Genomic DNA, 106,651 nt, shown 5'->3' on the forward strand with positions numbered 1-106,651 from the left:
ACAAACAAACAAACAAAAAACAAAGCAAAACAAAACAAAAAAAACTCACCTTTTTTTTTTTTTGAGATGGAGTTTCACTCTTGTTGCCCAGGCTGGAGTGCAATGGCGCAACCTTGGGTTAACTGCATCCTCTGCTTCCCGGGTTCAAGTGATTCTTCTGCCTCAGCCTCCCGAGTAGCTGGGATTACAGGCATGTGCCACCACACCTGACTAATTTTGTATTTTTAGTAGAGACGGGTTTCTCCATGTTGGTCAGGCTGGTCTCACACTCCTGACCTCGAGATCCACCCGCCTCGGCCTCCCAAAGTGCTGGGATTACAAGCGTGAGCCACTGCGCCCAGCCAGCCCTAAATGATTTTTTAACAGTACAAATGGTTAAATTTTTCAATTTTTTTTTTTTTTCTGAGACAGGATCTCACTTTGTCACTCAGGCTGGAGTGCAGTTGCATGATCATAGCTCACTGCAGCCTCCAACTTCTGGGCTCAAGTGATCCTCACACCTCAGTCTCCTAACTAGCTGAGACTACAGGCACTCGCCCCTGCACTCAGCTAATTTTTCTTTTTCTTTTTTTGAGATGGAGTCTCACTCTGTCACCCAGGCTGGAGTGGGGTGGCGCGATCTCAGCTCACTGCAAGCTCCACCTCCCGGGTTCACGCCATTCTCCTGCCTCAGCCTCCTGAGCAGCTGGGACCACAGGCACCCACCACCATGCCCGGCTAATTTTTTGTATTTTTAATAGAGGTGGGGTTTCACTGTGTTAGCCAGGATGGTCTTGATCTCCTGACTTCGTGATCTGCCCACCTCAGCCTCCCAAAGTGCTGGGATTCCAGGCGTGAGCCGCCGCGCCCGGCTGTACTCGGCTAATTTTTCTAAGTTTTGTAGAGATGAGGTCTGGCTCTGTTGCCCTGCGGCTGGTCTTCAACTCCTGGCCTCGATATCCTCCCGCCTTGGCCTCCCAAAGTACTAAAGTTAGAGGCGTGAACTGCCATGCCTGGCCCCAACAGTATTAGTTTTATTTAACTTTAATTTTTTTTTTTTTTTTTGAGACGGAGTCTCGCTCTGTCACCCAGGCTGGAGTGCAGTGGCACATTCTTGGCTCACTGCCACCTCCCCATCCTGGGTTCAAGCAATTCTCTGTCTCATCCTCCCTAGTAGCTGGGATTACAGGCACCCACCACCACACCTGGCTAATTTTTGTATTTTTAGTAGAAACGGGGTTTCACCATCTTGGCCAGGCTGGGCTTGAACTCCTGACCTCGTGATCCACTTGCCTCAGCCTCCCAAAGTGCTGGGATTACAGGCGTGAGCCACTGCGCCTGGCCCCTAGTTTTATTTTTTATTATTTATTTATTATTTACTTTTTAAAATTTTTATTTTATTTTATTTTATTTTTTGAGACAGAGTTTCGTTCTTGTTGCCCAGGCTGGAGTGCAATGGCGCGATCTCGGCTCACCGCAACCTTGGCCTCCCAGGTTCAAGCAATTCTCCTGCCTCAGCCTCCCAAGTAGCTGGGATTACAGGCATGCACCACCACGCCCGGCTAATTTTGTATTTTTACTAGAGATGGGGGTTTCTCCATGTTGAGGCTGGTCTCGAACTCCTGACCTCAGGTGATCCGCCCACCTCAGCCTCCCAAAGTGCTGGGATTACAGGCGTGAGCCACTGCGCCCGGCCTTAATTTTTATTTTTTGAGGCAGAGTTTCACTCTGTCACCCAGGCTGGAGTGCAGTGGCACCATCTCGGTTCACTGCAACCTCCACCTCACAGGTTCAAGGCATTCTCCTACCTCAGCTTCCTGAGTAGCTGGAACTACAGGTGCGTACCACCATCCTGGGTGAATTTTTGTATTTTTTTGTAGAGATAGGGTTTCACCATGTTGACCAGGCTGGTCTCAAACTCCTGACCTCAGGTAATCCGCCCACCTCAGCCTCCCAAAGTACTGGGATTACAGGTATGAGCTATTGCACCCAGCCATTTTCAATTTTTTTTTTCTTTTTTTGGAGATGAGTCTTGCTCTGTCGCCCAGGCTGGAGTGCAGTGGCACGATCTCAGCTCACTGTAACCTCCATCTCTTGGGTTCAAGCAATTCTCGTGCCTCAGCCTCCCTAGTAGCTGGGACTACATGTGCATGCCACCACGCCCGGCTAATTTTTTGTATTTTAGTAGAGATAGGGTTTCACTGTGTTGCCCAGGCTGGTCTTGAACTCCTGAGCGCAGGCAATCTGCCGGCCTCGGCCTCCCAGAGTGCTAGGATTACAGGCGTTGGCTACCGCGCCCAACCCATTTAAAAAAATTTTTAAGACAGTCTCATTCTGTCACCCAGGCCAGAGTGCAGTGTCATGATCATAGCTCACTACAGCCATGCACTCCTGGGCTCAAGCCATCTTTCTGCCTCAGCCTCCCAAAATGCTGGGATTACAGGTCTGAGCCACCACGCCTAGCCAAATTTTTTTTTTTTTTTTTTTTTTTTTTTTTTTTGAGACGGAATCTCTCTCTTTAGCCCAGGCTGGAGTGCAGTGGCGTGATCTCGGCTCACTGCAAGCTCCACCTCCCGGGTTCAGGCCATTCTCCTGCCTCAGCCTCCGGAGTAGCTGGGACTACAGGCGCTCGCCGTCGCGCCCGGCTAATTTTTTGTATTTTTTGTAGAGACCGGGTTTCACCGTGTTAGCCAGGATGGTCTGGATCTCCTGACCTCGTGATCCACCTGCTTCGGCCTCCCAAAGTGCTGGGATTACAAGCGTGAGCCACCGTGCCCGGCCCAGAATTTTTAAATTAAATAATAATAATCGTAACAGTACAAATCCCCACTGGCTCCTTTCTCCTTTCACATCACAAGCCTCAGGCCCATGGCCTCCTTTCCTTTTTGCTGGAGTTCAGCACTTTCTCAGCTGCTTTTTTCTCTTTTCCCCTTGCCAAATGAGCCTGTGGCACAGGGCCAAGGACATGTCACCTTTTGCCATATATCTCAAGGCATAGTGGTTTAGAGAAGGGAAGTAGAAGTCCGAGCTTCTCCCACACAGTGCCTTTTTAGAATCAGTTTCTGGCCTGGGCGCGGTGGCTCACGCCTGTAATTCCAGCACTTTGGGAGGCCAAGGCAGGTGGATCATCTGAGGTCAGGAGTTTGAAACCAGCCTGACCAACATGGTGACACTCCGCCTCTACTAAAAACACAAAAAGTTAGCTGGGCATGGTGTCAGGCACCTGTAATCCCAGCTACACAGGAGGCTGAGGCAGGAGAATCACTTGAACCCGGGAGGCAGAGGTTGCGGTGAGCCGAGATTGTGCCATTGCACTCCAGCCTGAGCAACAATGGTGAAACTACATCTCAAAAAAAAAAAAAAAAAAAAAAATAGGATGGTTTCTGGGCAGTAGTAGTAGAATTTGGGTGAGGCCTTCTCCCTCATACTGAAGACATCCATGTCCCAGCTAGTCAGCATCTATCACACTGTGTGGCTAGTCCAGAGAAGGAAAGGACTCAGAGAAAATTGAGCAATCCTCCATGGGTCAGACTTTTGACTAAGGCTGAGGAGGGAGGGAGTAGCCTGGAGAACTTCCTATCTTCCAACTCGTGTGATTATTTACACCCCCACCATTCTCTGCTCTTCTTACTCCCACCCCAGACTAAGGCCACTCTTTACTGATGTTCTTTCATCAGTGTTGAACATGCTGTGTGCAAGACAGTGTGCTAGACACTGAGAAAGATGAGGGGGATGAGACATGGCCCTGACTCATGGCCTGCTAGAGGAAGCAGATGCATACACAGGTTATTATAATATACTGTCCTACTTGCAATGAAGGACATACATACACAAGTTATCCCTTTTTCAGGGAACTTCTGTCTAGTTTACTCCCCAACAAACTTCTACTCTCTCCCTCTCAAACTTTCATCATCCCCTGTCACAGGGGATATGGAATGAGATTTGATATGTAATTAGTCATCAAATCTCATCAATTTAAAATAAAACAAAATAATAAAATAAAAGAAGGCTGGGCGTGGTGGCTCATGCCTGTAATTCCAGCACTTTGAGAGGCCAAGGCAGGCAGATCACTTGAGCCAAGGGGTTGGAGACTAGCCTGGGCAACATGGTGAAACCTTGTCCATAATAAAAATACAAAAATTAGCAAGGCATGGTGGCATGTGCCCGTAGTTCCAGCTACTCAGGAGGCTGAGGCAGGAGAATCGCTGAACGGGGAGGTGGAGGTTGCAGTGAGCTGAGATGGCGCCCCTGCACTCCAGCCTGGGCAACAGTGTGTGAGACTTTGTCTAAAAAAGAAAAAGGAGGCCAGGCACAGTGGCTCATGCCTGTAATCCCAGCACTTTGGGAGGCCGAGGCAGGCGGATCACGAGGTCAGATCGAGACCATCCTGGCTAACGCGGTGAAACCCTGTCTCTACTAAAAATACAAAAAATTTAGCCGGCGGCCAGGCGCGGTGGCTCACGCCTGTAATCCCAGAAATTTGGGAGGCCGAGGTGGGTGGATCATGAGGTCAGGAGTTCAAGACTAGCCTGACCAATATGGTAAAACACCGTCTCTACTAAAAATACAAAAATTAGCCGGATGCAGTGGCAGTTGCCCGTAATCTCAGCTACTCAGGAGACTGAGGCAGGAGAATCGCTTGAACCTGGGCAGCAGAGGTTGCAGTCAGCCGAGATCACGCCACTGCACTCCAGCCTGGGTGACAGAGTGAGACTCCGTCTCAAAAAAAAAAAAAGAAAAAAGAAAAAAAAGTTCCATCAATTTTATTCCATGAATATCTTTCAGACCCAACTCTTCTACTCTCTCCGTACCTCTAGTCACTGCTTTAGTCATCCACAAGCCCCAACCCCCTCATTGCTTACTTGCATTGCTACTGTACATGCATTTAACAGATTCCTTGTCTCCCGGTTGATCTTCATCAAAATAGGCACCACATTGTGGCCTCAGGGACTCTTACTGAACACCTGAACATAGACTTCATCATATGGTATACATGAAATCAAGACCGGGTGCAGTGGCTGACACCTGTAATCCCAACACTTTGTGAGACCAGGGCGGGCAGATCACTTGAGGTCAGGAGTTCGAGACCAGCCCAGTCAACATGGTGAAACCCTGTCTCTGCTAAAAATACAAAAATTAGCCGGGCGTGGTGGCAGGTGCCTGTAATCCCAGCTACTGGGGAGGCTGAGGCAGGAGAATCCCTTGAACCTAGGGGGCGGTGGTTGCAGTGAGGTGAGATTGTGCCACTGCACTCCACCCTGGGGGATAGAGCTAGACTCTGTCTTCAAAACAAAACAAACAAACAAACAAACAAATGAAATAAAATCTTTCGGCTGGGTGCCGTGGCTCACGCCTGTAATCCCAGCACTTTGGGAGGCTGAGGCAGGCAGATCACAAGGTCAAGAGTTTGAGACCAGCCTAGCCAATATAGTGAAACCCCATCTCTACTAAAAACACAAAAATTAGCCAGGCGTGGTGGCAGGAACCTGTAGTCCCAGCTACTCAGGAGGCCGAGGCAGGAGAATTGCTTGAACCTGGGAGGCGGAGGTTGCAGTGAGCTGAGATTGCACCACTGCACTCCAGCCTGGGCAACAGAGCAAGACTCTGGTCTCAAAAATAAATAAATAAAAATAAAAGTATTTCCAGGCCCTACCTGTCACCTAGAGGTGTGAGAAGAATTCTTAGTCATGCCCACTCAACTACTTATCAGTCACAAAATAGGCCAAGTGCCAGCCGGGTGCGATGGCTCACGCCTGTAATCCTAGCACTTTGAGAGGCCAAGGCGGGTGGATCATGAAGTCAGGAGGTCGAGACCATCCTGGCCAACATGGTGAAACCCTGTCTCTACTAAATACACAAAAAATTAGCCGGGCATGGTGGTACACACCTGTAGTCCCAGCTACTCGGGAGGCTGAGGCAGGGGAATTGCTTGAACCCAAAAGGCAGAGGTTGCAGTGAGCTGAGATAGCACCACTGCACTCGAGCCTGGCAACAGAGTGAGACTCCATCTCTTAAAAAAAAAAAAAAGACCAAGTACCTTCCTCTGTGACATTGCACTGATACACACACAGGTTGCCCTTCTGGAGTGCCCTTCTCCTGTAGGTCAAGAACTCACCTTTTTTTTTTTTCTTTGAGGTGGAGTTTTGCTCTGTAGCCCAGGCTGGAGTGCAGTGGCGCGATCTCAGCTCACTGCAAGCTCCACCTCCTGGGTTCGTGCCATTCTCCTGCCTCAGCCTCCCGAGGAGCTGGGACTACAGGCACCTGCCACCACACCCGGCTAATTTTTTTGTATTTTTAGTAGAGACGGGGTTTCATCGTGTTAGCCAGGATAGTCTCGATCTTCTGACCTTGTGATCCACCCGCCTCAGCCTCCCAAAGTGCTTGGATTACAGGCATAAGCCACTGCACCCGGCTGATAAATTTTGTATTTCTAGTAGAGACGGGGTTTCTCCATGTTGGTCAGGCTAGTCTCGAACTCCCGACCTCAGGTGATCTGCCCACCTCAGCCTCCCAAAGTGCTGGGAAGAACTCACCTTTCAAGTCTTAGATTAAGCTTCAGCTCTGGAGTCCTTTCCAAAAACATCCCTTTTCTTTTTGAATTGGCCACACTACTCCAGGAGCCCCCATTGCAACCTCTACTGTCTTTAAGCATGCAGCTGTTAACACTTTGTTGCACTTACTAGTCTGTACCTTTATACACACAGTGGAGGCTTGACAAGGTGGCTCATGCCTGTAATCCTAGCACTTTGAGAGGCCGAGGTGGGTGGATCACCTGAGGTCAGGAGTTCGAGACCAGCCTGGCCAACATGGCGAAACCCCATCTCCATTCAAAATACAAAAATTAGCTGGGAGTGGTGGTGGGTACCTGTAATCCCAGCTACTTGGGAGGCTGAGGCAAGAGAATCGATTGAACATGGGAGGCGGAGGTTTCAGTGAGCTGAGATCGTGCCACTGCACTCCAACCTGGCGACAGAGTGAGACTCCGTCTCAAAAAAATAAAAAAATAAAAAACACACAGTGGAGTGAAGTGAATCTGGGTGGTGGAGCCACAGGTCAAGGTTCACATCCAAGCTTATTTATTTATTTATTTATTTATTTATTTATTTAGAGACGGAGTCTCGCTCTGTCGCCAGGCTGGAGTGCAGTGATGTGATCTCGGCTCACTGCAATCTCCGCCTCCCGGGTTCAAGTGATTCTCCTGCTTCAACCTCCTGAGTAGCTGGGACTATAGGCGTGCGCCACCATGCCCAGCTAATTTTTGTGTTTTTAGTAGAGACGGGGTTTCACCACATTGGCCAGGATGGTCTCAATCTCTTGACCTCGTGATCCGCCCGCCTTGGCCTCCCAAAGTGCTGGGATTACAGGCATGAGCCACCACACCCAGCCTATTTATTTATTTTTTTAAGATAATGTCTAGCTCTGTTGCCCAGGCTGGAGTGCAGTGGCATGATCTCACCTCACTGCAACCTCCCCCTCCCGGGTTCAAGCGATTCTTCTGCCTCAGACTCCCGAGTAGCTGGGACTACAGGCGCTCACCACCACACCTGGCTAATTTTTGTATTTTTAGTAGAGACGGGGTTTTACCATATTGGCCAGGCTGGTCTCAAACTCCTGACCTTGTGATCTGCCTGGACGGCCTCCCAAAGTGCTGGGATTATAGGCATGAGCCCCCGTGCCCAACAAATTCTTTTCTTTTTTTTTTTCTTTTTGAAACAGAGTCTTGCTCTGTCACCAGGTTGGAATGCAGTGGCATGATCTTGGCTCACTGCAATCTCCACCTCCCGGGTTCAAGCAATTCTCCTGCCTCAGCCTCCCAAGTAGCTGGGATTACAGGCGTGCACCACCATGCCCAGCTAATTTTTGTATTTTTAGGAGAGACGGGGTTTCACCATGTTGGCCAGGATGATCTTGATCTCTTGACCTCATGATCCGCCCGCCTCGACCTCCCAAAGTGCTGGGATTACAGGCGTGAATTTCACTTATTTCTGTGACAGGGTCTCACTCTGTCGCCCAGGCTGGAGTGCAGTGGCTCAATCATCGGTATTTTTTGTAGAGAAGAGGTTTTGCCATGTTACCAGGCTGGTCTTGAACTCCTGGGCTCAATCATTCCACCTGCCTTGGCCTTCCAAAGTGCTAGGCTTACAAACATGAGCCACTGAGCCCGGCCATATTTTTATTTTTATTTAAAAAAAAATTTTTTTTTTTAACTGGGCATGGTGGTGCACACCTGAAGTCCCAAGCCACTCCAGAGGCTGATGTGGGAGGGTAGCTTGAATTTGGGAGACAGAGGTTGCAGTGAGCCCAGATTGTACCACTGTACTTTAGCATGGGCGACAGGGCTTTTGTCTTAAAACAGAAACAAAACAAAAAATAAATAAAAACAAAAACAAACAAAAATAAATAATTTGTTTGTTTTTGTTTTTGAGATAGGGTCTCACTGTCACCCAGCCTGGAGTGCAGTCACGGGATCTCAGCTCATTGCAGCCTCCACCTCCTGGGCTCAAGCAATCCTCTTGCCTCAGCCTCCCAAGTAGCTGGGACCATGGGTGCCTGTCACCATACCAGGCTAATTTTTTTTTTTTGTAGAGAAAAGGTCCCACTATGTTTTCCAGGCTGGTTTTGAACTCCTGGGCTGAAGGGATCCTCCTGCCTTGGCCTCCCAACGTGCTGGGATTATAGGCATAAGCCACCTTGCCCAACCTTAAAATAAATTTTTGAGACAGGGTCTTAGGTGTCATCCAGGCTGGAATGCAGTGGTACAATCATGGTTCACTGCAGCCTCCACCTCCTGGGCTCAAGTGATCTTTCTGTCTCAACTTCCTAAGTAGCTGGGACTACAGGCGCAGACTACCACACCCAGCTAATTTTTAAAATTTTTTTCTAGAGATGGAGTCCCAATACGTTGCCCAAGCTGGACTCAAACTCCTGGACTCGTGATATTTCTGCCTTGGCCTCCCAAAGTGCTGAGATTACAGACATGAGCCACTGCGAGTGCCCAGCCAACTGTTTTTATTTTTTGTAGAGACAGAGTCTGTGCTCAGCCTACATTTTTTTTTTTGAGATGGAGTTTCACTCTTGTTGCCCAGGCTGGAGTGCAATGGTGCAATCTCGGCTCAGCAACCTCTGCCTCACAGGTTCAAGTGATTCTCCTGCCTCAGCCTCCCGAGCATCTGGGATTAGAGGCATGTGCCACCATGCCCGTCTAATTTTATATTTTTTAGTAGAGACAGGGTTTCTCCATGTTGGTCAGGCTGGTCTTGAACTACCGACCTCAAGTGATCAACCTGCCTCGGCCTCCCAAAGTGCTGGAATTACAGGCATGAGCCACCACGCCTGGCTCAGGCTATATTTTTGTATTGAATTGTTTGACTTAAAGAAGCTTGTTACGTGTATTAGATATTAATTATTTGTTTAAAATATGACAAATATTTTCTCCCTATGGATCGTCTTTTTTTAAATTCTACACACGCTGCAGGTGTTGTTGTTGTTTTGTTTTGTTTTTTGACAGGAGTTTTGTTCTTGTTGCCTGCCACCACGCTCAGCTAATTTTTTTTTTTTTTTAATTGAGATGGAGTCCAGGATGGTCTCAATCTCTTTACATCATGATCCACCCGCCTCGGCCTACCAAAGTGCTGGGATTATAGGCATGAGCCACTGTGCCTGGCCCCTAGATTTATTTTTTTCTAGAGTTTTACAGAATGGAGGCTGAAGCAACTCCATCTTGGATGTTAATCTGCTATGTTGACTTCTGAATAACCCCAGCTCCAGGAATGCCTCTAAAATTTTTATTTTATCTACTGATCTTTGGGTAAGAGCATGTACTTATCATAAATCCTGCCCTTAGCTCAAGACCACCTTGACCATGAATCTTGCCCTTAGGCAGATTCACAGAACATTCTTGCCTTTCCCATAGAGGTCGACTTCAATTGTCCTACACATTCCTTCCCTATGGTATATAAATTCTGGATCTGGAGATTAATGGCACAGGGATACACTGTCTTGTCTCACCACTGCCAGAGATACAAACATGGCTTCTGTTTGTAAGTCCCTGTTAAATGTTTCTTTCTTTTTTTGAGACGGTCTTGCTCTGTCACCCAGGCTGGAGTGCAGTGGTGCAATCATGATTCACTGCAGCCTCAACCTCCCAGACTCAAGTGATCTTCCTGCCTCAGCCTCCCCAGTAGCTGGGACCATAGGCAGGTGACACCACACACAGCTAATTTTTTTTTTTTTTTTGATGGAGTTTCGCTCTTGTTGCCCAGGCTGGAGTGCAGTGGCATGATCTTGGCTCACCACAACCTCCGCCTCCCGGGTTCAAGCGATTCTCCTGCCTCAAGCGGCCGAGTAGCTGGATTACAGGCATGTACCACCTCACGTGGCTAATTTTATATTTTTAGTAGAGACAGGGTTTCTCCATGTTGGTCAGGCTAGTCTTGAACTCCCGACCTCAGGTAATTCACCCACCTCGGCCTCCCAAAGTGCTGGGATTAAACAGGTGTGAACCACCACGCCCTGCCTTTTTCTGTTTTTTGAGACAGAGTCTCACTTTGTCACTCAGGCTAGAGTACAATGGCTTGATTTCGGCTCGAGGCAGCCTCTGTCTCCCGGGTTCACACGATTCTCCTGCCTCAGCCACCCATGTAGCTGGGATTACAGGCACCTGCCATCATGCCTGGCTAATTTTTGTATTTTTGTAGAGAATGGGGTCACCATGTTGGCCAGGCTGGTCTTGAACTCCTGACCTCAGGTGATCTGCCTGCCTCAGCCTCCCAAAGTGATGGGATTATAGGCGTGAGCCACTGTGCCTGGCCTACACAACCTCCGTCTCCCAGGTTCCAGCAATTCTCCTGCCTCAACCTGCCGAGTAGCTGAGATTACAGGCATGTGCCACCTCACCTGGCTGATTTTATATTTTTAGTAGAGATGGGGTTTCTCCATCTTGGTCAGGCTGGTCTCCAACTCCTGACCTCAGGTGATCCACCTGCCTCGGCCTCCCAAAGTGCTGGGATTACGTGCGTGAACCACTGTGCCTGGCCAAGATCTCTGTTTTAATGCTGGTCATTAGAGGGGCGAGGTGGCTGATGCCTGTAGTCCCAGCTACTTGGGAGGCTGAGGCAGGAGAATGGCGTGAACCCGGGAGGCGGAGCTTGCAGTGAGCCGAGATTGGGCCACCGTATTCCAGCCTGGGTGACAGAGTGAGACTCCGTCTCAAAAAAATAAAAATAAAGGCCAGGCGCGGTGGCTTACGCTTGTAATCCCAGCACTTTGGGAGGCTGAGGCAGGCGGATCACGAGGTCAGGAGATCGAGACCATGGTGAAACCCCTTCTCTACTAAAAATACAAAAATAAAAATTAAATTAAATTAAAAATAAAATAAAATGTTTCAGTTGGTTGTGGGGGCTCATGCCTGTAATCCCAGCACTTTGGGAGGCTGAGGGGGGCCGATCATGAGGTCAAGAGATTGAGACCATCCTGGCTAACATGGTGAAACCTTGTCTCTACTAAAAATACAAAAATTAGCTGGGCGTGGTGGCACATGCTGCCTATAGTCCCAGCTACTCGAGAGGCTGAGGTAGGAGAATAACTTGAACCCGGGAGGTGGAGGTTGCAGTGAGCTGAGATCGCGCCACTGCACTCCAGCCTTGTGACAGAGCAAGACTTGACTCCGTCTCAAAAAAAAAAGTTTCATCCAGCAAAAAAAAGATTTATCCATGTTTCTACAGGTATATCTAGTTTATCACTTCATTTATTTTATTTGTTTGTTTTTGTTTTTGTTTTTGTTTTTTGTTTTTTTGAGACGGCATCTTGCTCTTCTCGCCCAGGCTGGAGTGTAATGGCACGATCTCGGCTCATTGCAACCTCCACCTCCCAGGTTCAAGCGATTCTCCTGTCTCAGCCTCCCAAGTAGCTGGGATTACAGGCACCCATCACCACACCCGGCTGATTTTTGTATTTTTAGTAGAGATGGGGTTTCGCCATGTTGGCCAGGCTGGTCTCAAACTCCTGACCTCAGGTGATCTGCCTCCCTCAGCCGCCCAAAGTGCTGGGATTACAGTCATGAGCCACTGCGCCTGGCCCATTTATTTTATTTTTTATCGTAGAAATGGGGTCCTGCTATGTTGAGCAGGCTGGTCTCTAACTACTGGCTTCAAGCAATCCTCCTGCCTCAGCCTCCCAAAGTGCTGGAATGCTGGAATTGCAGGTGTGAGCCACTGCACATGGCCTAGTTTATCACTTCTAACTTATGCATAGTATTCCCTGCAAGATGGAGAACTAGCTTCTTTTTAATTTTTTTATTATTATTATTACTTTTTGAGACATAGTCTTACTCTGTTGCCCAGGCTGGAGTTCAGTGGCACCGTGTTGGCTCACTGCAACCTCCATATCCTGGGTTCAAGCAGTTCTTCTGCCTCAGCCTCCCAAGTAGCTGGGATTACAGGCACCCACCACCAAGCCCGGCTAGTTTTTATATTTTTAGTAGAGATGGTGTTTCACCATGTTGGCCAGGCTGGTCTCAAACTCCTGTCCTCAGGTGATCCACCCACCTCAGCCTCCCAAAGTGCTGAGATTACTGGTGTGAAGCCACCACGCCTGGCCAAGAACTAGCTTCTTGAACCAGAAAGCTGTCATGAATATTCTCAAACATGTTACCTTATAGTTCTGTGTAATACTTTCTCATGGTGAAGATTCTAATATAAAAGCCTGGTCATTTCACCTCCTTACTCCACATCCTTCAATAACTCTTCATTTCTTTTTCTTCTTTTAAGTTTCTGTGGGCTTTCTGAGAACAAAGATTAGACCTTGAGTGCAGTGGTAGGACGGCAGCTCACTGCAACCTCAGTCTCCCCAAGCTCAGGTGACTCTCCCACCTCAGCTTCCCAAGTAGCTGGGACTACAGGTGGATGCCATCACGCCTGGCTAATTTTGTGTGTCTGTGTGTATTTTTACCTGAGGTGTGGTTTCACAAAGCCTTCCAGAGGCCAAGGCTGGTCTGGAACTCCTGGACTCAAGCAATCCACCCGCCTCAGCCTCCCAAAGTGCTGGGATTACAGGCATGAGCCACTGTGCCCAGCCTCTTTTTTTTTCCTTTCTTTTTTCTTAAGACAGGGTCTCATCGGGCGCAGTGATTCACGCCTGTAATCCCAGCACTTTGGGAGGCTGAGGTGGGTGGACCACCTGGGTTTAGGAGTTTAAGACTAGCCTGGGCAACATGGCGAAACCCAGTCTCTACCAAAAATACAAAAAAAATTAGCCGGGTGTTGTGGTGCTCGCCTGTGATCTCAGCTACTCGGGAGGCTGAGGTAGGAGGACTGTTTGAGCCTGGGAGGCAGAGGTTGCAGTGAGTCAAGATTACGCCATTGTACTCCACCCTCAGTGACAGAATGAGACCCCATCTCAAAAAAAAAAAAAAAAAAAGGTCTCATCATGTAGCTGATCTGGAACTGGGCTCAAACTGGACTCCAGCGACCCTCCTGTGGGACTATAGGCATGTGCCAGTACATCCAGCCCTTCTTTTCTTTTGTTTCTTCTTTTGTTTTTTCTTTTCTTTTATTTTCCTTCCTTTCTCCCTCCCTCCCCACTGCCTTCCTTCCTGCCTTCCTCCCTCCCTCGCTTCCTTCCATCCATCTTGCTCTGTCACCCAGGCTGGAGTGCAATGACATTATCATAGATCACTGCATGTTTGAACTCCTGGGCCCAAGGTCTCCCCCTGCCTCTGCCTCCAGAGTAGCTGGGACTATAGGTGTGCACCACTATGCTTAGCTCCCGGCTCTTTATTTATCTTCATTAACTCTTTTTTTTTCTTTTTGAGATGGAGTTTTTGCTCTTGTTGCCCAGGCTGGAGTGCAGTGCCGCGATCTCGGCTCACTGCAACCTCCGCCTCCTGGGTTCAAGCGATTCTCCTGCCTCAGCCTCCCGAGTAGCTGGGATTACAGGCACGTGCCACCATGCCCAGCTAATTTTTTCTATGTTTTTAGTAGAAACGGGGGTTTCATCTTGTTGGCCAGGCTGGTCTCAAACTCCTGACCTCAGGTGATCCACCTACCTCGGCCTCCCCAAGCGGAGGCATTATAGGCATGAGCCACTGCGCCCAGCCTTATCTTCATTAACTCTTATAACTTTTTTTTTTTTTTTCCTGAGACAGAGTTTTGGTCTTGTTGCCCAGGCTGGAGAGCAATGGTGCAATCTCGGCTCACTGCAACCTCTGCACCCGGGGTTCAAGTGATCCTCCTGCCTCAGCCTCCCGAGTAGCTGGGATTACAGTCGTGTGCCATCATACCTGGCTAATTTTGTATTTTTAGTAGAGATGGGGTTTTACCATGTTGGTCAGGCTGGTCTCGAACTCCTGACCTCAGGTAATCTGCCCCCTCAGCCTCCCAAAAATGCTGGGATTACAAGCATGAGCCATTGTGCCCGGCCAACTCTTGTAACTCTTGAAAGAAGTTCCTGACAGGTATTCACCAAATGCATGTTGATTTGAGGAGAGAATCCAGACCATGCTAGCCTCCACTGTGGGAAGCTGGGCCTGTCCTGTCCCTGTGCTGGTGAAGCAGGGCGTGTACATTCATGTTCTCCAGAGATTGTCTGTCTTACTCCTCCTGGCCCACTTTCCCCTACTGCCACCTTTTCCCCACCGTACTGTATGCATCTGCCATTCATCCTTCACAGTTCTTTTTTTTTGAGATGGAGTTTCGCTCTTGTTACCCAGGCTGGAGTGCAATGGCATGATCGCAGCTCACCGCACCCTCCGCCTCCCTGGTTCCAGAGATTCTCCTGCCTCAGTCTCCCAAGTAGGTGCAATTACAGGCATGCACCACCACGCCCAACTAATTTTGTATTTCTTCTTATTTTTTTTTTGGAGACAGAGTCTTCCTCTGTTGCCCAGGCTGGAGTGCAGTGGCGCGATCTCGGCTCACTGCATCCTCTGCCTCCCTGGTTCAAGAGATTCTCCTGCCTCAGCCTCCCGAGTAGCTGGGACTACCGGTGCGCGCCACCACACCCAGCTAATTTTTGTATTTTTAGTAGAGAAGGGGTTTTATCATGTTGGCCAGGATGGTCTCGATTTCTTGACCTCGTGATCCACCCCGCCTCGGCCTCCCAAAGTGCCGGGATTACAGGCGTGAGGCACCACATCCGGCCAATTTTTGTATTTTTAGTAGAGACGGGGTTTTACCATGTTAGCCAGGATGGTCTCGAACTCCTGACCTCAGGCAATCCACCCACCTCAGCCTCCCAACGTGCTGGGATTACAGGCATGAGCCACCATGCCTAGCCTAATTTTGTGGTTTTAGCAGAGATGGGGTTTCTCCATGTTGATCAGGCTGGTCTCAAACTCCAGACCTCAAACAATCCGCCCACCTTGGCCTCTAAAAGTGTTGGGATTACAGGCGTGAGCCACCGCGCCCGGACTCATCCTTCACAGTTCTACACTGTGGTTCCCTTCTCTGGGAAGTCTCCTCAAGACTGAGCTGGGGACTGCTACCTCAGCATTGGCCTTTGTAATAACTGCCATGTGGCAGGCAATGACCTTTATGTATTTCTCCTTATGCAGTGAATTTTTATATATCATCTTAGTCTACTATGAAGGTCTTCTACCCCCATTTTATACACAAGGAGACTGAGGCTCAGATAGATAGTGCAACTAGCAAGCGTTGGTACTTTAATTCACACCCTACTCTGACTTCCAAGGGAGTGTACTTAAGCACTACTCAAACTGCCTCTCAGTATCATACAAGTGTAGTGTTTACCAAGCTCTCTTCCACTAGGTTGCACACTTCTTGTTAAATGTTATATTGTACACTTCTAGCACATACCTGGCACACAGTAAATGCTTAGGAAATGTCTGTGAAAAGCAATCAGGTAGGCTAGTGGGGCAAGAAATAGACCAGCACTTGCTGAACTCTAACTAGGAGTCAGGATACCTTGTGTTTGCCCTCTCTGTACCAAGACTGTAGGGAACGATAGAATAAGTACCATAACTCTGAGACTTTTTCCCACCTCAGCCCTTGCCTCAAGCGCTGACAACTCTGCCACTGTCCCCTGCAAAAAAGGTACCAAAACTCTGTCTCCAGCCATGAACCCCAAGCAGTCCGTGATAGGTGTTGTTGAGCGGCTCACTTCTGCCACCTGGTGGTAGTAATAAGCCTTTCTTATTCTCCAGGGCAGTGGACCCAAGGGAAGGTCTTGTCTAGAAAAGAGAAGAAGCTCTTTGCACACTGCCCTTTCCCCTGAGGGTTTTCTTTTTGTGGAATCCTTTCTCATTTGCAGCACGCCTTGACATTCCTGTTTTCCAATATGCTGAATTGGATAGAGTTAAGACCCTTAAAGATCCTAAGCTCGGAAAAGATTGTGGTGCGCACCTCTACCATGAGGGCTTCAAGACAGAAACAATACAAAAAGCTGTCCCGGCGCGGTGGCTCACGACTGTAATCCCAGCACTTTGGGAGCCCGAGGCGGGCGGATCATCTGGGGCCAAGAGTTCGAGACCAACATGGCGAAACCCACGTGTCTACTAAAAATACGGAAAAAAATTAGCTGGGCATGGTGGCGCACGCCTGTAATCTCAGCTATTCAGGAGGCTGAGGCAGGAGAATAGCTTGAACCCGGGAGGTGGAGGTTGCAGTGAGCTGAGATGGTGCTACTGCATTCCAGCCTGGGCAACGAGAGCAAAACTCCCTCTCAAAGAAAAACAAAACAAAACAAAAAAGGGCCGGGCGCGATGGCTCATGCCTGTAATCCCAGCATTTTGGGAGGCCGAGGCGGGCGTATCACGAGGTCAAGAAATCGAGACCATCCTGGCCAACATGGTGAAACCTCATCTCTACTAAAAAAAATACAAAAATTAGCTGGGCGTGGTGGCGCGCGGCTGTAGTCCCAGCTACTCGGGAGGCTGAGGCAGGAGAATTGCTTGAACCCGGGAGGCGGAATTTGCAGTTAGCAGAGATTTCGCCACTGCACTCCAGCCTGGGCGACAGAGAGAGACTCCGTCTCAAAAAAAAAAAAAAAAAAAAGAATCAGGCCCCTACCCACTGCAAGCTCCGCCTCCTGGGTTCACGCCATTCTCCTGCCTCAGCCTCCCGGGTCGCTGGGACTACAGGCGCCCGCCACCACACCCGGCTAATTTTTTTGTACTTTTAGTAGAGACGGGGTTTCTCCGTGTTAGCCAGGATGGTCTCGATCTCCTGACCTCGTGATCCGCCCGCCTCGGCCTCCCAAACTGCTGGGATTACAGACGTGAACCACCGCGCCCGGCCTCCCTGCCCACCTTCTTATCCCTCGCTCCCACCAACTCTAAGAAAACACATTTCAGGCTGGGCGCCGTGGCTCACGCCTGTAATCCCAACGCTTTGGGAGGCCGAGGCGGGTGAATCACCTGAGGTCGGGAGTTTGAGTCCAGCCTGACCTACATGGAGAAACCCCATCTCTACTAAAAATACAAAATTAGCCAGGCGTGGTGGCACATGCCTGTAATCCCAGCTACTCAGGAGGCTGAGGCAGAAGAATCGCTTGAACCCAGGAGGTGGAGGTTGTGGTGAGCCGAGATCACGCCATTGCACTCCAGCCTGGGCAAAAAGAGTGAAACTCCGTCTCAAAAAAAAAAAAAAAAAAGAAAAGAAAAGAAAACATATTTCACCTTCAAAGAAGGATCCTAAAATGGTAATCTCTCTCATTTGTTGAATACTGTTTTTTTAAATGAGTTTCATTAAGAATAGCCATCTTGACTTTTGTCAAATGTCTTCTTAGCATCCATTGAATTGATGATATGATTTTTCTTTTCTTTTATTTATTTATTTTTTTTGGAGATGGAGTCTCGCTCTATCCTCCAGGCTGGAGTGCAGTGGTGTGATCTCAGCTCACTGCAACCTCTGCCTCCCAGGTTCAAGCGATTCTCCTTGAGAAGATTAGCTGGGATTACAGGTGCCTGCCACCATGCCCAGCTAATTTTTGTGTTTTTAGTAGAGATGGGGTTTTGCAATGTTGGCTGGGCTGGTCTCGAACTCCTGACCTCAGGTGATCCACCTGCCTCAGCCTCCTGAAGTGCTGGGATTACAGGCATGAGCCATCACGCCTGATTGATTTTTCTTGTTTAACATATTAATGTGTTCTTTTTATTTTATTTATTTATTTATGTATTTATTTTGAGATGGAGTATCACTCTTGTCACCCAGGCTGGAGTGCAGTGGTGCGATCTGGGCTCACTGCAACCTTCACCTCCTGGGTTCAAACAATTCTCCTGCCTCAGCCTCCTGAGTAGCTGGGATTACAGGTGCTCACCACCAAGCCTGGCTAATTTTTGTACTTTTGGTAGAGATGGGGTTTCACCATGTTGGCCAGGCTGGTCTCGAACTCCTGACCTCAAGTGATCCGCTCGCCTGGGCCTCCCAAAGTGCTGGGATCATAGGCCTGAGCCACCGTGTCTGGCCTATTTTTATTTTTATTTATTTATTTTGAAACGGAGTCTTGCTCTGTTGCCCAGACTGGGAGTGCAGTGGCGCAATCTCGGCTCACTGCAAGCCCCGCTGCCCGGGTTCACGCCATTCTCCTGCCTCAGCCTCCCGAGTAGCTGGGACTACAGGCGCCCACTGCCATGCCTGGCTAATTTTTTTGTATTTTTAGTACAGACAGGGCTTCACTGTGTTAGCCAGGATGGTCTCGATCTCCTGACCTCGTGATCCGCCCGTCTCGGCCTCCTAAAGTGCTGGGATTACAGGCATGAGCCACCGCGCCCAGCCCTATTTTTATTTTTTAAGACAGAGTCTTACTGTGTCACCCAGGCTGGAGTGCAGCAGTGCAATCTTGGCTCACTGCACCCTTCGCCTCCTGGGTTCGAGCGATTCTCCTGCCTCAGCCTCTTTTTTTTTTGAGACGGAGGCTTGCTCTGTCTCCCAGGCTGGAGTGCAGTGGAGCCATCTCCGCTCACTGCAAGCTCTGCCTCCTGGGTTCACGCCATTCTCCTGCCTCAGCCTCCCTAGTAGCTGGGACTACAGGTGCCCATCACCACGCCCGGCTAATTTTTTTTATTTTTTTTAGTAGAGACGGTATTTCACCATGTTAGCCAGGATGGTCTCGATATCCTGACCTCGTGATCTGCCCGTCTTGGCCTCCCAAAGCGCTGGGATTAAAGGCATGAGCCACCGCACCCAGCCTACCTCAGCCTCTTGAGTAGCTGGGACTACAGGTGTGTGCTAACATGCCTGAATAATTTTTGTATTTTTATTAGAGACAGGGTTTCACTATGTTGGCCAGGCTGGTCTCGAACTTCTGACCTCAGGTGATCCACCCACCTCGGCCTCCTAACGTGCTGGGATTACAGCTGTGAGCCACCACACCTGGCCTAATGTGTTCTTTTTTTTTTTTTTTTTTTTTTTTGAGATGGAGTTTCGCTCTTGTTGCCCAGGCTGGATGGAGTGCAATGGCGGGATCTCGGCTCACCGCAACCTCCACCTCCCAGGTTCAAGCAATTCTCCTGCCTCAGCCTCCCGAGTAGCTGGGATTACAGGCATGCACCACCATGCCCGGCTAATTTTGTATTTTTAGTAGAGACGGGGTTTCTCCATGTTGAGGCTGTTCTCGAACTCCTGACCTCAGGTCATCTGCCCGCCTCGGCCTCCCAAAGTGCTGGGATTATAGGCGTCAGCCACCGTGCCTGGCCGATGTGTTCTTTATTAACTAATTCCATTCATTCCTGTGGTAAATCAGAAAGGGACCTTAGAGATCATGGAGACTAGTGGTTCTCAATTAGACATAGCCAAATTACTATTTCTTTTTTTTTTTTTTTTAAGAGATGGCCTTCTCAGAGGTTGCAGTAAGCTAAGATTGCGCCACTGCACCCCAGCCTGGGTGATCTGTCTCAAAAAAAAAAAAAATGTCATGTTGTACAGGCTGGTCTAGAACTCCTGGCCTCAAGCCATCCTCGTAACTCAACCTCCTGAGTAGCTGGGATTACACGTACATGCCACCATGCCCAGCAAATTCCTTCATTTTTGAATGAGGAAATAGAGGCATTGAGAAGTAAAGTGAGTCATCTATGCCTTCAAATATGGTCCCTAGTTTTTTCTTTTTTCTTTTCTTTCTTTCTTTTTGTGTGTGTGTGTGTGTGTGTTTTTGAGACGGAGTCTTTCTCTTGTCATCCAGGCTGGAGGCTGGAGTGCAATGGCGTGATCTTGGCTCACTTCAACCTCTGCTTCCTGAGTTCAAGCAAGTGTCCTGCCTCAGGCTCCTGAGTAGCTGGGATTACAGGCACTCATCACCAAGCCTGGCTAATTATTTTGTATTTTTAGTAGAGATGGGGTTTCACCATGTTGGCCAGGCTGGTCTCAAACTCCTGACCTCAGGTAATCTGCCCAACTTGGCTTTCCAAAGTGCTGGGATTACAGGCGGGAGCCATTGTGCCTGGCCCCTAGTTTTCTCCTGTATCTCTTTTCCCTAACCACACTACTAAATTCCTAAAGAGCAAGGACTGAGGGTTGTATACAGCATTTTCTCTACAGTGTTTCACCCAAGAGGCCACTCAATAAATGCCATTGACTACCAAATTGACGAATTAGTCTTTTGTATTGGAGCTAGAGCAAAAAGTTACAAGCTAAAAGGAAGATAGACGATGATGGTTATACCACATAAAGGACTTCTGGGCAAGGCATGGTGGGTTATGCTTGTAATCCCAGCACTTTGGGAGGCCGAGGTGGGAGGATGGCTTGAGCCCAGGAGTTCAAGACCAGCTGGAGAACATAGGGAGACCCTGTCTCTATAAAAATATAAATAAATAAATAAATAATAAATAAATAACTTCTGGATAGTTGGAGGCAAACCATTAAACATGTGAGTAAAGATGGCTTGACGTGTTGCCACCCCAGGTGAGCTTGGGAAAGGAAGATATACCTTCTAACTGGGCCACAAAACTGAAGAAAGAACACAAGGACTTTTGGTCATCCTGATTAGCTTTGGTTCTAATGATTATATAGTCAGTCCCTCATCCGTTTATGGTAACCATGCATCCCAGATTTTCTGGAACTTTCCAATTTCAAATATTTCCCTAAACCAGTAATATGTTCCAGGAAAGAGAAGACTATGTATCTCCATCCTCAGCTTTTCCATAGTTCTGTCCCATAGTGTATCCATGCACAAATCTGTGCCCTTTCTAGCAAAAGACAAATGAGGGATGTAAAAATTAGGGTCTTCAGGCCAGTCGTGGTGGCTCAGACCTGTAATCCCAGCACTTGGGAGGCCCAGGCGGGCAGATCACAAGGTCAGGAGATGGAGACCATCCTAGTTAACATGGTGAAACCCTGTCTCTGGTAAAAATACAAAAAAAAAATTAGCCGGGAGTGGTGGTGGGCGCCTGTAGTCCCAGCTACTCGGGAGGCTGAGGCAGGAGAATGGCATGAACCTGGGAGGTGGAGCTTGCAGTGAGCCGAGATCGTGCCACTGCACTCCAGCCTGGGTGACAGAGCGAGACTCCGTCTCAAAAAATAAATAAATAATAAAAATAATAATACAAATACAAAAAATTAGCCAGGCCTGCTGGCGGGCGCCTGTAGTCCCAGCTACTCGGGAGGCTGAGGCAGGAGAATGGCGTGAACCCGGGAGGCGGATCTTGCAGTGAGCCAAGATCGCGCCACTGCACTCCAGCCTGGGCGACAGAGCGAGACTCCGTCTAAAAAAAAAAAAAAAAATTAGGGTCTTCAGGGCCAGGCGTGGTGGCTCACACCTGTAATCCCAGCACTTTGGGAGGCCAAGGTGGGTGGATAACCTGAGGTCAGGAGTTCGACACCAGCCTGGCCAACATAGTGAAACCCCATCTCTACTAAAAATACAAAAATTAGCCAGGAGTGATGGCACACGCCTGTAGTCCCACGTACTCGGGAGGCTGAGGCAGGAGGATCGCTTGAACCGAGGAGGCAGAGGTTGCAGTGAGCTGAGATCATGCCACTGCACTCCAGCCTGGGTGACAGAGCAAGACTCCGTCTAAAAAAAAAAAAAAAGTAGGGTGTTGTACTGGAAATGTGATGGGCAGAAGATAATATGGTTGAAGAATGGGCTAAGCTGGGGGCATAATCCCTACCCTCTTCTTCTCAATCACCAAGACTGAGATAGAAGAGATCAGGAGGAGCAGTGCTGGGGCAGTATGTCACCAGTAAGGCCACAAAATCCCCAGGGTTACTCTCTGTCTCCAAGAGTTACTCTGGTGTTCTCCTTCCTCCTCTAGGCTCCCAGAGCTCCCTACAGCTGCACACATTCTTCCCCTTTCTTTGTCCCTTGGCTGCCATGAGTGAGCCCACTAGACATCATATGCATCTTCTCCAAGAATCTGGAAGCAACTAGAAAGTGCTCTGAAGGTAGCACTTGAGAAGAAGCTCCCACAGCCTTCCTCTACCCCAGTTCCCAGGATCCTGGAGAGATGGGTTAGGCAGGCCTGAGCACCATCTAGAATTGGAATGGGATGGTTGGTGGGTGTTGTCTGGCAGGGCACATTAGATGTCTCTGTCTGTCTCCTCTGTTAATTGAGGTCCTTCTGCTATCCTGTGCCAATGTTCTTGGATTCCTAAGGTCTCCTTATCTGGCAAGAAAGGCCTTAGGGTCCTTTAGAGGGCCAGGTAGAGAGAGAGTGTGATCATCTACGGGTGTGTTAACTTCTTCTAAGACCTGGCCTCTGTGGTTCATGTGTCCCCATGAATGCCCATGGTGTGACTATGACATGTGGTGTGTGCCTATGTCAGCCTCTGTGTGTCAGGGCAGGGGCTCCTGTGGTGTGCCTATGTGTTGGGAGGGGGTGATGGTGAGAGCCTGGCTCCCTCTCCTCCTCCCCCATCCCTTCTCCCATCTGGCCTTGATCAGCCGGTCCCTAGGGAGGGAGCCGCGGTTTCGGATACAGGAAAATGTTCCAGGAAGCGGCCACTGTGCTGGGCCCTGCTCTGGCTCCCCCAGCGGAAATTGTTCCAGGAGGGAGGGAGGAAGGGAGTGTTGAGATAGGATTAAGGGAGGAGTGGGTTGGCTCTTGGCTCCCCTTTCCACAGGATAAAGCTGGATAAGTTGATGGGAAGCTCAGGTCAGTCAGGAACCTGGATGCTGCCACTGAAAAAACTGAATGCAGGAAAATGGGCCAGCAAAAGAGGGTCCCCTTGCCTATCTGCTTCTCTTTTTAATGAAGTTTCAGTATTGGGATGAGGGTGGCCCCTGAGGGTCCCTCTTCTGGCCCTGCTATCATGTACAAGCTGGAGACCAGAGCACCTGGGTCTTGTCTGAAAGTGGTGTGGCATGGTGGGGAGGTAGGGGGCATACGATTCAGCTCCCTTTTCTCCTAACTGAGGGGGCTTTGAAGCTTGGATCCAGGACTGGGAGGGCTGCCTAATTGGGATAATGGAGGTTAATGGGGCGCCTGGAGGGGGTTGCCACGCTCCTAGATCAAAGGGGCCAGCTCTTCCCAGCCACCACAGCTGGAGGTCACAGCTGGAGGGGGAGGGGGAGGGGCTTCGGGCCAGCCAGCAGGGGGTGCTCTGGCCCTGGAAAGCCCGTCCTCTGAGTCTCTGATCCCCTTCTTCGCTTGGAACGGCTTTTGCCTAGAGAGTGCATTGGGGAGCGGAGGATAAGAGAATGGGGGAGCTCTGAGATCCCTACTCCTCTCTGTGTGGGGTGATGGGGAAGAGAAAGGGCATGAGAGACTGGCAGGCTGGGGGTCAACGGGATGTTGGCACCGTCGGGACCTCGGGCACTGCAAGATCCGGAGGAAGAAGCTTGGATGCAGCCTCGAGAAAGCTACGGCTGAAGAGGCAGGACTCCGGTCCTGGGTTCGGGCGGCTGAGAAAGGACTGGGCCGGGCAGCGGGGGGCGCTGGCTGGGCGGAGGCGAAGGGGCATCCGGAGTTCCCCCGCCGCCGCCCCCTCCCCCGGGCTGGCGCTCCCTCTCGGGCTCTAATCGGCGCGGCGGCCGCAGCGGGCAGAGTCAGCGCCGCCAGTCTCCGGGACGCGACTCCCAGCAATTGTGGTCGGGACCGCAGATATGCAGCTGCCTCCTGCCCGGGCGCCTGGCCCGGCCGGCCCCGCCCGCGCCCCGCCCCCTGCCGCCCGCCCCTCGGCCGCGCCGGGACACTGAGGCACGGGAGGGAGGCGAGATCCCCGGCGGCCCTGAGCCTGGCCTAGGCCGCGAGAGACCTCCCAGCAGCCCCGGAGCTCACGACCTGTCCTGTCCGTCTGAGGGTGCCTATCTCCCCCACAGCTGTGGCTGGGGGCTAAGACCCCCCAAATCCTGCCTCAGCTTCAACCGTCCTTCTTGCCTCACACGTCCACGCGAGGTGGGGGTGGATGGGGGCATTGAACAGCGCTTTGAAATCCAGAGGGGGGCGTCCCATTGAGGCTATGTGGGGAGGAGGTGGTAATGTTGGTAGCTGAGTCCCAAGGACCCTCATTAACTGAGGCGGTGGAAAGTGGGCCTAGGTAGGCTTATAACTTACAGCGGGTTCCTATGTAGGGGAGGTGATGGAAGGTGGGGAGAGGGAGAAATGGGTGAAAAGGGGGAAAGGAAATAGTTCAGGAGGGATTGGGGCAGAGGGCAGAGGCGGGGGTTCTTCTGGGAGACTGAGGGCCAGGTCCTCAGATACTGCCCTGGCCCTTCACTGTTGGCCGGATCCAGCAACTGTCAAGAGCCATTCTCAGAACTGAATAGATACCTCTAAAATGCCTGCATATCCTGTGTGCAAGTGCACACATCAACACACAGATCAAGGGAAGTCATGTGTGACTACTCACCCCTCACATCTGATTGGACACCAAATCCTCTCCACCTCACATCCTCAATATCACCCCTCCATTGACTTATTTTTTTATTTTTATTTTCTTGAGACAGAGTCTGGCTCTGTCGCCCAGGCTGCAGAGCAGTGGCACAATCTCAGCTCACTGCAACCTCCGCCTCCCAGGCTCAAGCGATTCTCATGTCTCAGCCTCCCAAGTAGCTGGGATTACAGGCATGTGCCAAAAATTGGCACAGCCAATTTTTGTATTTTTAGTAGAGAAGGGGTTTCACCATGTTGGCCAGGCTGGTCTCAAACTCCTGGGCTCAAGTGATCTGCCCGCCTTGGCCTTTCAAAGTGCTGGTATGTGCCACCGTGCTGGCCCCCTCCACTGACTTCTGCTCATCCTCTCTGCTACTGCAGGCCACACCTTCCCACATCTTGCTTGGACTGCTACAACAGATTGTTTCCTTGCCTCCAATTTTGCCCTTCTCCCAACTGTGACAATACTGCTAGGCACCATTTATGGAGCAACTACTAAGTGCCAGACACTGTGCTAAGAACTCAACACGTATTATTGCTAATCCTTGTAACAACCCTGGGAGGTTACCATATAAAGTTGCCCCTTTCAACAGGAGAGGAATCTTAGGCCTCAAAGGTTAAATAGCTCACCCAAGCTTGCACCATTGTAAATGCCTGATTTACCCAGAACCGCCTGGCTCTAAGCCCTTATTTCATTCTCCTCTCTGAAGTCAGTCATTTCTCTAATATACGAGTATTCTCATATGTTGCCTTTGGATCAAGTCTAGGCCCCTTGCATAGCTGATTAGACCTTCTCCATCAGCCTCCACTCTGTGTTGCACTCACACTCAATTTTCAGCATCTCAAAAGTTGTTAATCCCTCATACCTCTGAGCCTTTGCATATACTCTTCCCCCGCCTACAACACTCTTCCTTTTTTTTTTCTTTTAGACAAGGTCTCATTCTGTCACCCAGACTATGTGTTTTTTTTTTTGTATTTTTTGTAGAGATGGGGTTTCGTCATGTTGCCCAGGCTGGCCTCAAACTCCTAGACTCAAGTGATCCACCCACCTCAGCCTCCCAAAGTGCTGGGATTACAGGCATGAGCCACTGCACTGGCACCACTCTTCCTTTTTTTACTTGATAACTCTTATTTGTCCTTCAGTTTCTTTACTTAGTCATGCTGTCTTCCAGGAAGCCTTCCTTAATTCCCCCCCAACACTGGCTTAGATTTACTCTTTTGTCTCCTATAACATCCAGTACTTATTTTTTATTTTATTTTATTTTTATTATTTATTATTTATTTATTTATTTATTTTTTGAGACGGAGTCTCTCTCTGTCACCTAAGCTGGGATGCAGTGGCACAATCTTGGCTCACTGCAACCCCCGCCTCCCAGGTTCAAGCAATTCTCTGCCTCAGCCTCCCAAGTAGCTGGGATTACAGGCATCTGCCACCACATCCAGCTAATTTTTTTGTATTTTTAGTAGAGATGGGGTTTCACCATCTTGGCCAGGCTAGTCTCGAACTCCTGACCTTATGATCTACCCACCTTGGCCTCCTGCAGTGCTGGAATTACAGGCGTGAGCCACCACGCCTGGCCCTCCAGTACTTATTCTATCGAGATACTTCCTACTCTTTTGTATTAGTTGCTGGTTAGTTTGTGAGGTGAAGGGATGAGTCTGTCTTGCTTGTTATTGCATGCCTAAGTCTAGCCCAGTGTGCTTAGCACAAAGTAGGTGCTTTCTGAACATTTGTTGAATGAAAGAATGTTCTTTAAGTTCATTCCACAGTTCAAAAATCTGGGCTCCGAGGAAGAATGCAGCAGGCCAGAGAAAGCGGGGAGACGTGTGTATTTAGGATTTTTTTTTTTTTTTAATGGAGTCTCGCTTGTCTTCCAGGCTGGAGTGCAGTGGCACAATCTCGGCTCACTGCAATCTCTGCCTTCTGGGTTGAAGTGATTCTCCTACCTCAGCCTCCAGAGTAGCTGGGATTACAGGCACGCGCCACCACACCCAGCTAATTTTTGTATTTTTAGTAGAGACAGGGTTTGTTTGTTTGTTTTTTGTTTTTTTTTTTTGAGACGGAGTCTCGCTCTGTCGCCCAGGCTGGGGTGCAGTGGCGCGATCTTGGCTCACTGCAAGCTCCACCTCCCGGTCACGCCATTCTTCTGCCTCAGCCTACCGAGTAGCTGGGACTACAGGCGCCCGCCACCATGCCCGGCTAATTTTTTGTATTTTTAGTAGAGACAGGGTTTCACCATGTTAGCCAGGATGGTCTTGATCTCCTGACCTCGTGATCCGCCCTCCTCAGCCTCTCAAAGTGCTGGGATTACAGGCATGAGCCACCGCGCCCAGCCTGAGACAGGGTTTTGCCATGTTGGCCACGCTAGTCTCAAACTTCTGACCTCAGGTGATCCACCCACCTCGGCCTCCCAAAGTGCTGGGATTACAGGCGTGAGCCACCTCACCTGGCCTGTATTTAGGATTTTGAAGGACCATTCCCTTGAGTTGCTCAGCCTCACTCCTAGGGATGATGTGATCAGAACTCCATCACCCCAACTTCTTATGAAAGACACTAGTATATTTCATGGATCAGATTCTAGGGTATCGTTTTTACAAAGGGTCATTTTCTAGAGATGACCAGGTTCTTACTTAATTCAATGTTGTCCCATTTTAGACACGGGCATCCAGGACAGGTCCCCTTGTTTCAGAATCAGACCCCAGTCTTCCTCTTCCTTTCATTTTTCGCTTTGTCCCCTGCCATCCAGATTCCTTCCTGCTCCTTCCATGGCACTTCTGTTTCTGATTCTGATCTGCCTCTCCTAAAGCTGCTGAATTATATCAGGGCTCAATGTCAATGAAGGAACCCAAGGCTCAGGGAAGAGGGGAGCCAGAGTTAGTCCCAGAAGTCCTGCCTTGTAGCCCTGGTGCTGGAAGAGGGGATGGGGAGACCTAGCAGAGAGGGAGGGAAGTTGTAGTCTGTCTGTACCTGTAAATTTGTGTACATATTTGTTGGGGTGAGGAACTCCTTTTCCAAGCTGTCCTATACAAAGGTTGCCAGCCTCTTAAAAGCTTCCTTTCTACCCTGTGTCCTCAGCTTTGCCTCCTAAAATTGGATCCTCTTCCCCAAGTACCCTGAGCCTAGTGTCAGAAATGCTGGGTCAAGGCACTCGGCAGTCTCTAAATCCTGAGGCCATGAATGGATGTTCCTTCAACCCAAGGAGCAAGCTTTCCTGGTCATCAGCCCCATTGCTCTTAGAGGACCCAACAGACTAGTAGCTGATCCTCAGGGTCTCTCATCTGTATGCCCACCATTTGTTGTTTCCTCTTTGTCTCTCCTGTGTCTTTCTGTTTCCCTGTCTCTGCGTGCCTTCTTCTTTCCTGTCCCCTCTATGTTCTCTGTCGCTGGAGTATCCACTGGAGACAAGGGCTGGGCTGGGTGCATGGGCGGGTAGTGGCCAGACCAGGGGCCCGGGACATGAGCGCAACTTTCCAAGCTTCTCTTCCAGGCCCCTGTGGTTGGGGAGCTCCACAGAGGGAGAGATGAGTCAGCGGGGCCGCAGAGCAGCGGGGGCCTGGGTGGGGGTAGGGACGCTGGGGTTCCCCAGGACCAGGGAGTTCGCTGGGGCCATCTGGGTCTCTGAACTCTGGTGTGTGTGTGGAGTATTGGATCAAAAGTACCTAAAGGTACACTGGAACTTCTTATACTAGTAGGAGTTGGAGGCAGCAATTTGCAGGACTGGCAATGGCCTCCATATCACCCTTATCCCCAGATCCTTATAGGGAGAGGGGTTCCCAAATGCCCTTTAGGAGACCACAGAGATCTCCAGGGCTGTAAAGTTGTGATGGTAGCCCTGGGTATATGTATGTGACATTTGCCACATGTGTAGATACGTGTGTTGATGGGAGTCTGTGAGTCCATGTGGGGAGTATTCTAGGTGGCTGTGAGTCTGTATGCATGTATATATATAATGGTGTGTGCATTTTTATGATTGGGGGTTAGGGTGTCTTGGGGTAAGCATTATCTGTATATGTATATATCAGTGTGTGTCAATATGGATGCCTGCATAGTACAAATGTGTATGAATTATGTGTCACCTTGTGTGTGTGCAAGTATGCAGATCTGAATGTGTCCGTCATCAGATATGTATTAGGGCATGTGTCAGTCTCTATTTCAGGGGCTCTGCTCACTATTCTCTGGTGATTCTCCCTAGGGTAGTCAAACCTTCTATAACAGCAACAATGAAGAGTTGGGAGTCCCTTTGGATGAGGCCCTTAGAGACAGCCCAGCCTAGAAAGGTGGTAGAGGGTGATGGTGTGGATGATGGAAGTAGCATCCCTTGGGAATAGGGGGTACAGGTCTCCCACTCTCCCCAGTTTTTTTTTTCTTTCTTTTTTTTTTTTTTTTTGAGACGGAGTTTTGTTCTTGTTGCCCAGGCTGGAGTGCAATGGCGTGATCTCAGCTCACTGCAATCTCCACCTCCTGGGTTCAAGTGATTCTACTGCCTCAGCCTCCCAAGTAGCTGGGATTACAGGCACCCGTCACCACGCTCAGCTAATTTTTGTATTTTTAGTAGAGATGGGGTTTCACCATGTTGGCCAGGCTGTCTCAAACTCCTGACCTCAGGTGATCCACCCACCTTGGCCTCCCAAAGCGCTGGGATTACCGGCGTGAGCCACTGCACCCGGCCCCACTCTCCCCAGTTTTCATTCTGTTTTCACCCCACTGATCTTTCCAAAAAGATCCAAAATCATTTGGAGAACTGAGGCAGGTGCCAGATTCAACCCCCTCTAACCTACAAAGCCCACCCTGATTCTCCTAGAGGAGGGTGGGAAGGGAATGGTTCCTGTGGTTCAGCCCAGTCCTGGCATTGGGATATCAGAAAGGCATCATCCCACCCCTTCCGTCTGGGGCATCCATCCCTTGGAGCTCAGCGTCTGGGTGGCCATGGGCGGAGGCTGAGGGGCCCCCAGGGTGGTGGGGGGTGGTGGATAGAAACCAGATGCCTAGGGGGTTTATACTGGAAGGACCAGAGCCGCAGCCTCTACCCGCCCCTGCCACATGGCGCCTCTGCCTGGTCCGCCCCACCCCCTGGGAGGCTGGGCTGAGGGAGGCCTGAGAGGGTGGAGGTAGGTCCTTGGTTAGGGCTTCCAATTGCTGCCCCCAGCCCCTCAGGGCACTGGGAAGGAGACTGGGGAGCTGGACCCAGGAACACCAGAGCCTCAGCTGGGCTGCAGGACTATTTTTAAAAAGGACATGGAGAAGTCAGAACCCAGGGGTTCCTGAGGGCAGCAGCTGGGGGATTCAGGCAGCCCCTCTGCCTATCTTTGGCGCTGATCTCTGGTGGGGAAGAGGCTCTGTGTCCAGAGGGTGTCCTATGTTGACACATCGGGGCACTGGCTCACATCTTCCTGGGACTCTGCTCCTCCTTTTTATTTCTCCGAGAATAGTAGGGTTCGAATAGAGAATAGTAGGGTTTGAATATGTCTGCCCCTTCCCGGGTAGGGTTAGGGATTAAAGCCCACACGGGGAGTGAGAAGGTGACCCTTCCTTCCAACTCCTCTCCCCAGCCCTGTCTGTCTGTTTATCTTTCCATCCTTCCTCCTTTTCCCCTTCAGTTTCTTCCTTTCTTCTCTCATCTAATCTGAGTCCCAACCCCCTCCTCACCTGCTATCTCTTCTTTAGAATCTAGACTTTCTCCTCCTCTGCCTCAGTTTCCTGCCTGATCTAACTGGGTCGGGCTTTTCTGCTGGTGATACAGGAATTTCTCTAAAGCTTCTCTTTCTCAACTTCTGAGTTCGGGGCCCCGGAAATCCATCTGGCACCTCAGTCTCAGACTCCCCCCCACAAGGGGGAGACTGCGAGGTCACAGGGACACCCCACCACGGGCACTTCCTCTCAGGCAGACGGGTGGGGTGGCCCGTGTAATCAGCGGACACAATTATGTGCTATTTATACTCCTTCCCCGCCCCCCCACCTGCCTGGCAACACAACCCTCCTCCTCCTCCTCCTCTGGACCTGGCTATGCCTCAGGCTATTTTCTCTGTCCTTCCCAAGCCATTGTCTCCCCATCTTTGTTCCTCTGGGCCTGTTTCTTTATCTTTTTAGTTTCTTTCCTGCTCTGTTTTTTTTTTGTTGTTGTTGTTGTTGTTTAAAGCCACACATCTGGTCTTCTGTTTTCCTGTTTCCTCTCTCTTATACCTGGTGATATCTCTTCTGATTGTCTTGGACTCTTTCATTTGCTCTGTTTCTTCTTTTGCTGCTTTCTCTTTGTCTATCAGCCACCTGGTTCCCAAACCCTTCCCCTAAACCTTGGGTTCCCAGAGTTCCTTGGGGTAAATCAAATCATGGGGCTAGAATCCAGAACTCCTGGGCCCTACCCTGAAATTGGTGCCTGCCTGCTGGCGAAACTGCTGTGCAACCCTCCGTGGACCTCCATCTGCTCCTGCCACCTCCCAGCTTTTTCTTTGGAGATCTGGGAGAGCAAAAGGAGCAAGGAATTGGGCACTCCGAGAAAGTGAGGGGATGGTGTTGCAGAGTGAGGAGAGTGGAAAGGATGGGGCTTTATTCCCCTGACAGGGAGAGCTGGGAGGGGGAGAAGTGTGTGTTAAGGAATAACCTGTAAAACAACCCCAGTGGGCTAAGCCCCCCTGTGGGAGAGCTGCCGGTTCCACCACTTAGCTGCCCAGTCCTCTCTCCCATAAACACCTCAGGGCCCATGGCCCAGGTTTCAGGTAATAGACTTTTTGGGTTTCCCTCCTAACCTGGCTGACCTTCCTTCTCTTACTTCCTATTTTGTTGGGAAGTCCTTATTAAGTTCTAACTTCAGTTCTTTCTGTGGAAGAGGGAATTGATGCATGGCAATGAGAAAGGGAACCAGGAGTTCCCAGGAAAGTCAGATCACTCTGGAGAGCTGTCCACCAAAGGATGGAGATTAAACCCATGGTCTCTAAGAGATGGTAACTTGGTTACCCAGGGATGGTAACTGACAAGGAATATGGAGGTTAGGACATTTCTTTTTGGGGGAAATAATCCAAAGAGGTTAGGTGTCGGCATGAATGAGTTGACCCAATGACCTTCTACCGCCACCCTCACTCCTGCTTGTCTTAAATTTTCTCTTCATCAGAAGATCCAGGTTCTGCCCCACAAAGTGAGGTAGGCCTAGATATCACCTCCAAACAGTGAAACTGAGGCACTGGGAGGAAGACTGAGGGACCCCCAAGCCAATACCAAGCCTTCCCCAACTCTTCAACCCTTCCTCCAGGCCTTGCTCTGGAACCAACCTCAGTGACACTAAAAGTTTAGGCAGCAGAAACCTCCACCTCAGAACCTTCCATGCCTCTTCACACAACACACACACACACACACACACACACGGGCACGTACACACACACAGGGGCACATACACACTGCTCTTCTGATCTAGAGGCAGGTGGGTGACTGGGGAAGCAAGCCTCTCCATGGTCAGCTGGGGCGGGTGTGGTGCGTGTGCCTCCAGTGCGTCACTGTGTGCATTTGTGTGTGTCCGTCTGTGTTCATTCATGATAGTGGCTGTACCCATGTGAGTGGTACTGTGTGTACGTGTGCATGCATCACCCCTGTGTTTGGCCATGAGTGTGTATGTCAGTGCGTTCCAGTCTCTCTGTGTGAGTGTCGTCCCCAACCCCCCATCCCCCCCCTGGATCTCTAATTAGTGGTTTGGGGTTTGTTCCTTTTCCCTCCTGTTCCTTCCCTCAGCAGCGGCGGGCGGCAGCAGCCTAGGCAGCAGCAGTAGCAGAAGCAGCAGCCGCCGAGCAGCAGCAAGGACTCTGGAGTCAGAGTAGGACTGTAGGACCGGAGCCTGAGTGGAACAGGAGTGGAGCTGGCCTGGGAGAGAGCGGATCCCTCCCAGCACCCTCAGGCCACCCATTGCCTGCACTCTCCCTGCCAGACCTCCAGAGAGGAGAGACTCGGGACAGCCAGCCCCAGGTTCCCCCAGGTACATGACACTGGGGAGCTCTGGGAGGGGTGCCCACAGATGCCTATGGGACTGCTGCCGCGTATAGGACACCAGGGTCCACCATCCCTTTAACCTCTCCCCTCAGCAGCCCCCCAAGGAAGCCCTGACAACTTGCCCATGCTGCTCTCCCCTCTTCCTGCTTCCCACCCCTTCCATGGGCGCCCCTTTTTCTCCTCTCCCTCCCTGATCCCTTCTTTGGGGAGCTCAGCAAATGGAGCAGGAAATTTGGACCCTCTGCCTCCCTCTCTCGCCCTCCTCATTGGATCTGGAGCCTTCTCCGCTGGGAAAGCTGTAATTAGAGGGTGGATCCCTACAGACAGAGAGCAGCCCCCCACCCCCCACCCCGGTCCCTTCTAACTTTAGATCTCTTCTCTCCCATTCTCCCTCCCTCTCCCTTTTCTCTCTCTCCCCCCCCACCCCCCGGCTCAGCTCTCTCCATCTGCCTGGCTCCTTGGGACCCGTTCCCCAGCCTCAGGATGGCGTCCTCCCTGCTTGAGGTAACTGTCCCCTCTTCCCCCCAGGAAACCAGCCACAACCTTAATGGTCCTAGTCCTTGCCCACCCACCTCCTCCAACTCACATAGATAGTAGCTGTGGTGCTTGTCAATTCCAGGGGTCCTTCTGATGAGGAGAGAGGAGTGGGGTCCAAGAAAGGGGAAGCAGAGGGCAGGAGAAAAGGGAGGGAAGAATAGGGTCAGGGGTCAGAGGGCAGTGGAAAGAGGGTGAGAGGGGATTAGGTCAGAAGAAGGCATGGACCCCTACCTAAGGTCAGCTAAGCACACTGACTGTGAGGAGTGGAAAAGCGATGGAGAAAGGAGGGGGAGGGGGGCGAGGGGGAGTGAGGAGAGAGGAGTGGGAAATACATAAGCTGGCAGAAGAGATAGAAGGCAGAGAGGACTGGCTGAGTGGGCACAGAGCAGCAACTGGGTATAGCTCTTTAGGGGTCCTGTCTCCTGGGACTCGTAGCCCAGGCAGGATCTTGCCTAGTTTTGTGGGGAGGGGGCTGGGCCTGTGAGCTGGTGTGTGGAGGAGAGGAGGTAGGCTATGAGAGAAAGGAGGAGGCCAGCCTGTGCCTGTGGGGGAGCTGACCAGGGGAACTGAGCCCAGGCCTGTGAGGGAACCAAGGAGGAGGGATGGGGTCTGAGGCCGCTTGCCCGGCTTACAAATATTTAGCTTTCAGCCAAAGACAAACTCAGCTCTATTTTGGGAGTGGGAGGCTCCAGGGCGGACTGGGCCACTTCCCCTCCGGGCTGGGACCCCAGCATCCCTTGCCTCTGGCGCTGGGGACAAAGGGAATTGGGGTACCACTGGGGTCAGGGTTTGGGGTCTTGAGAAATTTCTGACTCTACTCTGGCTTCTGGGGGACCCAAGGCACAGAGTTGGGAAGGCAGGGCTCACAGCCACTCAGGGCCAGATTCCTCCCTGCTTCTGGGTCTCTGACACTGTTCCTCTGTCACCATCTCTGTCCTGCTTTCTGGGTCTCTCTGCAGGAATTTAGGGCCAGAGGGCCCTCCCTGAAAGTCAGTCCCCTTCAGTAGCCTTGACTCTTCCCTATTCTTGGGTCCCACATCTCTCTTCCCAGTGCCCTAGCTCAGGCCCAGGAGTGAGCCAACTCACTCAACCTGTGGGAGAGGTGTGTGTTTGTGAGATGGGGCAGGAGTCTTTTAACACCTGTGTTCATTGGCCTGAGTGTAATCGTTAGGGTGCAGTCGAGGGTGCCACGGGCCCTGAGAGTGTGTATGTGTGTGTATATGTGTGTATGTGTGTGTGTGTGTGTGTGTGTGTGTGTGTGTGTGTGTGTAAGTTGGGCCATCTGAGTGCTGTGAGTCCAAGTGATAAATGGTGTGTGCACAAGGCTGTGAGATAGTGAATTTGTGGCTGAGTTTGGGGGAATAGCATGCAAGCCAACCAAATGGACACCACGTCCCTTGTCACACTCTGTATCCAGCCAGGGGTCTACCCGTAGCTGTAATGGGAGCAGACTGTCGTCCTGCCACCTCCCCAACAGACTCTATTTTGAGCCATCATTGAAACACTGTGGTCTTGAGCAATAAGATGCATGGAAATCCTGGGTCCACCCAGGGCAGGGACAGTGTCAGTGGGCGTGGGCATCATGCCAGTGTTGCCAACGTGGCGCTGGTGGCTTGGGAGGGACTGGCCCAGAGGCCTGCTGGAAAGACATGGGATTGGGATAGTGCATGGCAAAAGGAGAGTGTTGTGGAAGCTAGACTTTCATGTCCCCTCACTCCTGTGAGCTGGAGATGCCTGCAACACGAAGGCACACCAGTCCCTCCTGTCCCTCGACCACTTGCACCTAGTTTTTGAGTACCTGGGCCCTCAACTTCCTCCCCACCTCCCCAGGAAGCCCTCTGCCTTGTATGGGTGGGCTTTCTGGCAGTGGGAAGAACGTGGGGTTCAGAGAGGGAAGCAGCTGCTGCTTGATGGGGGGCTCACCTCAGCCAAGTGAGATTCAGGGGAACAGGGAAGGGGAAGAAATTGTTGGGGGCCTAGGTGGGAAAGGAGAATTGGGAAGCTGGGAGAACGAAGAAACTTGGGAGGAGGCTGAGAAAGTTGAGAACTGGAAAATGGGACCTTGACTGCTCCAAACCTAAGGCCAGTCAGCCCTGAGATGTCTAGTGAGCACTTCCACTGGGAGGCCAGGCTGGGCACTGCACCACGAGCTCCCTGGGAGGAGGGGATCCCCCTCCCCTGCTCCACATCTGGGTGGGAGAGTTGGGACAGCTCCTATCTTGTTCTTTTTCCAAACACTCCCACTTCAATACTTTAATTCTGTTTGTCTTGTTTTGTTTTGTTTTAAGGGTGGTGGGGTGGAGGTCGGGAGGGAACAACTCGAAGGTGGGACTGCTGGGCCCTGGAAAGGGAACACATTTGATCAGGTATGGGGACACATGTTTAGAACTCTTAACCAGTGCTCTTTCCCCAAGTTCTCAGGAGAGAACAATCAGCAAGAGAAGGAAACTGAGGCTGTGGTGAAACTTAGCCACGTGCTCAGCCTGTAGCCCCCAGAGCATTCTGAGTGGGTCTGGTTCCTCGCTCCCCCTTCCCTGCCCTCGAGGGCCCTCTGGGCCTCCACTCCCCAGGGCTGGGGTCTCCTGTTGGCCTGGGGCTGGCTGCCTTCTTTCACCACTCCTTCCCTCCCCACAGCTGGGTGGGGTCCCTGGGCTTGGCTGAGGCCCCTGTGGCCGCAGTGTGAGGGCCGGGCGGGGGACGGCGTCGGCGTTTTTAAAAATAAACCGACCGCAGGGAAACCATCGGAGCCGGGCTGGGCAGAGGGAGAGGGGGCGGTCAGGGGGGAGAAGAAGGGAGGAGTGGCCTGGTCTGGGGGTTTTCTGGGGCCCAGCACCATGGTGGTTTTCTCTTAGGTAGGAAGGCCGCCTTCCTCCTCCTCCTCCCCCTTTTCTTTTTTCCACTCCTTTCTTTTCTTCTCTGCTTTCCTTTGCTTTTCTAGCCCAGTCTCTTTTCCATCATCTCTCCTTCTTAGTTTGTGTCTTTTTACCTTTCTGGTCTTTTAGGTCCCTGCCTATTTCTGCCTCTTTTTTGTTGTTGCTGTTGTTTTTGAGACAGGGTCTTGCTGTGTTGCCCAGGCTGGAGTGCAGTGGCACAATCATAGCTCACTGCAGCCTCTAACTACTGAGCTCAAGTGATCTTCCCATCTCAGCCTCCTGAGGAGCTAGGACTACAGGCATGCACCACCAAGCCCAGCTAATTTTAAAATCTGTTCTAGAAATGGGGTCTCACTATGTTGCCCAGGCTGGTCTCAAACTCCTGGCCTCAAGCAACCCTCCCCCACTTGGCCTCCCAAAGTGCTGGAATTATAGCTATTTCTGCTATTCAATGCCAATTTTTCCTCTCAGGTCCTCCTTCCCCCATTGCTATGGGTCTTTTTTGTCAATCCCTTACCCTATGCAGGTCCTTTGTGCCCCATATCTCTGGGTATCTGCCTCTCTGCTTTGAACTCCATGTTTCTACCTCTTCTTTCTGCTAGGATTTGACTCCTCCCCATCAGCTACCCTGCCATAGCTCACCCGCTGCTTGGAAGATCAGGGGTTCCCGGGAAACCCTGACTGGGGGAACCGTGAGTGTTCACTGTGGTTAGACTGGAGAAAACTTTTGGTGGCTCAGTTTGGGAGTCAACGGGACCTTAGAGAGAGGCAACTGTGCAGGAAGAGCAGCAGGTTTGCACTTGGGGTGTAGCGCAGAAGTGGGGACTGCACACATGCCTCATGGCAACCCCAGGGCCCCAGGCCCACCTCTCGGATTGGCATCGTACACATACTACATGCTAAGAGCTACCAGACAGGTGTGAGAACTCTGGATTCTTGAGTTCTTTTCTCAGCCTTACTGGGAAAGGATCAGGCCCATATGAGTTTATGAAGAACCCAATCCTCAAAACTGTTCTTCTAGCCCTTTCATACCCATATAACTGTATAGGGGTAGATTTTGAGGGCATCTTTTTTGGTGGGATTCCCAGCAATGAATGACCATCTATGCCAGCCAGGGATGCTATAGGGCATTTCCTCCTTGGATGCCTCACCCAGGGAGAGGCACCATCAGGAACCATGAGTTCCTGAGAGGTGAAGATCTTGAGAGTGGTTTGGCCTGGTAGCAGCAGCATGGTGGGCATTAAGAAGATACCTTTGCCTTTCTTTTTTTTTTTTTTTTGAGATGGAGTCTTGCTCTGTAGCCTAGGCTGGAGTGCAGTGGCACCATCTTGGCTCACTGCAACCTCCACCTCCCAGGTTCAAGCAATTCTCTGCCTCAGCCTCCCGAATAGCTGGGATTACAGGCGCCCGCCACCACACCCAGATAATTTTTTTATATTTTTAGTAGAGATGGGGTTTCACCATCTTGGCCAGGCTGGTTTTGAACTCCTGATCTAGTGATCCACCCACCTTAGCTTCCCAAAGTGCTGGGATTACAGGCGTGAGCCACCGCGCCTGGCTAGAAGATACCCTTGCATTTCTAAAAGACTCCCATACACTACATCCATGTCTTCCTTCATTCACAGTGCTAGAAGGACTACATGTTAGGGGACACTGAGGCATGAAGCAGTGTGGCTGTGGGCCAGTATCTTAGTTACCCCATTCCTTGCCTTGGAAGGGCATGATGACTTTGGGCTTTTACAGCCCTCTCAAAGGGGTACCAGCTGGCACCACAAAGCAGGAGGTGCTCACTGCCTGCTTGAAAGGCATTCTTGTCTCAGCCACAGTTCGGGCTTGGCGGCAGCCCTGTTCCCTCTCAATGTCCCAGTGTCTCCACCATCACTTCCTCTTGCTCTCCAGCCGGAGTCTCTGCCAAGAGATTCCTTAGCAGGGACATGAGGATTGGACCTCAGGGAGACAAGACCACTGCCTTAGTCAGGAGCTGAAGCAGCGACAGGAAATGGAATATGGGGTATGGGATGAAGCTGGGAAAATGTGTCATGGGAGCAAATATAGTCCCCTAATACTTTGACCTTCTCCCTACACTGCACTTTGAGCCTCATCTTTCCTCTCCAAGGCCCTGCCCATGGCCTCGATCTGCTCCAAACCTACTTCCAAGGGTCAGGATCCCCAATTCTCACTTCACCTAGCTGCTGTCTCTATCCCCAGTTCTTCTCACAGCCATTTAAAAAGAGCCCCTGGCGTGTGCCTGTAGTCCTAACTACTCTGGAGGCTGAGGGTGGAGGATCGCTTGGAGCCCAGAAAGAAGTTTGAGGCTACAGTGAGCTGTGATGGTGCTACTGCACTCCATCCAGCTTGGGAGACAGAGTGAGACCCTGTCTCTAAAAATATTTTTTTGGCTGGGTGCGGTGGCTCACACCTGTAATCTCAACACTTTGGGAGGTTGAGGTCAGGAGTTTTGGGTCACTTGAGGTCATCAGTTCAAGACCAGCCTGGCCAACATGGTGAAACCGCGTCTGTACTAAAAATACAAAATAGCTCAATGTGGTGGCGTGCGGCTGTAATCCCAGCTATGTGGGAGGCTGAGGCAGGAGAATTGCTTGAACCTGGGAGGCAAAGTTTGCAGTGAGCTGAGATTGGGCCACTGCATTCCAGCCTGGGTGACAGAACAAGACTTTGTCTCAAAAAATAATTTTTTTTTTTTTTAAATAAAAAGAAAAGGCCGGGCGCAGTGGCTCATGCCTGTAATTCCAGCACTTTGGGAGGCCGAGGTGGGCGGATCACCTGAGGTCAGGAGTTTGAGACCAGTCTGGTCAACATGGCAAAACCCTGTTTCTACTAAAAATACAAAAAAATTAGCCAGGTGTGGTGGTGGGTGCCTGTAATCCCAACTCCTCCGGAGGCTGAGGCAGGGGAATCTCTTGAACCCGGGAGGCGGAGGTTGCAGTGAGCCGAGGTCACACCATTGCACTCCAACCTGGGCGACAACAGCGAGACTCCATCTCAAAAAAAAAAGAAAAAGAACCTCCTGTTCCTTGGAGGCCCCTAGTACACCCCTAGCAACTCCAGAATGAGCTCTGCTTCCTGCCTCCTGGGTTGGGATACTGAGCTGCAGTCTTGGGCCTCTGTTCTTCTTCCCACGACTCCATGAGAGTCTGCCCTGAGGTCCAGCTCTCACTGGCTAACCTCTTTTACCTGTAATTCTCCACCCTCTTCAACTCTTCCCTGACCCCTCTGTTCTGTTGTGGATGTCTCTAGGTCTCAGTCCTAAAGTGTTGCCCTTCATTTTGTACCTCTCCTCCCCTCTCCCTAAGCAGTGCACCCCTCTTTCCACAGGAGGAAGTTCACTATGGCTCCAGTCCCCTGGCCATGCTGACGGCAGCGTGCAGCAAATTTGGTGGCTCTAGCCCTCTGCGGGACTCAACAACTCTGGGCAAAGCAGGCACAAAGAAGCCGTACTCTGTGGGCAGTGACCTTTCAGCCTCCAAAACCATGGGGGATGCTTATCCAGCCCCCTTTACAAGCACTAATGGGCTCCTTTCACCTGCAGGCAGTCCTCCAGCACCCACCTCAGGCTATGCTAATGATTACCCTCCCTTTTCCCACTCATTCCCTGGGCCCACGGGCACCCAGGACCCTGGGCTACTAGTGCCCAAGGGGCACAGCTCTTCTGACTGTCTGCCCAGTGTCTACACCTCTCTGGACATGACACACCCCTATGGCTCCTGGTACAAGGCAGGCATCCATGCAGGCATTTCACCAGGCCCAGGCAACACTCCTACTCCATGGTGGGATATGCACCCTGGAGGCAACTGGCTAGGTGGTGGGCAGGGCCAGGGTGATGGGCTGCAAGGGACACTGCCCACAGGTCCAGCTCAGCCTCCACTGAACCCCCAGCTGCCCACCTACCCATCTGACTTTGCTCCCCTTAATCCAGCCCCCTACCCAGCTCCCCACCTCTTGCAACCAGGGCCCCAGCATGTCTTGCCCCAAGATGTCTATAAACCCAAGGCAGTGGGAAATAGTGGGCAGCTAGAGGGGAGTGGTGGAGCCAAACCCCCACGGGGTGCAAGCACCGGGGGCGGTGGTGGATATGGGGGCAGTGGGGCAGGGCGCTCCTCCTGCGACTGCCCTAATTGCCAGGAGCTAGAGCGGCTGGGAGCAGCAGCGGCTGGGCTGCGGAAGAAGCCCATCCACAGCTGCCACATCCCTGGCTGCGGCAAGGTGTATGGCAAGGCTTCGCACCTGAAGGCCCACTTGCGCTGGCACACAGGCGAGAGGCCCTTCGTCTGCAACTGGCTCTTCTGCGGCAAGAGGTTCACTCGTTCGGATGAGCTGGAGCGTCATGTGCGCACTCACACCCGGGAGAAGAAGTTCACCTGCCTGCTCTGCTCCAAGCGCTTTACCCGAAGCGACCACCTGAGCAAACACCAGCGCACCCACGGAGAACCAGGCCCGGGTCCCCCTCCCAGTGGCCCCAAGGAGCTGGGGGAGGGCCGCAGCACAGGGGAAGAGGAGGCCAGTCAGACGCCCCGACCTTCTGCCTCGCCAGCAACCCCAGAGAAAGCCCCTGGAGGCAGCCCTGAGCAGAGCAACTTGCTGGAGATCTGAGCCGGGTGGAAGGTCTCCCACCCCAGGGCTGCCCTGACAGTCTCTCTTGGCTCTCTAGACCACTGCTTGCCAATCACTCTCTTTACCCCATGCATGCCATCCTTCGGGGCTCTCTCCCTCTGTCTCCCTCCTGGCCATTCTGGGCTTGGGTATCTCCTTGCAGGCCTCCTCAGCTCACCTTCTCTCTTCACCATGAGACTGGCTTTCCACAAACTCTCATCTCAGGCCCTCCCCTTGTGCCTGATACCTGCACTCCGGCTTCCTAGACTCTGGCCCTGCCACACCAACACACTTTCTATTTGGGCTCCCAACACTATTTCTCCATCTCACTCCTTGACATGTACCCCTTTCTGCTTCTCAAGCTTATTTCCTGCTGTCCCTCAGCCTCCAGGCTTCAGTCTTCCCAACTTCTTACACCATTGCTTTCCATTCTCCAGAACTCTTTTTCCTTTTTACAAACACAATGATAATGATAATTTATTGCCCCCTGGTGGCCTCTTCATCAGGGACCATGGTTGGGGGTATTGGGGTTAGTGACCTGGCCAGAGGGTGCCAAGAGTGGGGCAGACCAGTGGGGATCTGATCCCAAAGATGGGGTGACCCCAGGGTCAGGGAGGCTGCCCCCAGGCCTGTATATTTAACCCCTATGTACCAGGAGTAATGAATAGTAATAATTCTATTTATGTAAGTTATGATGACGGGTCAGGTAGAGTGAGCTGGGGAGGGAAGTGGATCCATTTCTGCTAAGGAAATTCTAGTCAAATGCATCTCTGTATAGACAAAATGTTAGTGGAGAAGATCTTGTTAATAGAATGTCTATCATCAGAATCTCAGTTGATAGGGTTTCTCTTGTAATGAAGTCTCTACAAATTGGGTTAGCTACATCTCTGCTAAACAGTTGATGGGGTATCTCTTGATTAGGGGGATCCCTAATATCCCCAGCCCCAGCCAGAAGCTGTGAAACCTCAAGTCCTATGGAGGGGAGAAGGACTGGAATGTACCCCATCTCCCTTGACCGCAGAGCAGGTTCCTCCACTGCCCCTCCCCTTAGACACCATGACCCCATCAGGTTAATCCCCTGTTGCCATGGTTATGGAGAGCTTGCAGCTGCCATCTTAGATGTGCTCTTTGGGGAAGCCCATCTAACAGGAGGACATTGGTTTGGGGGTGCACCTCCTGAAGAATGGGTGGGGAAGGCTTTCTCTAGGATCACATTCAAATAAATCAAGTATGTATTGAGTGCCTACTCTGTGCAAGGCACTATGCTAGATCTGGTGCCTAGAAGCCCTGAGAAAGAACTTAAAGAGCTAGGAGGACAGAGGCCCCCAAGCTGATCTGGTGGTGCATCCACGCACCCCCACCCTGGGACTTTGGATGCTCCCATCTCCACCTCCAGTGACTTTTAAAGCCGCTTCGTGCCTTTCCTGTAACGTTGGATCCTCCTTTTCTGTCCCCTGCTGTCTCAAGGCCCCAAGTTAAAGGGTTAAAGCCGCTGGAGCTTGGGGAGAGAACATTGTGGAATGGAAGGGATCATGCCCTTTGTGGAGTCTTTTTTTTTTTAATTTAATAAATAAAAGTTGGATTTGAAATTTTGTTCTGGTGAGAAAAGGAGAAGAGGAAGGGTGAAGCGAGGGCCAATGGTTTTTTTTCCTTAGCAAATTGGGGACTACTCATGGGCGAATATTCTATTGTGCACGTTTGCTCACCTATGCTCGCGGTAAAATAGTTTATCGGCCGGGCGTGGTGGCTCACACATGTAATCCCAGCACTTCGGGAGGCCCAGAAGGGCGGATCACCTGAGGTCAGGAGTTCGAGACCATCCTCGCTAACATGATGAAACCCTGTCTGTACTAAAAAATACAAAAATCAGCCGGGCGTGATGGCAGGTGCCTGTAATCCCAGCTGCTTGGGAGTCTGAGGCAGAAGAATCGTGGAACCTGGGAGGTGGAGGTTGCAGTGAGCTGAGATCGCGCCACTGCACTCCAGCGTGGGCGGCAGAGCGAGACTCCGTCTCAAAACAAAACACAAAACAAAATTGTTTCTCGGTCAAATCCTCCAGCGGTGTTCAGTTTTTGGGCGTGCAGTGCTTTCTGCAGAGTTGGGAAGACTCACTGGTTTCTACCCTGGCCCTTTCTGGACTGCACCAACTGACCCTGGTCAGGGCAGTGACGCGACCCGAGCGCGGGCACCGCGGTTGCAGTGCGGACTCCTGCGCGGCCCCAGTCGGGCGGTGGTGCGGCTCCTGGCGGGCAGACTGGGCCTGGCACGTAACCCGCCCCCTGCCCTGGGTCTGCAATCAGTCGTGCCCGCCACGGAGTTAGCCGAAGAACAAAAACCACTCTGTGGCAGCATCCCCGAGCCACAATAGGGCTTTGTGCGGCCCCCGCCCCCCAAGGTTACCCCGCTGGGCTGAGGGGGCTCACAGGCCGCTCCCCCCGGCCTGGGCCCGACTCCCAGCTGCGCCCCGCGTCGGACTGTCCACCGCACGGGTCGCAAGAGGAGCTGCTACGGGTGGGAGGGGGCCGGCGATCCTGGGGGGGCTCGGGTTACGAGCCCCCTCCCCACCCTGACGCCACTCCCGCCCCCGCCCAGGTGCGAAATCTCCTGCCCTCCGGCTGGGCGCGCGACTTCAAAGGCGCTTTGAAGAAATCCGAGTTCCGAAGACTTCTTTAGTGGGCTGGGGGCTGTGACGGAAGAGACCCGGGAGAGGGGGCTGGGGCAGAGGAAAGGCGGGGGGCGCCTTGGAGCTGGTCTGAGCGAGGCGGCGGCCTGGAGTGGACCCCCGGGATCCCGCCTCAACCCCGCCGGGCGGGCTCCTCCGGACCCCCCAGAGTCTGGCCCTCTCGCCTCCCGGTCTCCGCCTGTCCGGTGCCAGCTCCCGCCCGCCGCAGCCTCGCGGTCCTCCCCTCCCCAACCCTTCGGCCCTTTCATCTTCCCTAGACTCCGCTTGGGGTTTTGCTGGTTTCTGGGAGATAAAAACCGCTTCAAATAGCGGCGGCGCGCTGCCAGGACAAACAGGGCCGGGCGGGCCATGTGCGCCTGGTTACCGGCCCCGGGTCGGGACGCCGGGCTCCAGCGGGCCCGGGAAGGGGTAGCGGGCGGAGCTCCGGGCACCCAGGCTCCGGTGACGACTCCCAAAGTAGGGGGGCCCCTTTTAGAAGCGGCCTGCGCGCTCTCTCGGTTCCCGCCCAGGTCGTAGGGAGGGGCCGGCGGAGACCGCCCGCTAAGCGCTCGGAGCCCATAGGGCGTGGGTCACGGTCGCTGCGTTGCCTGGCCAGCCGCGCCCCCTGGTGAAGTTACTGGGTGAGCGCGCCGGGCCTGGACTTGGGCCTTTCTAGAACCCGCAAATGGTGAAAAGCGTTCCACAAACGTTAAATAAGCAGTATGGAGGAGGGGACAGTACTTGTGCCAGGCCAGGGCGGGGGCAGCGGGCGGAACAGCACTGTTCCTTCTCTCCAGTTCACCTTACAGGGTAAGATGCAGGCACCTAACCGATCATTGTAACCTGATGGTGAAAATCGAGGTTTCATCGAAGGATGCAAGTTGCAGGCCGGAGTGATTTTTCCTAGGGGTATCTGGGTTTGGATGGTGTTACGACTAAGGTACAAACGGAAACTACCGTGGGTCCTCAGTGCTCTCCACTAATCTGTCAGTCACCGACTTCCTCTCCCTCAAACCTGCCCACTTCCCCTTCTCAGGGAGGCTTTCCCAGCCAGGTTCCCCAAACCATCCCCAGTGTATACCTTATGTTCTTCAAGCTTTCTGTGACTTCCCAGGTGACGGTGAACTCACATAGGAAATTAAATGGGGCTATGGGAAAAGGTTAGAGCAGGGGTCGCGCCACGGCCCGTCGTGTCGGTGGCCTGTAAAGGAACCGCACAGCCGGAGACGAGCTGAGCAAGCTGAGCTCCGCCTCCTGTCAGATCAGCGGCATTCGATTCTCATAGTAGCGCGAACTCTGTTGTGAACTGCGCACGTGAAGGACCTAGGTTGCCCGCTTTTTATGAGAATCCAACTAATGCCTGATGATCTCAGGTGTAACAGTTTCATCCCAAAACCATTCCCTCCCCCGCTCCCCCTGGAAAAACTGTCTTCCACTAAACCTGGTGCCAAAAAGTTGGGGACCGCTAGGTTAGAGCCTTGCTACTTAAAATGTGGTCTGTGCAGTATCAGCTGGGGATTCTTTGGAACTATAGCCTCTGAGCGCCACCTTAGGAGATGCTCAGGTGATTCCTATGTCCCTTAACAGTTGAGAAGTACTAGATTAGAGGAGAGCCACTTGCCTTCTCAGGTGAAGTGCATTTTCAGGAGACTCTGGAGCCCTTTGTTTTCTGACCTGGTAATAACTCTCTTGGGGGGAATTTTTCAGGTGAAAAAGAAGGGCAGACACGGAATCCAGAATACTAGAACTAAATGCCCCCTAGATTATTCAATGAGACTGGTAGCTCTTGGGAGTGGGGACAGCCTTCTACATCTTCAAATCACTTAACATTTGTTAATGAACTCTGACCAAGGTCACCTAGTTGATGGCACAGTTATAGCTATTAACCTCTGACATTTGTTTAGCACTTTAAAATTTATTAAATAGCTTCATTTTATTATTTTGTATGGAAAACAACCATATGAAATAATTAGGACACTGCAAATGAGAAAAGTGAGACTCAAAGAATTCAATGTTTTTTCCAAAGTCTGTAAGAGGGGCCCCCATTCTCTTTCTTTCTTTCCTTTCTTTCTCCCTCTCCCTTCCCTCCCGTTTTTTTTTTTTGTTTTGTTTTGTTTTTTGTTTTTTTTTTGAGACGGAGTTTCGCTCTTGTTGCCCAGGTTGGATGGAGTGCAGTGGCGCGATCTCTGCTCACTGCAACCTCCGCCTTCCAGGTTCAAGGGATTCTCCTGCCTCAGCCTCCCGAGTAGCTGGGATTACAGGCATGCACCACAATGCCTGGCTAGTTTTGTATTTTTTAGTAGAGATGGGGTTTCTCCATGTTGGTCAGGCTGGTCTCGAAATCCCGACCTCAGGGGATCAGCCCACCTCAGCTTCCCAAAGTGCTGGGATTACAGGCGTGAGCCACTGCGCCCGGCTCTTTCTCTCTGGCTTGCTTGACAGGGTCTCGCTCTTTGACCCAGGCTGGAGTGCAGTGGTGCTATCTTGGATCATTGTAGTCTGGATTCTCCTATCTCAGCCTTCTGAGTAGCTGGACTAAAGACGCTTGCCACCACCACGCTGGCTAACTTTTGAATTTTTTGTAGATACAGGGTCTTGCTATTTTGCCCAAGCTGGTCTTGAACTCCTGGGCTCAAGAGATCAGCCTCGGCCTCCCAAAGTGCTGGGATTACAGGTGTGAGCTACCACACCCAGCCTCACTTTTATTCTTAAGTGAGAATAACTGGTTTGGGTGTATCTAGGTCCAATCTCTCTGTGACTCACTTTCCTCATGGTGACAGAACAGCACCCACCTTATGGGGTTGTAAAGATTATAAAAGCACTTATCGTAACAAGTGCTCAGGAAATAGTTTTGCAGCCCGGCAAGGTGGCTCAGGCCTGTAATCCCAGCACTTTGGGAGGCCAAAGCAGGCAGATCACTTGAGGTCAGGAGTTTGAGACCAGCCTGGCCAACATGGTAAAACCTCGTCTCTACTAAAAATACAAATTTAGCTGGGTGTGGTGAAGCATGCCTGTAATCCCAGCTACTCCAGAGGTTGAGGCAGGATAATCGCTTGAACCGGGGAGGCAGAGGTTGCAGTGAGCTGAGATAGCACCACTGCCTTCATCCTGGGCAATAGAGCGAGACCCTGTCTCTCAATAAAATAAAATAAAATAAAGTTTTCCTTTTTGAGACGAAGTTTCCCTCTTGTTACCCAGGCTGGAGTGCAATGGTGCGATCTTGGCTCACTGCAACCTCCCCCTCCGGAGTTCAAGAGATTCTCCTGCCTCAGCCTCCCGATTAGCTGGGATTACAGGTGCCCGCCACCACGCCCGACTAATTTTTGTATTTTTAGTATAGATGGGGTTTTCAGCATGTTGGCCAGGCTAGTCTGCGAACTCCTTTCAGATGATCCACCCACCTCGGCCTCCCAAAGTGCTGGGATTACAGGCGTGAGCCACCGCGCCTGGCAGGAAATGTTAGTTTTCCAACCGTCCCCACCTCCCTTTCCAGGACGCCTAACCGTGTGGGTGCAGCACTGTTCCTCCTCTCTGAGGCTTTTCCCTCAGCTTTCCAGCCAGCTGCCTGTGACATAGCCTGTATTTTCCTCTGGGTGATCCACAGGCCTGGGAGGGTTAATTTGGTACTTCCCTGAATGTGGCTTATTTCGGGCTTTCTAAGCGCTAAGATAGTGAGTGGGAGAAGGTGTTCGGGAATTCGGAGCTGGGAAAAACGGTAGTCTCATGGAAAACAACAGAAAAAAACCCCACTCCAGCCTGGTAACCAACGGTTGGCCGGGGGACGTGTCCGCGCTGCTCCCCCTCCGGCCGCCAGGGGGCGCAGGAAGAAGCTTTGGAGGTCTGTCCCGGGACCGCGTACTCGTCCTTCTTTCCCGTTAGTCTTTTCTTCACTTCCGTTGAGTTCCGCCTCGCCGTTTGTCCCTTGCGGCTACCCGTCCGCATACGAATCTAGCCCGGGAACCGAGTTGCGGGAGTGCGGTCTGTGCCGTTCCGGCCAGGAGTTTGCCGACTGCAGACGTCCTGCGAACCGGCAAGATGTGCTCTATGGGGTTGTTCCCTCCTCCACCGCCTCGGGGTCAAGTCACCCTATATGAGCACAATAACGAGCTGGTGACGGGCAGTAGCTATGAGAGCCCGCCCCCCGACTTCCGGGGCCAGGTGGCCAGGGCGAGGAGGGAGGAGACCTACAGGCATGGGGGCGGAGTCGGGGACTACTGGGGAAAGGAGGCAGTGTGACAGGGGCAGGGTCACAGAGTCTGGCGGAGTGGAAACAGCTTGGTCCCGGCAGGAGACTAGAAGGGCTGGAATCTGTTTTAGGACTGGGATTGGAGTATAACGGGGGAACGGTTAAGGAGCTGTTGGGGAGGCCTGGAGAGAATGAGGGAGAATCTAGGGAGTGTGAGGATGCGGGAGAACTATCTAAAAGTTGGGGACAGTATCTGGGGAGGATCAGAAGGATACAACATGGAACTTTTTTCCATGGTGTTCCTGGGAAGGACAAGGAAGGGAAACTGACATTTATTGAGCGTTTGCTATGTAAGAAAGAGGCTGATTCAGGTGTTTTCTAAAAATGTTATATGGTTTCATAATCACAGCAACCCTATGAAATATTATTCTAGTTGCACAGATACGGGAGCTAAGACTTGTTTCCCATTCTCACAAGTGTTAGCTTTGTGGAAATGGGAAACAGACCTCTGGAATCTCTTATACTTAGCCCAGCGGTGGGTTGGAGATGGCACGGAATTAAAGATTTGGGAAGAGACTGACTCACCGTCACACCCCTCACTTTTGTGCTATAGTGGATCAATCTTCCTGTCCTACAACTGACCAAGGATCCCCTAAAGACCCCTGGAAGGCTGGACCATGGCACAAGAACTGCCTTCATCCATCACCGGGAGCAAGTGTGGAAGAGATGCATCAACATTTGGTGAGGCATGGCAAAGGGTTTCCTGGGTCACAGTCTGCAGATCCTGGAAAATGAGTCACCACCCCTTTACCTTGGGGTGTTCTTCAAAAGACTTTTATTCAGGCTGTCTCCATGAGAGCTGTATATCCTAAATCATATGAAATTTTTAGTCCTTATTATAGAACTTAAATGCTCAATAAATGTCAGGTTCCCTTCCTTGCCCTTCCCAGGAACACTATGGAAAAAGTACTTCCATTTCATCTCTAGTAACTTGCCTTGCTTTCTGGCTTGATTAGGTGAACCTGCTCCCTGCCCCCACCTCATGTCATTACCACTTCTGAGCTTTTAACTAAAGCTCAGCAAGATCAGATATAAGGTTGCACTGAATAATCTCCTACATAGGTCATCCACTTTGCACTTGTAGGAGTGGAGCTGCACTACCTGGTTTCATTTTCTTTTTTTTTTTTTTTTTTGAGATGGAGTTTCACTCTTGTTGCCCAGGCTGGAGTGCAGTGGTGTGCTCAGCTCACTGCAACTTCCACCTCCTAGGTTCAAGCGATTCTTTTGCCTCAGTCTCCCGAGTAGCTAGGATTACAGGCATGCGCCACCACGCCCAGCTAATTTTGTATTTTTAGTAGAGACAGGGTTTCTCCATGTTGGTCAGGCTGGTCTTGAACTTCCGACCTCAGATGATGTGCCCGCCTTGGCCTCCCAAAGTGCTGGGATTACAGGCGTGAGCCACCGCGCCCGGCTCATTTTCTTCTTTTTTTTTTTTTTTTTTGAGACGGAGTCTTGCTGTGTTGCCAGGCTGGAGTGCAGAGGTGCGATCTCGGCTCACTGCAGCCTCCGCCTCTCTGGTTCAAGCAGTTCCCCTGCCTCAGCCTCCCGAGTAGCTGGTACTATAGGCATGTGCCACCACGCCCAGCTAACTTTTTGTATTTTAGTAGAGATGAGATTTCACCATGTTGGCCAGGGTGGTCTGGCCTCCTGACCTCAGGTAATCTGCCTGCCTTGGCCTCCCAAAGTGCTGAGATTACAGCTACTGCACCTGGACCTATTAATGGCACATATTAATTCCTTTAAGGGTTATTTATGCCAGGCACAGTGACTCACGCCTATAATCCCAGCGCTTTGGTAGGCTGAGGCCAGCAGATTGCTTGAGCTTAGTTTGAGACTAGCCTGGGGAACATGGCGAAACCATGTTCTTTTCTCTACAAGAAAAGTACAAAAATTAGCTGGGTATGGTGGCATGCACCTTTATTCCCAGCTACTTGGGAGGCTTATGTATAGGAGGATCACTTGAGCCTGGGAGGTGGAGGTTGTAGTGAGCCAAGATTGTGCCAGTGCAGTGGCACTGAGTGAGACCTTGTCTCAAAAAAAAAAAAAGGGTTACTTAATATTTTTATTAATACCATTGCCATTTGTAGGATAAATTCCTAGAAATTAAGTTGCTGGCTCAGAGGGTATGTTCATCTGTAATTTTGTGAGCTGTTCCAAATAGCCCTCTGTCAAAATCGTACATGTATATGGTCCCACCAGCAGTGTATGGGAGTGCCTGTTTTCCAACACATGTGCTGTCAAGCTTTGATCTTTGGTACTTCAGTACAGTTTAATGGGCATGCCTGTGTGTGTGAAGTTGAATATCAGTTTGTTGAAAAGCCATTCATTCCCAGGCTCCTTGTCTCCTACTTCTGTGGCTGCTGCTTCTCAGGCTTTTTGGTGGCTCCTCTTCCTGATGTCCCTTAAATGTTGGTGTTCTTGGGGCTAGATTTCCAGTCGATGCATCAGACCTGGTGTTCACGTGTTTACCAAATTATCCTGCTTGAATATTTCGCAGACTTCATATATTCAGCATGCTCAAATCCAGTCTCTTTATTTCTCTCTCCAAATCTGCTTCTCTGGATGGTTCACTTTAAGGAATGATCATATTACTCATTCAGGAAAAAGTGGTTTGAGTATAGGTTCTGGGGTAGATAGATGGTTGAATCCTGACTGCTACTTTCTACTTAGATTACCTTGTTCATATTAATTAGCCTCTTCACACCTTTGTTCTCTCATCTAAAAATGCAGTGATAGTCTGGGCGCGGAAGCTCATGCCTGTAATCCCAGCACTTTGGGAGGCCAAGGCGGGTGTATCACTTGAGATCAGGAGTTCGAGACCAGCCTGGCCAATGTGGTGAAACTCCGTGTGTAATCCTAATTACTCAGGAGGCTGAGGTGCAAGAATTGCTTGCACCCAGGAGGTAGAGGTTGCAGTGAGCCGAGTTCACACCACTGCACTCCAGCCTGGGTGACAGAGTGAGACTCCGTCTTAACACACACACACACACACACACACACACACTGAAACCCCATCTCTACAAAAAATTTAAAAATTAGCTGGGCATGATGGTGTGCACCCATAGTCTCAGCTCCTCGGGAGGCCGAGGCAAGAATACCTGAGCTCAGGAGATTGAGGCTGCAGTGAGCCGTGATGGTGATATTGCACTCCAGCCTGGGTCACAGAGCAAGACCCTGTCTCAATAAAATAAAAATAAATGCAGTGATAACAATACCTATCTTGTAGGATTGTCATAATGGCTTGATTAGTTAATGTGAGGCACCTAGTCCAGAGCTGGCACATTGTAAGCATATTAGCTGATGTAATTATTACCTAGGTGTTTCTGTTGTATTGCTCTTTCCTTTACTAATGTCTGATTAGTCTTCACATCTTGTTTATGCTAATTCCTAAATCTCTCAAATCTGTCTCTTTTTCTTCATCCCCACCAGTTCAGGCCACTTTCACCTTTTTCCTAGGTTCCTGAAGTAGATTTTTTTTTTTTGAGACAGAGTCTCACTTTGTCACCCAGGCTGGAGTGCAGTGGCGTGATCTCAGCTCGCTGCAACCTCCGCCTCCTGGGTTCAAGCAGTTCTTCTGCCTCAGCCTCTGAGTAGCTGGGACTACAGGTGCACACCACCATGCCTGGTTAATTTTTGTTTTGTTTTATTTTTTTGGTTTTTTTTTTTTGAGACGGAGTCTCGCTCTGTTGCCCAGGCTGGAGTGCAGTGGCATGATCTCGGCTCACTGCAAGCTTCGCCTCCCGAGTTCACTCCATTCTCGTGCCTCAGCCTCCCGAGTAGCTGGGACTACAGGCGCCCACCACCACACCTGGCTAATTTTTTGTATTTTTAGTAGAGACGGGGTTTCACCGTGTTAGCCAGGATGGTCTTGATCTCTTGACCTTGTGATCCGCCCGCCTCAGCCTCCCAAAGTGCTGGGATTACAGGTGTGAGCCACCGCACCTGGCCAATTTTTGTATTTTTAATAGAGATGGGGTTTCACCATCTTGACCAGGCTGGTCTCGAACTCCTGACCTCGTGATCCACCTGCCTTGGCCTCCCAGCGTGCTGGGATTACAGGTGTGAGCCACCGCGCCCGGCCCTGAAGTAGATTCTTAACTGATTTATTTTTCTCTATTATTATTATTATTTTTTGAGACAGCATCTTGCTCTGTTGCCCAGTGTGGAGTGCAGTGGCGCAAACATGGAACACGGCTCACTGCATTGTCAGCCCCCAGGGCTCAAGTGATGCTCCTTCCTCAGCCTCCCAAGTAGCTGGGACTACAGGCATGTGCCACCACACCTGCCTAAGTTTTGTATTTTTTTTGTAGAGACAGCATTTCCCTATGTTGCCTAGGCTGGTCTCAAGCTCTTGAGCTCAGGCGATCCACCTGCCTTGGCCTCCCAAAGTGCTAGGGTTGAGCCACCGCACCTGGACTTTTTCTATTTTTTCTCTTCTTTTTTTTTTGTCTGAGATGGAGTCTTGCTCTGTTGCCCAGGCTGGAGTGTGGTGGCACAATGTCGGCTCACTGCAACCCCCGCCTCCCGGGTTCAGGCGATTCTCCTGCCTCAGCCTACGGAGTAGCTGGGATTATAGGCATGGACCACCACACCTGGCTAATTTTCATATTTTTCAACATGTTTCACCATGTTGGCCAGGATGGTCTTCATCTCCTGACCTCGTGATCCGCCCACCTTGGCCTCCCAAAGTGCTGTGATTACAAGTGTGAGCCACCGCGCCTGGCCTTTTCTATTCTTTTTTTTTTCTTCTTCTTTTTTGAGGCAGAGTCTCACTCTGTCACCCAGGCTGGAGTGCAGTGGCACGATCTCGGCTTACTGCAGCCTCCGCTTCCTGGGTTCAAGTGATTCTCCTGCCCTGCCTCAGCCTCCTGAGTAGCTGGGACTACAGGTACGCACCACCACGCCTGGCTAATTTCTGCATTTTTAGTAGAGACGGGGTTTTACCATGTTGGCCAGGATGGTCTCAGTTTCCTGACCTCGTGATCCGCCCACCTCAGCCTCCCAAAGTGCTGGGATTATAGGCGTGAGCCACCACAGCCAGCCTGGCCTTTTCTATTCTTATCACTCTCTAATCTGCAGCCAGACTACTCTTTCTAAAATGCTGCTGTGTGATCTGTTTATTCTTCTCCTTAGAACCCTTCCATGGCTTTCCATTCATTGTCTTAGAGCAAGTCCCAACTCCTTAACCTGCTCACAAAGCCCCAAAAGTCCTCTGAGCCTTGGTTGTCTCATCCGTAAATGGGTAGAATCTCGTTCAGATTTGTGAGATATGTAAATGAAAGGACAGCATGTAGAGTGCCTGGTACATAGTTGGCACTCATTAAATGTGAGTGCCCATATTTTTAATACATGTATATTGAATGAATGAATGAAACTGGTAGAGAGGGACAGAGGGGATCAGAGTAAGCTGACCCACATTTTCCTCCCTTATCAGGCGTGATGTGGGCCTTTTTGGGGTGCTAAATGAAATTGCAAACTCAGAAGAAGAGGGTAAGTATTTTTCCCTCCAGCCTTCCCTAGTTTTGTGGTTATCTCCTCGCCATATTCTTGAACTCACCCCCGACACCTGTTGGCTCAGCCTCTTTTAGCCCTATTTTTCCTGTCCTCTCCTCTACCTACCCAAATAACCCAGAGTGGGTGTCCAGAGTGGGTGTCCAGAGTGTGGTGTTGAGAGCACTTACTGGGCAGAAGGACCTGGGGAGTGCCTGTCCTTCCTTGTCTTTCACCTAGAAGGTACCTGGTAAGAGGCCTGTGAATGGTTTAATCAGAGCTGCTTCCTCAACCCTACAGTGTTTGAGTGGGTGAAGACGGCATCCGGCTGGGCCCTGGCACTCTGTCGATGGGCCTCTTCCCTCCATGGGTCCCTGTTCCCCCATCTGTCTGTAAGTTTGGCTTCCTCCCCAGCCCTCTGCATTTGCTGTGTCCCCATCCTACTCTGCCCTCATTCCTATCCTTGCAGGTCAGGGTTGGGTGTGATGACTTCAGAGGGTAGGAGTGGTCCAGCTCCCCTGTTGGAATATTGAGGAGATGGGCTCCTTTTGCCCCAGTGTGTCCTGTGTCTATCTTGTTCTTACAGCTCAGGAGCGAAGATCTGATCGCTGAATTTGCCCAAGTCACAAATTGGTGAGTGCACAAGCCCTGGAGCTTTGTGGAAAGGAAGTCCTGAACCTCGAAACTCCCTTTAGGGAGAAGGCAAAGACTCCTACTCCTTTTCTGATTGCTCACCATATTCTCATTCCTCCTGTTCCCCCAAAAAAGAATACAAGAAAAAGTAGGAAAAAACCATGTCCTTACTGGAAATGAATGTGAGCTTCTGGGCTAGGGTAGGGATAGGTGCAGGAACTCTTCATGTTAACCCCTTCCTTAGGTCCAGCTGCTGCTTGCGTGTCTTTGCATGGCACCCCCACACCAACAAGTTTGCAGTGGCCCTGCTAGATGACTCAGTCCGTGTGTATAATGCCAGCAGGTGTGTGTGGGGATACCAGGTGGGCTCTGACTTGTCAATATCACCTTCCCTTGCCAGCCTTGGTTCCGGGGAGTCCTGTAGTTCTTGAACCTGATTCATGGGGCTCCTTCCAGAACTGGGGTCAGGGAAGCTCCATAACTGGATGTGAGCTTCTTCTAGACCTAACCTTTATCCCCTCCTGTCCTATGGTGCCCCTGGCCCCTGGATGGATCATCCTTCTTCTCTGTGGCTTTCCCTCCTTAACTGCACTCTGGTCCCTGGAGCCTTAGTGTTCCTGCCTTGACTCAGTTTCCTGCCCCTTCACCCTAGCACCATAGTCCCCTCCCTGAAGCACCGGCTGCAGCGAAATGTGGCGTCTCTGGCCTGGAAGCCCCTTAGTGCCTCTGTCTTGGCTGTGGCCTGCCAGAGCTGCATTCTTATCTGGACCCTGGACCCTACCTCCTTGTCTACCCGGTAAGTCCTAGTAGCCTGCCTTACCTTGGCCTGAGAGTTGTGCAATGCTAGGCATGGTGGGTGGTGAGGAGGTCTGAAAGGAGAAGTTCTTTGTCCTCACAGCACTTGCCAGGGCTATGGGAAAAGCAGATGTAAGATCAAGGTGGGTTGCTGAGAATACTCTAATCTGGAGAAAGAGAACTAGGGGCTTTTTGGATTGTGGGGACAATGTGTCTGTGGGTTACGGGGTGGAAAGACTCTTTCAGAGGACTATACACTTCCTTTACACTTAAAGGAAGTGTAAAGAAAATTAGTACTAATAAGATCAGAAACTAATAAAATTAGAAAAAGAATACCTGTGAGAACTAACTAAAAATAAAACCAGAAACTGGTTCTTTAAATTATGAATAAGCTGGGTGCGGTGGCTCATGCCTGTAATTTCAACACTTTGGGATGTGGAGGCGGTTGGATCACCTGAGGTCAGGAGTTCGAGACCAGCCTGGCCAACATAGCAAAACCTTGTCTCTACTAAAAATATGAAAATTAGCTGGGCATGGTGGTACACACCTGTAGTCCCAGCTACTCGGGAAGCTGAGGCAGGAGAATCACTTGAATCTGGGAGGCGGAGGTTGCAGTGAGCCAAGATCATGCCACTGTACTCCAGCCTGGGCAACAGAGCGAGACTCTGTCTCAAAAAAAAAAAAAAAAATTATGAATAAAGGCTGGGAACAGTGGCTCACACCTGTAATCCCAGCATTTTGGGAGGCCAAGGCGTGAGGATCACCTGAGGTCAGGAGTTTGAGACCAGCCTGGCCAACATGGTAAAACCCGTCTCTGCTAAAAATACAAAAATTAGGCCAGGCGCCGTGGCTCATGCCTGTAATCTCAGCACTTTGGGAGACCAAGGTGGGTGGATTTCTTGAGGCCAGGAGTTCGAAACCAGCCTGGCCAACATGGCGAAACCCCATCTCTACTAAAAATACAAAAAAATTAGCTGAACGTGGTGGTGCGTGCCTGTGATCCCAGCTACTTGGGAGGCTGAGACACAAGAATCACTTGAACCCGGGAAGCGGAGGTTGCAGTGAGTTGACATCATGCCACTACAGCTGTACTCTGGTCTGGGCAACAGAGTGAGACCCTGTCTCAAAAAAAAAAAAAAAAAAAAGGCCAGGCGCGGTGGCTCACGCCTGTAATCCCAGCACTTTGGGAGACTGAGGCGGGTGGATCATGAGGTCAGGAGATAGAGACCATCCTGGCTAACACGGTGAAACCCCATCTTTACTAAAAATACAAAAAATCAGCTGGGCGTGGTGGTGCTCGCCTGTAGTCTCAGCTACTTGGCAGGCTGAGGCAGGAGAGTCACTTGAACCTGGGAGGCGGAGGTTGCAGTGAGCTGAGATCACGCCACTGTACTCCAGCCTGGGCAACAAAGCAAGACTCCGTCTCAAAAAAAAAAAAAAAAATATATATACACACACACACACACACACACACACACACACACATATGTTATATATATACACATATACATACACGTATATATATATACGTGTATGTATACGTGTATATACGTATATATATGAATAAAGAAGAAAACCTCTTGGTCAGCCTAATTAAGGAGAAAAAGAAAACCAAAGTATACTATTTTCAGAAGTGGAAAGATACAGATACGGGAGAAAATAGAAGAATTATAAAAGAATATTGTGGACTTGTTTAGGCCAACAGATTTGAAAATCTGAAGGAAATGTTTGATTTCTTTTTTTTTTTTTGAGAAGGAGTTTCACTCTTGTTGCCCAGGCTGGAGTGCAGTGGCACGATCTCGACTCACTGCAACCTCAGCCTCCCGGGTTCAAGTGATTCTTCTGCCTCAGCCTCCCAAGTAGCTGGGACTACAGGCACGCACTAGCTAATTTTTGTATTTTTAGTAGAGATAGGGTTTCACCATATTGGCCAGGCTGGTCTTGAACTCCTGACCTTGTGATCCGCCCGCCTTGGCTTCCCAAAGTGCTGGGATTATAGAAGTGAGCCACCGTGCCCTGTGGAAATGTTTGATTTTCTAGCAAAATATAAGTTACCAAAGTGGATTGTAGAAGAAAATAATGAGATTTTTTTTTTTTTGAGATGGAGTTCCACTCTTGTTGCCCAGGCTGGATGGAGTGCAGTGGTGCAATCTCGGCTCACTGCAACCTCTGCCTCCCGGGTTCAAGTGATTCTCCTCTTGACCTCGTGATCCGCCCGCCTCAGCATCCCAGAGTGCTGGGATTACAGGCGTGAGCCACCATGCCCGGCCTGTCCTCCCTTTTTTTTGTTGCAGGATCTTCCTGATTGATTTTTATAAAGCTAATGTAACCCTGATACCTAAACCTTGACAATAGGTACTATAAGAAAAAAACACGTGATCACAGATTTTTTTTTTTTGGGGGGATGGAATCTCACTCTGTCGCCCAGGCTGGAGTGCAGTGGCGCCATCTCAGCTCACTGCAACAACCTCTGCCTCCTGGGTTCAAGCAATTCTCCTGCCTCAGCCTCCCAAGTAGCTGGGACTACAGGTGCGTGCCACCACACCGGCTAATTTTTTATTTTTAGTAGAGACAGGGGTTTCACCATATTGGCCAGGCTGGTCTCAAACTCTTGACCTCAGGTGATCCGCCTGCCTCGGCCTCCCGAAGTGCTGAGATTACAGGCATGAGCCGCTGCAACTGGCCTGTTTTTTGGTTTTTTTAGAGATGGGGTTTCGTTATGTTGCCCAGGCTGGAATACAGTGGCTATTCACAGACTCAATCATTGCACACTACAGCCTTGAACACCTGGGCTCAAGTGAGCCCCTTGCCAAGTAGCTGGGACTATAGGTGCGTACACCACGCCTGGAAGGTTGTTGGTTTTTTTTTGTTTCTACTAAAAATACAAAAATTAGCTGGGTGTGGTGGCGTGCGCCTATAATCCCAGCTACTCAGGAGGCTGAGGCAGGAGAATTCACTTGAACCCAGGAGGTGGAAGTTTCAGTGAGCTGAGATAATGCCATTGTACTCTAGCCTGGGTGACAAGAGCGAAACTCGATTAAAAAAATTTTTTTTAAATAAATGAACAAAAAACAAGGCCAGGCGTGATGGCTCATGCGTGTAATTCCAGCACTTTGGGAGGCTGAGGCAGATGGATCGCTTGAGCCTAGGAGTTTGAGACTAGCTTGGTCAACATAGATGCTGTCTATACAAAAAATAAAAATAAAAAAACTAGCTGGGCATGGGGTGTACGCCTGTAGTCCTAGCTACTTTAGAGGCTGAGGCAGGAGCCTCAGGACTTTGAGGCTGCAGTGTGCTATGACTGTGTCACTGCACTCCAGCCTGGAGTGTGAACCACCATGCCTGGCCCAGGAAATATTTTTTACAGCATTATGTATAATAAAAAATTACAAACAAGTCAAATGTCCATTTGTAGAGGCATGACTGAATAAATTATAGTTCATCTATTGAGTGGTATACAATGGAGCCACTGAAAAGAATGAGATGAATCTGAACCCACCTGCAAAGGCAGCTGTGATTTATCATAAAGTTCAAGAGAATTAAATTGTACATCCATGACTAAGACTTCACTGGAGCTGAAGGGGGTTATAGTTAGGTGGAAAGAGAGGTGGCATTAATTCAGGTAGTAGCCTTCGTCTGTCAGGCCAGGCACATGGCTCTGGAAATACACAGCTGCAGACACATGGCAGGTGCCCTCAGGTAGTTCCCTGCTGGTGATGGAGGCCGAGCCATGTGCCGCATCTTTTTTTTTTTTTTTTTGAGACGGAGTCTCGCTCTGTCGCCAGGCTGGAGTGCAGTGGTGCAATCTCGGCTCACTGCAACCTCCGCCTCCCGGGTTCAAGCAATTCTCCTGCCTCAGCCTCCCAAGTAGCTGGGACTACAGGCGAACACCACCACGCCCAGCTAATTTTTTTGTACTTTTAGTAGAGACGGGGTTTCACCATGTTGGCCAGAATGGTCTCGATCTCTTGACCTTGTGATCCGCCCACCTTGGCCTCCCAAAGTGCTGGGATTACAGGCGTGAGCCACCGCGCCTGGCCTGCAGCATCTTTATGATAAGCAGCAAATGCGGGAGCTGCAGAGTTGGGAGGTACTTTGATAAGGCAAGGCAGGAGGGCTGTTTGGGAGCACAGGATGTGTTCTGAGGAGTGTTAGATAACTGGAGAGAAAAGGTTGGAACCTTGAAGTAATGTCATAGATTATTAATCCTGGATGGATGGATGGCCAGGCTGGATGGCCTGTGGGCAGAGAGCTGTGTTCTGGGGTAGGGCCTGATATCGCCCCAGGGGCAGTACCTTCTAGGTTACTGGTTAGGTTTTGCCTCATGGCCTATCTCGTGAAAGCACTCTCTTTCACCCTGGCCTGAGACCTTGCAGATTACCTCTTCTCTGTTGACCTGCTCGTGGTGACTTGGTCGTTTTTCCCCTTCGCTGTTTTTTTCTTTTAACTTTCACAATCCTTATTCCTTTTTCACAACCTGGATTTGAGCCCAGAGTGGGCCATCAGGATAGGAGGTTTTAGCAGGAGGCAAAGAAATAGAATTTTGGGGATGGCTTCTTGTCATCTTCTGACTCCACATCCTCTGTGTTCCCCTCCAGACCCTCTTCTGGCTGTGCCCAAGTGCTGTCCCACCCTGGGCATACACCTGTTACCAGCTTGGCCTGGGCCCCCAGTGGGGGGCGGCTGCTCTCAGCTTCACCCGTGGATGCTGCTATCCGGGTGAGTGGGTCCCTGCCCGTCATGCACATTTCAGTCCTGGCAAAAGTGTTCCTCACTCGGTTGTGGAAACATCTTGGGGGAAGGAGGAGGGACCTTGGTCCATTCAGTCTTAAACTTACCCAGAGAGGAGCTTTGCCATCAGACTCATGAGGTTTAAAATTCCGCTGTCTGTAATTGTCAGCATGAACCCGTGCCTCATGTTTCATAGTCCCTCTCCCGCTTCCTCTCGTTTCTGGCTCTTTGTACATTAGAGAGGCCAGCCCACTGTGAGATGATGGGGTGCTTGAGTTTTCCCTTATCTCCTGCCCCACTCTCCTAGGTATGGGATGTCTCAACAGAGACCTGTGTCCCCCTTCCCTGGTTTCGAGGAGGTGGGGTGACCAACCTGCTCTGGTCCCCAGACGGCAGCAAAATCCTGGCTACCACTCCTTCAGCTGTCTTTCGGTGAGTGGGAGAAGGATGGAGGGAGGGCAAGGACCTAGAGAAAGGCACTTAGCTCCTGGAAGCTCTGTCAAGGGAGCTAGGTCCAACTTTTAGAACTTAGAGGTCCTGAGCTGTAATTTGCTTTTCTCTGGCTCAGAGTCTGGGAGGCCCAGATGTGGACTTGTGAGAGGTGGCCTACTCTATCAGGGCGCTGTCAGGTAAGAGGGGACTCTGATTCACAGACACTGGAGAGGAGATGATTCCAATGGGCCCCTGATGCTCCCAAACCTGGCCACCTCTACTTTCCCTCCTGCATTCTACTATAGACATACTTTCTCCTGCCTTTTGCTCCCTGACCCCAGACTGGCTGCTGGAGCCCAGATGGCAGCCGACTGCTGTTCACTGTATTGGGAGAGCCACTGATTTACTCCCTGTCTTTTCCAGAACGTTGTGGTGAGTTAGGGCAACACTTCAGTATTTGGGGTGGTCAGAGGGAGGCAGCAACCTTTGGTAAGATGCAGCTCTGAGGGATAAAGGGAAATATAGAAGCTTAGGAGATTTCGAGGTGTTGATGCCTTTGGTGAGCTGGCGGGGGACCAGTGAGAGGCCTGTTTCTTGCAAGAACCTCTCTGCTCTTATTTGTCCACAGGTGAGGGAAAGGGGTGCGTTGGAGGTGCAAAGTCAGCAACGATTGTGGCAGATCTGTCTGAGACAACAATACAGACACCAGATGGTGAGGAGAGGTGAGCTGAGTGGTTGAGGGAGTGGCAGTGAAAAGCAGGTGGGAGGGACCACACTGAAACTCTCCTAACCTGTCCTTACCCACAGGCTTGGGGGAGAGGCTCACTCCATGGTCTGGGACCCCAGTGGGGAACGTCTGGCTGTGCTTATGAAAGGTGAGAGGCAAGGATGAAGGGCTCAGCCCATAGCCATCTTCCCAGTTAATCTAATGAGGCCGTGCCCTGGCCTGGAGTTCTCTGCCCCTGTCCTGGGACTCTGCCTTCAGAGTTCCTCCCCTATCCCTGGATCCATTTCTTACAGGAAACCCAAGGGTACAGGATGGTAAACCAGTCATCCTCCTTTTTCGCACTCGAAACAGCCCTGTGTTTGAGCTCCTTCCCTGGTAAGTGCCATGTGGGCCCTTAGGTCTGGACTTCTCACCAGCCTTCCTGCACAAACAAACCCACATCCCACTACATTCAGCTCCCTTCTCGCCTCCGGTTGCCTGCTCACCTTTTCTTCTAGTGGCATTATCCAGGGGGAGCCAGGAGCCCAGCCCCAGCTCATCACTTTCCATCCTTCCTTCAACAAAGGGGCCCTGCTCAGTGTGGTGAGTGCGCCAGGCTGCTGGGGCTTCCAGGAGTTGGATGGAGAAGCTGAGGGCCTTGGCTGCTGTATGGCTCTGCCAGGTGGCCCTTCTTTGGGCCCAGACTCTGATCCTTTTCTTTCCCTTCTCTGCAGGGCTGGTCCACAGGCCGAATTGCCCACATCCCGCTGTACTTTGTCAATGCCCAGTTTCCACGTTTTAGCCCAGTGCTTGGGCGGGCCCAGGAACCCCCCGCTGGGGGTGGAGGCTCTATTCATGACCTGCCCCTCTTTACTGAGACATCCCCAACCTTTGCCCCTTGGGACCCTCTCCCAGGGCCACCACCTGTTCTGCCCCACTCCCCACATTCCCACCTCTAAGAATAAATAAGTTTTCCTTTTGTTTTCCACTCAGTTACCAGTCTGTCTTTTCCAGGGAGTTGCAGTGGGGTACAGTAGGGGAAAAAAGCATGGACTTTGGGTTAAGGCCCTGTTCTGTCACTTTTTAGCCACTTGTGAATTTGGTCACGTTATTTAATCCTAGAAACTATGGTTTCAAATGATTTGGGAAGCAAGGCTGAGAAGTTACTGTGAAGAAAATATATCTAGCACAGGGTCTTACGCATAAATAGTTGTTTCACTTTTCACAAGTTTCTGGAATGGCGTAGGGCAAGAATAAGTCAAGGACTGGGTCAGTATGAGATGGAAGGTTTTATTAGACTAGGAGATTTGTGGGAGGTATGAGCGCTGGGCCAAGGTGGCACGGGCCATGCTCAAGGCACCCTCTCGGGTGCGGTGACCGCCAATGAAGCCGCTTGCATGGACGAAGATGCAGCCAGGGATCCCACTGACCTGGTCCAGGGCCTCGTCCCGAAGACCCCGCCATGGCTCTGGCAGGGGCAGCCTATAAGTGGGCAGAAAGAGGGAGTACAGCAGGGGTCAGAGTTGGCAGCCTTCTCTTAACAAGGCTGAGACAAGCCTGAAGGTCTGCAGAGTGGTTCCCTAGGGCCTCACCGGCTTTGGAATGAGTGGGGCTCCTTGGGCACACACTGTATTCGCCACTGTCCAGCCTGGTCAGTGTAGATAACAAAGAAGATGGCCACTGGAGGGGACAGCCCAGATTCCAGGTGGTAGAGATGCTCCTTCCAGGGACATGCACCTTTCACCAGTTCCACAATCTCCCCACTTGGGTCCACCTGAAAGAGGGAGAGCATAGCTAGAAGGTTTAAGGTAGGCCGGGCACGGTGATCATGTTTGTAGTCACAACATTTTGGGAGGCTGAGGTGGGAGGATCAGTTGAGCCCAGGAATTTGAGACTAGCCTAGGCAACAAAGTAAGACCCTGTCTCTACAAAAAATACAAAAATTAGCTGGGTGAGGTGGTGTGTGCCTGTAGTCCCAGCTACTCAGGAGGCTGAGGTGGGAGGACTGCTTGAGCCCAAGAGGTTGAGGTTGTCTGCCACTGCACTCCAGGGTTTAGGGTAGAAGAAGCAGGAGTTCCTGCTGATCGGCAGTCAGTAATCCTCAAGCCATAATGCCTCCTCCAAGGCCTATACCTGGAATCGCTGGGCAAGGGCCTCTTCCACCAAGGCCCGGGCTGGCAGCCAGCTGTGTTGGTAGAAATCTAATCTCTGCAGAAACTCCTCTTGAACCAGATCCATTGCACGCTTGAACCCTGCCTGGGAATGATGAGAATTAGAACCATGATGCTGGCCCAAACTTGGAATTTGCTAGGGCTTAGGAGGAGCAAATGCTCCCATTTTCCCCCCACCCAAGGTTCTTACAGGTCTCCGGGTCTCCTCCCAGGCCACCTTACCTCAGTGTCTTGGTCGGGGTGGTTCCAGGTAGGATTAAGTCGAGCAACTCGTGCACTCAGGGTAGTGGTCAGTGCATATCGAGGCTCCCCCTCTGCCCACTGGGAGATCCCATTGTCCACGGCATCCACCTCCTCCACAAAGTTCTCATACATCTAAGGCAGCAGCAGGGGAAACCTTCTTGAGGCTACCTGCTACTTATGTGAAATCTTACATGATTCAAAGTATGTTCATACACACTCTTTCAGCCCTGTGAGGATCTCTCAACATTAACTGGATGAGAAAAGGGAGAATTGGCAAGTTCAGCAGCTCGCTGAAGCTCAGACAGCTCGTTGTGCTGTGACTGGAATTCAGATCACCTGATTTCTAATCCATGCTCATTCTGCTGCACAAAGCCCAAACCAAAGCCAACACGTGTAGGGAGGGGACTGCTAACTTTTGAACAAGGAAGGTCTCTAGGTGCTAGAGGCTCTCTGTGGGAGTGGGTCCCTGTGGCTGAAGGCTGGTAAATCTCCAGGTGGGGTGAGTAGGTATTCAGTGACACGGTTAATGAGGTGCAGGAGGGGCTCTGGTTGAGAACACAAGTCAAGTGGGAGAAAATGAGTGAGACTAGACACCAAAAGCTGGTTGCTGGGTTAGGGTTCCAGGGAAGCCCATAATGTGCCTCATGACATCAGCAGTTGTCTCCTGGGTCTGAATAAATGGTAGGATAATGCCTCAAGAGTCTCGGGGCAGAAACTTTATGCAAAATTACCCTACAAAATAGGCCTCCATAACAGTACACCTGTGGTATGTAGAAAAGTGCTACTCTCAGAGCACTGAGAAAGTAACTCCTATGCCCAGCTCTTCTTGGTTTGGACCCCAACCTGATGCTCAGTTAAAACATGGGTTTAGGCTGAGGTGGGAGGATCACTTGAGCCCAGGAGTTTGAGTCCAGCCTGGGCAGCATAGCAAGACCCTCTCTACAAAAAAATTAAGATATATAATTAGCCAGGCATGGTGGCATGCACCTGTAGTCTCAGCTACTTGGGGGGCTGAGGTGGGAAGACTGCTTGAGCCCAGGAGTTCAAAGCAGCAGCAAGCCATGATGGCACCACTGGACTCCAACCTGGGCAACAGTCTCTCAAAAAAAAAATACGGGTTAAATTTAGTCAATTGTTGCTGGGATTAGTGGCTCATGCCTGTAATCCCAGCACTTTGGGAGGCCAAGGTGGGTGCGTTACTTGAGGTCAGGAGTTTGAGACCAGCCTGGCTAACACGGTGAAACCCCGTTTCTACTAAAAATAAAAAATTAGCCAGGTGTGGTGGCAGGCGCCTGTAATCTCACCTACTTGGGAGGCTGAGGCAGGAGAATCGCTTGAACCCAGGAGGCGGAGGTAGCAGTGAGCTGAGATCGTGCCACTGCACTCCAGCCTGGATGACAGAGCAAGACCCTGTCTCAAAAAAACAAAAAAAAACAACAACAAAAATTTAGTCAGTTGTTTAGAAACCCTTCAGCAGTGGAAGGGAAAACTGACCCAGGCAGTCTAAAATCTTGATATTCCAAAAACTCTATAGTTACAGAGGGCAGAAAATGGGCAAGCTAAAACTGAGAACTGATGGGCCGGGCGCAGTGGCTCACACCTGTAATCCCAGCACTTTGGGAGGCTGAGGTGGGCAGATCACGAGGTCAGGAGATCAAGACCATCCTGGCTAACACGGTGAAATCCCACCTCTACTAAAAATACAAAAAATTAGCCGGGCGTGGTGGTGGGCGCCTGTAGTCCCAGCTACTCCGGAGGCTGAGGCAGGAGAATGGCGTGAACCCGGGAGGCGGAGCTTGCAGTGAGCCAAGATTGCGCCACTGCACTCCAGCCTGGGCGACAGAGCAAGACTCCGTCTCAAAAAAAAAACAACAAAAAAACTGAGAACTGAATTCAACAGCCTACCTGCAAGAAATACAGCTGACTGAACCTGGGCTTTGACTTGTAAACAAGTAAGTGTCCTCAGTACTGTGCGACCTGACTTGCATGCCAGGGCCACTAGCCATATTCCTTCCCTAAGAGCAGGAAGCTGCTTGCAGGGGACACTGGTGGAATCCAAAGACAGTTTCATAATAAAACTCTTCTCAGCTGAGCTTCCCAATTTATGTGCCACTAGTGAACTACAGTGGTGCCTAACATACACTCCCCTCAACCTTCAGGGCAGCCAGAACCTCTGAGCCATCTGCTTCCACACATAAGCAGCCTCCCCTCTGTTTACCCAAAGGTGCTGAGCAATTGCTGTTTGTGTGTGTCAATAAAAAGACAGGGCCATGCTGCTTTATGGTTTTCAAAGCCCTTCCCCATATATTACAGCATCCACTTCTCACAACCACCCCAGGATGTAGACAGGGGAGGTATCACCATTCCCTTGTGAGATGAGCCTGACTGAGGGAGAGGATGAGTGTTGGGCCTGCTATAGGCCAGGAACCCTGACCCGAGGCCCAGTGCTGAGTGCTGTGTGAGCACTGCTCCCAGGCGGCCTGCTGGAAATGCATGTGGGGGGCATCTCTGTCCTCAGGTCCCCACCTTGTCATAGAGGGTGCCCACCATGCTGTCCTCTTCACTAGTGCCCAGCAACTGGGCCAGCAGCTTGTGCCCGAAGTGCAGATAGATGAGTCCCGCACTGCTCAGCTTGGTCTGCCACGGCTTCCCAGGGGACAGGGAGCTCATGGTCTCTGTGAAAGACCTGAGGAGCATAGGGAGGTGGGGCTGAGGTGAGGGACCTTGGCTAGAGTCTCCATGCATTCATTCAATGGTTAACTCAATGCTTCCTATCTGCCACATTTTATGTTTTATTAGACATTAAGGATAAAAAACCAAGACACTGTCCTCGCTTTCAGATTCATCTGCCGGAGGCCGACAAACACCACCCCCTGAGTACTCTCACTAGACGAGACAAGGGAAAGGAAGGAAGGGATGAGGAGAGGGTTCAGAGGAGAGCCTTCAGGTCAGTTCTGAAAGATGAATTAGTGGGTGTCCACCAGATAGACAAGGGGTGAAAGAGAAAAAGCATTCCAAGCAGAGAGAACAACATGAATGATGGCTGAGAGACAAGTGTCTTGATGGAACTTCAGCAAAGGCAGCTCAGGTGTGAGAAGTGAATGGCAAAAGAAAAAGCTGGAAGGGCAGGCAGGGCCAGACCATTGGACTTTATCTGTGGGTAATCGAAGTCACTGGGGGATTTTAAGCAAGCAGGTGCATGTTACAGCATTGCACCAGCCAGCATGGAGAACAGATGCAAGGAGATCTGTAATGGTTCAGGTGAATAAAGAAGGCAAGAATTTGAACAGCAGTGGGGCAGAAAATAGAGAAAAGATATAACAGATGTTGGGGAAGCAGAAACTACAGCCATGATTTCTAAATACCAGTCCATCTCAGAATTACCTAGGGAGCTCCATTTGTTAACTGACTTTTATTATTAAATATTGAGTAAATACAGGCTGGGCTCAGTGGCTCACACCTCTAATCCCAACACTTTGGGAGGCCAAGGCGTGATCACTTGAGGTCAGTAGTTTGAGACCAGCCTGGCCAACATGCTGAAACTCTGTTTCTACTAAGAATGCAAAAATTAGCCGGACATGGTGGCACACGCCTGTAGTCCCAGCTTCTTGGGAAGCTGAGGCAGGAGAATTACTTGAATCTGGGAGGTGGAGGTTGAAGTGAGCTGAGTGCCACTGCACTCCAGCCTGGGCAACAACAGCGAAACTCCATCTCAAAAAAAGTAAAAATAAAAAAAATGAGGCTGGGCATGGTGGCTCACACCTGTAATCCTAGCACTTGGGGAGACTGAGGCGGGTGGATCACCTGAGGTTAGGAGTTCAAGACCAGACTGGCCAACATAGTGAAACACTGTCTCTCCTAAAAATACAAAAATTAGCTGGGCGTGGTGGCAGGCGCCTGTAGTCTCAGCTACTTGGGAGGCTGAGGCAGGAGAATCACTTGAACCCAGCAGACGGAGGTTGCAGTGAGCTGAGATCACATCACTGCACTCCAGCCTGGGTGACAGACGAGACTCCATCTTAAAAACAATTTGATAAAAGGAAGTGGTCAATAATGCCAAGTGCTAAAGAGATCAGTTGAGACCCTTTACCAGCTCCCTGGTTTGGTGCTGAGGTAACTGGTGCCCTTCTGCCGAGCAGTTCCAGAGAAGACACTGGGAGAGTGGGCTTGAGGGGAATGAACTGGAAAGGAACAGGTGAAGCCACGGTCAGCTGTTTTTTGAAGGGTGGCTGAGAAGCAAGGGTGAGAGCTTAGGCTGTAAATATTGGGAGGGTTTCTTCCTGACATCATTTATAATATGTATGCTAAAAAAAGAAAAAAGGAGAGAGACTTAAAACATCATAATCCCTCTCTCCAAGATAATTACTTCTCATGGTGTGGTATAATTGAGGGAGGGTTTTGTTTTTATACCTTTGTTTCTTTTCAAGATGGAAGATACTTGAGAAGGGTTTTAGGCTGTAGGGAAGGAGAGGCAGAGACACTAGTGGAACTGTGACATGAAATCCCAGAGGATAGGCCGACAGTGGCTCACACCTGTAATCCCAGCACTTTGGGAGGCCAAGGCGGGGCAGATCACAAGGCCAGAAGTTCGAGACCACTCTGGCCAATATGGTGAAACCCGTCTCTACTAAAAATACAAAAATTAGCCGGGTGTGGTGGTGGGTGCCTGTAGTCCCAGCTACTCGGGAGGCTGAGACAGGAGAATCGCTTGAACCTGGGAGACAGAGGTTGCAGTGAGCCGAGATCGTGCCACTACACTCCAGCTTGGGCGACAGAGGGAGACTCCATCTCAAAAAAAAAAAAAAAAGAAAAAAGAAAGAAAGAAAAAAGAACCCCAGAGAAGAAAGTAATAGACTGGAAACAGGACAGAGGATTAACCTCCAATAGAAGGGAAGAAATTTCCCTTAGTTGGTAGGAGGGAGCTGAGGATGTTTGAGGTGGGAGACTGAGGAAATGCTCAACTTCTTTTGAAAAGAGGCAGGGACACTCAGTTTGATGCGGTAGAGGCTTGAGGGAGAAGAAAAGGATTGGAATGGGCTACCCTTGAGCAAGAAGGATTTCCCTTTGGAAGGGTGTAAATGAAGTAGAAAACTTCACACATCTGAACTGTCACCAACTGCCACAATCATGTGGGCCCAGCAGTTAGGTGCAGCAGCAAGGGCACCAGAATGGATTAATCACAGATGGGTTTATTTAGTTGGGGTGATGAAGTTGCTGATGGAAAAAAACCCTTGGCTAAGGAAGGAGATGAGATAAGGGGCTTGAGGGACTCCCTGGGAACCAAAGGAGGTCCCAGGCCAGGGAGATGGGTGAAGAACAGGCAGGGCCGGAAGGATGGTGTAGTCCTAGTGGGAGTCTGATTTCAGTGATGAAGCAGTTCTTTTCGCTGACGCGGACTACGGCAGTGGATGGCTGAATTGGAGCACAGAGGAAAGCTGAGGTCAAGGAAGTTAAATAAATGGTATCTGAGAACCTACCTCTGGTGATGGTCATATCGGTGTCTCCGAGGGTCGTACTCGCCCCCCACGTCCACCACGATGTCACAGGAAGCGAGTTTTTCGGGATCCCGGGTCCGCACAATCTCTGCATCCTGCGAGGTACACAGGGGTGAAGGGGCTGCCGGGTGTCGCCGGGTAAGGGATTAATGCTGGACTTCAGGGAGGCAGGAAGGGTAGGAAGGGTGCTTGGGCTGCCGGGCGCTATCGGAGTGACCCTGTTGGCGGAATGCCATCCACCCCGGAGGCATGCATGCACGCAGTCCCAGGGTCACTTTTCGCGGACCGTACCCGGTACTCCGCCAGGAGGCGAAGCAGTGCGCATGCCAGTGCCTCGTCGCAGTGGAAGGTGCCATTGTGCGTCCCGATTCGGGGCGGTGCCATGAGTTTGCTGCGGGATCGTTTTGGGGGCGGGACGGACTCTGGACCGAGCATGCGGTGCCGGGTATAGAGGGGTGGCGGCGGCAGCAGCAGCGTTAAGAAGCCGCGCAGGAAGCGGTGTCCCATAAGCAGCTCCCTGCAGGGAAGCAGGAGCGCCGACCCGGAAGAGGAAGCGCCAGCGCAGCCCCACTTCCGCTTGCCAACCGTTCCCTTGGTAACCAGCTCCGCAGCGTGAGCAGCAGCACACTCCCAGCCTAAGATTTCTTCCAGCTGGTCAAAGGGCCCTGCGGTGGAGCCTCCAAGAGGCGCATCGCATCACCCCTGCGCATCAGGCTCTGAGACGGGGCCCACACTCTCGACCACACCCCCATCTCATCACCAGTCCCTTGCTTAATCCAAGAAAAGACCAACATTCTGCCCAGCTGGCACATTTATTGGCATTAAAACACAAGACCCTTCCCATCACCAGGAAGCCACGCCCAAAGGGTGTCCCTCTGCCCCATTTCTGCAAAAACTCTCAGGCCTTAGCAGTAGCCTGAGCTGCCCCCAGGGCTGTGAGCTGCTGAATCTTCTGACTCATCATTTCCATGACGGCTGTGGAAAAAAATAAGAGTCAAAGGTTAGAAGCAAAAAGGAGAACCTAGAGTTAAGGAGAAGTGACAGGCAAGTTTAAGGACAGGCGACCGACTAACTACAGTTTGTTAATAACCTTTTTTTTTTTTTGAGACAGAATCTTGCTCTTGTCACCGAGGCTGGAGTGCAGTGGCACGATCTTGGCTGACTGCAACCTCCGTCTCCCGGGTTCAAGCGATTCTCCTGCCTCATCCTCCCGAACAGCTGGGATTACAGGCATGCACCACCATGCCCGGGCTAACTTTGTATTTTTAGTAGAGATGGGGTTTCACCATGGTGGCCAGGCTGGTCTTGAACTCCTAACCTCAGGTGATCCACCTGCCTTGGCCTCCCAAAGTGCTGGGATTACAGGCGTCAGCCACTGCGCCTGGCATTGTTAATAAAACTTTAACTCAGTGATCCACTGTGGGGTCACTAACACAAATTTAGGGTCTACAATGCATCAGTCAATATGCTAACACAGCTGGGTGTGGTGAGAATGAGACTCTTCTCGGAAAAAAAAAACCTGCTAACCAAAGATATAAAAACGAACACAATATGGTATTAAATGAGTCTGACATAATCAGAAAACTATGATGGTGAAAGATTTTTACCTTTGGAACACTGGTTCTGAATCCTGATTATAACAGAGGGGAGCTTTTTTAAAAAAAACAGACCTTGGTACAACTTCCCCTCCTTTGACTTCCAAGTTGATTTAGTCAATCTGGAATGGGCCCAAGCTTTCTTTTTAAACTTCCTGAGTGATTCTCATGTGCAGTCGGGGTTATAATTGCTGGTATTTAGTTCGTTTGGATCATGATTCCTTCCTGTGTGTTCATGTCATTCCCCCATTCCATCGTCATTAAATAGGAGCTCCACCAAAGCACAAACATGATTTCCTTCCTCTAAATTTCTCAAACGCTCAACCCAGGAATCTACAGATAGTGATTATGCAATACACAGATTCTAAAGATGCCAAAGAGAAACTAAGACATAGTTTTACTCCAGCAAAGGGGACACCCCCGTGGTTCACACTGCAATCCATGTTATTATGGAGATAGGGTCAAGAGGTGCCCCAGAAAAAACTTACCCTGTTTCATGGCGTGCTTCTCCTGAAGAGCTGGTTGGATTTTCTCCATCTGCTTGGTTAGAAAATCTATCTTCCTCTTGAAGAAGTCCTTGGCATCCTCAGCTGTCTACAAGATTAGAGGTGAATAAGGGGCTAAAAGGAGACTCCCTCTGGCCATGCTGCACTCTAGAGCTTCCCCTGAATTTCCCTTCCCTGTTCAGAGGGGCATCCACATGCTCTCACTCACCTTCTCTACATAGTACCCAGTTCCCACATCGATGAGCACGTGTTCCACATCATGCAGCTTCCCAGGGACATACATCTGAGAAGCAAGAATTAAGGGAAAAACTAGCCAGCCCAGCATGAGCCATGATTCCGCCAGCCAGCCTGCTTGGCGTCCAAAGACCCTCCTTTTCCAAAAAGCTACAAGGCATAAGGACTGAATAATCTGGAGGCCTTAGAACAATACCTATAACTCCAAATGGAAAGAAGACAGAGAAGTTGGTTCTTTAAGGAGAAAATGATGTATGCTGGAACACCCTCTTGTCCTGCCTCATCCCATCTCTCACTCTCTAAGCAGTTCTTGCAATTCTTCCCATTAGCCCCTCCAGAAAGACTAATGTTTTCCTACTGTTGTAGAGTACTACAAGTAAAAAGCCAGCCTCATTTCCCTTAATGCCCTCAATCATGAAGTAGCTAATTCCTGACAAAGTCAATGTTTTGTTTGTTTTTTGCTTTCTGAGATAGAGTCTCGCTCTATCGCCCAGGTTGGAGTGCAATTGCCCGCTATCGGCTCACTGCAACCTCTGCCTCCCGGGTTAAAGCAATTCTCCTGTCTCAGTCGCCGGAGTAGCTGGGATTACAAGCATGTGCCACCACGCCTGGCTAATTTTTGTATATTTAGTAGAGACGGGGTTTCACCATGTTGGCCAGACCGATCTCTAACTCCTGACCTCAGGTGATCTGCCAGCCTTGGCCTCCCAAAGTGCTGGGATTACAGGCGTGAACCACTGTGCCTGGCTAATTTTTTTTTTTTTTAAACCATTCCCTACTACACACTACTATTCCTGTGTTCCTTTTAGCCTGTCAGTTCTGAGACTACAGATTAAAGATGCCCTACTGCCATAACTTGCTCATTCAAATAAAACACTGAACAAGTGAACACAATCCAGGTTTCCTAGTGACAGTTTAGAAATGAGCCACAATTAAGCTGAAGTTGAAGATTAATTAACAGAGCCAAGCTCCCTGTTTCTATATCCTCCTATTTTTGTCTATTGCCTGTATCTTCTAAGATATTAGCAAAGTGTAAACCACCAGCTTTATCTCCATATTAATGTTCTCAAACAGCAAAGGGAAATATTACATCTCAACTATACATACTCCTTGGTGTTCACAAGACATTAGCTGGATGTTGGTGTGAAGTCAGATAAAAGAGCTACAAAGTGTGTAATAAGAGTATTCTTGGCCGGGGGCAGTGGCTCACGCCTGTAATGTAATCCTAGCACTTTGAGAGGCCGAGGCAGGCGGATCACGAGGTCAGGAGTTCGAGACTAGCCTGGCCAATATGGTGAAACCCCCAACTCTACTATTAATACAAAAATTAGCCGGTCGTGGTGGCGCGTACCTAAAGTCCCAGCTACTCGGGAGACTGAGACAGAAGAATCTCTTAAACTCGGGAGGCGGAGGTTGCAGTAAACCAAGATCTCACCATTGCGCTCCAGCCTGGGCGACAGAGCGAAATTCCGTCTCAAAAAAGAAAGAAAGAAAAAAGGGTATCCTCAAAATCATTGTGAGGAGAGGGTAATCTGAAGTAATCAAAACAATCCCCCTCCCCGCTTTTTGGGGGAGTGAAGGAGAAAGGGAGAAGGCAGCAGGTAGCCGTTCCTGTGGAAAGGATACAGAACTCGTCAGTGGGACGAGTAATTCTTTCCCTGTGAAAGCAATGAAGACAAACACCTGGGGAAGGTTAGCGGCTCCAACGTAAGACGTTAAAGAGAGTTCCAACAGGGCACAGCACCCACAGACAGTGTGAAAAGAACGGAAACAGGGGCAATAGGAGCAGAGGAATGTCCTGTACATTTCAATTCTAGGCAGGCAACATGCAAAGGGTTCATGAAGCGGTATACGATATGTAATGGATTTTCTCGTTTCAGATAAGAAAAACTAGGTTAGGAGGTGGGACGAGAGAAGCAGGTTCGCCACTTTAGGTTACCCTCACCCGCCTACCCCATACCCTCGTTGCTCTTGTTCAGCACGTTCAGACAGTCCTTGGCTTCCACATACTTAGTCTGTACCACTTTGAGCTGAGCAATGGACGTGGACAAGAACTCGACTTCCTACAGAGGACCGGGATAGCGGGTCAATGAGAGGGCTAAGGGGAGAAAGGAGCGCGGCCGGGGAGGGGGCGGGTCCTGGGACCGGATAGAGGTTTCGCCTGGGAAAGGTAGGCTGCCAACTTGGAACCGGGCGCGAGAAGTACGCGTGGGCAAGGGGGATGTAGAGCAGGAAAGAGGTGCCTCTGGGGCCCGTCCCCACCTGGTCCAGCTGGTTCTTGAGCATTTCTAGCTGCGGCAGATTCAGCTCCGTGATGTTAATAGACTGCGCCATGTTGGGAAAGACGACTTAACGAAGAGGAAGTCTCTCGGCGAGCAACGCTCTAGCCGTCCTCTGCGCGTCTCGGTGGCGCCGGGAGGCCTCGCTGCGCCAGACAGCTCTATGATCCTCCGTCCCGGAAGGGAAGGAGGGGCTTGAGCCTCTCAGAGACTGTTCTGTGAGTTCATTTCATAAAATGACTTAAGCCTAGTACTGTAAAGTAGCAGCAAACAGGACTCCTGCCTACAAGGAACTGCAAAATCTTAAAGTTCTCACGACACAACCACGATATTACAAAGTAGTGTATGCTACTCCACGTGGGTGGTATAAGCTACTGGAAAGCAGGCTGGATTGCCATGGTGACGGCTAGGGGGCCTGGCCCTGCTCCTCTCCACCCCGCTTGCTATTGCTGCCTGCTGGTACCCCGCCAGGCCCGATTTCAAATGTTCCTCCCAGCACGGCATGGAAATGGCAGGGAAATTCTAAACTCTTTTTCCCAGATGGCCTCTGAGGCCGAAAGGCAGGAAAAATAAAAAAATAAAAAAAAATCCCTTGTCAGACCGTTCTGAATTGTCCTTGAAAAAAACAGGCATTAGATTGAAAGCTTGTCGAAGGCAGGAACCAACCATGTTCTCATCACTGAACCAATTCTTCCCCTCTCGCTATAACCATCTTCCCCCAGCCGGAAGTAGGCTGACACGTAGTAGGATCTGAAAAAGGGTTTATCACCCGTTGCCAGTGAGGTGGTGGGAGAACAGCAAGGAAGCGCCATTGTCAACCAAGTACAGCACAAATTAATCAATAAAATATTTTGGCCGGGCATGGTGGCTCACGCCTGCAATCCCAGCACTTTGGGAGGCCGAGAAGGACAGACTGCTTGAGCCCAGGAGTTTGAGACCAGCCTGGGCAACACGGCGACACCCCGTCTCCACAAAAAATACAAAAATTAGCCGGGCTGGTGGCACACGCCTGTAGTCCCAGCTACATGGGAGGCTGAGGTGGGAGGATCGCTTGAGCTGGAGAGTTGGAGGCTGCAGTAGGCTGTGATTGTGCACACTAGCAACAGAGCTAGACTCTGTCTCTTAAAAAAAAAAAAAGGTTTTACCATGTGCTGTATGTGAGGGATACGTGAGAGTGTAAGATACTTGCTTCCCTTGAGCTTAACAATTGGAGAGAAAAACCACACTAGAACTCCACAGATCCACAGACTCTACTGCTAAAGTTACACATTGGTAAGTGTAACAGGTGTACATGGGCAGACAGCAGTAGCCTTTAACATCTACTTAGGAGGCAGGCAGGGCAACTGAGGCATTAAAACTAGTGCCATGGCTGGGCGCGGTGGCTCACGCCTGTAATCCCAGCACTTTGGGAGGCTGAGGAGGGTGGATCACAAGGTCAGGAGTTCGAGACCAGCCTGGCCAATATGGTGAAACCCTGTCTCTACTAAAAATGCAAAAATTAGTGGGACGTGGCGGCATGTGCCTGTAGTTCCAGCTACTCAGGAGGCTGAGGCAGGAGAATCGCTTGAACCCAGCAGGCAGAGGTTGCAGTGAGCCGAGATTGCGCTACTGCGCTCCAGCCTGGGCAGCAGAGCAAGACTCTGTCTCAAAAAAAAAACAAAAACAAAAAACAAAACACTAGTGCCACTCCAAAGATACCTGCGGCAGGAAGACAGGACGGACGGATGGTACCTGGCCAAAACACTCTCAAAGGGTCTATCACTACCCTTCCTTGGGCCTGTCTCTACTTAGCATTTTGATGCCCCTTTCTCCTCCAGATTTGTCTGCTGAGGCCCAGCCAGGCCCAGCAGGCTTTGTCCTGTGTCTTTGCCTTTCTTCCCCAGGCACTCAAACTTGATCTGCTGTAACCTGTTCCTGTCAGCTTACAGTACCACATAGTAGGAAGGGGGCAGTCATGCCGTGTCTTTAAATGTTCTCAGATAAACTACGCAAAACAGGGTTTAAATGATGTATCTTTATTATACTGAGGTTAAATCAAAAGGAAATGTTTCATATAAAACACTGGGTAAAATCACTTTAAAAGAGTTATCCTAAGGATTAAATCTAACCTTGGAGGTAGAACAGTTATGAGGCTTCTAGCATCAATAAGACAGCTCCATGGGGTTACCGCAGAGAGACAGGCAAGCCATAGGCTATAGGTGCAGCCCCAATAAGATACTTGAGTCGGGGAGCTTGGCGGGCCTGGTTTACATAGTAGAGAAGGGGGGCCCCTGGGCCTGCTCCAAGCCAGCCTTGCAGCAGAGCTTCCGTGTAGCGGTCAATGTCACGGTCAGTCACATCCCAGAGATTACCCAGAAACAAGGGGCTGGGAAAAGAAAAGGAGGAAATACAAAGTAAGGGCTCTAAAACAGAATACATAGGAAAACACCATTGGTGGTGGGGGTGGGTGAGTGGAGAGGATTGAACCAATGAGAAACTCCTTTGGCCCTTGGTTACAAGAGAAGAACAGAAGGGAGCTAAGGGTTAATGGTCCAGGCATGCCAGGGAACTAGGATAGGAGGAAAATGGGGCACAAGAGAGGCAAGATTCAGACCTGGGAAAGAACCTGGGGTGAGGGCAGGAGTCCTAATGCCCTAGGATGGGTCTTGCCCTTGGAGACTCACCAACCAGCCATGATGTACTTGAGCACGATGCCAGCCCCCTCCAGGTTTCCATGCACAGCCAGGGCCGCACTGCTACAGCCAAACAGCAGGGCCACTGCCCGACAGCTCAGCCGCAGGACAGCCTGCCCGTCAAGGAAGCGGGCACCAGCCCCATGCCCGGCATAGCTAAGGCAGAAGGAGGTGAGATGAGTCTTGAGCTAGTAATACCTGGCCTCTGCCTGTGTCTTCAGAGGCTCTCAAGTCCCAAAGCCTCTGGACTGCCCCTCTCCCCACATCCCTGCCTTAAGCACTCACATATACAAATCATGCTTTGTCAGGGCTTCCTGCACCTGTTCAGGTCTTGGCACCTCCCCAACCACTCCTCTCCAGCCAGCTTCACTGCAGGGAAAAGGCAGGTGTGAGAATAGGGAAATGCATGGCAGGGGTCAGGTGGCAAAGACAGCAGAGGGATCATTAGATAGAAGGTGGGCTGCAACAGCTGTTTCTGGAGAAAAGGCTTGTTGCCCCTGTATGTTGTCTACCCTTCCCCACTCGTCTTCTTGTCTTCGCGCCCCTGACCTGCTGAAATTGGCTCGAAATTGCTCCTCTGTGCTTGACAGGTTATTGTGAGGGTTCAGGACATAGAAGGTACTTCGCGGATCCACCCCTTGACTCAGCACTGGCGAGGCCCCATACTGAGGAGGAGACACTGGCGATTAGGATGTTTGTCTCACCAAGAGGCCCAAGCTCTAACAATCTCAGCCCCTTTCCATGTCTGAGCCATTCCTAGGACCCTCTCCTATCTTCTCAGGTTTCTCTGCCCTTCTTTGTTGACGTCTTCCCCAGTCGCCAGTCATCCCCAGACACTACGCCCTGAACCCCACCTCTTTGATGATGGAGTAGCTGAGTAGGAAGCGGAAGGAGGGCAGCCGGGTGACAGGCAGTGCCTGGAGGCTGGGCATGCTTTCCCACGGCAGCTTCTGCAAGTCCTGGGCAAAAAGCACTAAGAGGTTACTGTCCCCAGCCAGGTATATGCAGAAGTCAGAAGGGGCATGGGGATGAGTTGGTATTCACTCCCCACTAGACACTGCCCCTCTGCCCCAGCTCCTTACCTTGTCTAGGACCAAGACAAGGTGGCTATTGCTTGGTACTGTCAGGCCCTGTAGACGTCCTACTGCCTCATTCAGGAGCTCCTGGGCTCGCTCTGGCTGGGTTGGGCACAGCCCGTAGGCCAGGGCCTGAATGTCCTGAGGGGTGAGGGCACCGGCACCACTGAGCATGATCTGCAGGGAAACACTGGTGGTGAGCACCATCTTCATTCATGATGGCTGCTGGGAAAGGATTAAGTCCAGTTTCTTCCCTTTCCCTGCTTTCTTTTTTTTTGACAGAATCTTGCTCTGTCGCCCAGGCTGGAGTGCAGTGGCGCAATCTCGGCTCACTGCAACCTCCACCTCCCAGGTTCAAGCGATTCTCCTGCCTCAGCCTCCTGAGTAGCTCGGACTACAGGCATGTGCCACCAAGCCCAGCTAATTTTTGTATTTTTAGTAGAGATGGGGTTTCACCCTGTTGGCCAGGATGGTCTTCACCTCTTGACCTTGTGATCCACCTGCCTCGGCCTCCCAAAGTTCTGGGATTATAGGCGTAAGCCATGGGGCCTATCCTTTTTTTTTTTTTTGAGATGGAGTCTCACTCTGTCACCCAGGCTGGAGTGCGGAGATCTCAGCTCACTGCAACCTCCGCCTCCCACGTTCAAGCAATTCTCCTGCTACAGCCTCCCGAGAAGCTGGAATTACAGGTGCCTGCCACCACGCCCAGCTAATTTTTGTATTTTCGTAGAGACAGGGTTTCACCATGTTGGCCAGGCTGGTCTCGAGCTCCTGAGCTCAAGCAATCCACCTGCCTTGGCCTCCCAAAGTGCTGGGATTACAGGTGCAAGCCACTGGGCCTGGCCCCCTTCCCTGCTTTCCTCACTCACTTTCAGCAGAGTGCGGTCAGGATATTTCCAGCCACAGTCCTGTAGCAGCTCCTGTAGGCGGGAGGCCTCCTGGGCAGGGCCGGGCTCCTCACTGGACGGCAGCAGCAGCCCCTTCCAGCAGCCCAGCACAGACTTCTCTAGGGAAGCGATGAGAACCTGAATGCAGAGGGCAGACCCTTCAGTCAGAGAGGAAACCAAGCTTCTTTCTCACAGGCACTGACATTTTGGAGATGAGAAAATGCGTTTTCCAATGTGCATGTCTGTCTTACGTATCTTTCTGTTAGTTATGACTAACAGAAGTTATGACTAATAGAAGGCAAGAATCTAGAAACTTTTTTCATTTTCTGAGACTGGGAGAGTATAGACTATTATCTATCCCTCTGTTGTGACAAATATGAACAGGTGGCAATGAAAGCTAAAACTGGGAAGCTGATAGTTGGGTTTAAGTCGTTTTTTTTCTGCGTATCTTTAAATATCCATTCCCATATATTCTTCAAGTTCTGGGCTCTGAAGTTCTCCCCAGGTGACATATTTTTAAATTTAGGTCTATACTTCCAGAAGGGATTTGAAGTGGCTTTAGCACTGACCCAGGCCGTCTGGTAGAGAAGACACTGGGACCCCCCGGGTCATTCCTAGAGCAGGCCTGACCCCACCCCAGAAGCACACACCTCCATCCTGTGGTCCAGTGCCAGCCGCCCTGTCCACCATTCTCGCTTGTCAGTACAGCTGCTGTTCTCTTTCTGTGCCTTCTGGATGGCATCGAACTCATTCAGGACTGAACGCAGATGAAGCTTTGGGAGATGGGGCTGTGAGAGCTCTGCTTGTCCACGTGATCACCATCTCTCCCTCCCTCAACACAGAATGTGAACAGCTTGACCCGAAGCCCAATCCAGCCCAACTTTGCTCCATGGCCCAGGAATCCTACCTTGTTCTGGCCAGTGGGAATCTGCACACTGACTGGGGGACTGTCCTTTTCCAGCCGGGTCAGCAGGAGGGTGTTGCCCACCGTTCCGGGCTGGAGGGTGGCCAGGGCCAACACACACACAGTCACCCCTGACACACAGGATACAGCCAGAATCATTCAGCTGTTAAAGGAATTCCCTTCCCTGTCTTGGGCGCTCAATTCCTATCCATCACTCAAGCCAGCATCAAGAAGCCTTCCCTGGTCACTAGAGGTCAAGGTGCTCTCCCTTGCTCTAATAGCTCCCTGTGCACAGAGACCATGACTTGTACTTTGTGTCCCTCACAGCAACTAACAAAGTGAGGCACTCAAATCAAATCATGTGAATATGTTTCATGTTAGCACAGAAGACCCCAGTCATCTGAACTCACCTCTGAGGAAAGACACTGAATTTGCTGGTAATTCAAAGTTGAGGTTTAAAAAAAACAACAAACCTTCCTGATGTAAGATGCTAACAGGTGAAAAGGTATGACATAAGGGTCATAAATCTATGTAAACCAATGCCTAAAACTCCTTCACCCAGCTCCCAAGAAGATGCAGAAGAGGACAGAGGAGCCGGCCAGAAGCCTGCCCGCATACCACTGGGGATCAGAGCCAGGCGCTCCTGGAAACTCTCCTTTTCAGGCTGGGGGAAGTGGCCAGATTCCAAAGCCCTGAAGGAAAAGAGGCGCTGGATGCGGGCCAGGGGGACATCTCCAGGCGTCTCCTGAAGGCTCAGCCCCTGCAGCTGGTCTGCTATTTCAAGTGATCCTCGGTGCTTCTGGGCCTTGCTGCAAGCAACACGGGGAGGGGTGAGGTCCCATTCCTTCAAAGTCTGCACCTTCTCTCTAGTCTGCCCCAGCAGGAGTCTTGGGGATGGTCAGCACCCACCTGAGCTGTCTGTGGAGGTGGGTGAGCAGCTGGTGGCGACAGGTGATGGAGACAGACTCGGTGACAAGGAAAGCAGTGGCATAAGGATCCCGGTGGCCCAGGCACAAGGCCAGGAAGCGGCAGAGGTGGGCATAGAGCCCACTAGGAGGACAGTGACTAATGCCCCGGAAAGCAACACTCAGGGAGTCACAGATGGAGTCCAGGGTAGAAAGACCTAGAGGAACGTCAGGACACTTGGTACAGCTGAATTCCTTATTTTATAGTTGATAGGAACTTTCCAAGAAGGAAGAGTCCCTATCTCATCTCCCACATGGCAAACAGCAACTACCATTTATGAAGGGCAATGTGCCAAGTGGGGTGCCATGAAACTAACAGGCATCAACTTATTCCACCATGCTCCCTAAACCCCATTTTTACAGAAGGAATAGAAGCTTGGAGAGGTTAAGTGACCTGCACACAGCTCATAGACAGAGTGCTGGGGTTCAAACACAGGTTCAGAGGCTACTGGATCCAAATCCGAACCCAGCCTGGAAAGACAGAGGGGTCAAAAGCCCTAGAGGCTCAGCCCTCTCCAAGTGACCAACATCAGGGGTCGCATATTCACCAGTGGCTACGGGGGCTGAGGGGAGCCGAGGACCAAGGTCCTTGTCACTCTCCTTGTCTGGGCATGGGCTGGGCAGCTCCTTCTTGCTGGAATCCAGCCTCAGCAGCTCCCATTCTCCAGAAGCTGCCTCAGGGCCCGGAGCTGGAGTCTTCCCACCTGGGGAGAGAGCAGGCCTTTTTCACAGTGCTCCCTCCCCCTGCCATTCTCTTTGTTCTTCCTTCTGTAATCCACTCCCTTAGAGTCAGCAAAAGAACATTCTTCCTGTACTTCCTTGGCAGCACTTACTGCTTGTGCTTTGCCCCAGAACAAACCCCCAAAACATGCACCTTCCACCTCACCCTTGCTGTCCTACCTGAGGCTGAGTCTTCCCCGTCAGAGCCCCTGAGGATCTCAAAGCTCATTTTTCTCCAGTTGTCAGTCAGTTCTTCCTCAGGGATGGTCCTCATGATCTCAGGGCCAGGCCTGGCCTGGTCACTGGCCCTCTGGGGACGCCGCTCCTCACAATGTCTTGATGCCACCTTCTTGGCCCTCCGGCTCCTGCCATTCAGGCCAGGGTTCCCAGGGGCATTACCTGGGGCAACCACGGCATCCGTCTTTAGGCTCAGACCCTTCCTTGCTCGCCCCCGGCCCCAGGAAGCAGTGCCCCGTCTCTTAGGCTCCTCTGCCAGCCAGGCCTCAGCTGAGACAGGGTCTTCCAAGTCACTGTCATCACTGAAGTTCACCTGAGATCAGAGTGAAAGGGTGAAGGGCTAAGAGGTCTTCAGTGACAAGACACCTTGTGACAGCAGGTGGCGTAGTGGAGGCACCATCAGGCACCATCACACAGGACCCTGGAAGATTTCAGAACTAACTTCTCACATGACAGCCAACACTCTAGATCAGGGGCAGCGACTCTTGGGTGTGGAAGGAGGGAGAAAATGAGGGAACAGAAGGTGGGATGAAAAGGTAAAAGAAACATTAGAGTTAAGGAAAATGTCTCTGTCTGAAACAAAGGGAGACGTGGAAATAGGTCTTGCTGTGAAAGATGTTGGCCTGGCGCAGTGGCTCACGTCAGTAATCCCAGCACTTTGGGAGGCTGAGGCAGGCGGATCACCTGAGGTCAGGAGTTCGAGACCAGCCTGGCCATCATGGTAAAACCCCGTCTTTACTAAAAATACATAAATAAGCTGGGTGTGGTGGCACCCGCCTGTAATCCCAGCTACTCGGGAGGCTGAGGCAAAATTGCTTGAACCCGGGAGGTGGAGGTTGCAGTAAGCCGAGATCGCACCATTGTACTCCAGCCTGGGCGACAGAGTGAGAGTCCGTCTCAAAAAAAAAAAAAGAGGCTGAGCATGGTGGCTCACGCCGGTAATCCCCAGCACTTTGGGAGGCCGAGGCGGGTGGATCACGAAGTCAGGAGATCAAGACCATCCTGGTTAACACAGTGAAACCCCGTCTCTACTGAAAATACAAAAAATTAGCTGGGCATGGTGGCAGACGCTTGTAGTCCCAGCTACTCGGGAAGCTGAGGCAGGAGAATGGCGTGAACCCAAGAGGCGGAGCTTGCAGTGAGCTGAGATTGCGCCACTGCACTCCAGCCTGGGCGACAGAGCGAGACTCCTTCTCAAAAAAACAACAAAAAACAAAAAAGCAAGATATTGGGGTACTGCAAATAGCAGGAGATTAAAGTTCCACTAGGCCCTGGGGAGCTATTCCACAGGGACACCTGCTCTATAAAACACTCTCCTCCAGGACTAACCCCATCCAACACCATCACCACCACCTAGCAACAGTCCCACCTCACCTTGAGGCGCGTCTGGACTCTCTGTTGTACCCTGGGGGCCTGGGGAACTTCAGGCTTGCTCTCTGTAGGGCAGACTTCCTCAAACACCGTGAAGGGGACATGAGGGCCAGCTTGCCTGATCCGGTCTGGGGGTTTAGGTGTGCAGGGCAGTCCTCTACCTTCCAGACCTTTCTGAGAGGTATTATTGAGGCGCAGGGGAGCAGAGGCTAACTTTTGGCGCCCTCGTCCAGAACGTTTTTGGCCCTGAGTCTTAGAGGGCTCTGAGCCAGGGACACTTTTTATTAATGGTGGCTGCCAGCCCCAGGAGCTTGCAAAAAGTTGGGTAGTACAGCAGCTGAGGCCACCTAGTTTTGTGAGGGCCCAAATCAAGAGCAGGCTGGCTCGCCAGGGCTCTAGGTGGGGTATCCGTGGTGCTACAAACTTCAGCCCTGACTGTAGAACCTTCTGCAGGCTCTCGTTTGATGGCTGGTTCAGGCCCTCCAGTGCCAACAGTGTGTATGCTTGAGCCAAGATCTCATCCAAGAGGCTTGGAACCAAGGAGGGGGGTGTTTTATGATTCAGGGAAGCTTGGAGAGCTTGGGTGAGGCGCTCAGCGGCTTCAGGACAGCCCTTCAGCACGACCTGCAGCAGATCCAGACCCTGGGCTTGGTGGCCCATGGCCAGCCTCACCCCTGCCGTGACCAGTACCCAGCGCAGACAGACTGCTGTGAGGACAGGGCTGGCGCAGAGCGAGCAGTCACAGGTGGGTGAATGGGACAGGAAGTTGGGTATGGGCTGGGGCTTGGTTTTCAAGACTGGGGAGGAGTTTGTAGAAGGTGCTATGGGGCCAGGCTCCTTGGCCACAGTGGCCACCAGCTCTAGAGCAGGGCCTCTTAGGAAGAGCTCCTCCTCTGGGAGCTGTGGAGGACAGGGGACCTGGGCCTGCTGCTTCCCCTTCTGCAGGTGGACCTTCTTCACAGAGTCCAGGTGCTGAGTCACCCCACCAAACTCTGGGGAGAAGGCAGAACAAGAATTACAAAACGGGGAGAAATGGCATCAAGTACTTCCTGAGCGACCTTGGGGCCCAATTCTCTAATATACGTGTTTTATATACGTACGTGTATATATATGTGTGTATATATATGTATTACTGTATAACATATCAAATATTAGTATGGCTTATTATTTTTTAGGTAAAATCTTTTTCTTTTTTTCTTTTTTTTTGAGACGGAGTCTCTCTCTGTCGCCCAGGCTGGAGTGCAGTGGCACGATCTCAGCTCACTGCAAGCTCCGCCTCCTGGGTTCATGCCATTCTCCTGCCTCAGCCTCCCGAGTAGCTGGGACTACAGGCACCTGCCACCATGCCTGGCTAATTTTTTGTATTTTTTAGTGGAGACGGGGTTTCACCGTGTTAGCCAGAATGGTCTCGATCTCCTGACCTCGTGATCCGCCCGCCTTGGAGGTAAAATTTTTGTTTTCTTTCCAACCAACAGTGGATCAAATGCAGGCCACAAAGCCCCCACACCTGCAGCTCAGGGGCCACATGGCTGAGAAAAGCAGGCTGGCTCCAGCAGGCCCACACCTGAATCCTGCCTCCTTCCCTGTGATGCTGGCCCCAAACATAGACTTCTCAACTTTCTCATTTAACAAATGAAAATAATCTATGCTCCCACTCAGCTTTATGAGGTCTAGTGTGGGGCAAATGAAGTACTAGAAGTATATGTGATTGGGGAGACAAAATGTGCCATCAATGCAATGTTTTATTATTAGCTTCAGCCCTCCTGAGGATATGTTTGTGCTACTCAATACAGTAGCCACTAGCCATGTGGCTATTGAGCACATGAAGTGTGGCTAGTGTGACTGAGGACTGAATTCTAAATATTATCTTTCTTTCTTCTTTTTTTTTTTTTTTTTTTTGAGTCAGAGTCTCGCACTGTCGCCCGGGCTGGAATGCAATGGTGCGATCTTGCTCACTGCAACCTCCGCCTCCCAGGTTCAAGCGATTCTCCTGCCTCAGCCTTCTGAGTAGCTGGGATTACAGGTGCCCGCCACCATGCCTGGCTAATTTTTGTATTATTAGTAGAGATGGGGTTTCACTTTGTTGGCCAGGCTGGTCTTGAACTCCTGACCCCATGATCCGCCTGCCTCAGCCTCCCAAAGTGCTAGGATTACAGGCATGAGCCACCGAGCCTGGCCCTAAATATTATCTAAATCAAATTTAAATAGCCAAAATGTATTAGGAAGCACTGAAAACTAGAACTAGGGTAAGTCTGGGACAGGCTCTCTGAAAGAGGGAGACCAATGGTTGGACTAAAGTCAAGGGAATGTTGCCCTGGGACCAGAAGTCAGTATCTGATTAAAAAGGGAACAAAGGCTGGGAGCGGTGGCTTATGCCTGTAATCCCAGCAGTTTAGGAGGCCGAGGCGGGTGGATCACCTGAGGTCAGGAGTTCGAGACCAGCCTGGCCAACATAGTGAAACCTCGTCTCTACTACAAATAAAAAAAATTATCCGGGTGTTGTGGCGCATGCCTGTAGTCCCAGCTACTTGGGAGGCTGAAGCAGGAGAATCACCTGAACCTAGGAGGCAGGAGGCAGGGGTTGCAGTGAGCCAAGATCACGCCACTGCACTCCAGCCTGGGTAATAAAGCGAGACTCTGTCTCAAAAATAAAAAAAGGCAACGAAACCTTTACATAGAAAGATGTGCTGTAGTGTGTGTCATTTCAGCACCGCCTATGGTCATGGGGACATGGCTGCTCACCTGTGCAAGACTCAAGCAAGAACAGAACCTGCTGCAGGTCCGACTGACAGAGATCAATGTCATTGCGGGCCAGCTCCAGCTCGCCCTTCAGCACCAGGAACAGGGCACACCTTGTTGAGAGAGGAGAGGAGAACCAATCAGAGGAATCCTTTGTTTTCCTGGAGAGTCTTTCTCTTTGCCTCTTTCCCAGGCCAAGCTACCTGAGTCCTTCCCTGCCTCCAAAAGGCATTCACTCCCTTAAGCTGACTTAAACGCTCCCTGGGGAAAACCCTCTACACTTCTCTCTAATCCCAACTCTCCTTGTGCCTTGGGACAGGATTTCCCAAACTGCATTCCTCAATAAAAGGATCCTGTGGGAAAACATTCTTAGGGAAACACTGTACACTAGATCTCCCTTTTGGAGATTTGCAAGGCACATCCGCATACTGAAGGACACGAGAGTCCTACAGGAAATAAAAACATCTAACCTTGATTAACTCAGCATTTCCCACTTATTTAGCCGTGGAATGCCTTTTTCCACGAATGCATCTAAACATAGCATGTAATCTGTTGAACAGTTTGGAATCCATGTTCAAGGGTGCATGGCACTTTGGTGCCATCATTGCCATATCCTCTGGCCCTGTACTTACTGGTGTGGTATCTGCAGCTTTGTTGTAAGTTTTAGGGCCTCCAAGCAAAAGGCCTTGGCTTCACTCACACTACCCAGGCGGCCCAGGTGGCAGACCAGCTTCTCTGAGCAGCTCAGCACCTCTGAAAGAACCTGCCATTTTTGTACCAGATTTTCACCTGTAGCAAAAGAGACAAGACCACCATCACTCAGCCACAGTGTGGATCCTCTGGAGAAAAAACCGCAGCCCTCTCATATAGCCTGTCCATTCCAAGAGGGCCCTGCTGTCCTCCCCAGACTCACCATAGTCCAAAAACGATGTCTCCACAGCTGCTTTCTGAGTTGAGAGAATGTCACTGCCCATCAGCAGGAGGATGATGCTTCGGAGGAGCTTATGGGAGTCTATGAGAGCTATCTCAGGTGTCTGCCAGCCTGTGGTGGGTGGGGTGAAAAAGGGAGAAGATGCAGCCAGAACTTCACCACTTTTAGCTACTAAGGCAGCAAAGCCTGCTTCCCATGCTTCCTTCTGCATTCAGGCAGGCAGAGCTAATCAATCTCATAACTCCTTCCCTCTGAGATCCCCTGGGGTCTCAGAATCCTTTCAGCTGGCTGGGCGCAGTGGCCCAAGCCTGTAATCCCAGCATTTTGGGAGGCTGAGGCAGACGGATCACCCGAGGTCAGGAGTTTGAGACCAGCCTGGCCAACATGGTGAAACCCCACCTCTACTAATAATACAAAAATTAGCCAGGCGTAGTGGCGCATGCCAGTAATCCCAGCTACTCAGGAGGTTGAGGCAGGAGAATCGTTTGAACCCAGGAGGCAGAGGTTGCAGTGAGCTGAGATTGCACCATTGCACTCCAGCCTGGGTGACAACAGCGAAACTCCGTCTTAGAAAAAAAAAAAAAAAGAAAAAAAAAATCCTTTCAGCCTAGTATTCCAGGCAGTCACCAATTGTTTAGAGTCAGCAGGCAAACTGAAACCCATCTGCTATCCCAGGCCTACTCTGTGCAGGTTCTAGGTAGGCTGGGCCACATAGTTAGCTGGCAGAGGGGATGAGGTTTGAGAAGAGCTGACAGCAGACAGACCATACATGTCATCCAAGGGGGGCCATCCACCCTATTCTTTCACCTTGGGCACAGAGCTGCTCCCACAGGGAGTGTGAGAGGTTGTTTGACGGGAGGCTAAGGTAAGCTGCCACCAGCTGCAGGACCTGGACACGCAGCAAGTACCAAGCCTTGGAGGACTTCTGGAGGGCAGGATCCCGAAGCACAGACAGCAGCAGAGAGACACCCTTGGTCACCTGAAGGAGAGAAGGAGCCAGAGGAGGCAGTAAGGCAGTCAGGCACTCCAGAGCTTGAGAGGCCCTGGAGATTACGTGGCCCCATCCCTGAAGGCCCTGGGTATTAGAAAGATTTTAGAATTTTCTGAATATTTGCCTGGCTTTCGAGATCTCCCTGGACCTAGGCAGAATGTTCCTGACCCTGAGAAGCAGTAACAGTTCCTAGCTTTGCCCTCACCAGTGACTTGTCTGCCAATTTAGGAATGATAAAAACGTAGAGAAGAAACTAGAGCATGAGAAGGTAGAAGACGTGCCCAAGTCACACAACTAGTTTGGGAGAAAACTCAAGTCTTTGCCATCCCCTGGATTTCTAGTCCAGAGCTCCCATGCCTTCCCAGGATCACTGTTGTCCCAGCTTTTCGTCACAGGACAGACTTTCCCCCTTGCCCCTGAAGAAGGAAAAGGACTGTATCTCTACCAGAGGAGGACTAGTGAGCAAATCGCTGGCGAGGGCAAGGCTAGGAAATATGCCTGCCTCTCAGGGTCAGGAACATACTGCCTAGCTCCAGGGAAATCTCAAAAGCCAGGCAAATATCAAGAAAATCCTAAATTCTTTCTAATACCCAGGGCCTTCGGAGTTTAAGAAAGTGAGAAATACCTTCTGGTGAGTCCAGTAGAGTTGACTTCGAAGCAGATCACAGGTCAGGGAAAGGAGCAGGTATGTGTCAGTGGTCTGATCGAGATGCTTCAGGCTCGATGCTGCCTCTTCCAGGTGTAACTAAGGAAGCAATCAGAGGGCACATGAGGAAAGGCAGCCAGGCTCTTCAAACAAAACTGGAGTAAATAAGGGTGGCCATGTGGCTCACACCTGTAATCCCAGCACTTTGGGAAGCCAAGGTGGGCGGATCACCTGAGGTCAGGAGTTCAAGACCAGCCTGGCCAACATGGTGACACCCCCATCTCTACTAAAAATACAAAAATTAGCCAGGTGTGGTGGCACGCGCCTGTAATCCCAGCTACTCCGGAGGCTGAGGCATGAGAATCACTTGAACCCGAGAGGCAGAGGTTGCAGTGAATGGAGATCGCGCCACTGCACTCCAGCCTGGGCAACAGAGTGAGACTCCGTCTCAAAAAAAAAAAAAAAAAAAAAGTGGAGTAAAGTATTTACAAGCAAAATGTTCAACATGTCCAATAAATATTACATTATTTCAGATATTATAATCTGCATAGGAGTTATTGATTCACTCTCTAAAATGTCCATTTAACACTTGGTTAACCACTTTTTTTTTTTAGGACGGAGTTTCGCTCTTGTTGCCCAGGCTGGAGTGCAATGGTGTGATCTCAGCTCACCGCAACCTCCGCCTCCCGGGATCAAGTGCTCTCCTGTCTCAGCCTCCCAGGTAGCTGGGATTACAGGCATGCGCCACCATACCTGGCTAATTTTGTATTTTTAGTAGAGACGGGGTTTCTCCATGTTGGTCAGGCTGGTCTCCAACTCCTGACCTCAGGTGATCTGCCCACCTCAGCCTCCCAAAATGCTGGGATTACACGTGTGAGCCACTGCGCTCAGCCTGGTTAACCACTTTTAGATTAAAGCTATATACAGAGTAAGCAGTAGCTGGGCACGGTGGCTCATGCCTGTATTATCAGTACTTTGGGAGGCTGAGGTGGGAGATCACTTGAGCCCAGGAGTTCAAGACCAGCCTGGGCAACATAGTAAGACTCTGTCTCTACAAAACATTTAAAAATTAGCCAGGTGTGGTGGCATGTACCTGTAGTCCCAGTTACTCGGGAGGGTGACGTGGAAATGGAAATGGAAATGACACCACTAAAAACAGAATGCTATAAACAGAATGATGTCTTCTGTTTCCAAAGTCAATATACTAGAGTGATGCAAAAATAGTAAGAGTGAGATATTTTGTGGCAAAGTTATCCAGGGGTAAACACTGCAGCCGTAAGCGCTGGCAAGTATTATTGGGGCAAAAGGGAACAGGGTTAAGCAGGAAAGAGATTACATCACACCTGTGCCTACCAGTGGTCGTTAAGAAGACGAAGTAGAAAAGGGAGAAACTGGAGGCAAGGAGACCAACCAGGAGACACTGTGATAGCTTTACATGAGCAATGAAGCATCAACTAGGGCAACAGAACCAGTTAGGAAATACAAGACTGGCGGTAGGTTCCTGCAGCAGTCTGTAAACTTAATGAACAACTGGTTTTGCAGGAAGGACAAAGATGACTCCCCTTCTTACAGCTGCCTCCAACTGCTCCACACTCCACAATTCTCCAGCCAGTTGTGGTGGTAAAAGGCCGAGAAGCTGCCCCTTTGATATCCTGTCTTCTCAGAGAAGAGGTGGGCCTCTAAAGCTATGGGCCCCCTGCAGTCTCCAGACTAGGCTGGTTGGGCACTCACCTGGGCATAGCTGGGACAGCCGAGGGTCAGGAGGAGCTGGGTGATGTGGCAGGAGGAGCCAGCTGCCTTCGAGTGGTCCTTCAGTCTCTCAGAGACAATCCGTAGCAGCAGGAGGACCTCCAGAGCCTGCATGGGCTGGTCAGCAGAAGCAGCCAAGTTTACTCCACCCCTGCTCAAGCCTCTATTTCTACCCTCTGCTCCCCAGCCCTTTGGGACCTTGGACTGTAGTTTAACCTCAGGGCCTGGGTGGAATGTAGTTACCCAGATGAAGCAATCATCACCCCACCCCTACTGTTTTAAAGCCTAGATGCCATTCATCATCAATAGCCAGGATTTTCTGAGTTCTTACTATGTGCCAGGCACTGTGCCCAGGCTTACATGCATCAGTGCATTTAACCTTCCTAACAAGTCTAATCCCAATTTTACAGTACAGGAAGCTAAGACTCACATGGGTTAAGTTGCTTGTCTAAGTTCACATAACAGGTATGTGGCAGAACCAAGTCTCAAATCTAGGGCTGAGGTAGCTTCCCCTGCTAGAAATATGGTTTAATAGCTCATAGTTAACAGCATGTATAAAGGCTTTTTGTTTGTTTGTTTCCTAATGTGGAGTCTAGGGTAGAGCTTCAGGAATTTTGTGAAACTCCCTGAAATAAGAATGTACATGGCCTTATAGGCCAGGCACAGTGGCTCATGCCTGTAACCCCAGCACTTTGAAAGGCTGAGGCAGACGGGTCACCTGAGATCAGGAGTTCGAGACCAGCCTGGCCAACATAGTGAAACCCCATCTCTACCAATAATACAAAATTAGCAGGGTGTGGTGGTATGCGCCTGTAGTCCCAGCTACTCAGGAGGCTGAGTGAGCCAGGAGAATCGCTTGAACCCAGGAGGTGGAGGTTGCAGTGCGCTGAGATCACGCCACTGCACTCCAGCCTGGGTAACAGAGCAAGACTCTATCTCGGCGGGGGGGCGGGGCGGAAAGCTGGGTGCGGTGGCTCACGCCTGTAATCCCAGCACTTTGGGAGGCTGAGGCGGGTGGATCACCTGCGGAGATCGAGACCAGCCTGGCCAATATGGTGAAACCCTGTCTATACTAAAAATACAAAAAAGTAGCCAGGCGTGGTTGCGTGCCTGTAGTCCCAGCTACTCAGGAGGCTGAGGCAGGAGAATCACTTGAACCCAGATGGTGGAAGTTGCAGTGAGCCCAGATTGCGCCACTGCACTCCAGCCTGGGCGACAGAGCGAGACTCCATCTTGAAAAAAAAAAAGAAGGCACACATAAGAATGTAAGAATGTAAAATTGTGTCTAAAGGCATCTATGTATTTTTCTGATAGGTAACAAATCATCTAATAATTAAAGCTAACTTTTTTTTTTTAAATGAAATAGCGTGAAACAGCATCTTGCTCTGTCCCCCAGGATGGAGTGCAGTGGCGCGATCTTGGCTCACTGCAACCTCTACCTCCTGGCTCAAGGGATTCTCCTGCCTCAGCCACCTGAGTAGCTGGGATTACAGGCACATGCCACCGCACCGGGCTATATTTTTTTTATTTCTTGTAGAGACGGGGTTTCGCCGTGTTGCCCAGACTAAAGCTAACATTTGAGCATACCATTTACACAATACCTCTTCCATGCACTGCTGCACTGAATAATAACGCCACGAGGCAGTAGCATGGCCCCTATTTTAGAGATAAGGAAACTTGGGCTTAGGTTAAGCAACTTGCCCAAGGCCATACACTAATGAATGAGGGAGCTTGGATTTAAAATAAGACTGGTGATACAGCCCTGCGCTTCCATCATTGGCTTTCATGGCTTCTCAGGAGGATCACAGGCCAATGAAGGCGAGGGAGCTGTTTCTGGTTTAGTCCTTGTTTATATGGGTCCCCCTCAATGCCCCACCCCATTACCTTTGCCACCAGCTGGTAGAGGGCTGCTAGGATCTGCAGTGAGGCTGCTGTCTGCTGGAGACACCGTACAGCTGGGGCCTGCCCCTTTGTAAGCAGCTCCTTCCACAGGGCCAGGGCTTGGTCCAGGCATTTGGACTGAGCTGTTAAGCCAGAAGAAAATGACTGCTGTCTCAGCATGGGCCATCTGGAGAGAACTTCCCTTCCTCCATAACATCCTCTGCCCTTTACGCCAACCTCCCACTGCTTCCACAACCTCCTACCCTATAAGGTCAGGGTTTCCCTCACCAGGGGTCCCTGTTCCACTCTTAGGAAGCCATGGAGATGCCCATGCCACACTCCATTTACCCCTCACCAGCATCTGCAGCCAGGTTGAAGGCAATGTTACTGTATAGGAAACGATCTTCCTGGAGTTTATCTTCATAGTTCAGGTCATTGACTTCAAATTCCTCCAAGTTACCAGGGGCCTGGGTTCTCCGATCCCGCTCGATACCCTGGATGGGAAGATCGGGGTATAAAACAGGGCACAGTGGTGTGGGCCTATCGTCCTGGCTACTCGGCAGGCTGAGGTGGGAGGATTGTTGGAGCCCAGGAGTTCAAGACCAGCCTGGGCAACAGAGAGACCCCATCTCTAAAAATAAAAACGAACAAAAAAAGGGCTGATACCAACTTGTTGGGGGCCCAGGGACAGTAATTCCTACACCCAGTTCTGGTGAGCCCCACAGCAGCCACACTCACTTCCTGCATTTTGGCTTCCAGAGTACAGATGTAAAGCCACAGCAAGGCCTGTGCTTTATCGTCCAGAAGCTGATCTCTGGCCTGGGCCTCAGGCCTCACAGAGTCCAGAAGCTGCAGGGCTTCCCGGATAGCATCCAGAGCAGAGCTGCAGGGAGAAGATGTGCTTAAGCTGGGCCTACTATGAGTATCTGCCACAGCGCCCTGGGAAGGGCTAGCTGCAGAACAGCTGGCCTCGCCCTTTGCATGTGCTCCCATGGCCACAAGATGAAGGGAGCGCTCAGGGCTGTGGAGAGGGAAACTGGTTCTCAAGAGGGTGAGAGGACCTAGGGCAAGGAGCAAGAGTGGCCTCCGCAGCTACTACTCCTTACCAGTTGGTCTGCTGCGTAAAGTCGTGGTAGCAGAGCACCTGAGCCAGTTCTACCAGGTGGGTGGCTCGTGCCCAGGCCCCGGCTGGTGTCTCCTCGGGGCTCAGCTCCAGGAGGTCACAGATGATGTTGAAGCGTTCCTGTCCAGTGTCGGCCCGCACTGCCTTGTAGGCCTGCAGCTCCTCCCTCAGCAGGAGGGCCAGGGTCTCCGGGTCCCAGCCACTGAGGCTGTCTCGCAGAGTCCTGAGAGAGGGCATGCTCAGTACCAGGGTGGAACCCAGGAGGCATAAAGCCTCTGCTCCCTGCTCCCATGCTGAGGAGCCCCAGCCTTGGCTTGCTCAGTAGGTTTCCAGTCATGGCTTTAAAAATTTAAATCAGATTGCATTGCTCCTCTGTTTAACAAACGGCAGTGGGCTCCCACTAGGAATCATTTCCAAAGCCCTGACCATGGCCTATAAGGCCCTGTGTGATCTGGCCGCTTCCCACTTTGACCACCTTCATTCCATATGGTTCCCCATCCTATACCGCTATTCTACTACCCCCAGCATGCCGGCTTTCTCAAGCATGGTCCCAAGTTTGTTCCCACTTTGCAACCTTTGTATTTACTACTCTCTCTGCAAGGAATTCTCTTCCCTGAGTTTTTTGTTTGTTTTTTTTTAGACAGTCTCACTCTGTTGCCCAGGCTGGAGTGCAATAGCGTGATCACGGTTCACTACAGCCTTGATCTTCCAGGCTCATGTGATCCTCCCACTTCAGCCTCCTAACCAAGTGTAAATAGACTATAGGTTCATGCCACCACATTCGGCTAATATTTTTTAAGTAGAGACAAGGTCTCGCTTTGTTGCCCAGGCTCCCTGAGATCTTTACAAAGTAGATTCCTTCACATCCTCAGGTCTCATCTATCACTTCTTCAAAAAGGGCTTTCCTAAATAACCCACCTCAAGTTGCTCCCTCTTTTAGCAAATCAGTTTAATTGTCTTCATAGAGCATACATGAAGGCTGGGCGCACTGGCTCATGCCTGTAATCCTAGCACTTTGGGAGGCCAAGGTGGAAGGATCACTTGAGCTCAGGAGTTCAAGACCAGCCTAGGCAACATAGTGAGACCTTGTCTCTATTAAAAAAAAAAAAAAAAAAAAAAAAAGAACAGACACAAAATGCAAAATGTACTTTTAAAAAATATCTCCCCAAGTAGAATATAAGCTCCATGAAAGCAAGACCACTGTCACCACTATACCCCCCAAGTAGCACAGTGGCTAGCATACAGTGGGCACTCAATGAATAACTAATGAATGAAGGAATTAGTATTTTTCAGACATAAAGATGAAAGGACATGACCATGAGTACCAAAAGCCACCCTATCCATGGGAGAAACATGGTTGACCCCCTCCCCAACTCACTTTTTTTTTGAGACGGAGTCTCCCTCTGTCACCCAGGCTGGAGTGCAGTGGCATGATCTCGGCACACTGCAACCTCCGCCTCCCGGGTTCACGCCATTCTCCTGCCTCAGCCTCCCGAGTAGCTGGGACTACAGGCACCCGCCACCACGCCCAGCTAATTTTTGTATTTTTAGTAGAGATGGGGTTTCACCGTATTAGCCAGGATGGTCTCGATCTCCTGACCTCATGATCTGCCCGCCTCGGCCTCCCAAAGTGCTGGGATTACATGTGTGCTGGGATTACATGTGTGAGCCACTGTGCACGGCCAATGCCCAGCTAATTTTTGTATTTGTAGTAGAGACGGGGTTTCACCATGTTGGCCATGGTCTCAAACTCCTGACCTCAAGTGATCCACCCGCCTCGGCTTCCCAAAGTGCTGGGATTACAAGCATGAGCCACTGCGTCTGGCCCTCAACTCACTTTAGCTGTAGCTCCTTGTCTCCAGCCCTGGCCGCATCCATCTTGACCCGAACCCAGAAAGTGACTGGCTCAGCCATGTGTTCAGGGCTACAGGGTTGCAGGGCTGCCAGCCACAAAATCACCATCTTGCAGCCCTGGGCCTGTTTACCCAGTTTCTTCAAACTCTCTACTTGTAGCCGGAAGCACCTGTGCAACTGACCAGAGAAAGGGAACAGACCAAACTGGAGAGGAACCAGTGAGTGTGTATGGTGGAAGGGGATATGCATGCAATAGGTACATACACCACATGAGGGGGCGGGGTTGGCAGGTGGGCCTCCTGAGCCACACCCACCCAAGGTAGGAGACACCTAAGAATGAAATACTCTGAGTGCCTTCAACTCAGAGGCTGCAATCCACTCCACCCCTATGTTCATCATCCACACCCTTGAAAACCTGCTTCTCCTGTAATCCTTCTCAGCAAATGGCACTGCCTTCTCCTGAGTAAGAAATGTGGGGCCATCTCTGATGTTCCCTTCTCTCGCTCTCCCTCCCGCCAGTCACCTACCAGGTTAATCCTTGGCTTCTCGCACCCATCCACTGCATTCCATCCCTCGTGCAGCTGCTTCAGTTCAGCCCACCCTTCCCTACCTAGAATACTATAGCAGCCTGATTACCCAGTCTTTTCTCCTGCACTCTATTCATCACAGCGGAGTCAGGGAAATCCAAAATGCCTGTCTGCTGTCATGCCTCCACTTAAATCCTTTAGAGGCTTATCATCTCAGTTAAGATGAAACCCAAGCCCCTCTATGACTCATCTTGCTTGCCAATCCCGCCAATGCATCAGTTCACAGGTATTCTTGCTTAAGAACACTGGTTCTTGCCCAGCGCGGTGGCTTGCGCCGGTAATCCCAGCACTTTGGGAGGCCAAGGCGGGTGGATCATGAGGTCAGGAGTTCAAGACCAGCCCGGCCAAGATGATGAAACCCCGTCTCTACTAAAAATACAAAAATTAGCCGGGCATGGTGGCGCATGCCTATAATCCCAGCTACTCAGGAGGCTGAGGCAGAGAATTGCTTGAACCCAGGAGGTGGAGGTTGCAGTGAGCCAAGATCGTGCCACTGCACTCCAGCCTGGGTGACAAAGCAAGAGCAAGACTCAGTCTCCAAAAAAAAAAAAAAAAAAAAACACCAAGAACCCAGGTTCTCACTCTCCTTGCTCAAAGGACCACCTGGGGGATCTTTGAAAATATTCAGATGTGAGATGGAGTCTTGCTCTGTAGCCCAGGCTGGAGTACAGTAGCACAATCTCGGCTCACTGCAAACTCCACCTCCTGGGTTCAGGCAATTCTCTTGCCTCAGCCTCCAAAGTAGCTGGGATTACAGGCACATGCCACCACGCCTGGCTAATGTTTGTATTTTCAGTAGAGACGGGGTTTCACCATGTTGGACAGGCTGGTCTCAAACTCCAGACCTCAGGTGATCCACCTGCCTCAGCCTCCCAAAGTGCTGGAATTATAGGCGTGAGCTATCACGCCCGGCAAACACTAGAGATTCTGATGCAATTAACTTGGGGCAGACATTAGAATTTTCTTAAAGGTCACTCAGGTGATTCTAATGTGCAGCTTGGCTGGAAACCAGTAGCTTAGGACCAGGCTAAATATAAAAAGTGAGTCAGGCCGGGTGCGGTGGCTCACACCTGTAATCCCAGCACTTTGGGAGGCTGAGGCAGGCGGATCACCTGAGGTCTGGAGTTCGAGACCAGCCTGGCCAACCAACATGGTGAAACCCCGTCTCTACAAAAAATACAAAAATTAGCTGGGCGTGGTGGTGGGCACCTGTAATCCCAGCTACTTGGGAGGCTGAGGCAGGAGAATTGCTTGAACCTGGGAGGCAAAGGTTGTAGTGAGCCAAGATTGTGCCACTGCACTCCAGCCTGGGCGACAGAGCGAGACTCGTCTCAAAAAAAAAAAAAAAAAAATGAGTCAACAGTAAGTAACAGCACAGTGAGGTTTGGGAAACACTGCTCCAGATACTGGTGTCAACATGCTGCTATTAACCTCCCACTCCAAGGCAGGGTGCTGGCGAGGCCCTTCCCCGCTCCCCCCGCTCCCCAACCACATAAGCTCCTTTCCTGCATCTCTCATTCCCTTGTACCTTCTCAGGAGGCACCTCGGGATAAGTGCCTGGCTTCACCAAACCCAGGTGCTGACAGAGCGGCTCGGAGATGGCACAGGCCTCGGCATAGAGCTTGTGACTATAGAAGCTGTAGGCCAAATTACTGGTGTAAGAAGCTGCAGGGGAGAAAAGGCACAATTGACCATAGGAAAGGCTCCCACCACCCTCTCCTCCTGGAGAGGCAGCAGAGATCAGCTGGATCTGTGGTCAGTTCAGCAGCTTCCAGATCAGACAGGAACCCCTACTGCTAGGAATGGGGAAGGGGTGGCTCTCCCCTTCCTGCCCCAAATAGGCCCATGCCCTTCACACCACTCAGCCCATCTGCACTCGTTTTACAAACGAGACCCCCTCCTGCCTCAGCACTGGCTGTTTCTTCTGCCAGGGATGTTCTTTTCCAGGAACCCACATGGCTGACTCCCTCACATCCTCCAAGCCTTTGCTCATGTCACCCTCTCAATGAGGTCTACCCTGACCACCTGATTTAAGGTGGTAACTTGCCCCCCGTCATGCACCTTAGACTCCCAATTCCCTTTCTTATCCTGCTCTACTTTTCCTTTCCCCCACATTTATCACGTTCTAATATGTTGATAATTCACTTATTTACTGAATCTGTTTATCTTTTCCCCCCAAACTAGAACATGGCTCCATGAGGGAAGGAAACTTTGTTTTGCTTACCGACACATCCAAGTACTCCAAATAGTGCGTTGCACACAGTGAGTACTCAACAAATTTTTTTTTTTTTTTTTTTTTTGAGACAGAGTCTTGCTCTGTTGCTCAGACTGGAGAGCAGTGGCGCGATCTTGGCTCACTGCAAGCTCCATATCCCGGGTTCACACCATTCTCCTGCCTCAGCCTCCTGAGTAGCTGGGAGTACAGGCGCCTGCCACCACGCCCGGCTAATTTTTTTATTTTTAGTAGAGATGGGGGTTTCACTGTTAGCCAGGATGGTCTCGATCTCCTGACCTCGTGATCCGCCCGCCTCGGCCTCCCAAAGTGCTGGGATTACAGGCGTGAGCCACTGCGCCCGGCAACAAATATTTGCTGAATAAATGATAATAACTTATTTATGCAGCTTCTTGGCCATCAACATAGATGACTGGGAGAAAATAAAGTCAGTCTTCAGTACTCTGTGGGAAGAATTCTCCTTTTTTTTTGAGATGGAGTTTTGCTCTTGTTGCCCAGGCTGGAGTGCCCTCTTGCCCAGGCTGGAGTGCAGTGGTGCAATCTTGGCTCACTGCAACCTCCGCCTTGCAGGTTCAAGCGACTCTCCTGCCTCAGCCTACCAAGTAGCTGGGATTACAGGCATGCACCACCTTGTCTGGCTAATTTTCTATTTTTAGTAGAGACAGGGTTTCAGGGAGGCCAAGGCGGGCAGATCACTCGAGTCCAGGAGTTCAAGACCAGCCTGGACAATATGGCCAGACATCATCTCTACAAAAAATACAAAAATTAGCCAGGCATAGTGGTGCGCGCCTGCAGTCCCAGCTACTTGGGAGGCTGAGGCAGGAGAGTCGCTTGAACCTGCAAGGTGAGCTCGTTGCGGGGCTGAGGTGGGAGGATCGCTTGAGCCTAGGAGGTTGAGACTGTGTTGAGCCGTGATTGTGCCAGTGCACTCCAGCCTAGGTGACAGAGCAAGACCTTGTCTCAAAAAAAAAAAAAAAACCACTTAAATATACAGAAAGGTCATTTGTAATGATTTCTGGATTCTGATAAGTGAAGAAAAGGAAAAAAAAAACATTAAAAAATATAGAAATAAAAAAATATGTTGAAAGGTCATAAGGTTGCATATTAGGTGCAACTGTTAATGCCAAGTTAGATTCCAGTCGAGGAAATAGTGTCTGCTGTTGTAAGTTAGCTTCATCACTTCTCTACTGGTGTTAAACACAGAGTAGCTGGTACTTATAAACATTTCTGTCACTGCCTCCTTGAACCATAAGGAACCCTCACAGTGGTCAGAACCACGCAGCAAGTACTATTCACCTGCCTAATGGGTGATGACCCTCCCACAAACTCTGTGCCTGGGACCCAGGGCACTAACCGGTCATCCCCATGTGGTCCGTCAGCTCTTGGCCCGACAGGCCCTCTAAGGCCTCCAGCATCCAGACAACGGTAGATTTACAACTGTCCACTAGTTGGGTCAGGTCAGCCAAATCAACTATCTGAAGGGACAAGAAGGGTTTGAGAGTGAGGAGTCATGCTGGGTCCAAGATGACCTCCACCGCACTCCACACCCAAAGCCAAGCAACCCCAAAGCTGTTTGAGGGCAGTGGAGCAACCCCAAACCCTATGAGCCTAGTCCAGGTACCTTGATTCCCAGACAGTACCTGACAGCCTTGGGCAAAGTCATAAACCACCACAGTGTAGAGGTGAAGTCCCTGAAAGTACATCTGAAGAAAAGACTGCTGTTGCTTGGAGGAGCCCCCATACACCTGAGGAAGGAAGCGGAAGGTTGGTATGAGGAGTAGAGATAAAGAGGGCTCCAAGCTGAAGACTGACCCGGAGTCCTGGAGAGCTGACAGAGCCCAGGGAGCACGAGGAAGGACATCCAGAAGGGCCACTGCCCTCTCAGGATAGACTAGGCTGTTTGCTGGCTCGCTAGGCACTGTCCAGAGAGCAGCTTAACAAGGAGGGAGCCAGGACCTCCAGATCTTGCCAAATACCCTAGGCTGGTAGTGAGTCCACAGACCACGTCCCCACCCTACCTCCAGGTCCTTAACTCACACCATCATCCCGCAGCTGCTGCAGAAGAGAGCAGTACCCTCCAAGAAAAGCAAAGAGGCTCAGAATGGCATCAAGTCTATAGCGCCTCTTGGTGCCTCGTTCCAGGCCTGAAAGGAAGAACTGGCAGCTCTCATACAATGCCCGAAGTGGGGGTGATGGTGCCTCCATACTCTTGCTCAGGACAGCTGATGCCTTGATCAGAAGCTTGGCCACTGCCTGAGGTCCTTCCTCCCCAACCTGCAGCAGCTTAACCCCCAGCTGACATAGCTGAAGGCTAGGGGCTAGATTGGTGTTCCTTAGGTAACTGTGAGCCTTCTCCACTGCGCTGATGGCTTTGTCATGGTGGCGGCTCCAGCAAAAGCGACGGCAGTGTTCCAAGGTGAGCTCCAAGAGGCAGAGGGCCCTCTGGGGAGAAAGAAGCCCAGAAGAGCTCCCTCTCTCACCCACCAAGGCTCTGATCACATGCCTGGAGAGCAGGTCATCTAGGAAATCAGCATCTGCTTCATTTAGACCATGGCCACTGGCATCAAATAGCTGATGGGCAGCTACCGCTCGACAGGCTGTTGGAGAAGCAAAGTGAGGAACCTCACAAGGGGTACTTTCATCCTCCAAGAGTACTAGGAAGCTCAAGGCCTTCAGCCGAGCTGCAAATGCAGCTCGCCGTTCCAACAGGGCTTCTGCCCCCTTCCAAAGCAGAGAAAAGCTGCCCCGAGCCACGGCCTCATAGTCCTGGGGAGCAGCCTCGCGAGAGCACTGCACCAAGCAGGCATGGAGGGGCTGAGCAAGGCGGAGTGTGGCCTCTGGGCTTCCTTGTGCAGCAGCATTCCGCAGTAAGACGAAGAGAATTCGTTCCAGGTAGAGGGGAGGACGCTGTGGGGTAGACACTAAGTAGCCATCACAGGCCAGCTCTGCCAGCTCCAGCAGGCTCCCCAGATGCCTAGGGCAAGCTAACTTAGCAGTCAGCTGCTGGTTGCAAGCCCTCAGGATGGCATCACAAGCTTGTCTCCTCTCAGCATCAGATCGGCTGCTGGGAAAACCAGCTGGAGGGTTGGACAGGAACTCCTAGGAGTAGAGAAAGATATGAATGGGGCTAGCAAAGGCAGGAAAGAGGTAGAGAAAGTAACTAGAAATAGGGTTACTCAGAGAGGGTCGCCTACTTATCCATCTCTTCAAAAGGCAAACACAAAACAGCTCAGTTTGGAAAGCCAGGTGTATCCCGAGCCAGGCAGCACCCCCACCTTCAAGTCGGGCAGCAACTCTTCAGCCTCCTTCTGGCTGCTTAGCAGAGTCCCAAAGTTGACTCTTTTGAAGCTCCTCATGACACCGGAGAGCTAGGGAAAAGGAGACCAATTAGAGAAGATTGTTAATGAAGCTAACTGGAGGAAGGGAAGAGGGCTGAAGGTCGTGGAAGGAGGCAAAGAATCACATTAGAAATTTCATCGGGGAGAAAACTCACGCCAGGACGCCGTGCTCCCGTTATAAAAGGACGATTCCGCTCTTCCTTCCTCCGGGCAGATCCCCGACCGCACTACCACACCACTCGCCGCGCTACCCCAGAGGCCTCGGCCCAGCCCTTCAGCGGCCCGGGGCCGTCCCAAGGCCTCCCGACACTCCCTCCAGGAGCCACCCACGCCTCTCCTCGCGTCAGCGCTGGGGATCCCCTTCACTTCGGCACGTACCCACGCTCATGAGTCCCTTCCGGCCTTACCGCCCCAGAGCTCGCCCTCTTTCCTAGGTACAGGACTTAACCGCCTGACCAGTACTCCGCGAGGATCCAAAATGTAACCTTCGTTTTCCGCGCCAGACCCTCCTTTCAAATATCCGCGGCTGCCAATCAGCGGGCGCGGCGCAACGCCGGGCGCGCGGCACGCTGGGAGTTGTAGTTTACCCGCCGCGGTGCGCGCTCCCGCGGCGCCCCGGAGGGTCTTGCTGCTCTGCGCGTTAAGGCCTCTTGGGGGTGCGGGTTTCCCCCTTTTTTCCAGTCAGAGCTCAGTTTCTCAGCTACCTGTCGCTTAGTCGCTATCGGTAATGCCACCCCTTTTCCTCCTTTATCTTCAGAGCTCAGGCAAGAGTTTAAGTTTCAAGAGAAGAGAAATAACAAAAAGAACTTAGGAACTCACGCGGTTTGGGTTACTAGAAAAAAAGGGCTTAGACTTCTACCAATTTTTTTTTTTTTTTTTTTTTTTTTTTGATAGGGTCTTGCTCTGACACACAGGCTGGAGTGCAGTGGCGTGATCACAGCTCACTGCAGCTTCAAACTCCCGGGCTTAAGTGATCCTCCCACCTCAGCCTCCCAAAGTGCTGACTACGGGCGTGCACTGCCACGCCCAACTTCCTACGAAATTATTTTAAAGATGGTTTTCTAGGGGAACTAAAATGAGTACCCGTAGCGACCTCCAGCTCTCTCTCTGCCTTCCAGCCTTACTCCTTCTATTTGTTGTATGAGAAAGACAAGATCTGGTCCTCTTCGATGGGGGAGAGAGGGTAGTGGGGTGGGGTGGGAGTTGTGAGTAGCAGGAAGAACTATGGAAATTCATTCCCTGGGATATTTCACAGTCTTTAATGGCTTATGTTTTTAAGTACTAACCACTTCCCCAAACACAGATTCAGCTGTCTCTTTCCTTCCTCCACCAAAGAATTCAGCTCAAAAGTGGTTATCAGCTTGTCGCTGATGAACTCTACTGGATAACTCATCCTTCTCCATCATCATAGAGCTCTTTTATGAGTTGAGAATCTAGCAGGGAAGATTATTTTTGTAAAAAGAAAGAAAAGAAGGCCGGGCGCGGTGGCTCACGCCTATAATCCCAGCACTTTAGGAGGCCGAGGTGGGTGGATCACTTGAGAACCAGCCTGACCAACATGGTGAAACCCCATCTCTACTAAAAATACAAAAATTAGCTGCTGTGGCATCGGGGGCCTGTAGTCCCAGCTACTTGGGAGGATCGCTTGAACCCGGGAAGCGGAGGTTGCAGTGAGCTGAGATCCCGCCACTGTACTGCAGTCTGGGCGACAGAGCAAGACTGTCTCAAAAAAGAAAACCAAAAGAAAAAGGCCGGGCGCGGTGGCTCACGCCTGTAATCCCAGCACTTTGAGAGGCCGAGGCGGGCGGATCACGGGGTCAGGAGATCGAGACAATCCTGGCCAACATGGTGAAACCCCATCTCCACTAAAAATACAAAAAATTAGCCGGGCGTGGTTGCAGGCTCCTGTAGTCCCAGCTACTCGGGAGGCTGCGCTAGGAGAACGGCGTGAACCCGGGAAGCGGAGCTTGCAGTGAGCCAAGATCGCGCCACTGCACTCCAGCCTGGGCTACAGAGCGAGACGACTCTGTCTCAAAACAAAAAAACAAAAAAAACAAAAAACAAACAAACAAACAAAAAAAACCCAAAAGAAAATTATTCATCACAGTACTCAATTCCTCTTGCTTACACCTTAGCTATCAGTGTTCATTTACCTATTGTTTAGCAAGCATTCTAGGACTTTTTCCCAACGTATTTTATTATACCTACTTTTTTTCTTCTTTTTTTTAAGATAGAAACGAGGTCTCACTATGATGCCCAGGTTGGTCTCGAACTCCTGAGCTCAAGTGATCCTCCGGCCTTAGCCTCTCAATGTGCTACGATTACAGGCGTGAGCCACTATGCCCAGCCTTTTTTTTTTTTTTTCTTTTTGAGACGGAGTTTCGCTCTTGTCACCCAGGCTAGAGTGCAATGGCGTGATCTCAGCTCACTGCAACCTCTGCCTCCCGGGTTCAAGTGATTCTCCTGCCTCAGCCTCCCAAGTAGCTGGGATTACAGGCACCCATCACCACGCCCAGCTAATGTTTTGTATTTTTAGTAGGGACGGAGTTTCACCATGTTGGCCAGGCTGGTCTCAAACTCCTGACCTCAAGTGATCCACCTGCCTCAGCCTCCCAAAATGCCGGGATTACAAGCATGAGCCACCGTGCCTGGCCATGCCCAGCCTATCATACCTACTTAATTCTAAACTCCTCAAGGGCAGAGAGCTTATCATTTTTTATTTCTTGTTTGTTTGTTTTTTGTTTTGCTTTTGTTTTCTTTTTTCTTTTCTACTTCTTACAAGAAGTACTTTAAGTATCAACAGATCAATAAATGCTGACTAATACGAACTTGAGTCACATTATTTCCTCATGTGAATCACAAACTTATAGAGGCAGCACAGGATGATGGAAAGAGCTTTGAAAATGAGACAGGACAGAGGAGCCAGGTTCTAGTGCCAGTTCTAATTTGTTCCTTCTCAGTGAAATGGGGACAGTAACATCAAGCCTCATTACCTCCAGGAGTTCTTTTAGCCTCAAATAGAAGAAGGCCTCAGATAGCCTTGAAGACCCTAATGATGATGGCAGTCATTAAAAAATGTGTGGCGCGGTGACTCAGGTCTGTAATCCCAGCACTTTGGGAGACTGAGGCGGGTGGATCACGAGGTCAGAAGATTGAGACCATCCTGGCTAACACAGTGAAACCCCATCTCTACTAAAAATACAAAAAAATTAGCCGGGCGCAGTGGTGGGCGCCTGTAGTCCCAGCTACTCGGGAGGCTGAGGCAGGAGAATGGCGTGAACCTGGGAGGCAGAGTTTGCAGTGAACTGAGATTGCGCCACTGCACTCCAGCCTGGGCGATAGAGCGAGACTCCGTCTTAAAAACAAAAAAACAAAAAAACAAAAAAAACATGTTTTGGCCAGGAATAGTGCTTACACCTATAATCCCAACACTTTGGGAGGCCGAGGTGAGAGGATCCCTTGAGCCCAGGAGTTTGAGACCAGCCTGGGCAACATAGTGAGACCCTGTCTCTACCAAAAATAAATAAATAAATAAATAAATAATAGCTGGATGTGATGGTGCATGCCTAACATCCCAGCTACTCAGGAGGCTGAGGCTGGGAGGAGGCTGAGGCAGGAGGATTGCTTGAGCCCAGGACTTCAAGGATGTAGTGAGCTATGATCTCACTTGAGAATAGCCACTGCACTCCAGGCTGTGGCTGGAGCAGGAACCCAGCTCAAAAAAAAATAAAGCATGAGGCCAAGTGCGGTGGCTCACGCCTGTAATCCCAGCACTTTGGGAGGCCGAGGCGGGCGGATCACTTGAGGTCAGGAGTTCGAGACCTGCCTGACTAACATGGTGAAACCCCATCTCTAATAAAAATACAAAAAAATTAGCCGGGTGTAGTGGTGGGCACCTATAATCCCAGCTACTTCGGAGGCTGAGGCAGGAGAATCGCTTGAACCCGGGAGGCAGAGGTTGCAGTGAGCCGAGATCATGCCATTGTACTCCAGCTTGGGCAACAGAGTGAGACCCCGTCTCAAAAAAAAAAAATTAGCCAGGCATGGTGGTGGGCGCCTGTAATCCCAGCTACTTGGGAGGTTGAGGCAGGAGAATCGCTTGAACCCAGAGGTGGAGGTTGCAGTGAGTTGCGATTGTGCCATTGCACTCTAGCCTGTGTGACAAGAGCGAGACTCCATCTCAAAAAAAAAAAAATTGGCCAGGCGCGGTGGCTCACGCCTGTAATCCCAGCACTTTGGGAGGCCAAGGTGGGTGGATCACGAGGTCAGGAGATTGAGACCATCCAGGCTAACACGGTGAAATCCCATCTCTACTAAAAATACAAAAAATTAGCTGGGCGTGGTGGCGGGCGCCTGTGGTCCCAGCTACTTGGGAGGCTGAGGCAGGAGAATGGCGTGAACCTGGGAGGCGGAGCCTGCAGTGAGCCAAGGGCCATCGTGCCACTGCACTCCAGCCTGGGCGACAGAGCGAGACTCCATCTCAAAAATAAATAAATAAGTAAATAAATAAATAATAGCAAATATACACCATGGACTACTATGCAGCCATACGAAACGATGAGTTCACGTCCTTTGCAGGGACATGGATGAAGCTGGAAACGATCATTCTTAGTAAACTAACACAAGAACAGAAAACCAAACACCGCATGTTCTCACTCATAGTGGGAGTTGAACAATGAACACATGGACACAGGGAGGAGAGCATCACACACGGGGTCCTGTTGAGGGATGGGTGGCTAGGGGAGGGATAGCATTAGGAGAAATACCTAATGTAAATGATGGGTTGATGGGTGCAGCAAACCACCATGTTACGTGTATACCTATGTAACAAACCTGCACGTTCTGCATGTGTATCCCAGAACTTAAAGTATAATAAAATAATAATAAAAAAACATGTCCTATATCAAGCATATCATCATATAAAGATGTCAGAGATGCATGAATGACTGTTACAGTCTTCCTGTGGACTTTTAAGGAAAGAAAAATAAGATATATAAAAAACAAGTTGCAGAAAAATATGAATGGTATGATCCAATTTTTGTTAAAAAAAAAAGAAAAAAGAAAAAAGAAAAAAGACTGGCCAGGTGTAGTGGCTCGCACCTGTAATCTCAGGATTTTGGGAAGCCAAGGCAGGCGGATCACTGGAAGCCAGGAGTTCAAGACCAGCCTGGCCATCACGGCAAAACCCTATCTCTACTAAAAATACAAAAATGAACTGGGTGTAGTAGCTTATGCCTGTAATCCCAGCTACTTGGGAGGCCGAGGCACAAGAATTTCTTCATCCCGGGAGGCAGAGGTTGCAGTGAGCCGAGAACACACCACTGCACTCCGCCTGAGTGACAGAGTGAGTAGAGTGAGATTCTGTCTAAAAAAAAAAGCTTTGATATTAAATCTGCTGCTGGTCTAGACCCAAAACATTTAATAGTAGTAATCTCTGATGAGCAGGATTAAGGGAGCCTGTCATTTTTTACGTTTTATATTTCTACATGCATATATGTATATTTAAAGTACAGTTGACTCTTGAACAATATGGGCTTGAACTGCACAGGTGAACTTACGTGAGGATTTTCTTCCACTTCTGCCACTGCTGCGATAATAAGACCAACCCTTCCTCTTCCTCCTCCTCATTCTACTCAATGTGAAGACAACGAAGATGATGATCTGCTTCCACTTAATGAGTAGTAAACATATTTTCCTTATGATAAGAGTCCTTATGATTTTCTTTTTTCTTTTTTGAGACAGAGTCTCACTCTTTTTTCTAGGCTCGAGGGCAGTGGCACACACGATCTCGGCACACTGTAACCTCTGCCTCCTGGGCTCAAGCAATTCAGCTGCCTCAGCCTCCCAAGTAGTTGGGATTACAGGCATCAGCCACCATGCCCAGCTAATTTTTTTGGTATTTTTTGTAGAGATGGAGTTTTGTCATGTTGGCCAGTCTCGAACTCCTGCCCTTGAGTCATCCGCTCACCTTGGCCTCCCAAAGAGCTGGGATTACAGGCATGAGCCACCTTGCCTGGCATATGATTTTCTTAATAACATGTTCTTGGCCAGGTGCAGTGGCTCACGCCTGTAATCCCAGCACGTTGGGTGGCTGAGGTGGATGGATCACGAGGTCAGGAGTGCAAGACCAGCCTGGCCAACATGGTGAAACCTGTCTCTACTAAAAATACAAAAATTAGCCGGGCTTGGTGGTGGGCACCTGTAATCCCAGCTACTCGGCAGGGTGAGGCAGGAGAATTGCTTGAACCTGGGAGGCGGAGGTTGCAGTGAGCCGAGATCACACCACTGCCCTCCAGCCTGGGTGACTGCAAGACTCCGTCTCGAAAATATATATATAAGGCCGGGCGCGGTGGCTCATGCCTGTAATCCCAGCACTTTGGGAGGCCGAGGCAGGTGGATCACGAGGTCAGGAGATCGAGACCATCCTGGCTAACACGGTGAAACCCCATCTCTACTAAAAAATACAAAAAAAATAGCCGGGCGTGGTGGCAGGGGCCTGTAGTCCCAGCTACTCCGGAGGCTGAGGCAGGAGAATGGCATGAACCCGGGAGGCGGAGCTTGCAGAGAGCCGAGATTGCGCCACTGCACTCCAGCCTGGGTGACAGAGCGAGACTCCGTCTCAAAAAAAGAAAAAAATATATATTGTAAGGATATAGAATATCATACATATTACGGAATATGTATTAATTGGCTGTTTATACGATTTATTGGTAAGGCTTCAGGTCAACAGTAGGCTATTAGTAGCTAGGTTTTTGGGAAGTCAAAAGTTATACGTGGTCAGGCTCATGGTGGCT

The 106,651-nt window shown here is 50.7% G+C and overlaps 5 protein-coding genes across 15 annotated transcripts; 2 read left to right on the forward strand and 3 right to left on the reverse strand.

Moving 5' to 3' along the window:
• The first annotated feature begins 32,462 nt into the window (after positions 1–32,462).
• SP7 (Sp7 transcription factor) lies at positions 32,463–42,324 on the forward strand. Its single transcript, XM_034935767.3, has 3 exons — positions 32,463–32,700; positions 33,151–33,218; positions 39,461–42,324. The coding sequence occupies exons 2-3, from the start codon at positions 33,198–33,200 to the stop codon at positions 40,733–40,735; spliced, it is 1,296 nt and encodes a 431-aa protein (XP_034791658.1). The 5' UTR covers positions 32,463–32,700; positions 33,151–33,197; the 3' UTR covers positions 40,736–42,324.
• Positions 42,325–47,197: 4,873 nt separating this feature from the next.
• On the forward strand, positions 47,198–61,422 carry AAAS (aladin WD repeat nucleoporin). Of its 8 annotated transcripts, none has more exons than XM_063593051.1 (16): positions 47,198–47,235; positions 48,197–48,324; positions 53,078–53,133; positions 53,434–53,525; positions 53,720–53,766; positions 54,011–54,109; positions 54,419–54,562; positions 59,160–59,280; positions 59,600–59,724; positions 59,861–59,921; positions 60,066–60,156; positions 60,353–60,446; positions 60,532–60,599; positions 60,745–60,826; positions 60,949–61,033; positions 61,165–61,422. In XM_063593051.1, the coding sequence occupies exons 10-16, from the start codon at positions 59,877–59,879 to the stop codon at positions 61,387–61,389; spliced, it is 690 nt and encodes a 229-aa protein (XP_063449121.1). In that variant the 5' UTR covers positions 47,198–47,235; positions 48,197–48,324; positions 53,078–53,133; positions 53,434–53,525; positions 53,720–53,766; positions 54,011–54,109; positions 54,419–54,562; positions 59,160–59,280; positions 59,600–59,724; positions 59,861–59,876; the 3' UTR covers positions 61,390–61,422. The 8 variants fall into 8 exon arrangements, with proteins under 8 accessions (XP_063449121.1, XP_003831067.1, XP_034791659.1 ...); XM_003831019.5 differs by lacking the exon at positions 47,198–47,235 and adding an exon at positions 47,253–47,555; XM_034935768.3 differs by lacking the exon at positions 47,198–47,235 and adding an exon at positions 47,283–47,555 and having other exon boundaries at positions 60,907–61,033.
• A 278-nt stretch (positions 61,423–61,700) lies between these two features.
• On the reverse strand, positions 61,701–69,015 carry MYG1 (MYG1 exonuclease). The gene is made up of 7 exons (XM_003831021.5): positions 68,631–69,015; positions 68,322–68,434; positions 65,371–65,530; positions 62,824–62,976; positions 62,564–62,686; positions 62,023–62,204; positions 61,701–61,912 (listed from the first exon to the last, which is right to left on the reverse strand). Exons 1-7 carry the CDS (start codon positions 68,844–68,846, stop codon positions 61,729–61,731), a joined length of 1,131 nt encoding a protein of 376 aa, XP_003831069.2. The 5' UTR covers positions 68,847–69,015; the 3' UTR covers positions 61,701–61,728.
• A 117-nt stretch (positions 69,016–69,132) lies between these two features.
• PFDN5 (prefoldin subunit 5) lies at positions 69,133–73,121 on the reverse strand. 2 transcript variants are annotated; one of them, XM_003831022.6, is made up of 6 exons: positions 72,937–73,121; positions 72,635–72,737; positions 72,301–72,332; positions 70,649–70,723; positions 70,423–70,528; positions 69,133–69,314 (listed from the first exon to the last, which is right to left on the reverse strand). In XM_003831022.6, the coding sequence occupies exons 1-6, from the start codon at positions 73,006–73,008 to the stop codon at positions 69,238–69,240; spliced, it is 465 nt and encodes a 154-aa protein (XP_003831070.1). In that variant the 5' UTR covers positions 73,009–73,121; the 3' UTR covers positions 69,133–69,237. The 2 variants fall into 2 exon arrangements, with proteins under 2 accessions (XP_003831070.1, XP_057155434.1); XM_057299451.2 differs by lacking the exons at positions 72,301–72,332; positions 72,635–72,737 and having other exon boundaries at positions 72,937–73,105.
• A 1,831-nt stretch (positions 73,122–74,952) lies between these two features.
• Positions 74,953–101,264, reverse strand: ESPL1 (extra spindle pole bodies like 1, separase). 3 transcript variants are annotated; one of them, XM_003831018.5, is made up of 31 exons: positions 100,265–101,264; positions 99,795–99,887; positions 98,557–99,618; positions 98,160–98,264; positions 97,874–97,994; positions 95,815–95,951; positions 93,683–93,876; positions 91,829–92,068; positions 91,461–91,605; positions 91,078–91,216; positions 90,726–90,865; positions 88,824–88,958; positions 87,072–87,191; positions 86,263–86,434; positions 85,438–85,566; positions 85,157–85,313; positions 84,528–84,637; positions 81,789–82,777; positions 80,358–80,727; positions 80,006–80,161; positions 79,402–79,615; positions 79,111–79,301; positions 78,496–78,623; positions 78,239–78,361; positions 77,571–77,726; positions 76,708–76,878; positions 76,480–76,584; positions 76,175–76,290; positions 75,911–75,994; positions 75,617–75,781; positions 74,953–75,318 (listed from the first exon to the last, which is right to left on the reverse strand). In XM_003831018.5, exons 2-31 carry the CDS (start codon positions 99,873–99,875, stop codon positions 75,117–75,119), a joined length of 6,357 nt encoding a protein of 2,118 aa, XP_003831066.2. In that variant the 5' UTR covers positions 99,876–99,887; positions 100,265–101,264; the 3' UTR covers positions 74,953–75,116. The 3 variants fall into 3 exon arrangements, with proteins under 3 accessions (XP_003831066.2, XP_034791663.1, XP_034791662.1); XM_034935772.3 differs by having other exon boundaries at positions 100,236–101,264; XM_034935771.3 differs by having other exon boundaries at positions 100,013–101,264.
• Between the last annotated feature and the right edge of the window lie 5,387 nt (positions 101,265–106,651).

Source organism: Pan paniscus, chromosome 10 (assembly GCF_029289425.2).
Source record: "Pan paniscus chromosome 10, NHGRI_mPanPan1-v2.0_pri, whole genome shotgun sequence".
Lineage (NCBI taxonomy): Eukaryota > Metazoa > Chordata > Mammalia > Primates > Hominidae > Pan > Pan paniscus.

Bases quoted from the DNA above. Each gene is read 5' to 3' on its own strand.
- AAAS (XM_034935768.3), top strand. From the start codon at position 47,433: ATGTGCTCTATGGGGTTGTTCCCTCCTCCACCGCCTCGGGGTCAAGTC. The intron at 48,325-53,077 runs GTGAGGCATGGC...CTCCCTTATCAG, and splicing joins AAGAGATGCATCAACATTTG to GCGTGATGTGGGCCTTTTTG. The intron at 53,134-53,433 runs GTAAGTATTTTT...TCAACCCTACAG, and splicing joins TGCAAACTCAGAAGAAGAGG to TGTTTGAGTGGGTGAAGACG.
- MYG1 (XM_003831021.5), bottom strand. From the start codon at position 68,846: ATGGGACACCGCTTCCTGCGCGGCTTCTTAACGCTGCTGCTGCCGCCG. The intron at 68,435-68,630 runs GTACGGTCCGCG...TGTACCTCGCAG, and splicing joins GCCTCCTGGCGGAGTACCGG to GATGCAGAGATTGTGCGGAC. The intron at 62,977-65,370 runs GTGGGGACCTGA...CTGCTGCCTTAG, and splicing joins TGGGCACCCTCTATGACAAG to ATGTATGAGAACTTTGTGGA.
- SP7 (XM_034935767.3), top strand. From the start codon at position 33,198: ATGGCGTCCTCCCTGCTTGAG. The intron at 33,219-39,460 runs GTAACTGTCCCC...CTCTTTCCACAG, and splicing joins TGGCGTCCTCCCTGCTTGAG to GAGGAAGTTCACTATGGCTC.
- ESPL1 (XM_003831018.5), bottom strand. From the start codon at position 99,875: ATGAGGAGCTTCAAAAGAGTCAACTTTGGGACTCTGCTAAGCAGCCAG. The intron at 84,638-85,156 runs GTAAGTACAGGG...TCTCTCAACAAG, and splicing joins AAGCTGCAGATACCACACCA to GTGTGCCCTGTTCCTGGTGC. The intron at 79,302-79,401 runs GTGGGTGCTGAC...TGTTGCTTGCAG, and splicing joins CACCTCCACAGACAGCTCAG to CAAGGCCCAGAAGCACCGAG.
- PFDN5 (XM_003831022.6), bottom strand. From the start codon at position 73,008: ATGGCGCAGTCTATTAACATCACGGAGCTGAATCTGCCGCAGCTAGAA. The intron at 72,333-72,634 runs GTATGGGGTAGG...TTGCTTTCACAG, and splicing joins GCTGAACAAGAGCAACGAGG to GGAAAGAATTACTCGTCCCA. The intron at 69,315-70,422 runs GTAAGTTTTTTC...TTTTTTCCACAG, and splicing joins GAAGCACGCCATGAAACAGG to CCGTCATGGAAATGATGAGT.